Raw genomic sequence first — 124,681 nt, 5'->3', positions numbered from 1 at the left:
GTGAGCTCAGAGACAGTCAATAGGCTTCCCATTATGTCCTGTGTTTCAGTCAATGCTAAACACAATGCTAGTGCTTTAAAACATAGAAAGTAACAATAATAGACCATCATATCAGTGTTCTGCTTCACTGGAGCTAACCAGACCTGTTCCGGAAAAAGCAATATAATTTTGCATGGGGATTATATTACCCAAAGGCACTAAATGCTGGAGAAAAAATGTAAAAAAACCCCAGCCATCAAACCACAAACTAATCCTAGAATCATCTACAAAAATTCCACTCTAATAATCTAGGAGTTGCTTTCCCAATTCACGTAAAAAAAAAAAAATAAAAATCTCTTTCAAACAGAGAACAGCACCAAACAACTGCCATGGTCGTGCTCATACAACTTCACATGCTGCATGTGTCCCAGGATGACAGAACAGCTAATTCAGCAATGGGCTATATGGCGCTGGGCAAACCATGACAAATGCTGCCATGTGAAGGGCAGCCCATCTGACTGGCAGTGATGTGGGAAGCCAAGCAATTCCAGTTCTCAGAAACCTTTTGCCTCCTGGAAGGCTGTGAATAAAATGGAACTCATCTTTGGCCTGAAGATTGTGCTGTTGTGATAAACAGAAAATCTGATTAATCAGGAGCATTATGTCTGATTTGTGCAAACTTGTGGCTGAGCAGCTATAAATTATACCACTATATTCAATTACTGGAAACAACATTTCCTGTGCAAAGCCACCTCTGCAGTCTGTAGAGAGATCTCTCAATTTCAGATGTACATTTGTTAATTACTGCTTTAATTTTTTCACCTGAAAGGGAAAAATAGAATCTGTGGAGAGCAGGAAGTTCAAAAAGTCTTTCAATCTGGAGTGTTAAATCATTTGACCATCATTGTGATCCTTAAGTTCATAACAAATACACAGAGTAAACAGATGTCTTAAAGATACACACAATTAATTTCACCAAAGTATACTGATTGTGATGAAGTTTCTAACAGAAGGTCTCAAAGCTCTAAAGTGGACTGTAAACTAGAGGTGCAGGCTACAGAGACATCAACACAAAGGAGAGTGTGAGCAGCAATCATCAGGATACACTGAAGCCTGCTTTTATCTTGGCCTTCTCAGTACCTGAAAGTAAACCCTGTCAAGTACCTCTGCCATCGCTCCTGGGAGTCTGGCATTCCTGTGTGCTGATGTCAGTATCTTTAACTTGAGCCTTGCTGTATTGCATTGCATGACCCTTTGCTCCAGCTCCATTTACCTTGGAGTCCTCTCCTTCATATCCCAGCATTTTGCTGGTATTCACAGCACCAAGGTGTCCTGGTTTTGTTAAAAAAGAAGTTTCTCTTTCAGTGAATTTGCCTGTCAGCTAAAGCCTTCATATTAGCTGCATTTTCCTGGAGAACCAGATACAAGTTTTGGTAAACATAGCAATGGAATGTGAAGTTATTGATAAGCATGGATGGACATCTCGCAAGTGGGGCAACAAGAAACAGGTGACCAAGAAACTGACCAACTGTGTATAACATTCCATTCAAGTGAATACTTCATATAAAAGTGGGAGATCATGAGGATCTCATCCCTTTTTTCATCCCTTTTGCTTATGGCCAACATTAGGAGAGGACCTTGCTAGTCGTCCCTGCGAACTGAGGCCTAGTGACAGACTGAATCCAGCTCCGATTGGCTGCAGAGTCTAATCCAGGACTTTGGGTGCCGGCTCTGCAGTTGCTGAGACTTTCAAGATTGGTTTTGTATATTTTGTATTATTTTCTCTATTCTTATTAGTAGCATTAGTAAAACATTTTTAATTTTCCACGTCTCTTCTCTCTGTCTTTCTTTCCCTCCCAATCACCTGTCCTTAGTGGGAAGGGGGGAGAGGGAGGGGCAAAAGGGGGAAAGGTGGGGGGAAAGGAGGTTAACAATACATCTGCCAGGGTTTTATTGTCACCCCACAATCAAAACCCTCGACATAAGGCAAGAGACACAGCAAAGGCAATGGACAAATGGTTACAGTGAAGACTGTGCAAACTGGAGAGTCCCAGGCCTCTTTCCTCTCCCATACAGTTTGCACTATCTGTAACCCTAGTGATTTATACCAACTTACTCTGGCGTGACAACCATAATTGGCAGTAGTAGATCCTCTTGGTTTAAATTCCAGGAGAAAAACTGATTGCCCTTTGCCTATTTGCATTTGTCTTCTTCAAACTTTCCAATGTCATATATCCAGCATTATGAAGAAGGAAAAATAGCATAGATAAGACACTGTCTGCTACTGTATTACCAAAAGCCGCGTTGAACAAGAGTGTTGGCAGAGGTAGTTGAAAGGCTGATAGCTGGTATTCACTTGTGCTTTCACTATTGCTAGTGCTAGAATAGAAGTTATAGATTTTACTTTAGATCACCAAATGCTGGGGAAAAAACAACACTGCCACTGGGGCCCTCAAATGGTCATTGATACCGTTTGAAGAAAAGACAGAGGTATGCAGTGAATTAGCAGTGACAGTGAGCTCCAGTGATTAGTCTCCTCACACGTTAAAAAAGAGTCGACAGAATACACAGTGTGTGAAGAGAGTTGGAGTTGGCTAATCCATGCTTAGCAAAGTACCCAGATGTCCGGCTGTTTGAAGTTTGAAAGCACTGAGTTGATCTTAAAGGCCTGTACCACAGCCACTGCCGTTAGCTAATGTTAAGATCTTCTGCAAAATTAACTAGGAATGGGCAAGCTATTGGGAAGTGAATTATGTAAAAAACCAACAGATTTTTCTCAGCATGTCCAGGAAATGACAAGCTCAGCTGAAAGAGTCTCCTTGTTCCTCAATCAGCTCTGAAGTCAAGCACCCTTCTGAACTACACTGATTGCACAGGGTTCAGAGGGACTTTCCCAGGAGAAGGAACTCACTGGGTCAGGCAATAGTCTCCTCTTTTCTCCCTCCCAATGTTTTGGGCAAGGAACCATTAGGAAGGAAATTTCTTGTTGGGGCTCCATCTCTTCAGTTTCTAAGGCTGTGGATGCAGTATCTTTTATTAGCCCTGCCACGACTGACATACTCATCCACATTAAAGAAGTGGTAATAAACTCGATAGCTATATAAATAGCATCCTGCTTAGCAAACAAAGCAAAATTTCAAATACTGTCAGGGTATGACTGCAACAACAGTGAAGCTCTCACTGAGCATTTATTAATGTAACTAACTCATCTGGCAGACACAAACAGCAGCAGCCAGGATTAGGTTCAAAGCACCTGTGCTTTTTCTCCACTGTAACCAATGACACTGGAAAAAAAATGGCCATGCAAACTTCACAGGCAATACTATGCCTGCTGCTAGTAGTTTGGAAGCCGTAATCTCTTATCTATTTAGTCAGACCCTTAGTCCTTCATTCAAATATCCTACCATCTACTGCTAGCAGTGTGCTACCAAATTCATTGAGTCTGCTTGGGGACCACTTATGCTCACAAATATTTGAACACTGTTCAGGTAATTCTATCAATTTTGCAGTGACCATATTAAACCAGCTTGTCCCCTCACAGATAAATGGAAGGCTGGCAGGCCATCCACCTAGAATTGCCTTAATGCCTCTCATCATGGGAGTGTCTTTGAGAGATGTGGAGAAAAGAAAGGGTCATGCTTTCCCCAGAATGGCAAGAGGGTGAAGATAGTCCTTGAGGAAGTGAGGAAGAAATAACGAACTGGAGTGAAATATCTCATCCAGCACAGATATGGGAAGTAAGCCTCTACCTATACCAAAAAAACCCCACCAATAAATAATCAGTGTTTCCTATTCCATCACTGTTTTTCCCAATATTCTGAGATTTATCAACAGATCTTCAGACAAACAAGCAAGTACATGGAGGGATTTTTTTTGTATTATTATTATGATTTTTTTAATGAATAATGAGTGCCTCAGTCTCCTGGCTGTCCTTTCCTTCACACCCCGGATTGTCCCCAACCAAGCAGACCTCCAGAGGGCCAGCCTCCCACAATGCAGCATCTGATTGCTGGCACTCTCCTGTACTGCCAAACCCATGCACTACCTGGAAGTAGCAAGAACTGACAACATTTTGTGTACTATCAGGTGAGACAAGGCAAGACACTGGGAATGAGGCGATAACCAGGAAGCAGGATGGTTTATGCACATCGTACCTTCCTAGCTGCACCCTTCAGCTGTGCAGTGAAAACTCACAGAGGCAGGTGCAAAGAGCAGACTCCTTTCTACATCTGCTTTTTCAAAAGAGCAGCCATGGAGCCTGCTTTGTGCTGGAGTTACAAAAGATTAGCCGGAATAACTTGTTCAGTGCAGTGAGACTGTAACATGATCTTCTTCCAGTCATTACTGAAGGTGAGCATGACCCTTTCTGGGCACTGCAGTGTGCCATCACTGATTGTTGCACAAATACTTGCTGCTACAGATGAGCTCTTGATGGGCTTTTATGTAAGGTACTCTGACATGCAGAAAGAGACAGGTGGAATTAGGCTGACTTGTCAATGACTGCATATGAGAAGTCTGATTTTCACTCTGATGCTCATAGATAGGACTTCCATTATTGCACCTAGCACAGCCTCACAATTTGGGGATGAAAAGGCAGAGGCTATAGCAGCCCTACAAACATTAGCCTTAGTAACCTCAGTAGCAGATTTCTTTATGAAGCAAATGCTTGCTATAGCTTTATGGGAAAAAAAAATCCTCCAACAAAAAATCCCATGGAAACATGAGAAACTAAACCACAAGAGTTGCTTTAGGAAACAGCTTGGGACACAAGGCAAGCTGGGAACCTTCATTTTCAGTTTACCTCTGAGACAAAAATGTAAGGCTTTAAAAATCAGAGTCACAGAATGGTTAGAGTTGGAAGGGACCTCTGGAGATCATCTAGTACAAACCACCTTCTAAAGCAGGTTCACCTAGAGTAGGTTGCACAGGAATTTGTCCAGGTGGGTTTTGAATGTCTCCAGAGAAGGAAACTACACAGCCTCCCTGGGCAGCCTGTTCCAGTGCTTTGGCATCCTCAAAGTAAAGAAGTTTCTCCTCATATTCAGATGGACTCTTCTATGCTTCAGTCTGTGCCCGTTGCCCCTCACCCTGTTGTTGGGCACCACTGAAAGAAGTCTGGTCCCGTCCTCTTGACATCCACACGTGAGATATTTATAAACATTGATAAAAGCCCCTCTCAGCCTTCTCTTCTCCAGCCTGAACACACCCAGCTCTCTTAGTCTCTCCTCATAAGGAAGATGCTCTAGATCCCTGATCATCTTTGTAGCCCACCATTGGACCCCCTCCAGTAATTCCTTGTCCTTCTTAATCTGGGGGGCCAAGAACTGGATGCAGTGCTCCAGATGCAGCCTCACCAGAGGGTGAGGACTGCACTGCTGCAATCCGCCAGGTGGGAGCCCCAGCATGGAGCTCCTCTGGAGCTGTGCAGCTCCTGTGGGCTGGTCCAGCAGGCAGCCAAGCATTGCAAACATGGCTTGCTCACCTTCCCATGGCTGCAGTGGGATGGGGAAGGGAATCAGAAGGGTAAAAGTTAGAAAATTCAGGGGATGAAATAAAGGCAGTTTAATAAGTTTAAAAAATGAAACAAAGAAAATCAAAACTAGAAAAAAAAAAAAGTGAAGCCAACAAAAACCCCACAACTGCTCACCAACAGCTGACCAACGCCCACCCAGTCCCCAAGCAACAGCAGCCCTGTCAAACTTTTCCCCCCAGCTTTTATTGCTGAGCATGACATCATGTGGTCTGGGATTTCCCTTTGGTCAGTTGGGATCAGCTGTCCCAGCTATATCCCTTCACAGCTTCTTGTGCACCCTTAACCTGCTTGCTGGCGGGGTGGTGTGAGAGACAGAAAAGGCTTTGACACTGTGCGAGCCCTGACCAGCAATAACTAAAATATCCCTGTGTTATCAACACTGTTTCCAGCACGAATCTAAAACATAGCACAATACAAGCTATGATGAGAAAATTAACTCTATCCCAGCTTAAATTAGTTTGATAGCTTTGATGCAGTGTTGGTAGAGTGTTTTACACCCCATTATAAACTAACTTTCCCTCACTTCAGAAAATACTGGGCTAATAACAGAGGAAATGAATTGACTTTCTGAATATTTATCCCTTTTGTTTCTGATATTTGTATTTAGACCTGCTTGTGATACGCTTGAATGACTGCTGACAGGTATGACAGAGTGTCTCTGATTACAGGAATGTTATCAGTTGAGGCACTGCCATCAAATGCTGCACAGTGAGTGCCTGCATCCGGCTGCCTTTCTCAGACTTTCTGTCTCCTATTTCCCTCTCCCTCTTTCAGTCATTTACCTTTCAGGCTGATTTCAGCACCATTGTTCCTCCCTTCTCCTCCCTGAAAGGATATTTTGGAACATCTGGTTGATCGCTGTCAGCTGTAATTCCTCAAAAATGTAAATGTGCTTCAAAGAAGAGGAAATACGGTATCTGTGACTCATCCATACTTCAGGCAAATTCTCTAGTTCAAGGGGAAAATGAAAAGATGGGCACTAAAAAAATTAAAGTAGGAGGCCGGAATAACAAAGTTAAACAGGAAGAGATATTGAATGTAGTCAACAGGCTTCAGAAGCAGCAAACGACTGATCCACAAGAGAGTAACAATAGCCTGAGAAATTAATTATTCCAGATGTACTATATATCCTGCACACAAGTGGAACAGGAGAGCTCAACTCACAGAAACATGCAGCCCACTTGGGTTTGCACAAGGAGCAGCCAGCTTCTGGCACACACACAGAGAGCAGCACCGGGCACCCCCAGCTTCATCAGCTGCCATGTCAGGCTGGGCATTAGCACCTGGCTCTCCACCAGAAAACCTCTTGCTTGGAAACAATTGTGTTGGGCTTTGGTATTTCCTTTCTGTTTTGCTAGTGTCCCTCATGTTGAGTCACTGAGGTCACACACGATGGCCTTAAAGGGCCATGAGCCATGTGTGCAGAATCAGTGGAACAAACCCTTCTCATCCTTCCGCTGCTGCTCTTGAGCAAGACTGTCGGCCCTGTGAAACAATGCCGCTGTGTCACTGCCCACCTTGCCATGACAGTTCGTAGACTTGGCTCTCTATTCCTGGCTGTCCCGAGGACAGCAGTTCATGCAGCACACTCACCCTGGGTTTCTAGGCAGCTGCTGGTGGCATCAGGGTGGTCACTCTGCTGGCTGATGCAACATTTAGTACTGCTTTTCGTGAAGCACATCAATTATTAAATCAGGGTTCAGGTGCATGATTCTACCTGCCCTGGCATAGATGGAGTCTCAGGTGATACAGAAGAATTTGCACTATGCTCCACTGGCACAAACAAGGGTGAAGGCAGTCTCATCTCAAAACAATACAGTACTTCGTGTTTCAGGTTCCAGCACATACATCTGCAATCCACATTTTAACATCTCTGCAATGACCTAACAGCACGGCAGTTGCTGGTGGGCTGGAAGTGTTTCCATGGCAGACTGGCTTTGCAACAAAAAAGCGTAACAGGTGGTTGCCTAGGGCAGCAAAATATTAGAAATTGCACAATGTCAGTGCAGCATGTGAACAGTGGTCAGTCCGGAAAGGCTGGCTTGTCTCCAGTCGGACTGCTTACTGCAGTGTTAGATGCTCCACTTGTAGGCACATCTCCTCAGTCCAAAAGGTGCAGTGCCAATGATGAGCTTTCCCAGCAAAGATGTGGTCAGTAAATACACAAATGACCCATATTACTGAGCATTAACAGGCTTACAAGGAAGCTATTGCTTTAACGGATTTGTCAGCGGTAATATTTTTTCTAGACAACTAAAAAGGGACTATCCCCGGGGTATCCTGCTACTGTCCCTTTAGCTGACTGCCTTAGTAGAAGACTACTGTATTACTCAAATAAAACTGATTTCCTGCAGAGAAAAATTCAAGCCACACAGTTCATATCTGCATTTAGATGCAAGTTTCCAGAGTTTTGATCTGATGTTCATTGTGCTCATTTAAGGAAGAGGCCAGGCTCAGCATCCAGTTCAAACTGTTCTAAATTAGTGCCCAGGCCTGTTTTTCCAATATAAATCCATCTCCAGGTTTCGCATTACTTTAATTGTTTGTTTGTTTGTTTTTTGTTTTTCACTGGGAAAAGTGCAGGTGTAATCTCCCATTACCACAAATTATATAGCCAAGTTTCCTAAATTTGGGAAATTCGGAGAAGGCCCCACACATTGACAATGTGAAGAACGAGGCTTCCCCTATGAGCCCCGCTGCATGATAGTGGTGTCGTTCATACCACTGCTGGTAACCCACCACACAACACCCTTCCCACTGAGTCACTGCTCCTATCTGGCGTGGAGGATGAGTGTACCCAACAGTTTCTGTGTCCAAGGTGCCCTCACTGGCTTCCCGTGCAGCCTTGCCCCAGGGGCAGACTGACAAAAATAATTTGGATCTTGGTTCAAAGCCAGACAAGGCAGTTGCACAACTGTCAGACAATGGGGAATGCAGATCCATTTATTCATAAGATACTTCTTTTTTTCTTTTTCCTTTCCTTTCCTTTCCTTTCCTTTCCTTTCCTTTCCTTTCCTTTCCTTTCCTTTCCTTTCCTTTCCTTTCCTTTCCTTTCCTTTCCTTTCCTTTCCTTTCCTTTCCTTTCCTTTCCTTTCCTTTCCTTTCCTTTCCTTTCCTTTCCTTTCCTTTCCTTTCCTTTCCTTTCCTTTCCTTTCCTTTCCTTTCCTTTCCTTTCCTTTCCTTTCCTTTCCTTTCCTTTCCTTTCCTTTCCTTTCCCTCTTTCCTCTTTCCTCTTTCTTCTTTCCTTCTTCCTTCTTCCTTCTTCCTTCTTCCTTCTTCCTTCCTTCTTCCTTCTTCCTTCTTCCTTCTTCCTTCTTCCTTTTCCTCTTTCCTTCTTCCTTTTTATCTTTTCCCTGTGAGTAACTGGGGATGCCCGCAAGTCCTGGCAGCAGGGCCACCCAGGGGGTGCACACAGGGGTGCAAAAGGAGGAATGGGGTGCTGAGGCCAAAGGTGGGCAGCCCTGGAAACCTCACTGAAAACATTCCCAAAACATAACAAACAGAAAAATAAACCGCTGCCACTATTTCCAGAGGAGAAGATAACAGCTATCAAGAAAGAACACACACATCATGGTGAGAAAAGAAAATACCAACAAATCCAGGTAGCCGCCATCTCAGTGGCATTGGCTTCATGACGCGTCTGTTCCTGAGGGACAGATCTGCTGGCAGCTTCACGCAAGCACTGCAAGTACTTGAAGATGAGATGTGCTAGGGGTTACTAAAGAGGACTGTGTCAGATTCCAGAAAATAACCTGAAAACAACTATATATTGGAAGAGAGGAGCATGGTACACCCTTGCCCCAACCTTATTCCTCCCCACGCCTCCTCCTATGGCACAGAAAGGAAGTGGTGGGGCAGAGGGACCTAAGGACTGAACTGGTACAGCTGTTCCTGAGTCCTTACTGTGGTACATTGGTCACATGCAACGAACATTCATTCAGTTAATAACCCAACCAGGATAGGCACTTGGCAGACGTACACAAGGACACACATTTCTGTCTGTGTAAAATAGAGATAAAACACCACATTCTTCTAATTCACACAAGCAGAAGTGGCAGAGCAGGTTGTGCAGGATTCTGCTCTCACCCCTGGAAATCTGCTGACACTCATGAATTACTTTGCTAGGAGGCCAGATGTGATGCTGGAGGTGCAAGGCATTGGCAGATTAGACCTAGAGGGTTTTTGAATTACTTGTTCTGCTTCATTCCTACTCTTTCTGGTTGGGCAATTTCATTCCAGTTTTGAAAGGTCAAGAAGTCTTGCAATGTTATGTTTGACTAATTGACCACATGACTTTTGTGTTCAGGCTTCCCAGTTGTTTGAACGTGGTCAGGAGTGTCAGGCTGATTTTTGTTAACTGGAACATGATGTCCAGAACAGGGGGGGCTTTCAGCATTGCTACTTCTAGCACTACAAGTAGCTGGGAAGTGTCAGTCCGGCCCGGCTGCTCTCAAGTACAAACGCCCTTGTTTTGAACTGCACTGGTGGCAGTTGAGCCTGGTTTGCTAAGAACAAGTATTTAAAGTCATAGATGGTTTCCCCAACTTTTCTGGTTCCTGCCATTTCTTCTAGGGGCCAAGTTTTCCTTAGTTAGCTCAAAGTATAGTCCCTCTTCTTCTGCCTTCCTGGGCAAAGTCAGACCTGAGCAACTCCAGGAATGGAGACTGCATGTGAAAGACTCTTGTCCTTATGCCCTTCCTGACCCCTGCTCCCACAACAAGCCAGTATCCCTCTCACATTGCACCTCGGTGTTGTTGCTTTTCCATCTATATCCATTGCTAGGAAGAATGAGATACAAAAACATTCATGTCACCAGAATACTTTCTGGAGAGGTTGGTTTGGTTTATGTTTTTGTCTGGAAAAAAAAGTGACATGCTGATTGAGGCACCTTTTTTTTTTTTTTTCCTCCCCTTTGTCTCACACACACAGAATCACAGAATCAATTGGGTTGGAAAAGACCTCAGAGATCATCAAGTCCAACCCTTGGTCCAACTTCATCCATTTACTAGATCCAATCTCAGTTTAAAGTCCAATCTCAGTTTAAAAACCTCCAGGGACAGTGAGTCCACCACCTCCCTGGGCAGCCATTCCAATGCCTGATCACTCTCTCCATAAAGAATTTTATTTCTAATATCCAGCCTAAATTTCCCCTGGTAGAGTTTAAGCCCATGCCCCCTTGTCCTATTGCTAACTGCCTGGGAGAAGAGACCAATCCCCACCTGGCTATAACTTCCCTTCAGTTAGTTATAGAGTGATGAGGTCACCTCTAAGCCTCCTCTTCTCTCCTGTTATTTAGTATTTTTGTGAAGTCCCGGTTTCTAGAATTATGCACAAGGATGTCAGCTCTTGTTTTAAAAAACACAGTAAGCTGCTATCCGCATGAAGCTTGCACCTCCAAAATCAAGAGGCAAATAACATCCTTCACTTCTTGAAATCTTGCTATCTTGAAGACAAAATGATGATGTTAGCAGTTACAGCAAGGGTTCTGGTTATAATTTTGAATATTTAGAATTGGTAGTGCTGTCTTTGTGATTTCATGAGCACAGGGAATGGAGGACGCTGGAAAATCATTTCAGGCAGCCTGGGGCTGAAAGCAGTGCAGTCCCTCCTCCAGCTTATCCACTGCCAGAACAATATCCTCCTGCATGAATGTGCACTCCTGAGTGAGCTACATACACTGAACCCGAATATTTTAGTTTGCAACTTGAACAACAATCAGAATGCATATTTTGTAATCCACTTACATCATAGGAGAAAAAACACTTCCCATAAAATCAGCAAGAAACAACTCTTTTTCACTGAAAGGCTGATGCAGGACATGGAACTAAGCAGGATGTCTTTGGTTACTGAATTCAGTCTGACAAGTGTCATTTGTCACTTCCATAAATTGGTACAGTTCTTTTTAAAATTATCTGGGTTTCTGTCAGGTCTTTCCTCTGATGGTTTGACAGCTTGCTTATATGCAGCCTCTATTTCACTGTGGCTACCTCATAGTTATTTGATCTTGCACCAGCTTTGTCCTTTAACCTACATAAATCTCCTTCTGTAGTGTGTTTATTGTAGATAACAAGCACGTGGCTTCTCACCCTTTGTTCTGCTGTCTTTGTCTCTGCCTATCTAACAGACTATCTTCCCTCCTCTCACTCCATCTCCCTGATTCCCCTGACCCCATCTGCCCATTTTGTCTTTTTCTTCAGCATGGTTGCCTGGGATTGCATGTGATGTCTCCAGAGGAGTTGGGGTTTGTTTTTTGGTTTGGTTTGTTTTGGTTTTTTGTGTGTTTGTTTGGTTGGTTGGTTTGGTTTGTTTTTTTTTCTGTGTTGACATCGTTGTTCTTCTAATTCAGCACACTGAAGTTATAGAGATTTTAGAAGGTAAAAAAAGTTCTACAATTCCAGTTCACAACACCCAAATGTGTGATAACTCAGCACTTGAATCTGAGGTAGTCAATCAAAGTAAAAGAGAAGAAGCCATCATTTAAAATTCAAAATCACCCATCCATAAAAGGATGTCAGGATTCTTTAAAATGTGAGTTCTACCCAACAGCCAATGAAGTTTATGGATAATTGAGCACAGTCTATGTAAACCAGGATAGCACCTGATTTTACACAGTACCTTCCAGAGCTAGAGATTCTTAAAGTTCTTTAAATAGCATCACTTCCCAGATGGCTGCATTTAGTAGATTACATCTATAATTAGCAATAAGAGGCTAGGGGATGCTTCCTGTAGGGCCTGTCTCCTCAGAGGGACTTTAACCACGTATGTTGAATGCACCTAACACACCTCTGTAGGACTGACTGTGAGAAACAAATTTAATTCCCTCTTCTTTTTGCAGAGACTCAAGCCCATTTCTGTCACGTCCTGCAAGAAGGGTGACCAGCCTGCTAGCTTATGGGCTATACAATCCACCTCCATCTCCCACTTTACAAAAAGACCAGTAGATACATTACATGGGGAAAAAGCAGTAAGGGCGTAAATGATTCTGTAATCCAGTGACATAGGTATTCACTCTGTAGGGAAAGAAGAAACATGAAGACTGGATACTGGATCCTGTATTGTATTCTATGTACAGCTTAATATGAAATAACAAAACACAGAAGAGGGACTAATTCTAGGTGTCCTCTTCCGAGCACCATAAATGTGATGCATCGAGAGTTGCAAAGCCTTATGTTCTTCTGTGGATCTGCTTCTAATTCATCAGAAATTAAAAAAAAAAAAAAAAAGTGTTCATAATATTCTTTTTCTCCTGTCCTGTGTTTGCCTTTCAAATACAAGAGGAGAGGACTGTTTACTCTTAAGAGTAATTTCGGATAGACTAGCAACACAGTACTCCTACACACTCATCAGCAAGGCAGAAGCTTCTGAGGAGATTTGTCTGTCTTTACAGGAAATTCATACAGTCTTATTAATGTACTTTGGCTTTCAATGGCTGCCAAATCAGGCAGAAAAAAACTCCAAACCCCACAGACTAATTACATACAGGCAGTAAAGTTTAGCTATTGTAAATCAGCCTAAATTCATTGACTTCAGTGAGAGTACACTGGTTCACATGGGTACAGATGTAAACCTTGAGACTGAAAGATTCCTAGATTGTTCTTCTCTTACTACAAACTTACTGGAATCTCTAAGACCTCACTCTGACAACAGTGCCTCTCCACAGAGAGTAACAGCTTATCAGCCAGCAATACAGCTTCCCATCAATTAGCTTTTAAAAGGAACAGAGAGGAAGTGCCATGTATGACTTTGTGCATTTGATGATGTTCAACACACTTAATTCAAACTCATTGGATTTACTGGATTGCATATCACAAACATTCCAATTGTGTGTGCAGCTCTGTGCAAAAGGATATTCTAGGCAACCAGTAGAACTCACACTGGGGAGCATCTCAGTAAGCATAAGAGAAAGATTACAGCATGCAGTTCCCAGGAGGCTTTAATATGTTTATGTGTGGGTTGAAGAGATCATTTATATTGTATTTGTTTATAAAGCAACCTTAGATGTCTGCTTGAATAGGAAATTTGCGTAAAGTAGATGTTGGGTCTTGATGACTCCAATTATTTGTAGAGCATGCGCCACTGTTTTCTGGGAAACCAAAGATAAGCAGAAGCCATGCAATCATTTTTTTTTCCTTTAGCTACGTGTGTTAAACACTCCTTTGTTTGTTGAAGTTCTCCACTTGGATAAAACAAGCAAATATGTTCACCTTGTTTGAGTGGTGACTTTCTTAGGAATCCGTGAAGGTCCAATGCTGCCTAGGTAGGCAGGCCTACCCAATGCATTAGATACATAAGTACTTACATGCCTGAGGATGTATTTGAGGCAGCATTGCTGGTGCTATGCCAAGCCATTGCTGCCCAGCTTCAGGGCTCAGAACACCAGCTTCAGGCTCCCAGTTCTTGGAAATGAACAGTGCAGAACAGGGGAGTTCTGTAGCTCCTTTCCCAACACTGGGTCTGGCGAGGTCCTGTGCACAAGCACTCTGCAGGTCTCCCTGGAAGGTGACTGGTACAAATACCAAATACACCAAATACCTGGTAACACCTAAAAGACTACATGGTCCAGGAGACAAAGAAACAAATGGAAAACTGCAACTTGCTGAGAAGGAAAAGAGGATTTGCTACTATAGCAAACACATACATCTTGTCAAAGGTTGGATTGCAGTGGTCCTGCATATCTTTTCAATGAAGACAAGACTGCCTTTCAAAGGCTTATCTGAAAACTTGGGCAGACTAAACTGCATGGTCCTAAAAAGGCCTGGTCAGAATCTTCTCAAATTTGGTTGTTCTAATAAGAAGAGAGAAATTATGTTTAAAAAAGCAAAAATAAAATCCTGTTTTTCTAGATGAAGTTGTGTTTGCCAACATCAAGAGCCACAACTTTTATATTTCTAATTCAGCACTGATATCTCATGACAAGAAGTGCTGTTAGTACTTTTTTTCATGCTCCAATATACAGATCTATTAAGTGATTTCCAATAACCTTTATTTCACAGGATTGCCGTCCTAAGCCAGCTCTTTCCACCTGTGCATTTAATTAGCTGTCCTTAGATTTGCATATTACTACCCCTCTTTCCAGTACAGAAAGTTTTTCCTGTAGACAGAGAAAAGGTGAAAATCACCTTTATATTTAAAAGTGATAGAAACATGCATGAAAATTTGCACAACTGTCAACAAAGCTTTAATTCCCAGGAGAAAAAACAACAACAACAACAACAACAACAAACAGGTGAGAAAAAAAAAAAAGAAAAAAAAAGTAGATCTAATTGTTATGAAATAATTGTTGAAGGAAAAATAGAAATGAGCAACAATCAGTATGGATTTGTTAAGAAAAAAAGTTTATGTCACACCAATAGAATTTCCTTCCTATAATGGGTAACAGGCTTTGTAGCTAGAGGAGAAGCAGTAGGAGTCACATATCTTTGTTTTGTTATGTCGCTGCCCCTGGTTCACTTGGCATCTTCACAAGCAAGCTAGTGCAGGTTGTATACAAACCCACAGAGAGCTATACCCAGCAACTACATATTCTGTTTCCTGAGCAGAGCGGAGATACTGAGCGAGGTTTTGTAAGCATCTATCCTGGATCTAGTCCTGCTTGTTGATTTCACTCACGATCTGGAGGCCTGAATAGAGAAAGAACTGAACTCACCTGCAGAAGATGCTGGAAGAGACCACAAGTGAGACAGAATTAGAATTCAAGATGATTTTAGAAACATCATCCAAGACTTTATAGGTAGGGGTGTCATCTGCAGGACATACAAAGTTACCTCTCTATTCTGCTTGGCACTACTGAGACCTTAGCAATTAGCTCCTACAGAAGCAAGAATAACTCAAGTTATGTATTCAAATAAGCTTATATGAATAAGAGGACTGAAATATATTTCCAAGGAAGGTCCATATCACCTCTTTACTTTGGCATCTTTAGGAAGAGATTAGACAAATTTTTAAGAAATGACCCTGCCATGGGACAGACCGATGAACTAGTGGAGCTCTATAAGTCACATGCCACATTTCTTGTTCTCTTTCAACTTTCCTCCTTGGTGCCCACATTCTCTCTCCTTGGGAACAACACAATCCAAATATGTTATTTGATTGCCTCATATCTAAATATAGTGCAATTTTTGTAGCCACACACGAAGTGGCATTTCATGTTATCAAATTGTTGAATTTCTGCTTTGGTTTTAAAACTCAATAGCTCATCTAAATTGGATGAAAATCAGGTCATTTGATTGATCTGGCCCCAGTTTATAAAGGGTTTTCTGTATTAGTTGCCAAGAGTAGTAAGTGCATACAAACACAGGATGCCATGATGGAGTACCTACATATTACCCACCCTTCCCCCATCCTTTCAAAGCTGCATTGACCCTTATGGATCTTCACGCTGACCTTGCAGCTTTTAACATGATGTCTGGCTTCCTTTTTCATGAGCTTCTGTCAACACACTTCTAAGGGAGCCTTTGAGTCTTTGGAAGGCAGCTTTTTTTTTTTTTCTTTTTTCTTTTTTTTTTTTTTTTTTTTTTTCCATTTTATATGCTTCGTGGTACTAAATAGGTCTTCATAGCAAGTTCTTAAGGAAAAGCAGAAAGTCAGAGGCAGAGTTCCCTTTGATAATTTCCTATGCCTGGTTTTTGTTAAACAGAGTCAGATGCTGAAGAAGCAGGTTTCCAGGTTCGAATTGACAGGTCAACTATAGTTGCTATGTTCAGCTTCCCTTTTTATCAACTCATGGCTCAGAGACTGGAGTTGGGAAGATGATACGATAAGCAAGGAAAAAGAAAGATCAGCCATGCCACAGGTGAGATTCTCAGCCTCTGAACAGATATGGAAAAATCACTCAGGAAAATTAGCTGAGCAAGTCCAGGGAAATTACTGAGGCAAGATGCCAAATAAGTTCAAAACCTAAGAACCAATCTGATGGAAAGAGTTCAACCAGACAGAAAGAATTCATCAAACCCGAGCAACAAGTAAAACAGTGCTTCTGATTTCTTAAAGTAAGTTCATACAACCCTGTGGTTTTCGGAGCATCAGAATGCTCCACTCAAGAGAAAGGGGCTATGTGGCAACTCTATATCTAGATCTGAATTCTCAGTCCTCCAAAGAACAAGCTATTTAAACCCAGTGATTTGCCCTAGACTGCAAAAAGATTCAAGGCATGAATCCAAAATAAAGACTAAGGCAAGCTTCATGACTATTAGCCTAATTTTGCACTATGGTCATGTCTAGCAAGAGCTTAAATTACCATCTACTTGTCATAAATTTCATAATAGATTCTGTAGACCCTCTACTCTTTGGACGAGGGAATTGAGTGTACTATCAGCAAGTTTGCTGATGACACTAAGCTGGGAGGGGTGGCTGACATGCCAGAAGGCTGTGCTGCCATCCAGTGGGATCTGGACAGGCTGGAGAGTTGGGTGGGGAATAACCTGATGAAATTTAACAAGGGAGAGTGTAGAGTCCTGCATCTGGGCAGGAATAACCCCAGGTTCCAGTATAGGCTGGAGAATGACCTATTAGAAAGCAGTGTAGGGGAAAGGGACCTGGGGGTCCTGGTGGACAACAGGATGACCATGAACCAGCACTGTGCCCTTGTGGCCAGGAAGGCCAATGGCATCCTGGGGTGTATTAGAAGGGGGGTGGTTAGTAGATCAAGAGAGGTTCTCCTTCCCCTCTACTCTGCCCTGGTGAGACCCCATCTAGAATATTGTGTCCAGTTCTGGGCCCCTCAGTTCAAGAAGAACAGGGAACTGCTGGAGAGGGTCCAGCGTAGGGCAACAAAGATGATTAAGGGAGTGGAGCACCTCCCTTATGAAGAAAGGCTGAGGGAGCTGGGTCTCTTTAGCTTGGAGAAGAGGAGACTGAGGGGTGACCTTATTAATGTTTATAAATATATAAAGGGTGAGTGCCATGAGGATGGAGCCAGGCTCTTCTCAGTGGCAAACAATTATAGGACAAGGGGTAATGGGATCAAGCTGGAACACAAGAGGTTCCACTTAAATTCAAGAAGAAACTTCTTCTCAGTGAGGGTGACAGAGCACTGGAATGGGCTGCCCAGGAGAGTTGTGGAGTCTCCTTCCCTGGAGACATTCAAAACCCGCCTGGACATGTTCCTGTGTGACCTCATCTAGGTGTTCCTGCTCTGGCAGGGGGATTGGACTAGATGATCTTCTGAGGTCCCTTCCAATCCCAAACATACTGTGATACTGTGATACTCCTTTCTCTAGAGGTCACTGTGGACTCCTTGCTGTGTAAGGATACATAAGCTACCCAAGTAGTCTGTAAAATAACAGGCTCTCTCCATAAGCATCTAGCACCTGAATACGTTGCTCATGTGTGTCTCTGGGGAAAGCCTCACGACAGGGCTTCCTGCTTGAGAAGTAAAATCCATCAGGAGAAGTGTCCACAGGGAACTCCCACTGTCCAGTATTATTTCACTAGGGAAAAATGTTGCAGTGGTCCTTGGTACAGGAACATTAACTTCAGCCCAGGTTATGTTGTTCCAGGCCTCATATCAGTTTTTCTGCTTATGTTTAAGCAATGTTTCAGGTTATTGTACATGATGAGCAGAAAACACCCTGACTTGATAACCTTAAATGTCAGTTGATACCCAAACCCACCACCTCCAGTGCTGAAGTAGCAGAAGGCCCTTCATTCTGGTCAGTAGTCCCTCTGCATCTCTATCTGGGAGTGCCACTGTTTCCCCATTAACAGAGAGCCTGGATGAGTAGCCAAGATGCCTGATTTCTGGCATTCTGGCATCAGAAATAAGTCTTTCCCCCCTTTGAAGTTTGTGCAGGTAGGTTTTTGTTTTTTTTTTTTTTTTTTCTTCTAACAGAATAATCTTAACATAAAATTGAAAATAAGTAGAAACCAGGAATGATTACTTTTGCATTACACACAGCAAAACATTTCCTCACTGGGAGGGTAGCACAGCACAGGAACAGGATAACAGAAAGGCCCTGTAGGCTCACTCCTTGGGACGTGATCTAAACAAAGTCATGGCTGACCTGACTTTGTGCTTGTGGAAACACTACTTGGAGTGGGAGGTTGGAGTAGATGGCATCCAGTGGTCCCTTCCATCCAACATTTATGTGATCCTGTAACTTTTACCCAAAAGGATCAACTTACTTATTTTAGATCTGCAGCGAACATGCAATATAATGCAGTTTGATTTTTGCTTCCCTCAGATATATAAACATTTTCAGTAGTCTCTCACTTATAGGAGTCAATTTCACAGTCAGTAAATGGTTTGTTTATTGATTCTCATCTACTAAATCCAAGTAGCTTGACAAACAATATACTGCTGCTGTACTGGGGGCTAAAAGAAATTACTCACATTTCAGAGAGAAAAAACATGAAGCTACAAATTGACAGCTATAATTTCAAATGTCAAAAACCTTTGACATGCCTCATAGATTACATCTTGAGGAGAGCCATGCCTCTGTTTAAAAAATGAAATGAAAGGAATTCTACCCATTTTGAATTGTAATTTCAGCAAACTCTTTAGGCTGCAATATTTAATCTATTTCACTGAGGTTTGAGTTACTCATTCTGCCAAAGAGCTCTATCTTAGCAGAAGCTGATCTCCATTGGAATTCTGCACCTACACCCAAAACTTAAATAGGAATGAGGAAGATTTAAAAGTATAATTAATTAAAAGCCCATATCAATATCTTGACTCATAAAAGAATAGTTGCAACCCAAAACACAGCCTTGAGCTCCACTAATTGAAAAGCCAAGCCCTGAATGCTTTCAGCCCCTGGGATTAAGGTCCTGATGTTGCTCCAACACCCATACAAAGGACAAGAAACAGATAATGACTCCTAGCTGTTTTTTCATCTCTGTAGAGGGATTCTGCACAGCAGACAGCCAGCTTATAGCCTGCACTCTGATGTACCAAACCATCTCTCCTCATAGCTCTGGTTCCAGTCAAAAGCTACCATGAATAGCTACATTCATACAGACATCCAACTTGTTTTTACTATTCCTCTCCATTGTAGAAGGGCCTTCTGGGGAAACAGCCTGTGGACCGTACACTGTCTAAATCCATGGATGGTCAAAGGTGCTGGAGCTTTTTCCAGGCACCAGAGGGTCCAAAGTATAAAACACCCTCAAGGCTCAACACAGGTTCAGCTTAAGGGACCTGAAGGTATCAGCGGGAACTGGACATATTAACACAGAAAGCCAGAATTACTCAGAATTATCAAAATCATCAAAAGCCAGAGTCATTCAAAATCATCAAAATCAAAATTAATTACCATTCCTTCTGGTGAGGTCCCACCTGGAATACCGCATCCAGCTCTGGTGTCCTCACAACATGGACCTGTTGGAGAGGGTCTGAGATGAGCCACAAAAATGATCATAGGGTTGGCACAGCTCTGCTATGAGGACAGGCTGAGAGAGATGAGTTTGTTCAGCCTGGAGAAGAGAGGGTTCTAAGGAGACCTTACTGGGGCCTTTCAGTACTTAAAAGGGGCCTATAAGAAAGATGGGGACAGACTTTTTAGCAGGGCCTGTTGCAATAGGACAAGGGGTAACAGTTTTAAGCTAAAAGAGGGTAGATTCAGACTAGATATAAGGAAGATTTTTTTTACAATGTGGCTGATGATACACTTAGGCAGGTTTCCCAGAGAGGTGGTATATTTCCCATCCCTGGAAGGATTCAAGGTTTGATTGGACAGGGCTCTGAGCAACCTGATCTGGTTGAAGATGTTCCTGCTCACTGCAGGGGGTTTGAACAAGATGACCTTTGAAGGTCCCTTTCAACTTATACTCTTCTATGATTCTCTGATTCTCTGATTTTGTATATTTATTGAAAGCCTCGTCATGCATGTTCTCGTCCTATGACAGAGAGCTGTGAATGTGTGTCTTCTGCCTCTGATCATTAAAAGATATGAAGAGTTTGATTGTTTAAGAGTTTGATAATCAGAAAAAACAGGTTACCAGTCTGTCTGCTATTTTCTAACTGTTGCAGTAAACTACCTGGTGCTCTTTCTCCATGTAATGTGGTTTTACTCCCAGATTTTCTTCTCCTCCCTTGCAGAGCAGAGATCTCACAATGAAAAGGCACTGAGATTTTCTGTAGTGTACTCTGGATTTATTTCTATTGGTCTGATTACAAAAAACACTTATAGTAACTTAAAAAGCTATCTCTGGAAAAGAATGTTTAAGATAAAACTTAATTCAGTCAGTCTTTAATGCTGAATTATTAAAACTACCATACCTCCAGAGGGCTAGCGTAGAAGAATCCAAGTTTAGCATAATTTTTGTAACTTCTGACAGTTAAGCATATTGAATTTTTTTCTTTTAAAGTACCCACAGACATATTTAGTCCACTCTGGTTTGCTTGTTGGCCTTAGGGAATCCAGCAAACAGAATAGAAACGCCTTTTCTCACAGAGAGCCTATTAAAGTTAGCAGTCTGTTAGGAACTAGATATTGCTTCTAGATTTCCTGCCCACTGCTCTGACAGTTTTTCCTACACATTTCTGCAGAGTTGTCCTACAATGCTCGGAAGTCTTTAGCCTTCTGCTTAATCTGACTTTGCCAAGCTTTAACTCTCTCACATGGGAAAGCCAAGGGCATCCATCCCCCAGCCTATGAAGGACTGAAGCTACCGTTGCCAAAGTCACCAGTGGATCCTGGAACGGACCCTTTGAGTGACTCTTAATAGGAAAAAAACAACAAGGATGATTTTCCAGATCTGTGATCCAAGCTGAAGCTGTGTGTATGCAGGGGCTCTTCCTGTGCTGTCACTGAACGACTAAAGAATGGGTGGTAATACACCGTTACTTTTCACCTTCAGGCCCCCACTCTGTGCTGACCTGTGGTGGGGGTAACTGATAGTCCTCACCATCCTGAAGTTATGGAATGGCTTCTGTGAAATGGATGTGGTCACGCTGATCAGGAATCTCAGCACTCCTCTGGAGGCGGGATCAATTTGGTGGAATATTAACAGTTCACGAGAAATGAATATGCAAGCAGGAATGCAAGCAAAATAGTAATTATTCTTATTTCAGGCGATAAGCAAGAGGTGGGGCTGTGTGTGTCCTGTCTTTTTAAATGCTCTTTGCTTCTTGGTTCAAGGCTCACATAAGGACCGACAAAATGAAGAGGAGTTTCAAAACAAAGATGGGATAGGAGTTTTGCAACCCTCTTGAACATACCAGGGCAGCTTCCATAAAGATCGGTGCAAGATTAGAAGTACACAGACGGCTTGCTAACCTCCCTAAAACACATGTGAAATGTGAAGCTTGTTCAGAGCAGCAACCATCAAGATGTTGTTCCCTGCTGGACTCCGGTACCTGTTTCCAGGGAGGTCTATCATAGCTCCATAATTTCAAAGTACAGAAAGCTACTTGAAAAGGTAATTTGATTTGATTGAATGCAAGGAGATGCAGACTAATGGGCCTGCAGTTGGAGGGACGTGTGTGGGAGAAGGCAGGGCTGTGGATGGGAGGAAAAGGGTCAGGAACGGCTGGTAAAGAAACAGTGTCCTGGATGACCGCATGATTTACCAATACTGGGGCAAGGGAAGGAATCTGTTATTTAGGCCTGGGAGAGACTCTCTGTCACCCTAGAGGAAGGTTATGGATCTTCCCCATATTTTATGTCACAGCAAAGGCCAGCTAATACAGGAAATCACCTACCCCAGGAACCTGGTGATATCTACTGGGATAGGGAAGAAGTTTTATGTTAAAATTTACTACTGGAAATAAAACAACAACAAAATTGCCTATTCTGATTACTTCCATTATATCTTCTTTTTTCCTCTATAACAACTCCTTTCTCTCATGCCATACTGCACACCAGTCTGGACAGAACAGCCCTTTTTTTTGTTTCACTCTCAAAAGACCCTGCTTGCACTTCTGCAGCTTGGTAGCTCCTGTAGGCTTACAGAGGAGAAGACTAATGCTATCTTTTCCTTTTATCTGCCGTAGATATTTGCATTGATAGCAAGTGGCTGGTAAACAGCTGGTAAATATTCCTCTTATGCCAGTCTTCAGCAACAGGTGCAACCAATGGACAAGTGAAAGGTGGAAGGCACTGGAGAGTGAGAATCTCCACATCCTAGGATGTCTGCACCGATACGCCTTTAAGCAACCCTGCTTGCTGGGACCAAGCCTCATTCTCCTTATCCTTTCTTAATTCCACAAGGAGATAAATTGGTCACAAGTCTTTGTGCCCTTCAAAAGAAGGTCCTTCCTGGCTGAGCATTATACTCCCTTTTTTGTGCTAGCTTGATAGCGGACATTAATAACATGAGCAGCCACCTGTGAACCAAAAGAAAAGGCAAAAGTCCATGTTTTGGGGTTGTTGACAGAGTCCCATCCTCCCAGCCCACATCATGGGTGTATGCAAAGAATTTCTGATGCATGCTCATGTGAACAACCAGTATGCAGTCAAGCAGCTTCCAGTGAATGGCTCTTAAGACTTCAGAGCTGCTGCCATACAAAAGCCTATTGTTCCTATGCAGGATCCGCCTCCCTGCCCTTTCATTATAAAAGCACAGATCACAACAGTGGCATGTTTATCTTAGCAGGGTGTTAAGTCCTACCAACTGAGTCACAGACGCTAGTTTAGGATTAGAAATGGGTTTACCCCAGCTATTCCGAAAAACCCAAAATGCAGGGCAAGGCACATGTACTATGCTAGTGCTCAATCAACAGTTTTGAGAAGGTAAAATGTGAATAGGCTGAGTCTGAACCAGATTAAAGCACTTTTTTTTAAGAGAATTAATACAAGACAATTCTGGTGGAGTTGTTCACGGGCAGCTGTCAGCCTGGAGAGGCTGATCTTAGCTGTCCTCTGCAGAGAAGTTGGCTGCTACATAGAGCAGGGGTTTACCTTCAAAATGCTTGAATCTCTCCCTAGGCAGGAATTAGTATCTGTGAATACCCTCATAGACGTGTTCATGCATTGAAAGCTCCAGCCGAGAGAGATTAATATCTCAGGAGGTGAGTAACATCTATAAGTCCAACACTTAAAGTAACTGTTTCTCAAGCTCATAAAAATTTATGAGTGAGCCTGGCATCACATCATCCTATCTTAAATTGAATCCTGCCTTTACTATAGAGACAACATTGGTTATTTGGACAGCTGCATTCAGCAGACCAGACAAATGTCCTGCAGGGAAAGTCCCCTACCTACACTGTTATAAAAGCCACAACTTTATTCAAGCCTGTGGTCTGCACCCTCTCTCCTCTGGGCTATCAGACCAGAAGACAAGGTGTCTCTCCTCCTCTTCCATAAGGTGGTGGAGCTGGAAAAGGGCCTCATGAGATATTAAGAGCAGTCTTGAAGGAGGAGGGAGAGGGACCTTACAGCCAGCAAGGCTAAAAGTAATGTAACACTCTGTGAGATGGGAACACAACCAGCAGTTTTCAGGTGACTCTCCCTTAAGAAGCAAAAAGTCTGTTGGCACTCAGGAGGCAATGTAAGGAGGGTGAAGCAGAGAGATGAAGGCAGGGTGATGGTTAGAGAGCAGCAAAGCAATAAGGAAGGACAGCATGCATCAAAGACATAAAGGAAGATTGAGATAGACAGTTTGGTGCCTCCAGAGAAAGACAGAGGATGTCAGCAGGTAGGATTCAGACAGAAGTGGCATCTGATGTCAATGCAGCCATGCATGTAGAGGGGGCTTGGGAGAACAGATGAAAGGATAATATCAGTGGATACATTGCATGGTGGAAAAGAAGCAGTATTTGACAGGAGAGAAGGGAAATACAGGAAATTTGGAAATAAGACCTCGAATGCTAGAGGAGAGGGAGATATTTAGACCTTTAGAGTCATACAGGAGCAACTCACACTGCTGGAGTCTTTGGCAAAACAAAAACTATTTTCCTCTGACTTTGTGGGCAAAATGAGTTCACTGACTGGCCACTCCCTTTCTTCTCCCTTCCCAGGAGAAAACAGCTTTTACTGCTTGATCTGTTTGGCTTAGTATTACGGATCTCACATCTGAGTTCTGACCCTTTCTCAGCACATAACAGCCTATATTTTCTAAGGCCACCAACAACAGGTCAGTGCACCTCAGTCCTTTGAGCTCCCAACCAGCACTTACCAACATGGTATGGGCACAGCCTCGCAAACACCAAGAGAAGCCAGATGTGATGTGACCCTTGCAGATTTGAGCACAACCCTGAGGATATGGGTCAGCTTAACCCTTAGTGAGGTAAACTCCTAAAATCACAAACCCCCTGTCAGGAATGGCTGGACTTTGCAAGGCATGTGCAGCACTTTTACTCATTCCTGCCTCAAGTCCAAAGACAGAAGGGCACCAACAGTGGTGAAGGAGAAGAACAGAGTAACATGGACAGTCTTTTACAGCAAGAGAGATGCTGCGTAGGCAGCCTGGACCAAGCAGTCCTGAATTTTAATTAGCTTTTTTTTTGTTGTTCTGAAGGGGCTAATAAAAACCAAGAAGTCAGATATTGATCTGGCAGGTGGGAACACTGCAGGTATGTCAGAACAGTCTAATTTCCTGGGAGAACAGCACTTTGGAAAAAAACAGTGGCTGCAGTAGAGTTAGACATGCCTCGGCATCTCCTAGGTATCAGCTGTGCTTTCCTATGCCAGCTGCAAACTGTGAAAGATTTTTCATATAGAGATCATTTAATGTTGCTCGATGCATCAGTCTTATGTTTTGCAGGTACCCCACGCTCTGGAGAAGTGATATTCTTACTCAGGACACTCACAGTGCCACAGCCTTTTGAGTGACAGCCCCGGAAGGTAAGCATTCAGGGAGGTGGTAGCTCAGTCACAGGAGGCTCCTGACTGCCCCACAGTAGTCTCTGGGAAGACAGCTCAGGGTTTCTGTGTCCAACAGGGTGCATTAATTAGCAGCAGGATGGGTTCTGCCAGCTGGGAGTGTGAGTCCCGTAGCTCTCTGCAGCTTACAGAGAAGGACCATGCAATCTGCTGGCTTTGCCACAGTTAAGAGCTCCAGCACAAACCAGTACACTAAGGGCTTTGTAGTGTCGCCATAGCTCAGGACAACAGGCTCAGTCCTGATGTTCCCCACTAGTACATCTGCAATACCTTCACCATGGGATAAGGGCAGCAAGCGGCTTCATTTCTCCAAGGGGGAATATGCAGACTCTGTCTCCCCTCTCCGCATCCCTGTGTTTGGAGGCATCCATGAGCAAGCACATGCCCTCTGCACGTCCTGCTCCATGTCAGCTCCTCAGAGACCAGTGCCACTTAGGGCCAGCTCTGAGAAGAGCACTTGCAACACTTGCCCATACTATGTGGCTCACCAAACCATTTGCATGGAAAAGTATTCATCCTTTCTACAGAGACACTCAAGCGGTACTATGTACCACCAAGGCGCTAATCAATTAAAAGCCTCCTAAGACAGAAAATCCTATGGTGAATATTCTGGATGTTGGGGGTTTTGTTTTGTTATTGTTGTTAAAATAACTGCCTAAACAATATACTTAACCAGCAAAGAGTCAATAAGGAAGTGATAATTACAAAAGCACAAACCCCAACAAAGATTAGCCTCTGATGCTATAATCTTTTAAGCAAAGACTTCCCTCATTTACACTGAGAAAATAAACAAAAGAAAATAAACACAATGGCCTGTGGGATGGAGTAATGAATTTCACCAGCCTCTTCTATCTATTTTTGTGATCACACTTGGCAAGACATTTGAGTTTGGTGGCTGCAGTCCCCTGTGCGAAAGCTAAGCCCTAAATACACTGCACTGCTCCTGAGGCTCACTTAATCTTAGACTGGCAAAAAGAATGAAAGCAGTGTCACGGGTGATACACAGCAGGTCTGCCGGAGCAGCTCCTGCCTGGTACCAAAGGAAGAGCTCCTCGGCTTTATCAGATCTGCTTGGTAAAGACTCTGCACATTCCTAAGGAGGGGCTCAGGACCCGGCCCTGTGATAACCCAAAGCTCTAGGGAAGGGTTGTAGAACAGGCTGAAATGTCTTTGATCAGTCGAAAGGAGAGAAAAAAGAAAGAAAAAAACAACTCCACAAAAGCCCCATCATCTCCTGTTTGCTCTCCGACATTTGCTGCTAAGAGGACATGACTGAGCTAGGATTTAAGAATTCCTGCAGAGCAGAAGTGCTGATCAAATAACCTATTCAACACTGCATTTTAAAAATAGCATCCAGTTAATGCTGATTTTTTTAAAGCCGTGTTGTTATTACTGCTCATGTCAAGAAAGAGCACCAATAAAAAGGCCTTTATTAACTAGAGCGTGCTTTGCACTATCCTTGGTTATTGCCTCTGCTGGAGAAGGTGGTAATTATTTCTCATTCATTTTTCTAGGGGTTTTAAATCTGTGATTTCAAACTCCTAGAATTTTGCAGACTATTTTTAAGGGGCATTAGCCAGAAACAAGCACCCAAATCACCAGGTGTAAATTTCTTCTGAAATTTCTTCACCTGAAAATTGCAAGTGTTCAGAAAACTTAAAAAGATTAGAAAAACTACCACCGGTTTGGTTTATAAGCCTTGTAGAGGATTACAAACACTGCAAAACAAGAGTAGCATTGTGATCTAATTGAAAGTGTTTGCATGCTGAGCATAAGACTCCGTAAAATAAAAAGCCAGTATTTCACCATCTAGACTTGCAATATAGAAGTACCATTAACAACAGAGAATTAAAAGATTATGTTTTCTGCGTTATTTCATTCAAGAAGATTATAAGACAAAAGAAGAAAATGAAAAGGCACATACTGGAATTTTCTCCAAAGTAGAAACTAGCTATGACCTCTTTAACACACTAAATGAATGAATACATTAAGGCTTCCTCCCCGCACCCCTGAACGTCCCTGTGGGAAGCAAAATTGTGCCATCTAGTGGGATTTAGATCAAGCTGTGCCTTCCCACTAGGCGCTATGGACACCCTACAAACCACCTCCAGGTCAATAGGCTTAAGTTATAGCATGGATATTTTTTTATTCCACTTTGCCCTCGAGTTCAAATCCGTCCTCTGCTACAGCTGCAGGGAGGGTCTGCAGACAGTCTGCTTGCCCTGCCATGCTTAGGGGAAAAGAGAAGAACTTGTGTGCTCAGAAGGGGAATATTCAAAAGCTCAGTCAGGATTTGCAGGATAGCCAATGTCTCACGACCAAACAGGCAACGCAACTTCATAAGGGCAGGCTCTGAAATGAGGGAAGTGCAAAGGCAAACACAGCCAGGTGGGCTGGCCATGGGGGAAACTTTTCCCTTCTTGAGCTGGGCAGCTCTGGCAAGGTAGATACATCCCACACAGGCTGGTTTTGTTTGTTGTTGTTTGTTGTGTTGTTGTTGTTGTTTTGGTTGGTTTGTTTGTTTGGTTGTTGTTGTTGCTGTTCTTTGGGGGTTTTGTTTGTTTTTCCAGGGGCCAGTAGAATGGAGGGGAAGCTGCTTTTTCATTTATCTTCTGAAGCCATGTTTCTTCTTGGCTTCTGAGTTGATGCGAAAGATGGAGTAAAATTATTTTCAGGAGTATGACTTGGTAAATTTGAAACACCAAAGCCACGGGGTTAAGCAGGGATGAAGGCTCTCCCGCTTGCCAAGCAGCCAACACCCCTGGGTTGCTACACTGCACAGCCATAGGGCTGGTGCATGCAGACAATGCTATAACACAATCAGTCTCATTTCCTAGTACTCTTTAGTAACCTTCGTTAAGCAATAGACCTAATACAGACTTTGGTACCATATTTTAACCTTTGCTCTTTATAGATTAGTGCCCTTTATACCAGACAGGCATGCCACTTTGCGCATTTTTTCTTCTCTGCTAGTGCTGGTAGAGAGCTGTGTAATGTACGACCGCAACACTAAAATGGGTCCAAGTGTTGCAAGTAACTTCTAGACCTATCTAATAAAACCTGATAGATGTCCTTTGGGAGTGCTCATTTGTGCTTCAGTCACACCAGGTGAATGAGTAACAACTCTGTAAGGAGTTTTCAGGATCAGAATAGGTAGGGTTCACTGGCCAGTCCTCAAATAATTAACAACACTTTCTTCTACAAATGCAGTGAGAAGCAACCTTTTCAAACAAAACATAAGCTATTTTTCTCCAGCTCAAAGCATCCCCTGGAATAACTGGATCAGCTTTGTGCATCGGCAGACCTTTGTCTTGTGGGAATCAACATGGAAAGGAATCTCAAGAATGTTTTGGTCATTTCTTTTGGATTTTTACTTCTCTTCACTGCTTATGGAGGACTCCAGAGTCTACAGGTAAGTGGAGCATTTCCCACTGGTTGGCAGGACAGCCGGCCTGGAAGGGCATCAGGCCAGCTGGTTGTGGGAAACCCGCCAGCCTTTCCGTGCTTTCTCTGAGGAAGGCATGCACAATATTTTTTTGAGGTGGGTTAGAACATCAGCTTGGTGCAGGCTGACGCACCAATATCACTCAGATCCACAGTATTTACTAAATATTTGATTCTAGTACCTCTATAATAGTTTAAACAGTTGTGTTAGACACATATTCTTCATGTCCACAAAAGCTGTTTGAATTAAAACTAAATTTCTATGAGAATTGTTCTCAAAATAATATATGGCAAAGCAGAAAACAAATTCCATTTCTGGAAAGGGTTTGTTTTGAAGATTTCTAAATCATTATAATTTTATTATTAGTATACAGCAACATAAAATACTAAAAATGTATGCCAAATACATTAAATAATTTAAGTATAAAATAATACAATTCCTGGCATCATAATATAATAATTAAAATATTATTTTACATCAAGGGCAGCTGTATCTTGTATTGGCAATAACATCTTAAAACACAGTAGCAGAAATGGGGCTGTAGAATTACTTGAATGCTTAGGATGCTGACAGATCTGGCTTGTTCAGCATAGCCAAAATAAAAGACAGAGGGTTACTGTTGCTGTCTATGGACACTTCAGAGTAGAAAAACATAAGGAGGAACTTCTCAGACTAGATGACTCGGCTAGTCTAATGACAAAAAAAATGGGTGTAGGTCATCCATGAGCAACTTTAGGCATGATATTAAAAGATTACCCTATCAATTGGATCAGATTTTCCCACTGGTGTGGGAATCATTGTGCTTTAAAGGTAGAGCTTGATATATTACGTGATCCACTTGTTTGCAGTAGCAAGGGGTTGACCTCATTTCAGGAAGAGGTCCCTGCTATTAATAGCCCCATACATCTCCTCTCCTCTCCTCTCCTCTCCTCTCCTCTCCTCTCCTCTCCTCTCCTCTCCTCTCCTCTCCTCTCCTCTCCTCTCCTCTCCTCTCCTCTCCTCGAGCAGTTTCTAATCACTGACACTGTTAAATTCTGAGTGTGGGGGAGTTCTGCAAAAACAGTCCCCAAAATAGATGGAGATGTTATGAGCTGCGCAGGCTAACAAGGTGGGGAAGATAAACCCAAGAAGCCGCAAGTCAGCCACATCATCTGAAATGGACCATGCTCATGTTAACTGCTGGAATGTAAAGCCTCCCGTAATGCTGCAGGAAGGAGGGATGTTGATTCACTGAGTAGTCCTCTCTCTCCATTTTGTCTCAGTGGTTAAAGCAGACTTGCTGAGATACAGTTAAGGAGGTTATTTAATTGTATTATAGCCTGTAGGACAAGCATTAGAAATTTACATTATTTATTTCAATATTCTCACCCCCCAAAAAAACAAACCCAAACAAACATTAAAACCCAGTAGCAATTAAGCTAATCATATGATTTTGGAGACCTGGCTTCTAATTTTTGGAAGATGTAGCTGACAAAACCAGGCATGTAGTGTTTCAGAAATAAGACCTCAGTGATCAGGAAGCCTGTTTACGAAACATCTTGCTGTCCTGATGCCAGCCTCTTACCAAGAGTGCCAGGCGGCTGCCACCATGGTCCTGTATGGCCCGACCATGCAGCCACCACAGGGCTTGGAAGTGCTCGGTGCAGCTACCAGCAGCCTCGCTCTCCTCCAGCACCCTCCAGTGCTACCCTCCCAGCATCCATTCCCCCTTCCAAAATTGTACTGGATTATGTCAGCTTTTAATGAAAATAAATAGCAAAAAGTTGATAAACAGCATCTTGATCTTCTCATTGAAACTTTCATGGTATCAAGACAAGAGGAGAACCAGTTTGAGCATAAAAATATAAAACTTATTCAGATCAGTAAAATGTTATTTCTCCGTTTTGAAAATGTGGGTGAATTGATTACTTCCAACTAGAAAGGGCTGCTGTGAGCCTATTAGGATATTTGAACCTTGGTCTCTAAAGAATTTAGTAATTATCAGACCTGTAGTTTAAAGCAAAGAATCTTCCACTGTTGTTAAGTCAGCCTTTGCAATGTAGATCTGAGGATATTCCTGCCTGAGACAAAAAGGGAAGGCCAAGAAAAGAGGTTATCTTTCATTCAGGTAGCTTTCAAAGACAAATGAGTTACACTGAATAAAGTCTGACCAAAGCTTTGAGCTTTGACAATCTGAGCAATTGTTACCTGGTTCTCTATCCCATTTTCATAAACGGGTTATCATTGTGAGAGAAAACATAAATCCATAATCAGGTTGCTTTGAGGAATGGAGACAGCAATAGTCAGCCCCAGCTTCCATTTCTATTTCTGCCTGAAGCCACTTTCTGTACACCATAGTAACACATGCCTGTGACAAAAATAATCTCAGCCTCTGTTTTTGTCCACGCAGAGCAGTCTCCACTCAGCAGAGGGCCTGGGTGTTGCTTCCCTAAGTGTTATCTATGCTGCGCTCATCTTATCGTCCATGTTCCTCCCTCCACTCCTCATCAAGAAGCTGGGCTGCAAGTGGACCATCGCAGGCTCTATGTGCTGCTACATCACATTCTCATTAGGAAACTTCTACGCTAGCTGGTACAATTTAAATACTCCAACCCTGTCTATTGTGTTTTAAAATAATCAGTAAGGGGAAAATTCTTTCTTCTTCTTTTTTTTTTTTTCCCCTTCCCTTCCCTTCCCTTCCCTTCCCTTCCCTTCCCTTCCCTTCCCTTCCCTTCCCTTCCCTTCCCTTCCCTATTTCTCCTCTGCCTTTGTGTTGTGGATTTGAAAGCTGGATGCAAAAGGTGTTACCTACAGGAAAACAGGGATAAATAAATCCAGCAGCCGGTGAACCAGAAAGGTCAACACGTGCAAAAAGCCAGAATGAATGCATCCATCAGCCCATCTGAAAGCTGCTTCTCTAACTCATGTGTGCAGCAGAGATTTTTCTTCAGAAAAAAAAAATAATAATCAGAAGTTCCATTGAAAATCCTAATGACTTTCAGGAATATTTCTGAAAAGACTGGTACAGGAATGCTGTCTTCCAGTCAGTGGCTCCAGGAGCAGAGGATGACAGAAGGCCAGATCCTGCCTTGCCCTTTCAGAGGTGGATGAACAATTTCCCTCTGCTCTCCAGTGACAGGGAACACAACTCTGCAGATAAAAGTTGTTGTGATCCATCTTCCAAAGTGCAGGTGCAATTTTATTCTTAGTTACAAGAGGACAAGACACATAAGCACAGACCCAGCCAGCCTAGCCCAGACCTAGCCTGTGGACACAGCTGGGAGTGCTCACACATCCTAAGTTCAAAACACTGGCTCTTCCATAGCTCCACATAGTAGATATATGGAATCACACAGAGGATAAATGTATTTCTTTGTTGTCTATTTTTGTCTCTGGATCTTTGGGCGAATGATTATTATGGTAATGGTTTATATCTATGCTAAATAAAGTATTCTTTGGCAGGTACACACTAATCCCTACCTCTGTGATCCTGGGCTTAGGAGGAGCACCGCTCTGGTCTGCCAAATGTACTTACCTCACCATTGCTGGCAATTCATATGCTGAGAAAGCAGGAAAAAATGCAAAAGACATTATCAACCAATACTTCGGGGTCTTCTTTCTGATATTTCAGTCCTCCGGCATCTGGGGAAATCTGATCTCGTCCTTGATATTTAGCCAAGATTCCAACAAAGGTAAAATATATTTAACAATCTTGTTGTTTCTCTTCAAAAACATCAGCTAATTCTAGATAGTTAAAAGGTAGTTTTCTGTAGCTGAGCTAGTGACTCTCCATTGCCTTTATAGTCAGCAGAAACAGGCACTTCGGATATGATTTAGCTCATCTGAAGGTAGATGTCTGAAATAGATGGGCTAAATTTCTCTCTGGAAGTGTCTATTTCCTACCTACTCTTCTTCAGCTACAAAGGGAGTTCAGACAACAAGCTCAAAAACAGATGTCTACCAAATCAGTTTTGAATTCCACCCCTGTGTTGTAGAGCACAGATAGGCTGCTGGCAGTTACAATCTTTCACATTTGCCTTCTATTTAAAGTGGTTAAAACAAAAGGCAAAACACTGAAAGCAGCCTTTTTGCACAGCCTGTAGTATTGGATTAATTTGCTGTTAAGCATTCGAGGTTAGTCAAGCTGATGCTGGTGCTTGCCGAAAATTAGTGCTTTACAGAATTGTCAAGAAGAAATAGAAATAGCTGTTGGCAGGAGCCTGTATGCCAGGGCTCCTCCGCTGTATTTCAGACCCAGACAGGAGATGTTGATGCAGCTTGAAGAAATTACTCAACAGTCCTGCCCTCATTTCCCATGCTTGCAATTTGTATAAGCTTTAAAGGGGCAGTTGTGAAGATAAATTAATACTTGGATGCCGCCTTAGAGATTGAAAGTGCTGCAGTCTATCAGCATTGCAGTCTCCTGTGCATTCCCTCTCCTGTCGAAGTCAGAACACAATGGGCATGGAAAGAACTTTCCAGATACACGGCTACTATGAATAGCAAGAAGTTACTTCTCTTCCCTGGCTCAGTTGAACAGTATGTCCTCTGGAGGGTATTCAAACAGGTATTCAGTTAAACCTAAATGTCAGGGAGCTGGCATCAAGTTTTAATCTTTGAATCCTTGGTGTTATGGCATGGTATTTGTCACATGGTGTGATACTTATGGAGAATCATGTGTCCTTTAAACTCAAGCAACTACAGGTGAAACACCATCAAAGCAGAAAGCTAAAGGACTGTATCAAGTGCAGCTGATCCCTGCTGACCTGATCACTGAGCCACACAATGTCTCAGGAGAGAATGGCCATTCTGGTTCCATTTGCAGGGCAGAGGTTGTGGTGCAGCTCTGGGGTCTGCACAGACTGCAACCATTTTAATCTCCTCTGCCTCACAGCACACATCATGTTAAATTATGTTAATAAGAGGATTAAAATACTATTTTTCTTCCTTGTAAATCCTCTCCCAGTTTGACATCTGAGGATGTTCCTCTAAATTCTAACGAAATTCTAACTTTTACTGATTTTTCATCAGTTACATTGGATTTCAGGAAAGGCTGTGCTCGTGGTAAGTGTGCTATGAACAGCTCTCAAAGCCAAAGGCCTTGCATATCTTCACAACAGTGATGAGCAGTCATACTGTAAGTTTCCCAACTGTGCCTTCTCAGCGAGACTCAGCTTTAATCTAGAGGGTGCTTCTTGCAGGGGCATAAGGGTATCCAGTCACTCACTTCTTTTCCTCTCCTCTGACAGTGCAGCAAAGATATCCACCCATATTGTCCATACATTTAAAATGTATAATTTCACTGAGCAATCAGAAAGATACAGTATGCACCCACAGAATCAAAATGCCTAAAATTTAGACATGTGCATACACTTCACATGTTGCTTGCATCACTGTATCCAGACACAGCAAGGCAGGCTGCACCATGAGGTAATGCTATCACAGAAGCCAGTAATCAATGTAAATTTGGAGACTCATCCTTTCTCACTCATCAATATTACAGCCTTACTTCTAGAGCAAACCCTGCCTCACAGCTTCCATATCACTAATTGCATGTGCATCTCCATCTTCAGATGATGTGTGAACACATAAAAAAACTTATTTTACACACTTCCACACTTGACTAGTGTGACTCACCTTTTGCATATCGTATTTTTGCTGAGGGTCTGTTTGTTCAAAACTCTGTGGCAGTAGCCACTGGCTATAATAACGTAATGGTTTTCTTTATGTTATGAAGTTTTATCTGATGTTGAACCTAAAGTTGTTTATGAAGCTAGTTAAACAGCTGATTGACATTGGAGCAGCTTTGATTAGAAGCAATGGGGAAAAAACACACCAAAAATAACTACACAATAACTCTAACTGAAAAATTACAGTTCTAGTCCTTTTCAAGGCATCAGCCAAGGTATGCTGTATTGCCCTTTATTATGCTTGGTCCAGTGACAAATTCTGCAGTGAGAGCACTGAAATAATTGTACAGTTTTTTGATCATCCTTCCCAGTACACAGCTTATTCAGGCTCACAGTTTGGGTTAGTATTTTTCCTTTACAGAAAAGGAACTGGAGGGAGTGGGCATAGTGTTGTGGTGACACATAGGGTGCGTGAGTACATGCATGTTTGTGGCTTTGACACATGCCCAGCACAACACTGATGGGACTGAACAAAGCACGTGTCTTACTCCAAACCCTGCCAAACTGTTCTAGTTTCAAGTATGTTCTCAAAGTGCTATAAAGCCAGTAATAAAGTGAAAAAGCCAGGAAAAGCTGATTTCTTGGAAGGCTGCATTAGTGGGTAATCGTAATTTAAACTTATAAAACAAAAAGATGTCTCAAGATGGTTTCCGTTCCTGTAACATATACAGAAATTACCCAGAGAGGGTAATGTGCTCTGGCTGTAAGAAGTGTGGTCCATTAGTTCAGTGGTGGTAAACCGAGCGACCTGTTTTATGGGGTGTTATGATTAAATGGTACAGATACACACTGGAACTTTAAATACTGCAAATTGAGCTTGGATTCAGATTGCAGCCTCTGGCTTTAGTCCATGTTTCCATGAAACCATCAATTCAGTGTGTTGTCTTGAGCAACTGTTTCTGTTAAATCTGATTTTTGTGTGTTAGACTGGGATTCTGAAGCTAAACATCTCTAATCAGGAAGGATTTGAAATCAGGACCAATCACCATGTGCTGTTTTCCTTTCTCCTTATATCCTCACATACAGTCTGCACTCATCTGATTTTTCCCCTGTCCTACCTTTCTTTTGGTTCTTACTGAATTAGTGGAAATCTCAGAAAAAAACCTGGCATGCTGCGGAGCGTATGACTGCATGACCGAGATCACTAACACCACTGGGTCAGCAGAACCCTCCAACTCCTTAATCTACACTCTGCTAGGGATCTACACAGGTAAGTAATCCACACAATCTTTAATGCATATCACTGATGGAGAACCTACTACTTGTGAAACCTAGCATGGCTTTGCAGATTAAGTTTCCTACTTCCTCCTTCAATCCAATTTGCTAAAAGGAAATAAGATATGTGAGAGCTGTAAACAATTCCTTCCTAAAGAGTTTCAAATGCTTTGTCCCAGTGTCATACCATTTTTATCTAAAGGAGCCACACATTCTTTACACTTTTCACCTGGAATAAAGTTGAAGCCCTGTATGGTGACCCCACTGTTTCACCCAAAGTCAATGTTGCTTTACAGACAAGAATCAAAATCATGCCCACATTGCAATTAGAGGATTGCAGCAGCTTATCCAGTTATGCATGAAATAGTTTTAAATTCACTGTCTTCAGGATGAGCAATAGTGAACTAGTTACTGATAGTACTGGGCAGATGTATATGTACATGCAGAGGTTCAAGATGCTAAGAGCTGCCCAGCTAGTGGCACTTGAACTCACAAATTTCTAGTTATCTGGGGATGCCTATCGGAACTGGCTGATGTCCTGCCACGTGTAAAACAACATTAGCACAAGAACTGCACTGTAATTAGAGGTGGACCTGAACGGTGGCTCTCAGAACATGCAGTCATTTGGTAGCAGGTTTTTGAATCCCTGCTTAGGTCTTACAACTTCAGTCAATTCTCAGCTGTGATGCTTGAATTATGTGTCTTAATGTCAAAGGTGAAGAAAACATGAAGCACTAGGCAAATTGCTGTGTCTCCCATTTAGTAACTACAGCTGCTATAGACCTTTCTTGCACAAGGATGGAAAGGAATCAAGCAGAGGGAAGGCTGATGCCATCAGAAATCAGAAAGACAAATACAGATATGCAAAGATTTATTCAGCATGGAAAGTTCAAAACATATCCGGCTCAAAACAAGTTATTCTCTGGATAAAGGGGAAGTATCTAGCAAGGCAATACGCCGCCTTAGCTCTGCTAAAATATCTTTGCAGTCTCTGCACATAGATGTACTCTATGCTGAGACAGATGCACAGAATTTGTCATACACTCAAGCAGAGAGTATATGATCTGGTCAGAGCCAGCCCTCATTAGACAAGTGCATCGCAGCTAAACCCCCCTCCTTTTTCAACCTCCATTCCTAATTGGTGAGAAAATGCAAAGAATATCCTCCTAATTCCCTTCCACACTGTGCTGGAGCTTATGCCTTTCTGCTAAAGGCATGTTTGGCTCACAAATTTAAATTTAAATTTGATGACTAACATATACAGTATTCCCTTAGGCTTTGTTCATGCAAAATGAATGCAACTCTGCTGTCTACTGACCGTGCGTCAGTAGGGTTTCATTTTTCTTTTAAGCTCTTAATAAAAGATATGTCTTTTCCTACCTCGAGGGAAACCAAATAGCTAAATATTTCATTCACAGACATTTTTAAAATGTCTCCTCTGTTTGGTTGCTGAACACATATTTTGCTCAGCTTGGGTGGGGATAATAATGGATAAGTCTTCCGTTGTTTAGTTTTCTTGAGGACTGTGGATGTTTCTATTTATGTTCATACCAACTATTATTAAGCCATGAAGTTATTTATCTCCTACAATTGCTCTTGATTTATTTGACATATTTGTTAGAATATTTGTCTTGTAACTGTGGATGTCCTGCTCTCACCCATATAAGTCCTGTAATCAGCCCGTAAGCACTAATAAACACCTTGGCAGAACAAACAATGATTTACATGATGAAGAGTTCACAGCTCAGCCACAGTGGAGAACCAGGACACTGGAAAATATAATGTAATTCTCGTAGAAACAATAAAGAATAAAAAGTTGATGGCAATTTAGTGTAAATCTGCTAATATATTTGGACATTTTAAGGTTCACGGAAAAGAGCATGCCCATACATAGTAATGTAGGAGCACATTAAACAGGCAATGTGGATGAGAAAAGGTGCCTGGTTTCCCTCTTTCTCTGAACTCCACTTGTTTCCACGGATGGATTTCTAGTCAGCATAAGTAAGAGAGGAAACATAATCATGCCTTGCATCTGTAACAAAGCAATCAGTTGTAAATCTGTGGCTGCTTCGTGTATATTATGAGTCACAGTTATCTTCTTGATTACATGAAAAAAAACACAAGCAATAAACCTAAAGCGATGTATGCGTGACAATTTTCTGTTAACTACCCCATGCATTCTTTCATATGCTGCTTCTGCTAGGAAATTAGAGGTTCAAAGCTGTAAATTCCGTCTTTTTCAAGTCACCCAGAGCTGCTCACGATCAACTTTAAAATGGCACATATTGTGTACTCAAAGTATGGCTCCAAAAAAGCAACATATACTGAGATCCAAGACAGCAGTTCTACTTTTAGCCCTTTATTTTTCTTTGCATGTATTTGAAGGAAGATCACCTCTAGCCATGAAAACCTTGGCACTGCAAGTGAATAATCCCCTCTTGTGTTGATTTAAAGTCTTTTGATAGCTCCCGAGGGAGCTGTTTCTGGCCAGCTCCCCATCCCCGCGGCCCCTGGCCTGCCCTGGCAGGGTGAGGATCACCCCCTGTGGCCCAGCAGCCGGCCTGGCGGCTGTCACCACAGCCCTGTCACAGCCAAGCTGAAGGGATTTGTGAGGTGCGCAGCTGTATGCAGAAGATGTGAATGCTGATCAGGCTGCCTTGTTTTCACAGAAACGGCCTTTGCACTGCGGCAGAATCAGAGGCATCTGCCAAAACATCCCACAGAGAGCTAAGCACTAAGTCAGAACAATAACAGCAGCAAGCGACTTCCCATCATTCTTCCAGCATTCTTCATTTTTTCATGAACTTTTTGTTTTGTTTTTGCAGCTAGTGGTGTGCTAGCTGTGTTGCTGATTGTTATATTTCTGGACCAGATCAAATCTGAGCAAGCAGAGACTGAGAAAGAAATACTAGAGACTCCATCCTTTTGGTCTACGTTCCTAGCAACTTTCCAGCATCTTAAAGATAAAAGACAGTGTCTTCTAATTCCTCTGACAATGTACAGTGGGTTTGAACAGGGATTTCTTTCTGGTGACTACACAAAGGTGTGGATGACAAAGAAAATCTATTTCTGTCTGTTTTTTTTTTTGTGTGTGTGTCTTTGTGTCTTACTATTGCATCTGATCTATATTTACTTGTTAAATTAAGATGGTTTTGGTGGCAATTTGTGGTTTGCTAAATTACTGCTTACTTCTACTTGAATGAACTCTGAGTGACATCTTCAAACAGGAGAGGCCAGCAGTATACATGTCCCTTGGAACAGCCTTAAAGAGAATGTGGTATCGAGCTTAACTCACCAGTGGAGACCACAGCAGAGAGCTACAGGTTCAAGCTCTTCAGCTTGTTGTAAATAACAAACTGGGAGAAGAGCCAGAAGTCTGCAAAGCTTTTATATCTTCCTTCCTTCTGGTTTCCCTAGAGTCTGTGTAAGTGCAAGTCAGCACACTTACTGCATATTTTATTTTGAGAACCTTTATGGTAAGAAGGCAAACCCTCTACGTGGCTGGCTGCAGTCCCTCACCAGTCACTAGTGCAACAGGTCCAAACGCTGAGGGACTGAAACGATCAAAACCACCTTTGCTCCTCCAGTTCCTCTACAAACTGACACCCACAGCAGGTGTGTTCTCCAGACATTTGTTGAGGAAACCTTCAAAGAAAGGGGGCAAACTTCTCGAGTTGCTTATTTGACACTTAAGCTTTCAAACCTTGCACATAAGCAGATGGAGGAGGGGCACTTGCTGCTGTGTTTGAATGGATTGAAAGGGGCACTTATTCCATGGCCATCTCTGTGAGCTGTACATTCTTATAGGTGAGGTCCTCTTCACTTCTTGGGAGCTGCTCTGTAATGGCCATAGTGGTGACTATCAATTTTTGTCTCTTGGGCTATGAACGGAATAGCAGAAAATTCCTAACGCTGCTTTAAGGAGTTTTATTTGCATAGTGAGCAGTGCTCTGGTTTCTTCTCCTGCTTGTTACTGCCCTGTTTGCATGGCATCAGTCTGATTGGGAACTGGGTTAGGAATATTGTGGCTGAAGGCCAACTATGTCAGTACGCCAGGGACTTGTCAGCAAACTCTGCAGCCGTTGTCCTTTGATCTCATCTGTGCTGGCTATTTACCAAACACTCAGGCTAAGACCCTTGAACCTTAGCTGGATATTTTCATAGAAGAAAATATGTCACCACTGTCTCTTCTCTTCCAGACGTATGTGACCTGTGCCCTGGGGATACATTATGTTGGTTATACGATGATCTGTTTTTCAGCCGTAAATTCCCTCTGCTCTCTGCTCTTTGGAAAGATATCTCAGTTCACCGGTAGAAAACTTCTATTTGCATTCGGTATGTAAAGGTCACTTGAAGGACTGATCACCTCATGTAACATATCAAATCCAGTGCTCCCTGCTTTGCATGCAAAATAAAGAGAGCTTACTGCCAGCTATCAATTAAAACCAAAGTCAATCTGGAGGCAAACCTCATTCATGAGAAGAGAGGCAGCACAGTTAACCACTTTATTGAGATCATTGCCATACATCACTTTGCTGGTGGTATAGTTTCACCCTGCTTTTGAGGGTGCTGTCTACTCAGAAAGTGCCCTAGAGCTTTGATGCTTCTCAGCTCTAATGCAACCAGTGATAAATGATCTTACAACACAGAGGTTGAGGCCTACAGTAGACCTGAGATGGATTTCTCCATTGGGATGAAGCCTCCTCACCTTAATGGAGTGAAAGCAACAGCAAACCTCATGAGATACTTCCACTACACAGCAGCTTGTGTTATTAGAAACGTCACTGACTGAGTCAATGTGCATCTAGACATTCTAGTCAATTCCTCCACAGGAAACTTTAAACCTTGGCAAGGAAAAAGAAATTTAGAGTTCTTTATGCTATAGTCACGAGTTCAGAGATTCTTCTGTACATATCTGTCTTACATGTATGTCTCACCCTGTGAAACTTATTTTAGATTTTAAAAAATCACAGATAATAAACCCCTACAGTGTTAGTTATGCAAGACCTCTGAACCCCTCTGTTCTGTTTAGTGATCTTGGTACTCAGCCTGTAAAGGTGTTCCTGTGTGAGAAGGAATCAGTGACTCATTTACATTCTGCTTTTAAAAGGAAAGACAAAAAGTCACCAGACCCTTTAGATATCCGTAACTGTCTCCTCTGGCCCTGAAAGGAAACCTGCATTTAAGGACTAGGTAAGGAGGGCAGAAGGGTGGCTCCCTCCCCCTTCCTACACACCCCACACAATGATTGCAAGTCTTTCAGCAGTTCCTTCTCCTACTCAGTGGCAGTTCTTGTCCTTTGGGCCAACAGCCATATCAGCGCCCAGAATCTCTCAGCTCCAGTCACTGCTCAGAACTATTATCTGAAGCCTGCAAAAGGACTGCATTGTCTTGTATTTCGTGTGATAACGACTCAGTCAGTGCAAATCTCCATGAACCAGAAAGATTTGCCTTGTGCTCTAGTTGGGGAAGGAATTTGAAAGCGTTATCTACCACTATCTGTCCTGTTTGTAATAGCGTTTATATTTCTTTTTTTTCTTTCTAAATCAACAGCTACAGTTACAAACACGGCCTGTATAATAGCACTACTGCTGTGGAAACCTCATCCTAAACACCTTGCTGTGTTTTTCGTATTCCCTGCTCTTTGGGGCCTATCCGATGCCATTTGGCAGACACAAAATAATGGTAAGTCCTGGTGACAATGAAATGAATCCTCTTGAGATATAAAAAAGTGCCTGTTTGTGTTTATAAAACAACACGTGCAGGAAAGTGATAATGGGTTTAAGACAGCATCTAAAGGAAATATGTTAGCTCATTGGAAAGTACAAAATCTAAGAACAAGCTGGGAATAAGAAAGTAAAATATTCATTAAACTTTTTTTTCCAAGATGAAGAGAGAAGAACACTGCAGATGATAATGGATATTCAGAATAAATATTCTGGGGGAGTATAAGTATTTCAAAGAAAATCAGAAAACTCAGAAGAATGATACATTTAGGCTGTCTTTTGCAATAGAGGAAAGCATTCTCGATAAAAAATCAACTCCAAGCTCAGCAAAAAAAAACAAACAAAAAAAAAAGCAGAAAATTGGCTGTTAGGAGTTATTAGAAAAAAATTGAATGAGAGAACCACAGAGAGCAACATCATGGAATCAAGAAGTAAATCCATGCAGTTCTGATTTGCTCCATTTCAAAAGCTTAATCAAAAGTGATAAGGCATAAGAAGACAATAAAAAAGAACAGTCATGGGAGACTTCCACTTGAAGGAAGACTAACAGACTTTAGCCTGGACAAGTGACAAGTAAGGAAAGCAGTCAGTAAAATTAATAGTATGGAATAGGTGATTAGAAATTCACTTTTCACACAATGCATAATCAAAGGATGGAATTAATTGCCAAAAATGTGAATGTTTTTAAGGTGGAATTAACATCACTTCAGAGGAAAATGTTCTTGGGAGTTATCAAAGTCTGGTGGTCCAGAGGAAATCTCCAACTAAGAAAGTCCCCATGTCTTTGATTGACAGTCAGGAGGGATGCCGGGAGGAGACCTCCCTGTATACTTGCCTCATTTCTCACACTCATCCTAGGAGTCTGTTTCTGGAAGTATACCTACCATTGGACTTCTTATCTGATGCACTATGGTTGTTTACATCATCTTTTATGTTCTACTGCTTTTGATACAGTGCAATTACTATGTACTGACAGTTCAGGTAATGAGCTGTTACAAACTGACTTCCGTAAGAGATTATTTAAATTTATCCCTCAATCACAACTAGGGGAAGTTCTCTTATAGAGGCTAAAGACAGACTCTAAAGTGCTGGAGAGGGCAAAAAAAGAGCTATAGTCTGTGATGACTTGAAGTAAAGTATGCTAATCACTGTCAGTCACACTCTTTTAAAATCAATGCCATAGCCCATATCAGTAAGACAGTTACATGTTCTCCCATCTGCTCCCATATTTTTCCTCTTATTTCATGAATACTGTTTTTCTCTGTCTCAAATTCATATTTGGCTGATGCCATAGGACTATGCACATGACAGAACTAGCTCATCTGGGCCCACATGAGTCACTCGCAGCAATCTCCTTTACAGCACACGTAGAGTCCCCCCCTCTGCACACAAAGAAGTGACCAGCCAGACTTCTCTGGCCCTCCAGCAGCTCCAGCTCATATCCCTTAGAGAAGAGCTAGCACATGCATCAAGTGACACCCTCTCATCTTCTCTCTTCCCTTTGGTACAATTTTAAATCAGCACTCTCATTATTCAGGTTCATGGAAGGACAACCTTGGTGAGGAATTGCCCTCTTTGAAGTAAAGTTGTTCATTCTTCCTGCTTCTTCAGACATGGTCTTCCTGACTTTTCATCAGGCTCCTTCCCAACACTCTTGAAAGCCATATCTCAGTTTCTCACTACGATAAAGGACCTGCCCTTTACCCTGCTTCTCTCTTTTTTAGAAAGCCTTGCCCTCAGACACTTGGTTTTTTTCAGAATCACAGAAGGGCTGAGGTTGGAAGGGACCTCTTGAAGCCACGTTGTCCAACCCTCTTGCTCAAGTAGGGCCACATGAAGCCATTTACCCAGTACCATGTCCAGTCACCTTTTGAAGATCTCCAGGGATGAAGACTCCACACCCTTCCTGGGCAACCTGTGCCAGGGCTCAAATACCCTCACAGTGAGAAAAGCCCTTCTTGATGTTCAGAGAGAACCTCCTGTGTTCCAGTTCGTGCCACTTGCCCTTTGTGCTGTCATTGGACACCACCAAAAAGACCCTGTCTCCATCCTCTTTGGGCATTTATACACATTTGAGATATCTTTTGAGAAAGACTTCTCCTGAGTATTATCCCTACATGCCTAAAAAAGAGGCATCTGGTGCCTTTGTTAGGAAAAGGGACAAGTACAGAGGACCTAAGTGTCAGAGAAGGAGCCTGGGAAGTGGCTGCAGTTCCCAATCCCTGGATGAGGCATAGATGGTGGACCAAGTTTTGTCCTTACTTGATGGTGACTGAGCTCTGCAGTGCTGTGACAAGACTGACCTCTGCTACAGCACTGTAACAGGTCATCTGCATTCCCAGATTCCTGCAGGATACTTGTGAAAATCTCACGTTTGTGTTAGCTGGGGAAAAAACCCCACAAATGTTCCTTATGCTTACACAGTATCTTTTTTTGTCTGTACTTTTTTCAGCTGTTCCATAGCTCCCAGTTATAAAAATATACAGTTTGCCGCATTGTCACACTGAAACATCAAGGAATGACATTAAAACTTAACAGAGAGATGCAGTGACATTACTCCATAATGATGCATCCCAGAACAGGATCTTCAGTGTGACATGCCCATTTAGAACTGAATATCTTCTCTCCTTCATCAGTTTTATACAGTTATACATCACATGAGAAATTGCCAGCTCCAAAGTCTGTGAGGTGAGATGAGACCTCTGAAAGAGCATTGGGGACCGAGGTCTGTGGCCCTTCCTTTGGGAAGCTCCCATGACTGATGCTTGGACCTCAGGAGATTAACCACTGAATAAATACAATGGCATTGTGCCACACACTTAAGGCATTCTGTGGTGATGGAAGATGGCTTTCCTTGGCCTGCTGTGGATAGTTAATGCTGGAGTTCCCCCTAGAGGGCATATAGGCTCACAGTAAATTAGTCACTTCATCCTACAAAGTTTCCTAACGTGTTTGTGTATGTGTGTGGACACTCCCATTTATTTCCAGTGAAAGCTGCTTTGTTTCAATGCACGCAGTGCTCTCTCTCTTATCTAACAGATACTATTACTAACCCCCAGCCATAACTGCACTTCAGTCATAACAATTGTATAGCACAGAGCTATAGGATAGACTACAGTAAAATAACTCCATTAAAAAAAACTCACTCCAGGCTGACGTGAGCTTTTAGAAAGGATACGAATCAGTCTGGAAAGTTTATAGACCTGGACTTAAATTATTTCCAGCAGTGCCGTTATATACCCTTTCCTACCCAGGGGAATGAGTGGGAAAAGAGGGAGTGGTAATTAGGGGTAATTAGGGTGGATAATTTCCATTAAGTGAGCTGCAAAAATTCAGATGTAGCTGCCCCTCCCCACAGACAGTCTGGCAGGTCCTGCTAAAACTTCAGCCAGGCAACTTGCACCCCATTGCTCTTGACAGTGTTTGTGATGAGGAGAAATGTTTAGCTTTGAGACAAAGCCATGATTGTGTTCCTGTGTAACTGTTAGCTAATACCACACATGCATCCTGGAAATGAGAATTTTCCTGCCAAGTCAGCCGTTCCTATAGCTGAACCTTGAACTATATCCCCACTGGATTCTCCCATTGCTTTGACCAAAAAAGAAGGCTTCAAAATATCAAGGGAAAACAGGTGCCTCCTGAAAGCCAGAATATTTACGCATTAAAAACCTCCCTTTATTAAACTCTCTTCACTAATCCTTTTTCAGAGGATAGCATAGGGCATATCAGTAAAATTATATTAACAACTTGTACTTGTTCATTTATTAGACAAAACTATGAAGGATTATCAAATAATTCACACTATACTACACTCAGGAAGTTTAATGAACTAAGTACATCTTGTGATGCACTTGTCCAGGTTTTCCATTACACCTAAATTGAATCGTTCAGTAAATGACCTCTTACAGTCATCAGGAAGCAGTGAATTTTTACACATAGTTGATGTCTCTCCCTTCCTGACAAAACTGAAAAGGGTTAGTTGAGCCTACCCAAACTTCTCAAGAACTTCGTAGTCCTCTGTGCCTTTTGGCTGAATATGCATATTTCAGACAGATGTGTTTTGAGAGAAGTGGATGAGAAGAGTCAAGGTTCATGATATTCCTCCCCTGCCCTCCCTGCACACCAGAGCTGAGTCACTGGAAATTCCCGCTGTTTCACCACCAATGATGCTAGCTCAGCACCCAGAGGAGAGCAAGCTCTCTCCCCTTGCCTGTGTGCCCAGCTGGTCAGACCTGGGGGCTGGGAATCCCCCCCTGACTCCCAGTTATGGGTGTGCAGCTGACTGGACTCAGTGGGAGCTTCCCAGTGAACATGACTGCATTAGGATAATCAGTCTAATTATGTCTCTATGTCAAGCAAGTTTTCCAGTTGTGGCCCAGAGGTTCTATATGCATCAAGGGTATTATTTTCGCTAACCCATCCAGGAGCTGAAAATTTGAAAACCTGGTTGTCTCAGAGAGGCGAATCTCCTTTGCATATTAAATCTGAGCACAGCTGTAGTGCTCTCCTCAACTTTCTAACTGAAGTGTTTTGGGTCAGCTTGTTTCTCCAAGCAAATACGAATAGCACATGTTGCTACCATAGACAACACTGTGCAAGCCTCACCTGGGGGCTCCCTGAGGCCCAAGTTCTTGTGAAAACAAGGGACGTGCATCTTACATGAAAAGTCTCTCCATGTTCTTAGGTGTGTGAAAGAAATGGTTTCAGGAACAGGTAGACAGCAAGTGCATGCAGGGTCCATGCAGGTTCCCCACGAAAGTGGTGAAGGATGGTAGCAAGGAGGTCCCTATGGTTCTTTGATCCTTTCTACCCCACACTGAAAGGGCAACTTGGTCCTTAAGGACCATGTCCCTAGACAAAACCGCCTGTTCTTTGAAAGCCTGTAAGGACTTGGTATAACCTTACCAATAGCAATATACATGAAGACTGTACAGTGTCAAGGGCTATTCCTGGCCATCTCATCTTCTTTCTTACTTATCAGTACACGAACCTTCTCTTTTGTGGCTGATAATCTGAAAAACAAACTTCCTTCCATCTCACTTCAACAGAACCCTTCCTTCCTTCCTTCTTTCCTTCCTTCCTTCCTTCCTTCCTTCCTTCCTTCCTTTTTCCTTCCCTTTGTCTCTGACATTCTCTATTTTGTCATTTTGTCTCTGTTATTTCACTTATAACAATTCACAGGAGTGCAAAAATGTTTTAGAACAAAGCTTGTATTTTCCTTCCTCTGACATTTATGAAGCAGAGTCTTTCTTCCTCATTGTGGTCTATTTATTCCCTTTGCAGAAAATACGTGGTTTCAGACCTAATCTTCACAAGCCATGTCTCTCCTTTCTTCTAGGACTCTATGGCATTCTGTTTGAGAAACACAAGGAGGCTGCCTTTGCCAATTACCGTCTCTGGGAATCACTTGGATTTGTCATTGCCTTTGGTTATAGCACCAAATTGCAAGTCTACATCAAACTGTACATTTTGTTGTCTGTGCTCATGTTGTCTATGGTGACATATGGAGTGGTTGAATATCTTGAAGCTAAGAGCTCCCCTGGAGCCCCTACTGCTACAAAGACAGAAAATGTAGGAGCCCTCACCCAGGAAACATACCTGTAATCCAACAGGGTCAGAGCGGTGGAGCCAAAGCAAACTGGCTGGCTCTTACAGGTATGTCTTCAAGGGTCTTTCAACACGTACTGTCTCCAGAAAGGGGCATAGAAATAGATTTCAAGGTCAGTACAACGTAAATGTCTTAGGAGTGAAAATGTCTTTTGACATCTCAGATTTATCAGTGAAGATCATCTAACTTCACTCTTCCATACAGAAGTCAAACTAAATGTTTTCTCTTTTTTTTTTTTTTTTTAATTAATAAAGTCTTAATAAAGGTAAACAAGACTCTTAAAGTCCTCACAGTTTTGTATTTGTGGATCAGACCTAGTACCATAGCTTTACAATCAAACCTGAAAATCCCACATGACAGCAACTGAGTTTGCTCAGGTTACTGTGAACAACACACACAATTTCATGGAACCACTATTTACAAAGACTTTCATTGTTCTTATTGTGCTTTCTTTAACATTTGCTGTAGATAACATAAAGTTATAAACTGGCTATATCTACAGTTCATATCTGAACACCACAAAATCTGCCAACTGCTGAGTCTACCAACTTTAGTTCAGCACACAACTGTGTTTCTGCCCATGTCACCCCCCTGCCCCAGCACTCTTTCTCTTTTGGTCTTCCTGTTTCCAATTTTTCCCTCACTGCTTACAGCAACTTTCTCCCAAGACATGCCTTCTGCATGACCAGATCCTTCAGTCTTTCCCCACGTTCCCATCCACGGACAGAGCTGTTTTCAAGATAAGCAGCCAGGGCAAGTTACTTTGGGAGCCCAACCATGCAGAAGATGCAGTTAACAGTGCAAGTCATAGAGTAAGGAGAAAAGGAGGATGGGCCTGTGCTGTAATATCTCTTTGAGGCCTATATGCATCTAGCAGTGGCACACATGAGGATTCCCCTCGTCTCATCTCAACTTCCGTTTAGTTTTATACATTTTCATTTTTTGTGGTTTTACTGCAAGAAGAGTGCTACAGTGCAATTACTGAGCAGTGTCCCTACATCTTGATGAGAAAACACTTCATAGATATCATGATCATTACTGATAATGACACTGTGATCAGATCCTCTGTGTGAGGCAGACGGCATAAAAGAAATTGGAGACAAATGCTGTTCATCTCAAAGGTGAGTGCTGCCCCTCAGAATAAACTACATGGCTAGTTAAGTTGCTGCATGTCACAAAGCTAACACTTGAAACTACTTCTCAGTTATCAGCCATAATAGGAGGATGAGGCACCATATGGTGTGACAGCATGATAGAAATCAATATCAATTTATGTGGAAAAAAATCCCCAAATTGTTAGGGCTTTTAAATAACAGTATCTTTCATGCTACTTTACTATCTCTCTAATATTTCTCGTTCCCGAGAACCTGAACTCCCCTCCAGACTTCCCCTGTGTTGCTTCCTGGCTTTTAATATGGTAAGCTTCTTTTCCAGGTCTCCTACAACTAAAGAGACTTTATTATGTACTGCAGAAAAGAAGCCAACAGGTGGGCTCCCTCACAGATCCACCTTTTTCTTGTGCCTTTGCCCTGTCAGCTCAAAAGCGTGCTGTTAATCTCTCTGTTGGAAATACAAATGGCAAAACTATTGTGGCTGCAGAATCCTGATGGCCTCCCAGCTACCCAGAGATTACAGATGGATTTGTTAGGCTGCTGCTGATTCTCACCTTGCTCTGCTTCCATCCCATATAGAAACTTGATTTCTCCTCAATTAACAGTGAAACAGAGATCTCTGAATTCTCCTCTTTCCAAGCAACCTCTACACATGCTGAGGTCCTGCTTTCCGGGAACTGGCTGGACACCTGCCTGACGATGGGAAGTACTGACTCAATTCCTTATTTTGCTTTGCTTACACATGCCGTTTTGCTTCACTTATTAAACTGTCTTTATCTTGACTCATGAGTTTTCTCAGTTTTGTTCTTCTGATACTCTCCCCCCTCCTGTTGGTCAGGGGGGTGAATGAGCAATTAGGTGGGTGCTTTGTTGGTGGCCAGGATGAACCCAGCACACCTCCTTATGTGTTTTGTACTCTGTACACCAAGGATTTGTCTGCAGTATAATTCAGCAATGGCACCCCAGCCAATGACTCCTCACTCCATAGATTCCAGCTGAAAATGTGAGGAGCCACCAAGGAGCAAGAAAGAGGTGTTCTGACCTTGGAGAGAAGCCCAGTGTCACCAATACAGAGTCAACATGGGAGACAGGACCTTGTGGCCTGCAGTTTGGGGAGCTGTTTCCATTCTTTATTTTGTCATAGAGCTTTACTCTAGTCATTTTCCCAATTGTAAAATAAGGGGAAAACCAACATTTTCATTCCACAGGTAGCGTGAGGAAAAACTCCATTGCCTTGGTGATGAAAACCACAGCTATATGTGGCAATGCAGAGAACATGCTTACTCCTGGGATAGAGGGAGGATAAAGCTGCCCATCTGTCTTGGATATGATCTAAACAGAAACTGCCATATAGGATATCATTATGCATGGACAGCACACCGTTATAGAATTTATGTGGGTTTGTTTACTATAAAGGCAATAAGGAGAAGAGAGCACCATAAGCAAGGGCAGCAGGTAAGGACTGAGGTGGAAGAAGGGGGAGCCGCAACTGATGGGTTTTCATCCTTTTGGGCTCTCTGGGTGTGCATCCTCTCAGGCCGGCTCGGGTAAAAAGGCTTCGGGCGGTTTAAACAACAGCCCCAGACCCTGCACGGGAAGGCCCGGGGCAGCCGGGGCGAGCTGTGCCGCGCCCCGCCGCCCGCCCCCGCCCTTCCCCATCACCAGGCAACGGACCGCGGCCGCCCGACGGCCCTTCCGCCGGCGCCGCCCGCCTCGGCTGGCTACTCCGGCCGGGGGTGGCCCGGAGCAGGCGGCGGGGCTGGCAGCGGTCCGGGCGGAAAGCGGAGCAGGCCCCCGGTCCCCGGCGGGCACAGGTACGATGTGCAGTCGGGGCGGGGGGGAGCTCGGCCGGGCCCCCGCCCCGGCATAACTAGCCGCCACGGCTTTAAATACTAACACTTTTGCTAAGCTGAGCGCTATGTGGAGCAGTTCAGCCGCGCTTCTGCGTCTTCGGGGACGTGCGTTTCGTGCTGCTGGCAGCGTCGCAGCGCTGAGAGGCTGCGGGCGCTCGGAGCGTGTGTGCAGAGATGCCCGGGTGGGTGCGCGGCTGCGGGTGGGTGAGCAGCCCCAGACCCTGCCTGCAAGCCGGCGCCAGCCCGCAAGAGTTTTGGGAGGAAGCTGTTCAGCCTGAGACAGACAGGGCGGACCTGGGTGGTGTGCCAGACAGAAGCCATCGCTTCAAGAAATGATTAAAATGGGTATTTCTGAAATTAAATCTCAAGGCAGGCAGCTACCAGACCTGTGCTGTGGCCTGTCACTCTGAGGAATTAAACACTTGACATGAAAAAGCACCATTCTAATTACACAGAGACATTCCGTGTTAGCTTGGCAAACCACCACATTTGATACCTAGCCATTAAGGATCGTATTTCCTCCCTTCAGTGTAAAACTGAGTGACTGGAACACATGAACTGCTGGCAGCAGCCATGGCCATCACAAAGCCCCAGCTCACCTGAGCACTTCCCCAGGGATGCTGGTGCAGGGTCTGCTGCTGTGACATCAGCACAACTGCATGGGCTCGGAACCGTGAGGTCACAGATGACAGCGTCCTGCTGTCCTCAGGGGGAAGGTCTCTGCATCTGGGTGCCACTTGGCAGAAGCGTTAGGTATGTGTTAAACTTGAATGTTGTCAGAAACAGCTGTAGCATTTTTTGCGTTATGGAAAAATGTCTGCAAACACACAAGTGGATTTCCAAGTTATTAAGGAGTGGGCTGAACACAAAGCCCTTGGGAATGCAGGCTAATGAGGAGATGGGTGTTCATTTGGGCACATGTTTATACAGAGTAAGGGGAGTGAAATTTGTTTTCATTCATTTAGACCAATGCTTTATCCTAGAGTTACTGTTTCATAATTGCACTTCATGAGCTTCTGCTTATATGATATGACATCCTTAAAAGCAGATAGGTGCTCTTTGTTAGTTGAAATATTTTATTTTCTTTACACTTAATTACCAGGGAATTTGAGCCAATTACCTGTAAAGTACTCCCCAAATGCCAGAGGAATGAAAGGTGTTCAATAAATACAAGCTGGCATGAACAAACTACCAAAGAAGGCTTCATTGTTCAGACATTACTAACAGCTTAATTCATTATTACCTAATGGAGAGTGTGATGGCACAGGATTCATGTACAACAGTGCTTTTCACTGAAACCTGCTAGTAGCAATGTTGAGCAGCACAGAAAAGACAAAGCTAATAGCAGTCTGTAAGTTGACACATCCAAATGCTTAGCATGGCTACTTTCAGTTACATAATTTTTTTAATTTGTTATACTTGCCCAAGTTTGTGAATCAACTACTATAAAACTTGTTTAGTTTTCTCCTTTTTTTTTTTCATTTTGTTGAGTGACATAGTGCTGTTTAATAAGCAGACAGGAAAGAGAACTCCCTGGAAAAAAAGTGGAAGTGAAGATAACAAACATTTCCTGAGTCCACCACATGAGGTTTCTGTGCAAGCTATGCAGCAAGCCACCAGCTTTCTGAGGTCTGTAAAGAAGCAGTGACTGCGAGAGACACAGCAAGACTGCTTACCCCTTCATGGTGTTTTATGTAAGTCCTGTTAGATCATGACTGCACTTCAGTACCTACTTATCATCTCTCTCTCCTGTTCCTATAAACCACTCACCCAAGGAAAGCTCTCACTAAGGAGAATTCAACTGCTGCTTGTACAAGGAGGGAATCTCTGATCTCTAAGGAGATTCAGAGAAATAATCCCAGTGCTATCTAGATCTTGCTCCCTCCCAACACTAGCTTAAACCTGAGATGGAATGGTACTGCAAATCTGACTGTAAAACATCATTACATACATTCATATTACTATTGTATTACTTTGGAATATAAAAAGTCATCTTACACAGAAATTCAGATTTTGGCCACAGTCTCAGCCCATTAGTGAGGCCTGAGGTCCACTTCCAATAGAAGCCTCATTCCTCACATCCTGGACCAAAGGCTTGGCAAAAGATTACTCTTGTTCTCTGGAAAAAAGCTTTGCATTTCAACAAACCATAATTTTTTCCACAGAAAAAGCACCCCTGGCCAACTCAGCTGCACACTGCTTTGGGTACTTTCAGATGTGACATATTCCCTTGGTTTCTGTAATTGTTTGGAAGACAGAGAATACTCATTCCGGAGTCTAAAACTCAACCTGAAAAGAAAGCAAGGATATCGCTTTGGTAGTAGGATGTAAAAGGAGTTGTATCTACTGTATGTCTCACCCACTTTGTATCTTCTGCTTGTTATTTTCTGAAAGGAGGTGAAGGTCAGTGTGTTAATACTGTATCAGAATGGTCCTCAGCACAAACATTCTTCTTTCATCCAAGACATTCTCCATTCCAAACACAAAGTTTAATCCTCATGGAGTAGGTTTACAGGGTTTCAGGAAATTAAAACTGAGAGAGACAGCAACACTCTCAAATCTGCAGGTTCAGAGGACTTTTTTTTGCCCCCTTTGCCACCAGCCAGTAGGACATGTTTTAGTTTGAACTAGCTGGGGAGGGAAAAGCACACTTCATGAACGGTTTATATGAGAATTGCTATGCCCAAAGTAACTCAAAATGTGTTTCTTACCCATAAAAATAGACAGGGGCCATAATCTACTTCCACTATAGATAATGGGAAATGGTATTTCATTCAAAATCTACCTACGTTTCTATGGAACATTGTTGTCTTGAGAGAAAAGCAATGAGACAAGAATGTGCCCTACTTTTCAGGATCTGGAGAGGAGCTCACTGGAGGAATAGCAGAACATTATCAGTGAGTTAAATCAGCTCATATCAAAGGAGGAAAAGAGCATTGATATCAATATGTGTTTTCCTGCTGTCTGCCATCAGTTTTGCATCGGACTTTATAATCTTAACTGAGTTTACTCAGAGCAGGATAACACAACACATTAGCAGAATGTCTCAGCAGTGCAAAATTATGACCGTTAAGCAGAAGGCATTTGCAAAAAAAAACAAACCAACCAACCAAAAGAAAATTTTAGATATCTAAGAATAAGAGAAGCTTTGAGATAACTACTGCTCTAGTAAGCTGCCTCAAAGAAAAAAGTAAATAAAGGGTGGAGACATATATCTCTGCAGCAATCAATGCTTTGTGCTGCCTTACAGCTATCTGGAATTTATGCCCTTTTGCATAACTTTGAGCTGAAACACAGCCTTTGACTTCTCAGTTGTGGACCATAGAAACAAATGGGGCGACATGCTTTGCTCATATGTTGGCAGTGATGGCATTAAGAGTACAGTAAGGGTGATGCCTGCTAGCACAATCTGTGGTATTGGTTTCATTGTTTCCTTTGGCGATTCAGTTTCCTTTCAGCTAGTAACGTGGAAATTATGGCAGATGACTATGATACAAGAGAGATCTGGAGGCCTTTGGTGTTCCGTCTCCATGAGAATGCCCCTAGAGTAGTCCGTGAGGTCTTACTGGAGCGCGGCTGGACTGAATTTGACAAAGAGGAGCAAGATGATGCTGACTGGAACCTGTACTGGCGGAACTCACCTTTCCGTATGACAGACCACCACAGCATTAAACCCTGGCAGAGGCTCAACCACTACCCAGAAGCTGTCCGGATCACCAGAAAAGACTATTTGGCAAGGCATCTGAAACGTATGAGGGGATCATATGGATCAGCGTTATATGAATTTAGTCCAGTGGCGTTCATCATGCCCAATGACTACATCAAATTCTTATCAGAATACAGCAAGGAGAGGCAGTCAGTAGGCAGAAGATCTAGCTACTGGATTTGCAAGCCTGTGGGTCTTTCCCGGGGAAGGGGCATACTCATTTTCCAAGACATTGAAGACTTAGTATATGACTGTACGGTTATTGTGCAGAAGTACATTAGCAACCCTTTGCTCATTTCAGGGTATAAACTAGATCTGCGCCTCTATGTCTGTGTCACTAGTTTTTGCCCCCTCACCATTTACACTTATGAAGAAGGACTGGTGAGGTTTGCTACGGAAAAGTTTGACCTTGGTTCTCTGGACAACGTCTATGCCCACCTAACGAACACCAGCATCAACAAATACGGGGCTTCATATGAAAAATATAAGGAAGGCATTGGCTGTGGCAGCAAATGGACATTCAGCAAATTTCGTTCTTACCTTCGAATATTTGGGGTTGATGACATGCTCCTCTGGCAGAAGATCAATAACATAGTGATTCTCACCCTGCTTGCAGTAACCCCTTTACCAGTGGCTTCCAATTGCTTTGAGCTCTTTGGCTTTGACATCCTGATTGATGAGAAGTTCAAGCCATGGCTTTTAGAAGTCAACTACAACCCAGCCTTGCGTTTAGACTGTTCCACTGATGACACTGTGAAGAGAAAACTTCTTCATGATATTGTTGAACTGCTGAACTACAGACAGATCGACGCTTTCAGGCAAAACCAAGTGGCCGGGACAAAGGCTGGTAGAAGACGGGTGCCCTGGAGCGCAGCGGGTGAGAGTGCCACCAGGGAGGCTCCTGGCTTACTCACTTGCCAAAAAGTAGCTAAATGTACTTCTGCTTCTTCTGTACAACCTGCCCTGCAGGCTGCAAGAGGATCAACCGGTAAGGTGGCTAACCCAAGCAAGAAAACTGCCAGAGCATATCCAAGAAAAACACTGACTTCCCAGATGCGGGAAAGGATGAACATGCCAAAAACACCCTCCCCAGAAAAAGCTGAAGCTAAAAATAAGCAGCTCCAAGGAGCTGGGTATTCTCCACACAAATCTGACCAGCTGAGCCACTGGTTACCTACACCTGACTTCTGCAAGTGGAAGCTGACCACACGCCCCTATTTCCTTTCTGATAAAGACCAGAGACCTATCCCCCGGGTAGGAGATTTTGTCCTTATTTTTCCTTTCAATGAAGCTGCACTTCAAGCTTCCAAGGATGGGACAGATGTAAAGAGCATCATAAAGGAAATAAACAAATTAGTGAGCAAACAGTTACCATCAAAAGAGCAGAACACAAAGAAAAGGGTAGGATGTTTAACTTCTGTGTAAATTCATGGTGGTAGGTTGCATAGCCATATCATAAATTACAACTTCAGCTTGAAGGAGGTAGATGTACACTGAAACTGAATTTAAAAGAGAGTTATCTCAAACAATACACAATTTTAAAATTGTAATTTAGCTATTTCCATGAAAGATTATTTTTAAAAATTAAAATACTAATTTTTTAAGTAATTCTTGCAATATTAAAGTAATCCTAGAATAAAAATGGAGATTTTAATTTCTCAAAACATTCTCAGAAATTACTTTTTTTGTTTATTATTTTTCTCCATGATCTTTGCTTCTTTTCTTTTCTGAACTAAGGGTGCTTTATGGCTTGGAAAACCAGTCACTTTACATGGGGAACATTCAACATGCACTCACTTTACAAAGGCGCAGGTAATATGAATGACACAAAATTATCATGTTTTCAAAGAATCCAGTGAGCTTCCCAGCATTCATTTCCAGAAATTAATTTTACATTGTATGAAACAACAGTATGAAATAACTTCCATTTTATTACCAGTAGGATTCTGTAGGAATTCTTAGAGAAAGTAATTGTTTAAAAATGTATATGCTGCTCTAGTGTTTTGTTTCAGAAAAACTCTTAATAAAGAAATAATTAGGCTTCCCAAGGTAACAGAGGCAGACGTCACATTCAGAAGACTGGATCAAACCTGTCTCTCGCAGGCTCTGAATTAGCCACCTGGTGGGTACAGTGGTTAGGCAGCTTTGTTTTGCTTGCAATAAAACTTTTGCTATCAACTGTGCATGGAAAAATACTAATGCTGAACTGAAGCATTTGAAATTATGGTCAAAATACTGCCCTGCCCTTGTGCATCTCTGTTGTCCTTAGCTGTTTGAATTGAAGTAACTGTTCAGAACTTGGAGCGTATTCTAAATTTGAATCAAAATTGAGGCCAAATAATGGCTGTAGCAGCCTTGCGCTAATGCCAGAAAACCTGTGAAAAGATGAAAAGTGGGGTTTCCCAACTGTTCTATCTCCCTGAAGGATTCATAAATTATTTTCACTGTGAACCCTCTAGGACAAAAACCATAGTAAAGTAGATATGTGCATTGCTACAGTTTAAGAACGTATGCAGTCACACTTAAATTGGATTGCTTTCCTACAACAATGAACTATAGCTGGTAGGGTCATTACTGCTTCTGGTTCACTAATGCAAGTGGGAGGCGGAGGAGATAGGTTGTGAGAATCAGCCTGAGAAAAATAATGTAGCATGTGTCATCACTGGTCTGTGTAGGACTCCCACTTATACCTGACAGAGCTTGTCATTTATGTAGGTGGTTTTTTGTCTTCTCCTTTTCAAACCAAATTTGTGCCCTTTATTTCAATAATCCATTTGCTATTACGCTATAAAATATTACCCAAAAAAGACATCTTGGTAAAAATGGTGACCACACACTGGTTGACAAAAGTACCATGAAATCTCCAGTAGTCTCACCTTTTGATTTCACCAATGGAAGTTTTGCCATTGATATGCCAGAAAGTAGAACCAGGCCCATACTTGGGTACCATCACAAGCTCCCTGTAAGCAGGCATCAACCAGGGCAATGCACACGTCAGCAACGTGTTTGCACACATCAGCACGGTGCCTGCACACGTGTGTCTACACAAACACAGTTTTACAGACTGCCTTTCAAATGTCCCTCATGTGTTACACCTGTGCGGGATCGCAGCCCTCGTTATTCCAGAATCCGAGTGCTTCCTCCAAGTGCAGCAGAGAGTGCTTAATGAAGCAAGGAGCAAGCAGCATACAAATAAAATAGTTCCTTATTTGATTTACAATTGGAAGGGATTATATACACAGGTTATTGAATGGCAAATGGTGATTTAAGGCTAAAAGCTTCAAATAAAGCCTGTTTTCTCTATTACTATGGAAACAAAGAGAATGTCAGCATATTAACTGGAGAACAGGGACCTTTTGTTTAAAGGAATTCCTGGGAATAAAAACAGTGATCCTCTACAAAACATTAGTATCACATCTAGTTTCCCAGCCAAACTGAAAACATTAATCACATTCACTTCATTTGTGATGCTTAATTGAGAAGAAAAAAAAAACAAAAAACAATGTAGATTTGTTTTAGTGAGTAAAAGGCATCACTGAACTGAAATTCTTGGTGAAACACGTGGAAAAGAATCATCTCTTGGATTTCTTTTAATTAGAGATTCTTTTTACAAAACACATAAAATATATTAAATATTTCAGTAGTGAAAAGAACAGGTTTAGAAATTGTTCCTTTGTTATACAGGAGTATAGGAAAAACAATGCAATTCTATTATCACACCAGCTGACATCAAAACTGCATGGGTATTCAGGGTATCATGATTAAATTAATAAACTGCAGCATATGTATGATCAATATTAGCAATGCTTCTTGTTGTATTCAATGCATTTCTTCCAAAGATGCTCTGTGATTTGGTGATTTGTTGACAGTCTGACTCACTAGAAACTGAAGAGAAGAAAGAGAAATTCCATAATATTGCAATTATTTTGCACTTAGGTATGAGAAAAAGCTAAAGCAGCATGCTATGAAAGTGTGTTTGTTGCTAAGGAAATTGAAGGGCATGAGCAGATAATTGGCCTTCTTAGTCAATGAGCAGGTAATGAATGAGTTGAAGTCTACAAGGGAAATGCTTCAGTGCTTTGGAAAAATTCAAGATAGATGATGGACATGCAGTCTACGGGGAAGGCAGTTGAAAGCAGCATGTGATAAATTATTTGTTCTCCTAGGTATCAAGTGTAATCCAAAGAGCCTTGAGGCTGGAAGGATTCACTGACCAGTTTTCAACTACTGGCAGAATAAAGGCAGTAGTGAGAGAGGTTAATTTAAAAACAAAGCATCGCAGAGGAGGTCTGATGAAAGAGTGTTGAAGGAAAAAAAGAGGGCTGTTTCATCCAGAATAATGACTAGAATTGAATAAACATTACATTTTGTCTTCAAATGCATGAGACAGAGTTCTTAGATTATGATCATATAATTATTGAATCATTTACATTGGAAGAGACATCCAGAGGTGTGACTGTTCACTGAACTCCTGCTCAGGTTTTGGTCTAATGTACAGCTCATTTTAAGGCCTGATACACGTTGGGATCTTCTGCTCCAAAGAACCCAGCCAAACCGAAAACATCAGTCGCTTCCACCTTTTTAATGGTGGTTAAGAGAGGAAAAAGGAAAAAAAAACCAACAAAAACACAAAACAAACAAACCAACCCCAACCAAACCAAACCAACAACAAAATCCCAAACAAACAAATGTAGATTTGTTTTAGTCAGCAGAAGGCAGCACTGAACTGAAATGCAAAAAACTTTGTAGATTTGAGGTTCTTATGCCATGCTTCTTAATTTTAGCCACTTTTGTCACAAACTAGCGGAAGAGCAAGGGAAGTGTGATCAGTATCATGAAACAAGCACTTTGATGAAAAGTACTATGGACATTTATTTTAATGAGACATACATGACTGCATTTCATTCAAGTTTCACTTGAAATACATTTCATTTGAGTAAAGTTATTCCACACTGAGCACCAGTCACCCAACCAAAGTAAATTTCAGCTCTACAGATCCATCCATTCATTTTCACAAGGCTTAAATCTTCTTAACAGTTCTGATGTGATGGGAAAATAGGTTGAGCTACTTACGTACAGTGCCACCCTTGGATGGGAGGAATCACCTCTTGTCCAGGATGATATTACCCTCCTCATCTTTGATTCGAACTCGCCCAGTGGAGTACTTGGTTTCTTGTCTGCCATTGCAGTACACAGTTTTTACAGTGCCATCCGGGTACTCCCGCCTCTTGAACTGCGCAGTGTGAACCTCCTTTTGGCCATTACTGAATGTCACTATTTTATCTCCATTCCTGAGAGAAACAGCAATGAATTAAGTGATGAGAAGGCACTATCTGTTATTAAGCTGTCTCACTGAGCCATCTAATGCGACACAATGGAAGTGGAAAATAATGTCAAATAACTTCCTCACATTGTAATTCACCTCAGAATTTATGTGGGTTGGCATTAGAGATCTGATCTCACAATAAGATTTCAATACAAAAGTACTTCAGTACATAGTATAATACCTAATGAATGGTGGGATCTGCCTTTTACATGACTTCTCCATACAGGGTTCTCAAGGCACTTTGCAAGCAAGAAATCTTTTACAACAGGATCCTCCCTAAGCCCAGAAGAGGCATGTCTAAGAAAGTGCTATTGTTATTTTTCCTCATTTTACACGGAGAAATTGAGAGATAATACATGAAATGCCTTGCCTGAGATCAGAAAGGGTGCCAAAAAGCTAGCAATATAGCTCAGAAGTCCTCATCCGAAGTCCTGTTGTTAACATAGATGACTGGTCATCTCCCAGTAACCTTGACCAGTGTAAAGTTACATGGAACTAACTGAGGAATATTTCACAGTCCCTTTGCCAGTGACAAATGGTGATCTATCATCCAAGGTGGAAGTGAACAAATTTTCAGTGCCTCATTGTAGCAAAGCCCTCGTTATCTTACAAATAATTTCTCCTTTCATCTGGAAGTTTCCCAGCCATGCAGAATCCAACCACAGTTTTAAATGCCATTATCATTGTACCTGTGCCCAATGCCTGGTTCCTGTAATTAACTCGAGACTTACTTTTCTACTTTTACTATTGTACCATCTGGGAAAAAAGTTTCCTTGGATCCATCACTATAGAGGCATTTCACTGTGTGATCTGGGAACACAATTTCTTGTGTGCCATCAGGATAATGTTTTTCTGTGGAAAAGAAGGTGTAAAAAGTCTGTCTATTATAATATCCTTTCATGTTGCGCTACACAGATCTATATCGGATTTTTTTTTTTACATTTTAGTGAGGATGGAAATGATATCCAGCATACTGCTGAAGAAATGAAAGGATCACATAATCAGATAATCAAAATTAGAAGAGATGCATTTACACCCCATTGTAATCTTTGCTTTGTAGGAGGAAACTGAGCAGTAAAGTGATGGAACATACTGAAAGTCAAATGCAAAGACAATGCAAATTGAGAAGAAAGAAACCCCAGTCTGCTGGAGTCAGAATCAGATGACACTTTCATAACAGAAACCTTCTTGTACATGTACTTCACATTTATGAGCTCTTGCATACCTATCTGATTATTAGGGAACTGCAGCACCTCCAGGCCATCTGGATAAGCAGTGTGGGTTGTCTGTGCATCTGCATAATAATAAATCTGGAAGGAGAGTAAAGTGTTTGCAGCATATTCACAATATTTGCATAAGCAGATTCAACCATAACAATATGCTTAAAAATAAGCCAGCTTAAAAAAAGTTAATTTAAGGTCTTTTTCTGTATCTGCCATCCATAAAAGTAGCTATGTTTGCATTGCTGTTCCTTTCCCTCATTCACATCTCTCCTCATCGCTGTACAAGACAACAGTGCATGCACAGAAGTCATCTTCCCATCTCTTTGCTTTGGCTCCCATCCATGCACTATTAGTTTAAAATAGTCCCACTGCTGCCAAGGCCTCACTTATTTCCCCAATAGCTCAAATTATTATTAACATTTTATATTTATGTAATACCAAGAAGGAAGAACCCCCTGTGCTGCCTACATGAGAAATGTGTGAAATGCAGTCCTTGCTTCAGATGCCTGCCCCTGCCCTTCACCTTCTCTCAGTCTCCTTTAATCTTCTTGGCCAACTACCCATTTGTTCCTTTGACTGTTGCCTTCTTCTCTTTCCACTTTTGTCCTTGTAGATGAAGCAGTCCCACCATTCATGGTTCTTAAACTAACACCCTTCCTCATAAATTTCTCTCAGAATCAACAGATCAAGATAAATCATACAACCTTGTTGGAAAATCATTTAGTAATTTAATTTTCCTTAAAGAAAAAACAATGTTACACACCACTCTCTGATCTGGCATGATCTTCTTTACATCTCCATTGAAAAAGCTGATCGTAGTCATCTTTTTATCAGCACTGATCTCTTTTTTAGTACCATTGCGGAAAGTGATGATTCGGCGTCCATCGGTGAGCACCTCTTCTACCTTCAAACACATAGAGCATCTGATGTAAATGAAGTTAAAGGAAATTAGTAACATTGCACTGTCTTCCAATTAAATTGGAGCCTGAAGTAAGTCACACTTGCCTTTGTATTTCAAAAGCTGGCTCTGCAGCACAGGTACATTATTTTTGCTTCATTTATGCGTAAAAGAGACCAAAAGTAATTTTCACAAAATTAACTCACTTCTAGCACTCAGTCCACATTTGCACCCCACCACCTTGCTTTTTTGTTAAGCAAGGTGAAGCGCACAGCCCTGTGGCCATAGGGAAGCCATTCAGTGTTTTCCTTCACCAACTTCAGTGAGTTGCTGGCTGTATCTACTTTCACATATGTTGGTACACATTCCACACAAGTCACTCAAGAGACCCCTGGTCTGGATTGTGTGAACCAATGTGACTGAACTTGATGTATCAAGACAGACTGCTGACATATGTTAACAACTATTTCATTTCAGGTAATGTAAGATTGTTCAGACATTCAGTACTACCAAATAAAATGTGGCTACATGCAGAGATCTACAAAATTGCTGAAGACTTCTTAACAACAGCTGGCAATAATGTCATCAGTGTGCTCTATGTTCTATTATTCTATGAACAATGCATTGGTCAAAGAAGACTTCATACCTATCATAGCCACTGGTTAATCAATTTCCTGGAATTACTATGGCAGCTCCTTTTGTTCAGCATATATCAAATCCCATAATATAGTTACTTTGCTGAAGTTCAAGGAAGAAGACAATCAGAAGGTGCTCTATAGCTCTGCCATATAGTTCCAATTTTATCAGACTCTCCACAAAAAGGGAATACCTCCTAACCAAAAACAAGGAATAAATATGCTTGAGAGAAATCTATGTGGTATTACCCCAAACAGTCATTGTAATGGTTATTGAGGGCAAGATTTTAGTTTTTTAGAAATGATTTTATTTAAAAATTACTAGTTTGTAATGGAAATATGTTCTTACACCTACTTATGACAAAAGGCATTGCTGCAAGAAGTTCCATATAGTTTAAATGAGAGTTAATATTTCTTTCTAAAGGTATCAATCCCCCTTTTGACTTCTCTCTATAGTTGCACAAGAAAGTCCAGCCCAACACTCAATTTTATTAATAAAATCCAGTGGTAAAAATGTCAGAGTGAAATTTTTTCACAATTATTTTTCTTTTGAGGATCAAAACAACAGATACTGTATTTTCTACTTCTACAAGAGGGAAATGTGATTTTTAGAAGCTTTCACAGAGCCCATCTCAGCATTAGCAGTAAAAGAACTGTCATCTTAAACCAATATTCCCTGAACAACTGCTATATTGCAAAAGCTATTTCTATGACTGCTCACTGGAAGTTATCCGTTAATCAATGCCTGTATTGGTGGCGTGAGAAGCCCAGAAATGAACAGACACAGAAACCGAATTACTGTCTCAACTTTATCTAGCCAAAAACCTTACCCAGAATTGACAACTGCAATTTGTCAGAGATCACCCTCAACCAGTGTCACAGGAATGTTTTAATCGGAGGAGCCTGCTTAGAGTAGTGTAATTGAAGAAATATCCGGGACTGAGTTAATATCTGGCCCAGATGAGAAGAGACAGTGTTGGAAAGAGTGCTTGCCTATCAGCAGGGAAACCAGCACCAGTTCTCTTGGTCACCTTGCTGACAACCTTTCCCAACAGCAAGACACCAGATTTCCACTGCATGGACTCATCTACAGAAACAGCCTTTCAATATCATTCCTGAGGTGCTGTGCAGGAAAGGTGTCATGGCCACTCAGGAACGAATTATCCAGTTTGGTGTCAATGAGTGTAGGGATGCAACGGGAAACCAGCAAGAATTGCCTGCTTGTCCCAGGTATTTCCAGAAAAGGGGCAAAACCAGCTGCCATGCTGAGCTATGGGCTTCAGGATAAGGCACAGTTGGAAACAATCTCAAAGTGCAACTGGGGAGTTGCTGGGGATTTTGACAGGTGGCTTGAGCAAACTGGACAGGCTGCGTTGAGCACAGCTCTGCTGATGCTACTACAGGTGTAGCCAGCTGTCTATAACAAAAGGCATCTCCCACATGTGGTGTCCAGCTGGCACAGCTCACTGCCATTAGACTCACTTCCAAGAAAATAAAAGTACAGCCTTTAATCTTGCTCTACAAAACACCATCACTACCCCACTAGCACATCTCTAATGGTAAGCATATCATTCCTCCCAACCTGCAAATGAAGTAGCTGAAACAAAGAGGACTTGGTGAAAGTCATAGAGCAAATCTATGTCAGAGACAAGAAAATAATTTGGTTACTCGATTTCCAGCCCATCAGCTATACATATTGCCTACCATTCATGGTGGGAACTTTACACTTTAGCTCTCCTTTAAGGAATAGACACTTAATTGGAGACATAATCGTCTCTGGCTACTCAAAGTAGTGATTCCCATCTATACTACAGTCCTATTGGTGATTTCTGCAAGTAATTTTGCATCCTACGTTATCTCACCTTTCCATCACGATACTCTATTTTTTCCTGCACCTTTTCCTCACTTTTTCTTCTTTCTTGATGTAATACCGATCTTTGAGATAATATTGATTTTGGAGGCTGTATAATGAAAACATCACAGTCAGTGTTATATAAACAGAACTGGTTTTAACATATTTTAATCAAATATGCAAACGCCATGTTTACTTTCACACACACAGAGGAAAGTTGCCCCTCTTTCTGGTATTGCCTTGCATTTGTAATGAATTTTCATTTGTAGTGAATTTCAGTCATAACTAGAAATGTTGCACATTAACTCCAATTAACTTCAGTTTGCAGAGCAAAAGATAGCATAGAGAAAGTCCAAAACTGAGGGGACAAGAGTACATTCTGGTCAAACTACACTATAGGAAATGGAGCGAATAAACACAAGAACAAATATATCTGAACACTGGGTTACTAATTTGCAAAAAAAAAGGTACATGTATTAACTAGACACACTCTTCCAAAACAAATGGCATGGTTCTTATCTGTAGGTAGTGCTAACTATGTAACTATTCACGATGCTACACGTCCAATTTACGGCTACAGTCAGTGCTCTTTGCACTGTTCAGCAGCCTTATAAAGGAGCCTTAAGTTAATTCACATCTGGCACTTAGCATCTAGAACAGTTACTAAGTAATGTTAATTACAGTTGGAAGACATGATGTGTTTTGAATTGAGTGATCCAAAGAACAGAGAGTACTACTCTCCAGAGGGCAATGATATGCTCCAGTATAAAGCTGTAAGTACAATGCTTTAAGTTGCCATATCCATCCCTAATGCTCTGTGCCCATTGCATAGCATAGGAAATGGGAATGGAAGATTTTCTTGGTGTGTTTTATTTCAGTTCAGAAACGGAAAGAAGATAGCTGCTGACCACGTAAAAGCCAGAACCATAAGTTACTCAAACCTTTGCTTCAGCATCCAGAAAAGCAGAACTGTCTGAAGGTACTTTGTTGTCATATGTAGTTATACCACTTCTCCTGTGTGTGGTCACAAAAGCCACTTTATTCTGAGGTTTTAGTGATTTTTCCAGTTTTTTAAGATTAAGAGTCTCTTCTTCCTGAGCCAAAATTAAAATGTTAACTAGCAACATAAATTTATTGATGTCCAATGGTTGTACAGGAATATATTGATAAGGAAATCTACTATATTATTTGAATCCATAGCAATATTGCTTTAAAGAATGTATTTATTATGAGGAGAGGCAAGAAAATAAAACTAGGACAATATTGTTCCCAGCTAAATGGGAGTTAGCATGCTATCTATGAAAACTAAGATCACAGACTCACTGAATTATTTGATAGAGTTACATAGTGAAATACCTCAGTTACTTCATCATTACTGCAGAGTGCAAAGCTGCAAGTGCTGTTGCTGTGGTTATGTGAGAGAGGCATGTCTTCTGAGCTATCAGAAATGGGCAACAGCCTGCCTATGAAAAAAAGAAAAGTGAAAGGGGGTCATTGAAAGCATATGAAAATTGCTGCATCACATGTTTCCATACCTATTTCAGAAGACTTTTAAAGATGCTAGCTCTCAGATTCTTGTAAGACACTGTTTCTTATACTGATAGTATTTGCTAATGGCTTGCTCATCCTCCTGAAGGTGCTTTATTCTGGACCAAAGACAATGCAGACCTGCAGACCATGTCCATTCTCCGCCTTCTGGGCTTCCAGGACAGCAAACTAAATGAGCAAATTGCAGCCAATGGCACAATCTGTTCTCCCTCTCTTGTAAAATACAATTTTGTAATTCATCTAAGAATCATAGGAGAATTTTACTGACGACATATTGCCTGTGAGCCAAGAGCTGGGGACCAGTGTCTCCAAGTCATTTGCGGACCACTCTAAGCAGGCAGAAAGTTCTCACAAATCTTACCTTTCACATAGGAAGATAAGTTAGGCTCCTTAAAATGATGCTGATGTGAGACAGCTCCAGGTAACTTCCTATCATCTGTTCTTCTTCCAGTCAGAGAGAGTTGATGTACAACCTGCAGCAAAATGGAGAGGTCCTGACATACAGTCATGCTTCTCTACAACATGGGAGCTAACAGTGACATGGCCGGAATGCACTTCCATTTCCTTGGACTTTAGCTGCTTGTGCACAGAACCTGCTGATATGGTGCAGGTGCCTAATCTTGGTTCAGACTGTTGTGAAGAAAGAGATGTGGGTGAAAGCTAGAAGAAGCCTGAGACAGTCCCCACTCACACCCTTCTTTTCTCAGGAACTGCATTTCAGCTGTGGCTCTCACACTTGGTCCTTGTTGGGTTGCATTGCAGCCATGCCTGAGCCTGGCCATGCACTTTATTGATTGAAACCCCAGCCCTGACTCATGGACTGACTTTGTGATGTAACCCCAGACCTGCCTCATCACTATGGGCTTTGACACTTGGTATTCTGGCCTGACCCTGACTCCCATTGCCAGCCTGCCCTTCTCCCTGACTGGGACAACGGGGTGGGCCCTTCCCTGACAAAACCCCCTGGGGAGCCCCTGATGCTCCCAGGCCCTGATCCCCAGGGAGCTCCCGGCTCATGTGATATCCCAATGCTTGGTGCTTGTGATGACCTCTGAACTTCTTCTGAGGGCAGGGGTGGCAGGTTTCAAAGCATTCACACATGCTTTAGCCTGCAGGTACCTGAATACCTCAGTGTATGAACAGTCTCTGAGATAATTTCTGCTGAAAAAAACTGCAGTACCAGGGAAAGAAGACCAAGAAACAGTTATGTAGGGATCATGATCTCGATCCAGCTTCCGAACAATACTGTAAAAAGAAAATAAAGGCAGCCTAAATAGACCTTGCTACTGGCTTACTTTTCCTGGTTCAAAAGGTCTTTCGTGGTGAGGCATTCTGCCAGTTGGTGTTGTGCTTCTGCCAAGGGACCACTTGGATGGTTTCTTTTCTTGATGATCCTTTGTCACCAGTCTCAAAGGATCAGTCTTTTGCACAGAGCTTTTTATTGCCTGAAAATTTTGAATACATTTGTATTAAGTTGATATAAACATCTTCAAATAGCATTAAAAATGCTTCTGCAACAGGTGCATCATTAGGCATTTAAAAATTTTAGGAAAATATTGATTTTTGTATGTGGGCATATGCACAACACACACACATTTTATACTTAAAACTTTATCTGGATGTTATTTCGCTTCCCACATTTTTCTGTACTTGGAGAATTATGCAAGTTGCGGGCAATTGTAGGCACATAGTGTGACATCAACAGCTGCTCTCAGGCTCTGATCACACTGTCCAGCAACATGAAAAATATCCCTCCCTGGAACACCACAACTGAGCTGACTCCAGTAAAATATATTGCGTGAGAGTTCATTTTTACTTGCCAGTTGTCCATCCTTTTTACATTTTGCCCTCACACCTCTCCATCAATTAAAACTGGCACAAGCCTTATAGGACCCTCAAACAGATATAAGCCACAGAAGGAAATTAGATATGAACAGCTTCAAGCAATCTGTATCAGATATTTAGACTGGAAAGATCACAGCTGCTCAAAAGCAAACCAATTTGCTTGGAGAAAATTCCCTGATTTTTCTTGGAGACCTTAGATCAGAGCACAGAGGAAATGTACGATATTCCTGTATGATCACTGTTGACAGCTGCAAAGAAAACATTACATTGGTATGACGGTAAAACTGAGGCTGCACTCTTGCCTAGTCAAAATGTTGAAGGTACTGAACCAAATGCAGAAATATCTGGCAGTATGAGACAAAGTTATAGTCTCACTGCCCACATTGCTGAAGTCATCCCAGAAATGGCAAGAACAATGTCCTTGTCTAACAGATCTGATAGCAGAAGAATCTCTAATGCATTGATCTGGTGAATGACTAGGAGTGAGCACATGATTATGGGAAACAAAGGAGCATTCAAAAAACCTGTGGAAATGGTACCAGGTACTCTGATTTTGAAATGTCTCACACAGAGGAAAGTGGCTTATTGGGAAGGTGAGTGTAAACAGTCCATGGAAAGAATATATTTGCCATCGGCTTCATTTGCCCAAGCCCATGAACTCAAGGGACATGGAATTAACAAAGCACAAACACAGAAGGATTGCACAATTACTTCACTGACAACAGTCACTATGGCCATTTTTTGACAGTTGTAAAGTTTTCTTCATTTGATCAATTAAATTTAGGTGATGTGTTGTTGTTGTTGTGGATATTAATCCCTTATTTATATTAATAAATGACATTACAATTTAATGGGTGTGCTTACAAGGAAGAAGCCAAGAAAGAAACCCTATTGTAAAATTTTAAAAGGCTAAATCTTTTCCTCCAACCATAAAATGGTTCTGAGCAAGAGACAGGTAACTGATGAACTCCTTCAGACACAGACACTAAAAAGTACAGAAATTAATGGAATTAATGGAATACGATTTGTATTTTAAATTTAAAGATGTTTTCTGCAGACAGATTCTGTGAATATGCCTGAGTTCTCTAAATATGATCATTGTTTCAAATACAAATCAGTGAACTTTCAAAATATACCTGGGACTTCAAATCAAGACAAATTATATAGTACTAAAGACCTTTAAAACTTTTTGATGAAGAGATATTATCTCAGAAATTGCAGAAGGATAGAAACGAAGAGATCATAAGCCATCATTTTATTGCTAAAGGTCTCAAGATTGAAACTCCAAAGTGATCTGAGAGAAGTTGAAAAGCTAATGGTGCAGTTTTACAGCAATTCAAGCCAATCTCAGCCCAAACTGCTGGAGTCCCACTCCTCTTCCTCTGTCCCCAGATCTATAGGGCAACAAAGATGATTAAGGGAGTGGAGCACCTCCCTTATGAAGAAAGGCTGAGGGAGCTGGGTCTCTTTAGTTTGGAGAAGAGGAGACTAAGGGGGGACCTTATTAATATCTGTAAGTATGTAAAAGGTGAGTGCCATGAGGATGGAGCCAGGCTCTTCTAGGTGGCAAACAATGATAGGACAATGGTTAATGGGATCAAGCTGGAACACAAGAGGTTCCACTTAAATTTGAGAAGAAACTTCTTCTCAGTGAGAGTGACAGAGCACTGGAACAGGCTGCCCACGGGGGTTGTGGAGTCTCCTTCGCTGGAGACATTCAAAACCTGCCTGGACGTGTTCCTGTGCGACCTCATCTAGGCGTTCCTGCTCTGGTAGCGGGATTGGACTAGATGATCTTCTGAGGTCCCTTCCAATCCCAAACCTACTGTGATACTGTGATACTGTGATCTATGCTCTCAGGCATGCAATGGAGAAGGTGCTGGTACTCAGGGCCCACCTAGGCCAGAGATACTTTAAAAATATGACATTCTCCTCGATTCCTACACCCAACAATAATTCTTTACATTTTCTAATGAGCTTTTTCCTCCCATATGTTAATAGTTATAGTTCTTTGTCATTCTGACACAAATCAAATTGTCCTGGAAATATTTCATTTGCCAATTCCCATAAATAGGTATTTCTTGTGACCTTCAAGTATCACAGTTTGTATCACATAGAATTTGCGTTCCCACTAACAGATCAAAAAGTTGAGAAAAAGCAAGAAATACTACAGCATAAAGCAGTGAAAGTTCTAATGCTACAAAAGTCCGCCTACCTGTTCCCAGAACTCATAATTCCCTGCTTCAGAATTAGTAAATGGTCAGGAAGAACATTCATATCAATGAAATAACATCCTTAAAGGTCATAAAAATCCCTTGCAAGATTGGATAGTAAAATTCATCTAATAAGATTGGAAGTAAGTGCATGTGACCTTGGTTGAAACATTTCCAAGAAAAGCCCTAATAAATGTTATCAGTGTACCTTTCAGTAGAACTGCCCACCTGTGCAAATGAATGTATCTTTTCTCGTAGAAATCACTAACATCTATCCATAGTTGCATGTCTGACAGGAAACTGACAGCTTGTTCCTGCCAAATGTATAACGTGATACATTCAGAAACCAGCTTGTTTGGAGACAATTTCTGTCAATAAATATTCATAATTAATAAATATTAACCATTTTGACCAATCCATACACATTTAAAGCCATATTCTGAAAGAATCACTAATGATATGCAGTTAAAATGGACATTTTTCTTGTCTCACCCAAGCACTGCTTGAAGTGGCCCCTTTCTCACCAGCTAGGTCGTACTACGGTACAAACAGAAATCATCATTGATAAAAGTATTATAGGGAACAAGAATATATGTTTTTCAGAGATGCAGAACATCTCTCAGATATAGTTTTTTTTCCTAAAATCATGTCTTCTAAAAAAATCTGTCTTTAATCTGTACTGATCATTGTCCAGATTTGCTACCCAGTTGTTTTTGTACATATCCTGAAATTCTATTAGCTTTGTCAGATGTTAAATCTTGTTTTTTCTTCTTGATTACAGCTGATAAAAGTCACCAGTCCTAGTAGCTTTAACTTAAATATCTCATAGAGATATAAGCCTGTCCCTGTGGCATGCATCTCTACTTCTGTTACTCAAGGTTATCCCATTCACTTTGATGCACTCCCATGCAAAGTTTCTCAACTCTGGACACGAACAGCATGAGAGTTTGTTTTATCTATGTCCAAAATTTAGAACTGTCCAGATTCATAGAATCTTTGAGGGAAGGCATCCACCTGCTAGCAAGAGACCTGAAATACAAAGGAAATGCAAGTGAGTCACTATGTTCTGATCTATGGTTACAACACAGATTTTGGGCTTCTGTTTAAATTCCATGTACCTGAGCCTTCAACTCTAGATTCCAATAATCAGCAGCCACTCTATTCACTGCAAGGCCTTCTTCTGACATCAGATCCGATAAAAAACATGTGTCTCTGTCAAACATTTCAGAGTTCACTCAGGACACGTGGGCACTATGCCCACCAGTCTAGCTCCTGCTTGTACTGGATTCCAGTTGGATTAGATCCAATGCTGGATGGATGGTGAAAGCTCAGATAATGGCAAGCTCAAAAGTCTGCTGTCCTCAGCTTCCCCCTTCTCAGAACTGTTGCTGAAGCCACAAATGTTTTTGCATGTGGCTGTGTGCCACAAGAGGAAAATTGACTCAGTAGGTCTTAGGGAGTCTCTATGTAGAACAAATGTTTGTTTTTTCCTCATTTTGCAAGAGTGCTTGAGATGTTCAGATGAAACAAACTCTTTCATACCTTGAAAATTTCCAGGGTAAGCTACCAAAAATAGATTTTTTTTTTTACTTTACTGGCCGCTTTAACTGCAGATATTATAGACCCTATTATTTGTCTGGCTTGTAATTCTGTCCACTGCAACACAGAGGAATAGAGAGATCCCAGCTCTAGAAGGGACTGGGGAGATCTGACATCAGTATAGAACAAATAAACCAAATTCCTGCAGCTAAACCCTCAACCTCTGACTTATAAAGAACACATATTGCTTAGTCTTGAAGGCAGGCACATAATACCTGCATCCTCTTTGAAGCTACTATTTAACATGTGACTGATTCTGCTCTTTTAAGCATATTCAGTTTATAGTAATTCTCATCATTATCTCTTTTCATACAATGCAGGATTCTCTAAAGCCACCGTCTTGTGACTTTCAAGCCGCACACTGTCATGATCACTACATTGGAATAGTTGCCTCCTTTCTCATCTGACGTGTTTTACATTGATCTCAGTCCCTAAACAAGCAGAGAGAACAGTGTGTTGGGTGACCTGAGCTAAGTTTTGCTTTAGCCGATGGAGGCAGAAGATTAGTTTCCAGTAAGTAGGAAGAGTTTCAGAGATTGTTCACTTGAACAAAGCACAGATTTCAGCTAACTGTGCAGAAAAAGAAGAATGGGGACTTGTAATAATCGAGATGCTCATAATAAGAAGCAAGAAATTCAAAGCCAAGAGAAAGAAAAGCATGACAAGATATTTAGATATCTATATATTCCAAACAGTGAGATGTATAAGAAATATGGTAAACTGGCTGTGGAGGAGCAGCCAGAAACAAGCATCTCACTTGACATACTGAGTTGACTTGCCACAGCTTGTGAAAAACTAAGTGCTTTTCCCTCTGACTGTATCAGGCAGGAAGGCCACTAGTGCTTATTGGCAAGTGAGGCCTCAAATAGCAAAATACTGCATTTATGGTTTGCTGAGGCAAGGTATGCCAGTCCTCTGTAAAATCAATCCATGGAGTATCAAGTACAATTAATTCAGAGCATATCTGGAAACAACAGACGATTCTGGAAAAGGAAAAAAAGTGTTGTCACCTGCTACAGCAAAACCAGGAAAAAAACTACAAGTGAAGTTGTTCTGAATCACAGCACAATTGCACTGCCAGAAAACATGGCCATGCTTATACAGGGACTTTCATTTGCACAAATTTTGATTACAAATAACATTCTCTTTGATAAATATTTGAAACTATGGAAAAGTACATACCTTGCTATTCACATCTCTAAAGAGATGCTTCTGCAAAGATGTCTTTGGCCTCACATGAGAGATGCTGTAGTTCTTGTGATTATCTCTCCATGATCTTTCTTCTTGTTTGGGAGAAGATGCTGTCTCTTGCAGAATAGCTTCTGCAACCTAATGGAGAATTTATTATAAATACACAATTTTATGTTGAAGGCACAGCTAGTAGAATCAAACAACACTCAAAGCCATCTGAGCTTTGAGCTTTTCTTTTGTAATAAATACTGTTATATTTAAACACAATGAATTAAATTCAGCATCTTGTTCTCTATGGACTGAAACGCCCTGATATCAGACACAAGAATCTTTGCATATGGCATCCTAGCATCTTTACATACAGCATCCTAATATTACTCTCGCACAACAAAAATCTTCTGTGTCTTGAGCAGTAGTTCTACATCACCAAATGTCCCAAAGCAGTAGAAATAATACAGAAATCTGACCTGCATCAGAAGTCAGTTAGCTTTTGCTTATAATTGCTTTTATTGTAATTTTTATATATTTACATTCTGTACTGACTAAGAGTTTTTTCTGACCTTCACAGTCTATAAAAGAATGAGTCATATGAACAGGTAAGTTTGGGAAAATTAAAGTGAAATGTAACTTGAAATGACGTTTTCAATGGAACTTAATAGTGATAGGTGAAAAATTGCGTTAACAAGTACATTAAAATCAAATAGAGATCAAAACTTCTTCACATCATAAAGCAATCATTAGTGGTTTTAATGTCTTTAAAGATATATTACTAGAAATTAGAGTTGCAAATTAGGGAAATACCTAGGAGTAAATGATGCAATTTTATTTTCTCCTAGGTTCAGCCAGTCTGTGGAAGAGTGGGCTTCATCTCACCAGGCTGCACCATCTAGAAGATGATTATCTGGTCTTGTCACCTTGATACACATAGGATGAAACTGATCTCTCTCTAAAGGAACTTATTTTTCTCCCTTGAATACATGGGAGATGAAATGACCCACTCAAACCAGAATTCTGCCTTTTGAATTCTAGTCTGTACCTTTTAATTTCACTAAGACTTGCTGTCTCCTGTGTGTGAAGTGAGTAACAACTCTCTTCTACCTTTAACTCCATTAAATGAAGTTAGCCAGTTTTATAGTAAGGTAGCAAGTAATTCTACAAGTATATTAAACAAATTTAGGCACTGAATGTAAATGAGTTATCTAAACTCCCAAGTTAGTGGAGAGATACATATGCCCCGATATAAATGTCTAAGACAGGTTGGCTGAATTATCTTGTAGAGGTCCCCTTATAATGGATAACTAAGGACAAGTGGAAGAGGACCATAGTAAGAGAGTATTTTAACATGGCTTACTACAGAGCTGAATTTCCCCCCTTCAGGCTAATCGTGGCGGGAATGGAGGAACAGTATTCACACATGCCAGCTCCAAAGAGATACTATGCCTGAATTTTTCAGATGCTGTTAAACAGAGAAAATCTTCCAATACCGGGGTGTCTGATTTTCTGTCCACGAAATTCACAGCTTCTGTGTTTTTTTCTGCTTTCCATCTCTGATGTTCTGAAACTCTGAGCTCATCTCGGAGCTCGATGTTCTGCCTGGTCAGCATCTCAACCTGGTCTCTCAGCTTGCCGTAGGCAGCATGCCAGCAGGACTTGTTTCTCTTGAACTCCTCCTGCAGTCCCGCAATCTGCTGTTTTAATATCTACCAACAGAAAAAAAGTGTGCCATGTCATTGCCTGCTCTGGTCTAGGCATGCCCACCTTATACACCCAGAAGGAAGCATGGAGTATTTTGTTCTGCTTAAAGGTCTACAATATAAAGGTCTGCAATATAAATAGAACACATTTGAAATCATCTCTTAAAAAAAACATCGCAACCAAAACACTGCCCTGCAAAATGCCGTAGCTGAAATTATAAAACAAACTGTTACAAAACAAGCAGAGAAAAGTCCTTGCTATGTGAAAGAAAAATCAGGAAATGCAAACTAATCAGGTAATAAATAAATAAATAAAAACATTAAATGTGAATGTTTTCAAAAATAGCAAAAGATACAAGGTATATTTTATGGCAAAAATGTCGATTTGTTAGATCTTCATGTAGTGATAAGGGCACATGATTAGTTAAATGATCCTTACAAACAGCAGGGGATCACAAAGACGTAACTTTCAATGGAGTTCAGGAAAATCAAAGTAGTGAAATTTGGTGTACTTTGAAGAGGACTTTTCCATACACATGCATCTCCATTTTTTTTCCCTCCTTCTTCTTCCCTCAGCTGAGCTGATGCCAGCATTGAGTCCTCTTCCTTTGAAGCACTCACGCTAGATGATGCAGCATTGGTGGAGTTAAGCGAGAAATGTGCAGTTTGTTCTGTAGTCAACCAGTTGTCACATGCAACCCTTTCCTACTTTCCCTTCATTTGTGTATCTGCACATTTGTATCCTCATCATCATCCTTTCTTTGCTGCAAGCTGCCTTGTCGCAATTTTGCGTATCTTTTGGCCATTTTCAAGAAAAAGTAGACTTCTGAACTTGGGAATCACATAGATAAGTGTCTCAGGAAGTGTTTTATAATTGTTTTATGGAAAGCCAGTTTTTTAAACCTGCACTCATTATATTATCAGGTGCAAACAAAGGATTAAAACAATTCTATCAAACGACATCTCTAGGGCTAGACTTAATCAGGAAACACAATTAATTATTCCCTAGCAGAAATTCTAACAATTGTTTTAATTCCAAGGTGAAAGGTGGAAATAAAGTTGATATTTCAAAATATTGTGCAGACTATATTCGAAACAGTAAAATAAACTCATTGAAACAGTTAATCAATTCCTGTTCTAAATGTTACCTCTAGAGGAATACGGAATGTGAACATAGAAAATATTCACCATGTGTATGGTATAAAAATATGTATTTCAAAAATGTACAAATGAAAAATAAAGAAAGTATAGAAAGTTTGAACGAAGTACTATCTCGCCAGTTTAATTTGTTTTGAAACTTTTCTGGTCAAGAAAATCATTGAACTTGTCAGTTTGCTGTCAAATCTATCAGTTTGGTTTAGATATCTTTTTGCAGAAGAACATTGTTCCAGACACTTCTGAGCATTACCATTGCCGAATCTTTTATCCTAGAAAAATACAGTTTTAGCTGCCCCCATCTCCTTTATCACTGTCTCACATGGCTCACCATTTTTTCTTCTCTTTATCAGTGACTGTTCTAGAAGATTACTTCAAGGTATATTGTGTATAGCTATTTTTAAGAGGGATAATAACCACAGATATTCAGAGATTGCTTTATCACTAAGGAGGCTGAAATAGAGGATTCAAAGAGATAGAATGCCCTAAAGGAACTTAGAAGAAACCACAATAAATGACTCAGGGATGTTATTAGGCAGGTCAGGTTGTTAAATACACAGATATCATCAAAATATAATACATTGAAGGCAAAGGTCAGGATAGTTTAAGGAAAAAAAAATCAACAAACTCCCAGCTCAGGGATGAGAATAGAGAATGATGGCAAATAATTCTGTGCCACTAACATAATGTAAAGTTAACTATGGTAAGAGTTCGATATTTTTCAAGAACCTGCTCAGATCTGGTAAAAAGACTACAAGGAAGTACAAGGAACATGGGAACCTCCCAGTCTTCCTTACCACGTATTTTTTGTCTCATATAAAGAAAGTGGGATATACATTTAGAACACAAGCCAAAGCAATGTCTTATTAACATGATGTATCTTCACTGTACACACAACCGTCCTCAAGAAGTAGCATGAATAATTTGCCATCTGTGACAAATGGAAGGACTCAGGTACTGCCATAAGATGCCTGTATGGAAGGATATTAATTGTTGAGAACTGCATATTTATTCTACAGAAGACACCTTACTTGCAGTTCTTGTGATTTCACATTTTCTCCAGTGACTCTAGCTGTTCCTTTGAACTTGCTATGGGCAACTTTTTCTTTCTGCGGTGTGTGAATTTGGTCTCCGTTGTTTTCCAAAGGGTGAGTCAGCTCCTGGCTCCTGAAAGTCTTGAACTGGTCCATTTGTGTTCTATTCAGAAGGTAAAGAAAGAGTATGGAGTTGGCATAAAGAATATAACAAAGGACTCTGTAGATGTGCCTTACTTGGGAATGATTTTTGGAGGGCTTGGATGTGTTCCATATATGTTGATTCTGCTGGGAATGGCAAAAAATTATCAGCACTTGTCAAAATTGAGGTCCTTCATCACTGGGAACACTTATGTATGTATTCAGCTGCAAAATTTGTTCTACTGAGCAGATGGAATAATTCTCATTGAAGTTTTCTGATCTCCTAGTGACCATGAACTTAGAGACTTTTAAGCACATTTTCTTTTCAGAGAAATAGCTAAATTAGAGCAGACCTGCAGAAGGCACAGCTTGTTCCCTGGCTTTGCACCTAAGAAGCACTTCATCATGCAAGGCTGCGAACTGAGCTGTATTTCCAGTAGCCTAGTCATTCCTACAAATGAGCACAGCCATCGACTTGAATGAAAGGGGATAAAGTACTTTACTTTATCATAGAATCATAAAATGGTTTTGGTTGGAAGGGACGTTAAAAACCATCTAGTCCAACCCCCCCTGCCATGGGCAGGGACACCTGCCACCAGACCAGGTTGATCACAACCCTGTTCAACCCGGCCTTGAGGACTTCCAGAGATTCAGTATCCACAAGTTCTCTGGGCAAACTGTCTCAGTGCCTCACCACCTTCATGGTGAAGAGTTCCTTCCTTATATCTAATCTAAATCTACCCTCTTTTAGTTTAAAGCCATTGCCTCTTGTCCTATCAATACATGTCCTTGCAAAAGGTACCTCTACAGCTTTCTTGTACGTCCCCTTTAGGTACTGGAAGGCTGCAATAAGGTCTCTGCAGAGTCTTCTCCAGGCTGAACAACCTCAACCCTCTCAGCTCATTTTCATAGGAAAGGTGCTCCAGCCCTCTGATCATCTCTCCTGGACTTGCTCCAACGGGTCCATGTGCTTCCTATGTTGGGGCCCCCAGAGCTGGATGCAGCACTCCAGGGGGGGTCTCACCAAGGGTGGAGTAGAGCTGGGGGAATCATCAATCATCTCCCTCAACCTGCTAGTCACACTTCTTTTGATGCAGCCCAGGATACAGTTGCCTTTCGGGGCCGCAAATGCACATTGCCAGGTCATGTTGAGCTTTCTGTAGGTAAATATAATTTAAGAGTTAAATGAGGGAGCTCAGCACCCAGAAGAGGTTTTGCCTTTGGACTCAATGTCTCAACGCATTAGTGACCTAGAAATGCACTTAAAAACCCAGCAAGAGGGGAAGAGTATAAATCTTTACATATCTTCAAATGGAGTATATTTGTATTACTATGATCCAGCTGCTGAGTTCATTTTTAATATGATAATAAATTATTTGCTAGTTTCCTGCTGGCTATTACTGTTGGTCCAGGAAGAGTACAGATTTGATACTACAAGGAAATTATGTATTTAAAATGGCAAACAAGTTGTCCTGGTTGAAGGAACAAGGAAATGATCATCACTGAATCCTCTGACTGATGTCAAGGGTAACTACCTCAGTGCTGCAAGGGTGGAGGCACAGGCTGCTGCCTGGAGCACTCTCTAGGCTCTCTTAGGCACCACATACACACAACACACTACGCCCCAACTGTTTTCACCCCCTTGCCTGTGTTATTTGTGTCTGCAAAGGTCTAAAAACAAAGTTCCTTGAAACAAAAGAATGGATAGACAGGGCAGGTCCAGGCATGTTGTGCCACTCTCAAAAGGATTTTCATTGCTTCCAGCAAGTTGTCGACACAGCACAAGTGAAATGCTATCAATGTAGTGGCCGTCCTGTCTTCCCTGTAGGCTTACTGGTTTAAAAATACAAAGCAGATTCTCAGATCGGCACAGGGCCAATGCAGTCAAGGAGGAGAAGCTGCCTTTTGTAATTAGCTTTAGCTCATCAATTACAAAAAGTGAGTGAAAAGATGTACCCATTGTACTAGGCAGGATTTTTTTGATAAAAAGTTATCTACTATGGCTAATGACATACATCAATTCACAGAAAGCTCTTTTTAAAACCTGCTCTATTACAAAAACTCAAGGCCATGTGAGGCAGTACTGTCAGCAGGCAGAGAACACAGAGCCAGCAGAGAGTGCACTGCAGTAATTCTGCACCAATATATCCCTACACAGCAATAATTTACATCAGTAAAAGTAAAAACAGCACGTAATTTCATTAGTAGTTTTATGAATTGCCAAATCCCACAGATATTCACATCTGGAACCCCTATCATGATCAGCTGGTGATCATCTTCCAGTATGTTAGCAAGATCACAAACAAAAAGGATCCTGATTGAAATAATTTATTTTTAAGACAGTGAAAGTATTTTGCTAAAAGACAGCTATAGGAGGAAATCATTCAAACTGATAACTGTCATTCAGAAATATTCTTTGTCACTAATTCCACGGTCTTTGAAATCAAAAGGAATGAACAAGCAGATGTGAAAAACAATTTTTTAGTTTGCATTATATATTAAAACCCCAAAACAACAAATTAGGCTTATTTTCCACTAGTTAAGAACTAGGCTTGAAATGCAAAAAGGAAAATAATCTCTTCTATGTTTAGAGCTGATGATACCTAGTAATTTCTAACAGATTTCATCACATTAAAAATTATATATTTTATTTGATTGTAAGCATACTAAATTTTGATAAGGCATTTGCATAACCTATAATTAGTTACAGTTGTAATTGCACATCTATTCCAAACCCCATAGTTTCAAAGCTTATTTCCTGCAGGGATTTTACAGTAAGGAATTATTTCACTTCTATGAAGATGTACCAAAACAAAACCAAAAGTTTTCAGCATTTAATAATTACAGATTACAGAAGCAACTCCCATGTGAATTTTCAAGTTCTTCATCTATATGGTAACAAATCCATCCTCAGTCTAGTCTGAAGATAAATATTTCTGAAATAACAGTGCTGTTGGCACTGACATATGCTATACACTTTTTGTTATCTTTGGAAATATGGGCTGCCTTGATGTGACTGTGATAAGAGAAGTTTATCCTTTACTCCATCAGAGGCCTGATCCCATAAAATAGCTTATCCTGAGTTCTTACTGATTTCAGTGTAACCTGAAGACATTCAGCAACTTATAAAAAGCGTTTGGCATTACTCAGCTTTGAGACCCAAACTGTACCAGTGTCTTCAGAGTTGGCACCCTTCAGTTTGGCACTTCACTTTTTATCCAGATGGCTAAATAAGTGTCTCAGTTCTAAAACAATATAGACACAGCTTAAAAGAGGACAGCTAATAAGCATGAATTTAGCAGCCTGATTTTAAGGATACTAAAGGAAATATTTGCCTTAACTGCACATGCAAATCAGTTTCTGGTGTATAAAGATTTACCTGCAAAAATTGATTGCTTTCTCTTGTTCTTCTTTCACCCTGGTCAGTGAAGGGGTTTGTCCATTATGCACACCAGTCTCTAATCCTCTGGTAAGGATGTTCTGGGTTTCTTCTATATAGATATCTGTGTTAGTACACAGAAATTTGTGAATATTTATGGACTCCCTCTTCATATTTAAAATCACAGACTGCATAAGTGCAGTAAACTCTATTGCTTAATCTATCAAACAGAATTAACGTGTCTTTGCCTAATTATGCAAGTATTCCATTCCCAGCATAGTTCTTAGTAGTGAAATCCAAGACCTACAAATTACAATAAGTGAAACAGATTTGGGGATATATCAGAGTCAGTAGCTGAATTCATTTTCAGGAGTGTGAATGTCACGTGATAGTTCAACCTTATTTTGAATGCAACTTTCAAAGAGGCCTCAGGAGCCTTTTTTTAATAGCAGCCTGACATGGAGTAGAGTGTGCTTAACAAGTTGTGACAGAGCAATTAAGAGCCATCAGAAGTTGCTCTGGCAATTACTTCAGGTAGGACAACTAATTTTTGACTGATCCTACACAAAGAGACAGCCAATAGGTTTGGGGTGAGGAGTCACTGTGGGGAAAGTCCTTCAGTGGAAACTAGGAAATAAGAAAAGTTGAGAACCAGTTTGATAAAAAGGACACCATATCATTGCCAGAACTAAGGTCACTGGGCCAAAAGGCTGGAAAGATTTGTTGGCCAGAGAACTTCGACCACATTCAGGACAAACTGAGTAAAGGTGTTCTTAGGAAATCATAATTTTCCACTGATGTGAGGCTCTCTGTGTCTTAGGAAAAAAATATTCAAATTTGAGAAATTATTTTGCCCATCTTTTTAGAGTCATGTTATTTCTGAGAAGGGTAAATAGAAAATGTGAACAACTCACTGTCATGGGGTCAGTGGGAGGAACACACCTAAGCTATGTGAAACTTTAGCACTGACACTGAGGACTCACTGAACCTCTCCCCCATCTCATGGGGTCAAAAGTCCGCACCTGAAAGTGCATCTAAAGCAAAAGACTTAGGAAAAATGGCTAGTGATGATGGGGAGTCAAGCAAAACAAGGGGCTTGCAGATATACCTCTCCCCTCTTCTCTTTTTCTTTCTCTTTTTTTTCTAGTTTAGGACTGAGAAGTACTGACAGAGTGGGCATATACCTAGGGAGCACACACAGAATGAGTCAGAAATCCAAGAGAAATTTTTTCCCCTATGGAAAATAAATGTAAATCAAAACTTGGGTAGCTCTTACCTAATGTGTCTGTAAGCAGTTTTTTCTGTGGTTTCTCCACTGCAGGGGTTTCTTTAATCTTGAAAGCAGGAACCTCACCAGCCACTGTTGAGGATGGCAGATCCAGGCTTTTAACATCCCTGGCCCTATTCTCATTCTTTGATTCAGGTTCATGTCCTCTCCTTTTTGATCTTGTGAGATGAAATAGGGACTGCTGAAGAGAAGAGTGAGCCTTGCTCCCTTTCAGCCTGACATCCCCGGTACTGGAATCACTGCTGCTTGTGCTGCAGGAGAGCCCTTGTTGTCTTGCGGTCACTTGGATATCTTGCTTCCTTGGGGCTGATCTGCTGTACTTTTTAACAAACATTTTTTCATTTTCACTGGGCTCGTCACTGGCATAGTCACCATCAGAGAGATCCAAATGTCTATCAGTATGATCTACTCCTTGAGGCTCATGCTGGGATGGATACTGAATGCAGTGACATTTGGGGTCATCATCACTGTTGGAGGACAAGCAGCTTGACGCACAAGACAAAGATGCAACATGCCACGTTGAGGCAGCTGTCCCCTTCCTTTGCCACTCCTGCTGCAAGACTGAGGATGAGCTTCTCTTCTCCACAGCCTCAGGTGAGCTATGTGTAATTTTTACTATCTTATCATTGACCATCTTAAACCCAGTAAGGATTTTACTTTTACTTTCTGCACTCTGGCTCCCCAAAACAAGTTCCTGTGGGCATACCTGAACCCACTTCTGTGCTTGTGTGAACACAGGGCCTGCACTCCACTCTGTCACCTTGGTGCAATCTGTTTCTAAATCCTGAAGTGGAGAATGCTTTTGCAGGACTTGCAAGGGCATTTTTGCTCCTTCTGTGACATGACCCTTCAGGGTGCCATCCACCCTACCTAGGCCCTTTTGCAGGGTACCCTCCACAGGTCTTTCATCAGTTCTTCCTGCTTGCCCTAGAGAATCGATATGATGAGTTTCCCTTTCCTCACCTACTTGTAGGTTCATTTTTGTGACTGTTTCAGGACACAGTTGTATTAATAGGAGTTCAGGCCACCTTCTCTGTGGTGAGTCAACAGGATTTTCCTTTGCGTCTTCATCTCTCCCAGTCACTTCTTTTTCTTCTGTACTTTGCTCAGCTACTTTTGCTTCACACTCACCTTGAGCCTTTATCTCCCACTCAAGTAAAGCACAGTCTGCTTTTTTTTCATGTGTTTCCATCTGCATGGAGCTACTGACCTGCAGATTTAACCGAGAGCAATCCTCTGGCTGTAGTATTCCTACATCCACTTGGCCAGGCTGGCAGAAATGATCCCAGCAGTCCAAACAAGCTCTCCTGGAATGCTTACTGTCTTCTTTTAAAGACTTCTGTTTGGTTTTTTTGAGCCTTGCCATACCTTCTTTTCGTTTCAGAAAAGCCTTCAGAGGTGTTACTTTTGCCTTACTCTAAAAAAACAACAGACGAAAAATCTTGACGGTCACAGTCTGAGAATTGTTTTCCAGAAAGGGAGATATTTATGATAATGAAAAAAGCTGAGACACCAAAAGTCTCAAACACACTGGCTATGGATAACTGAGTGCATAGGTAAGAGCCTTGAGACTACAGGGAAGGTACAAGAACTTTTAGAAACAGTCACCACGTGACACCTCAATTAATTCTTTAGCAGAGTCAGATAGTTAAGATGGTGCTAAGTGTTTACATAGAAGAAAATGAGACAAGTTCTGTCTGTTTTTAAAGGAAGTTTGAATGTTTTTTTACAATGTGACACAGAAATATATATATGTGTGTGTGTGTTTGTGTGTGTGTGTGTGTGTGTGCAACAGTCTGAGATGTTATTTTGCTGAGTAGGCATTGAGAAAATTCCTGAATGGCAAAATGTGCATCTTCCAAGTCAACAAGCCTAACAAAATACTGATACCCAGGGGTGTCAGACATAAACTCATCTCAAACTGCACATAAGGCAAAAAGCAGAACAATATTACTGTACTTGGGGCTTGTACAAATACTATATTTGGAAGTGCCCCCATTCTCGCATTAGTTGCACATGAGAGACTGCATGGACCATTTATTACAAAATAAACTAACAGAACCAACCTTGAGGTCTAATTTATCCAAGTATGTTGATACTCCGGCACAAACTCTCAGCCAGAAAGTATGTGGAAAGAGAAGAAGAGAAGCATTGGGGAATACAGCTGTGACTGAGTAATATTTTTTTTGCTTTTGGGAAAAAATCTTCCAACATGACTTGAATGAATAGTGGAAAAATGCGCTGCCACCCAATGAGCCAAAACAGATCCCAAACAATTCCCAAGTCCATGAGAACTTGTCAAAAACAAAGTGAATGCACCAATGACACAGTACCTGATGCTCCTTCTGCTCTTTTGCTATGAGATTATTGTCTACTGTAAGTTGTTCTTCAACAAATTCTTCAGAAGGCTTCTGTCCAGTACCAATTTCTGGTATGATTGGCCTAGGCAAGGAACAGGAAGGTACTCATTGATCAGGTTCTCCAACTACAGGATGATTCAAAAAGATGGACCAAATTTGAATGGACTCTGCTTCAAAAGTGGGTCCATCTTTTTGAAACACCCTATAATTTTCTTTCAATAAATATCATGGAGCTGATGTTGAATTTAGAACTGAGATATTCTCTCCATTTTTTTTTTTTTATGTGAAGCATGTTAGTAAAAAGCCCACTATCACATGACACGTAAGTCTGACTTTAAAACATCCTGTCTAGACTAAACATTAGTTATGCTTTTAGCAAGTAAGAGCTTTTTGGCTAGGATCAGTCCTTAAAACCAGAAAATAGTTAAAAGGAAAAAAATATTTCAAGCATTTTCTCCAGACTAGAGCTCGTTACACTGACAAAGAACTCCCTATCTCTCTGACAGAGTGGTTTGAATTAGCTGGTGAAGAGTGATAGAGGAGAAAAATAATGTCTATAGTGTTGCGGAAGGACAAATTGAACACTGACTCAAAATGAAGCATAATACAGCAAACAAGGACATGTCTTATTTCGTTAGAAATGTGCTTAGAGCCTTAATTACAGCACTTAGTAATAATTTCTACTGCATATTAAAAAATCCTGGGTTTGATAGAGTTACTAGTCACACAGCAAGTTACTCTTCTTTCTATACTCCACCTATCACCGCTGTACCACAGATGATATCTTCCTTTTTTGTTCTGTTAGCAAGCAGCATGGCCTAACAAGATTAGATTTGTAGACCAAAACTGTTCTTGCTGAGGACTCAGCATTAGACAATAGGCATTTCAAGGAAGTTGTACATTCTCCGCTTCAATTTCTTCCAGCTCATGCTAAGACCATGATGTGAACCAAAGCACAGCGAGTCGGGGTGACTGGGAAACAGAGTTCAGAAGCTCACTGCTGATCCAAAAAGGCATATGAGGTCAGGTCTGCTAGCCAAAAGGTACTTGTGGTCCTGCCACCTCTTCTCAGCTTTTTGCTGTGGAAGTCCCTGTCTTCCTTCTCTGCCCAGCTCCCACATGGTTAACACAGTAAAACACACTAATGATGATTACTCCCAGTCTGTACTTGCTTAGAAGTTTGATGTTTCTTTTATACTTGATGGAAGGCTCCATGTGCTGAAAAGCTGTTACTTCTGTTTGCATCAGCTGCGGAAAGGTAACAACTCTATGAGCTTTTCTTCCATCACTAATGCCAACCAAGGTACCTTTTTCCTCTCCATATAATTTTAACAAGGATTACTTCACTGACCTGCTCACTATACAGGCACATAAAAATTGGTCTTGACACAGCTGAAGAGGACGAGCAAAGACAAGAGTGAAGCAGTTAATCAGATTGATGCTGCTATTACAAACTGATGGCCACTGCAGAAGAAATGATGGTATAACAAAAGATCTTACCTCTTTCCCTGCCAACTTTTGCCTTACTTCTAGCCTTTGAATATCATAATTGCAAGACCAGTTCATTTAACTTGGCTAAACCAGCATCCTATTATATAGAGGCAGATCAACTGCCAGTCCCTGAACTTGTCCGATCCCTGCCCATGCGTACCTGGCCACTATCAAGCAAAGGTAAGAACTTTTGTGTTACAAATATAACACACACAGTGTATGTACAATCAAGGAAAACATGCTTTTGTAGCTTGACTGACTGGTTAAAGTAATTTCTCACCTGTCTTCCATGCTTCCAGTCTTCATCCTCCCCTCTATACTGAAGGGAGATAGAGGAATCTCCTCTTTTACTTGGTCTCTTTGTTCTTCTCTGACAGTAGAAAAAGTTTCAGGGAAACTTGTTTCTTTTAATTGACTGTTATCTAAGCAGCAAGAAAAAGGGCAATGAAAACAAAGCCTTTATAGAATGAATAAATGAAAACTAAACATAATGAAATCAATTAGAAATGTTTATGTTTTCAACAACATATGCAAGATTTTGATTTTTGAAAACAGTCCACAAAATACAATTGAATTAAGTAGGTGGAAGGATGCAACCCATGAAAAAAAGAGGCTCCTTATCCTCAAGTCTAGTTGCTAGAAATAAGGAATGGGCAAATGGTATGACCTGTACTCTTTCTTTACCTCTAGAGATTTGTAATGCTTGGATAATGTGTTCACTGCTGGACATTGCAATGAAGACTCTTTGCTAGACATTAACTACTCATGTGTCTGTAATTATGTGACCTACAAGCCAGTTCATTAAACTGTATTTGTACACATGAGACTTTCTAACTAGGCATTTTCTACCCTGTTTCACAAAAGTGCAAGTTTGTATGTCTTTCTATTGAAGTTTACTGGTTATGTTCACTACAAGAAGGCTCCCACTTCAATTAATCTTTTTTCCGAAGTGTCAGCTAATGGAGACTTCTCTTTTAGCTCAAGTTAGGCCTATCAGCTGAAGCAAACAGCCTTTACCGGCTCATTTATAGAACACACTGTTGCAGCAGCCAGGAACTATATAGATCACTTTATCACATTAATGCACTCTGAGCTCCTGAAGTCCTTCACAACATACTGAAAAGACTTTCTGGTCCTACAAGAAGCATACAAAAGCTTTACATCCTTCCCTTTCAGCATTTCCCAGCTACACACCCAAAATCTCCAGTCTGGCAGCAGGCAAGTGGTGCTCTTTCTGTCACCTTCTCATCTGCCTTGCACCAGAATATGTCTGAGGAACCAGAGGTGACCCAGTGGGTTGGCAGCTGCAAGTGATGCAGAACATGTGTCCCTTCTCAGAGTCTCACATGTGGAGCTATGCTGTGTCCAGCATGCTCTAATAGGAGAGATGTCTCAGCACTGTAATTTTCAACTAGTGCTCCCCAGTGCAAGGCAAGAACGTGTCCAAGCAGCTGTGTAATTCACCTTTGTTTTCTTTTCTGTTCTCTTCTTGAGAATCTTGTCTGGAAAGTTGTTTTGTGGGGCTCCCAGTACACTGAAGCAATGGCTCGGTGCTTATCCCTTTAAATAAGAATGCGAAGTATTATATAAGCTGTTGGTACACTCATGTTTATGTTTCCAGCAATAAAAACCTCACACTTGTCACAACAGTCAGGAAGGTTTCAGTTCAGCCCAGTCCTCAAGCACACATTCAGCTGAAGGGTTTTTCATAGGTATCTGCACTGACCAGCTTCCAGTCAGGATTTAACCTGATGTATTAAGGCCTCTGCACCTTCAACACGATGTTTTACACACACACAAAGCAAGTCTAAGTCAGCGCTGCTGTCAAAAAGGCAGTTGTACCTCCCCCTGTCCTAATGTGTTCTTACTCTCAGGTTCCTGATGTCCCCAACCACATTCCTCCCTACATTTGTGCTGGCAGAAGTATTTCTGAAGCTATCTGGTAAAATTCACTGGGCAACTGAGCCAGGTTCAGGTTAACCCCGCAAGAAAATAGTGGTGCTGGGCACAAGGAGACAAGACTCTTTCTGTGAGAGTACTGGTCCTGAGCTAGCTTGAAGAATATGAAATCAAAGTTTCAATTGTACTATGGGACTGTCTCACAGCATCACAGTCAGGTCTTGCTACTGAAGTTCAAAGGTATCCACGATGCAGGTTCGATTTACATTGTCATCCCCTTTAAGCCGTTTCATTCCCACTTCTTTTTGTTCCTCTTCCCCTCATTTTGAAATAAACTTTCTATTTCTTGCAAATCACTCTCTCTTCTTTGTCACCATTTGGTATCTTCCCACAGAAGAAAAGGCTGGCAAAGCGTAGGAAAAAGAAAACACCAAGTAGCAGTTTACATTGTATTTCCTCCAAACAATGCAACTCCATATCAATGTGAGAAACACCAAGATTGCTGATGAAGAGCAGGCCTTCTTAGATAAAGAAACATGTTCTCTCACCTTTGGAAGCTATATCCACTTCCTACTTTTTATGCTTCTCCCCCTAAATGTAGCATATTCCCTACTTCACATAACCCAGCTTTTCAAATTGAATGACTTCTGGCTACAATTCTATCTACAAGTTCCAGTTTCTCTGTCAGTATGAGATGCAACATAACTGTGATTTTAAAAGCAGAAAAAAAAAAAAACAGGTTTAAAATACTTTAAAAGATTTTATAACAAGTCCATCATGAAAACAAAGCACCTTTCCCTGATCTGCAATAAAATCAATAACAACCACTGGCAAAGGCAAAAATTCACAGGATCTGCACAACAGCCTTAGCTCCAGATTTCCAGCACGTTTTACCCACCTGAGTCTGAAAGCTGCATATGGTCTCCCGAGACTTCTGAACTGCTCTCATTTGGCACGAACAGCAAGGATCTGCTTTGCCAAGCTGAGCACATCAACAAGGGAGCGGTCTGCAAGTCCTCCAGGCTCTCAGCCTGTGAAGACTTTTCTGATGGCAACTGGTCAGGAATTAGAGTAGTGGATGAGCATGGAAAGAGTGGCATCATGTCTCCTAGTTGGGAAGGTATCCCAGGAGAAGCAGAAAAGCCTAAAAACAATTATCAGAAAATAAAAATTAGAGGAGCTTAAGACAAATATTTTGCACTGAACTAGAAATCTCTTACTAGACTGATATTGCACAAAAACAATGTCGCTTTCATGTTCCCTGCTGGTTTGCACGTTCAGAGTGAAAGAATGAAATTCTGCTTTTGTTATTTTATTTCAATTGTCAAACATGCTTGCTGCAATCATCAATCATAACCAAAATAGTAGTAGTTCTTCATATTTTGCCTCTTTAAAGCTTAATGGGACTAGAATATGAAATGTCTTTTGCTACCCTCAACCTACATCGCCTCCACTAACAAATGAGAACTTTCAGTGCAGATTTGTCGCTTTATATGTTAGCTAAATGTATCTGGATATGTAAATACACCCAAACAGGGCCTATAAATCTATTTCTTACTTTATAAGGCTGGTCTTGAGTTCATGATACAAACCGTACTTCCTTGCTTCAGAAATGTATCAAGTGACTTACAGCATTGAGGCGGGGGGAAGAGGAGTTTGCGTGATTAAGCCTAACAACACCAAGGACACTTTCCTTCTCACACTGTTCATTCTTTCCTGAGAACCAAGAAAGTGGTGCAGCCTAACTGTTCTGCTCACAGCAAACTGGTGGAACTAACAACAAGTGTCCTGCAGATTGTGCTATTTGGGCAGGTATTAATGAGAAACATAATTGCCCTGTGGTTGTTCTGCTTTCATTGGAAAACTTGGAAGCTTCAGACTGTGTATTTGTTCAACCTGGTCATCACAGACGACTCACTGAGCATTTGCCTGCCATTCCAACCCAGCTTTTCTCTGAGGCAAAAAGCACATGATTTACTCAGCCATAGTCTTCGTTCTGTCTCTTTCTCAGGCCGTCTCCCTAGTATTCAACAGTGGCTCTTGACAACTATTTTGCAGTGGCATTGCTCCATCAGGAAAATCCATACAACGACAGCCAGGCATGCTGGTATCACTTTTCTAAAGCCTTTTATTTTGTTGGCTAATAATTGCTATTATGTACATTAGCAAGGTAGATTAAACTTGCTAAAGTTTCATTTTCTTTTAAGCAATAATAATATAAAGTCATGTTTCTCTAAAGCCAACTAACAAGTGCCAACTCCCAGAGTTTCCAAGAGGGGGAAAAAAGCAAAAGACCATAAATTCTTGTTGGTTTTATTATTATTATTGTTAACTCTACCCGAAGTAATGCTTACTATTTTGCAAGGACCTTTGCAAACAGAAGTTCCTTTTATGGCAGCCGAAATTGATTTTTTATTATAAATTATTCTATCCAAACTGGTCAAACTAGGTGTGCTATGAAGTATTTTTGTACATGCATGGAGGAACAGCAAAATACATGGCTGTCTTTAACTGAGAGCACTTGTCACACTTTGTACGGTTAGAACATGAGAAGAAAGTTTTGAAAAAAACCCTACAGCTGTTCATCAGGCTACAGTGAGCTCTATCATGCAAGGTGCCATCATCTTCTTCTCCTAACTGTCCTCTGGTATCTTAGCAGAATGAGACCTTGCAGCTCCTCAACTGGGTAAAGAAGCTTGAAATTAGACTGAGAAAACTGATGCCAGAACAATGCGGAGATGCAGACAGGGGATGCCTTAGGTTGCTCGGACTCCTACCACATGGGTGAGGTGAAGCTGCCTCTGCAGCAGGTTGTCTGAGGAGCAGCAGCAATCCAAGGATCCCCTGACCTTCCTGCCCTTACAGATACTCCCTGCACAAGCAGCCCTGATAAAGCCTGGCCAATGCTGTCACAAGTCTACATGATTTCCCTAAATTCTTCTTACATCATGGGGTCACACGCTGAGGAGAATGTGCTACTACTCTGGACAAGGCTGAAAGCGGAGGTCTCCTCTTTTTCTGCTTGCTGAGCAGATGGCGTTTTCTGGCAATATCACTGGTAAAATGAAGCTGTTCAATGGGTTGTATCTTGCTGTGAAAAACAGGCTGTACTATTAAAGGTAAGTCTGTTAACAGAAGCTTGGCATGTTGCCTTTCTTCTGCTCCTTTTATCTAAGTTTAAGCTGTACCTTTCATATATAGGTATAAAAAAAAATGCTCACCATTATACTATAATTTTCTGCAGTACCATTCAAATACATACTTCAGTATAAGTCTGTATGGGAGGACTATAATTAAATATAAAGGACTGCTCCTCATAGTTCTCCTGGAATTTTAGTGTACAAAAATGGAAACAAATGTTTTATGGGGTTTACAGCTTGTATAAAATGTGTGTAAAGAAATTAATGTTTTAGCCCAGCTGCTAGAGAACAACCTTCCAGCCATGGGAAACAACCATCAAACCTTCTCTTTCTTTAAGGAACTGCCATGTTTCACTGCCTGAGTGTAAGTGTCAGCAGACAAGGGTGCCGCAGCATCAGGTGGGAGCCCCCAAGTACCTGGGTTGTAAAGCGCAATGATTTTCTGCTGTTCAGCCACCAGTCTTTGCAACTGCTCCACATGCTGCCTCGTCACCTGGTCCTGCTGCCCTGGAGTCTGAAAACGCCATGAAGATACAGTATCAAACTGTGGTTCTTGATGGTTCTGGTACCAATAGTAATAAGAAAAGAAGGTCTGAGGTGAGTTGTTCTTAAGGAAGTGGCAGAAGATGCTGCCTTGTTACCACAGGTACTTATGATTTTTACATTATCAAAAAAGGCTAAAATTGTGATAGACTTCCAGTGGAGAAAGGATTGCAAGCTGCCAGCATAGACACACCCTAAATAATACATTCAATTATATTGGAAACATGAGGGGTTTGTTTAAATGTGCAACTGAATCACTGTATTGTTTACTATCTTAAAAGAAGCCCATGGAGCACTCATTGGAAGAGATACTGTGGAGTTACTTCTGTCCATTTCTTTGTCCAAACTAAGAAGAAGAGGAAAAGTCAGAAATGGAAAAAAAGCCAAAAAAAGAGGATCGAGGATGAGAAGAGAATGGATAGAAAGACGTACAGAAATAAGAACATGAAAATGCCACGCGACATTTACACACATGAGTATGTGGGGCCAGAACAAGCAATCTTTTTCACCAGAGGGAAGGAGATAACAGTAACTATCCAACAAGAGAAGAAAATTATTGTCTCTTGGGAAAAGCACTTCATTTAATGGATTTATTAGAGCAACATAATCAAACACAGGATTCTGATGCACTTATCCGTGCTTGCCAGTAAAGCTTCCTACCAATAGACAGACACAAAAGTTACTGATCCTTTCTTCCTGAAGAGGCTGTGCAACTACCAGAAATTTGTAATATGCAGTTATAAACTCAGTGATTATTTAAAGCAAACTAACCTGTTCCATGTTTTTGTAGGTGGGAGTATAATGGTTCATCCCAAGCTCTGAGTCAGGGAGCAGAGGAGGAGTGAACATTTCCAGGGTGTCACTTGCATCATGAATTCCAGCCTGGGTTACACTGGAAGCAAACTTTTGAGAAAAAAATGCAGAACGGGACAAATTACCTAATTGCCTTGCATGCTGAAAAGCTTGATCATAGTTCAGGTCTTCTGTTGAGTCATTACTGTTGCCCATCATACCACTGGCTTCTGAGCTGTATAAAATTGGACACTGCTTGCCAGAGGATTCATTCATGCTGGAAACCCAGCCTAGGGATAAAGGAAGCATGATCTTGTCAATTATTATTTTGGAACATGGTACCGTGCTTGCCAGATCACTGGCAGTCTGCTGTGACATATGATTTTCCTTCTTAAAAGCATCTGCTTCCATGCCCTGCTTTCCAAAAATCCATGTTAGGGATGTGCAGTAAAAACCACCATGAGCAAAGGTGTCATACTGACATAGTAAATACTGTGGTTTGTATTTTTTTTTTTTTTCATCCAGTAGGTTATTTTTTTAGCCCAGGCTGAACTCCTGACTTCAAAACTGTAAACATACTTATACATGTATTTCTGTATGTTTTTGCATATATATACACATATAGAAGTACATATAAACATACCTATATATAAAAAACCACTGTTAGGATACATGCAATACAAAAAACCTATAAAATCACAAAATTTCTACCAGGTAAAGTGGCTTAGATGCTCGTTCACTATTAAATCCTCAAGCCTTAGACAAACAGGAATAGATGTAAGAATTAGTTACAATGAATACCAAAACCTATTCACCACTAGAAGCATTTGCCAAGCTATCCTAACCTTGTCTTTCAGCTAAATCTTCAGCCTTTAAATTCAGAGAAAGTGCTTAACATCCAAAGACTGCAGAAAGCAGGAAATGAAGATAACAGGAGGAAACATGAGAAAACAAATGGCATGTGGGGAAAAAAAAAGGAAAGAAAGAAAGAAAGAAAAACACCACACAAACAAACCACAACGAAACCACCACTAGGAAACCACTCAATGTTTAAGTAGCTCAGAAGAATGTTTATTTCAAAAAAGATGTTATAGGATAACACTGCTACAGCTTGTATCCCTTCTATTTGAGACCAGTATTGCTGAGACAGCTGTGCAACACAAACATTCTGCTTCCCCTCTTCGGGCACTGCACTTCAGTCCTTCCAAGACAGAGGCCAGGAATTTGCTACTTACCTTAAAAATATTAGGGTAGGAAAGTATATTTCAGCAGCTGAAGCTAGTGAGGTTCCCCATCTTGTTCTGCTGTGGGAGGATTTAAAGGGTTTTTTTTTGCATTCTTTGAGAAAAGTGGAGTCTCCAAGAACCTCATTTGCTCACGAGAAAATTATTTAATGCCTTCTTCCTACTTTAATGTAAGTGGTTTGCATAAGTTGTATACACACCCTACCAGGTGCAATACTTGATATGACAGATCCATCACGTGTAGCTAGGAAACATTATGTTGTTTACAGGCTTAAACTCCCTTCAGAGTTATCTACAGTACTACTGGAAACATTTTATTTAAAAAACTCTACAAATCTGAAACAACAGAGGTCCAGGCTGTCTGAGTAGATGCTTGTCCACTAAAATATAGGAGTGAAAAAAAAAAAACTGGAAGCAGATGTAGAGAAGACAGAGGACTGGACAGGGACAGATCAGAAAGGATGAGCTAAGAAATGATATTTAAAGAAAAGAGTAGAGCCCATGACCCTATATTGTAATTCCCTCCAAAACCCAAGAAGGAACATGAAGTTCCTGAGTCAGCCTGTTCCTCTCTTACCTGCAGTAGTGTTGGCTGGATCCTGGTATTGCACAGGACACGAGAGTTTTCTGCACTGACAGGTTGCCACTTCAGGTCAAATGGAAATGGAGCTAAAAGTTCCAGCCTCCCAGTGATTTCCTGAGTATAGCACCATATGCAGGTTGGGTGGGGGTTTTTTTTGTTTGTTTCTTTGTTACATCACTTTAGGCACCACATCCACTGCACAGCAGGTAAAAACTTATGAAGAACAGGATTTTCTAAGGAAACCTCCCTGAAATCAAGAGCATGGAAAAGATGTTCAAACCACAACACTGATAAGAAGGTCTCTGAGTGACTAACTTAACAGTGCCAGCATATATCCTATACATATCCCATTAAAAGTAAAAAGAAAAATCCAAGAACTGTTGATCATAGTTGATCTTCTTCATCAGCTTAATATCTTGCTACCTCAGAAAGGTTGGGGAGGAGGTATATTCTTAATGCATGAGGTTTCAGAGGTAAGAAATCATTTGTTTATTAGAATTAATATTGCCTAGGCTGGTAGCTGCCTTTAGTTTTGGTAAGAAATTGAACACTAAAACTGGCTCTATCATTAATCTTTTCAATGTTTGCTTTTCCATTGTTGAGGGTTGCCAGGGAATTAGTGAGTAAACAGCAGCTCTCAGCCACAGCCACTGCCCCTGCGGTTCTTCCTCAGTCAAAACCCACAAAACCTCCCTTTCTCCAGGCAACAAAGTAGTTTCTCAGTAAATATGGCCAAAACGGTCAAAACTGCTCCCAGTGGGGTAGAAATACCCTTGCACAGAGCACCTTGGCAGCCGGCATGAGCAAACAAGGAAGCATGGTGCAGGTTGACAATTGTTAAGTGTTTGTGGGGATTCTCAGTTTTAGCAGATTTTTTAATTTAAAAACTATGATAAAGATGAATATGTTTTATCCCAGGCAGTCTCTTAATAAATATAAGATAAAATAAATATGCAAATTCTTTGCACTTTCACAGAGCCTTCTGACCATGTAATTTTAAAGCACTTGATGTGATACCGGCATGCATGAAGTCAGTATGTGTGTGCACAGTCTGTACGCATATGCATACATGACCTGATCTTTAAAACTGGTAAATTCTCAAAACTTCCAATGAAAAAAAGTAGAAATCTTACTGGAAGCTCAACAGTTTTAATAAGTTCCTCAAAACCAGCATTGGGAAGTTAACCATAGATGCTCAGGCCTCAGCAGAAGCCTCAGAGCCAGGCTTGCAGCTGTGTGAGAGCTGTTGGTGACAGAGACACCTCAAAGACCCCTCTTCCTGGAGCACTGGCTAGAAGATTTTTTGGGAGAAGAATTTACTTAAACCCTGAAGCAGTTCCCCAAGTGTCTCCCTACCAGAGAGCAATGAGAAGTTCTTATTTGTAAATTTTCCTTTTGCTTTTTTAAATTGTATTAAGCGTGGAGCAACAGACATAAACTTGATGCCTATAGATAAACAGAACAAGGAGACATAAATAAATGGTGATAATTTTCTTTTAAACAGCACATAATATAAAATATTCAACAAGCATTGAAGTGTTGCACTTACCCAACACTCACTGCAAACACTCTCCGAAATCCAGTGAATTTTTTCTTATTCTATATCAGCATTGCTCTGATACCTAACAATCCCATGCACAGATCTTGATCCTTCTCTGCTGGCAATGGTACAACCCCCTAACAAAATGACGCTTTATTTTGAAATTTGCTTATACAAATAAGTATGCAGCTGCTTCACGAGTTATATTTGGCTTCTGTAAAGGTGAACATACAATACAAAAGACAAAAAACATTAAAAGGATGAAGTTTGTCCATTAATTTCCATTGACTTCTGTGTGCTTTGAGACGTCTAAGCTAAGACAAAGAAAAATAACATACATCACCAGAAAAATCCTTCTTTTTTCTTTCAAAAGTACTGAATAATTTCCAAAAATACTTAGTTAACCAAGGAATTTTATAGGGGGAAATAGAGCTATCAGTAATACCAGAGCAATTATTTAACTTCACACCTCAAGTGATTCAAGAGAAAAGCAAGACTGGTATCAAGATAAGCAAAACGGATTTTTCAGATAGTTCCTAGTGATGTTTAGGATTTAATTATAATCTTCAAGTCTTCCATTGTAAGAGATGTGCTCACAAGTACATTTAGAAGGTGTACTGGGTGATTATTTTTTAAAAAATTATTAATGGGGTTGTGTTATGTTTATATTTGCTTATTCTTCATTATACTTTGAGATTTATTTGTCTTACGTAATATGCAATTGTTTGATGGTGTGATAGGAAATCATGCATTTATTTAAGGTGAAGAACATAGCCATTTATTTGTATTAAGCTGTTACTTGTTCCCTGTGACCACAATGATTGGTCATTTGAAAGCTAATATTTGACAACTGCTAAAATTCACTACTGTAATCACCAACATTGAAGAGTGACAAATTATTTCTTATCTATGGCCAGTTCCACACCTATTGTCTCATTTTTTGCTGCTGCAGCATCATTCATGACACTATAGTCCAGTGGAGCAACACTGAAGCCCTTCCTTGGTGGTGGAGCAACACCGTTCCTCACCCTGAGCAGCTCGGCTGAACCCCAGCCTGCCACCTCTGTCATGGAAACATTTTTCTGTGAAGTCTGTGTACCTTAACATCGGTGTTTCTAGAATTTTCCCTTGTTTCTTCAAGTGGATGCCAGGTCTTCTTCCAGCAAGATGCTTCACTAGCAAGATGGAGTCTTTGAAAGCAGCCAAAAGACTCACTTTTCTCGGTTTTGGTTGGTTTGGTTTTTTTGTTTGTTTGTTTTTGTTTGGGGGGGGGGGAGTTGTGTGGTTGTTGTTGTTGTCTGTTTGTTTGGGGTTTTTTTTAAGCCTCTGCGACATCCAGCCTTTTGGTACTTGCTCCTGTTATTTATTGGATAAGCAGTTTGAAACCAAGCTCATTACTTCCCCCAGGATGGAGCTGCAAGAGCATCAGGGCTTGCTCTTCTTGAATTGGTTACTTGTTAGTGTGATTTGTTTACTAGTTCTGAGTGTACATTACTAGCAACTTAGTAACAGTATCCACAATTCAGTGTAATCTAGTTGACATGAGTTTCATTTAAGCACAGCTCATTTATAATCTACCATTTAGGACACTCCAGGGTACTTTAAGTGCATATGGTTTATCTTGGCCTCTGCAAAGAAGCCTCAGGAGAGATTTCTGTTGCCGTGCATATTGTTCATTAAAGTTTCACTACAACAGAATTATTGTCCCAGTAGAAATCTTCCAAATCAGTTTGTTTAGGATTATTCTTTCCCATTTGTACACCATGCCATATAGAAAAAGACCTCTATTAAATATAGGATGGCTTAGCTACCTATTAAAGTTAAGTATGGTCAGCATTCTGAAAATGCAGCTCAAAGAAGTGCTGAAACAGCTGCCTTGTTTGGCTTGCTCAGGAGAGCTCCACACTGCTGGAGCAGAGGGAAAGTCACTGCAGAAAGAACATCCATTTAGCAGTCAGCTCCTTTTACATTACAGATCCCTCAGTTTCTTCTCCTGCCCACTGTGAGACCAACTCAGGTATCTCTACCAAGATGCGAAATAAGAAACAAACAGCACTGCAGGAGGAGGGAAAGGAAGAAAAAATTAAAAAAAAAAAAACAGAAAAATTCAAAATGTCAGACAAGAGACCTGTGGCTGGGGAACAGATATTACTTAGACCCAGTTATTTCCCTTAAATTTTGGCGGATAAGACATTTGGAGGAAGGGATGAGGTTGTGGTTTTTGTTTCATACAATTAAACTAGAATCCTATATGTTACAAAATAAATTAACATAGTTCCAGAAAGAACTGTCTTTCCAATATGGAAATTTTATTGCTCAACTTCAGTCTTTTCCTCCAAGTTTCTTTCTGGGTACTTACATCTTCCCATACCTCCTCACACATGTCTGCACTATACAGTTTATTGACCTTCCTGTTGATTTGTTCTCAGTCACACTGAAAGAAGCACTTGAAAAAAATACGGTTACAGGCAGCAGAAGCTGAACAAAAGAGAAATCCTGTTGCCTGTGAACACATAGCATAGCTTGTCTCTGTCAGTGATGTGAAAACCACCTGCAGTTCAGTGCCTTTCACCAGCCCCAACAAAAAGACTAGTCTGGAATTGAAAACAAACATGGAAGGAGGTAACAAATTGCATGAAGCTAAACAAAAGCCATCAGCATGTCGTAATAAAGATGCCTCTGGAGCTGCAAAAGTGTCCTACGGTTTTTCTTATGTTCTCATATTATAGGTATGTTACATTTCTCTCACTGCCCATTTCCTATCCAAGCCTCCAATACCAACCCTCTGTCCTACAGTGGGGCTGTGACTGAGCTGCCACATCCTCAGCATCCATGACAGTAACATGGTGACATGTTGGCAGCCCTCTGGTATTCAAAACCAATCCTATTCAAGAAGAAAACATAATGGGAGTAAATATGATGGGAGCAAAACGCAGTCCAAAACCAGCTGAAGTCTACCCTGCTGTACATTTAGCTGGGGTTTCTAGCAGAGGAAGTGATCACAAAGCTTCAAGAAGCAGACAAATATGAACCAGCAGGAACACTTAGGGCACAGGGACCTCTGACAAGTGCTTTAGGGAAGATAAAAGCTGGATGAAAATATCACCTGAAAGTTCTCAAACCAGGAAGCACTACCACAGTGTATAAATATGTACATAATATATAAGTACATAAGTAAATTATATATAAACACATATGTACAAATACATACATAAATGTTACATAAAGCTTATGAAGAAGCTATCAGAACCATGTAAAACTAAATCTGGAGGAAAAGCTCTACATAAAAAGACATTTGCCTCTGCAAGGTCAGCCTGATCCTTTTCAATAGTTCTGCTTACTCCCTGTCAATCAAGGATATGTGGAATTTTCAGGGTGGAACTGGGATCAAGTTATCATCTATTGACAAGTGCAGCAAAACCAGTACCTCCCTTAGACAAAACAGGTGGGCATGGGCAACTCACTATAACTGAACTCCAAAACAGAATAGTAATTAAAAGCAGCTCAACAATGGATTTCAAGCTTCCTCTTCTGTCGTTCATTTCTATAAATTAATCCCTGGACAGAAGAGGAATTAACCAAATAGCTCCCATAAAGCAAGCGTGAAATTCTGGAATGACCATGTGATGCTTTATCCCTTGTATGATCTGTTGCTGTGTCTTAGGAGAAGAGGAGTTTGCAGACAGAGTGAAAAAGGGCCACAGTTTAAGTCTCTGGAGACACTGGTGTCTGCCACAACAACAACAACAACAACAACAACAACAACAACAACAAAATTAACTGGAGAATACCCGCCCCCCCCCCGCGAGAAAGGAAGGGGAAAGTTACATGTACTGATACAAATGGGTACATATTCTCCATTACACAAGACAACTCAAGCCCACAACAATGAAAAGAAGACCTGGCTTTGGAAAAAAAAATAAACTGCATGATTGCACTCTGCTCTGTAATATGTCTCTGTTTATTCAGGCTGCAGGGAAGTTTGATTACATCTACAAATAACATCTAGTTGTTATTGTTATTTGTAAAATTACAAAAAACTAGGTAATAGAGATATTGCATTATGCTTTCAGAACGTTTGTACGAGTTTTAACCACTAGAGGGAAACCTTGCACTATTCTGAGTGAGCAAACAGACACACAAATCTGAGCATGCAGATGTTTTTTTTTTTTAAAAATGTAACAGCGAAAATAATGTTACACCTAAAAGAAACACATGCTGTCTGAAAAGGTTCTCAGGACAGCATCAATGTCTCACAACATGTCATGATATTAAACGTGAAATTTCAAAAATTCATAATCAATGATCAGTGGCTTTTTTGCATGACTTACTGGCTACAGAACTCAGACTGATGAAAAGCTCAAAAAATCCCCAAGCCTCCACACCCAGGTCAAGAAGGCAGTAACAATAATTTGCAGATAGTTTTTAAATCGAAGCACTTTTATATTTCTGAACTAGGTGATACTACATAATTGACTCAGCCTGGTTATGCTGTCACATCTACTTTTCCAGCTGGAATTATCAGGCCACCTTAAGCAAAGTCCGCAAGAGGGTCACTCTGGCTATAACAGACTATAACAACAATAATGTGGATACAGCTTACATCAACAAAATGGACTTTCTGCCAGTTACCACTAACCCTTCCTTCCTTTGCAAGGCAGACTTCCATGGGCAGTATTATCTTGAGAGCTGTGCATTGGTTCTTCATTAATTAAGGGTATTTTAAAATCGCAGTATATGTTCTGTTCTTCCAGATAAGCTTCTCCACCGAAACATGATGCATCCGATAGTGGCAGTCACTACCTGGGAATGTGGGAGCATAAACCTCTCTACAGCCAGAACCCAGTAAATATGAGTATGTCTCAGCTGATGTCGGATCCTAGAACAGCTGAGGTTTCCTTCTAGCATTTTCCCCCAGAGATTTTTCTTATGCCTGACTCTATGGGATATGAAAGTCCATGAGAAGTGTCATAAATGAACATATGCTGAAAACACTACCGAGTATGTTTTTGCAGCTGTCAGATCCCATATCCTGCACTGTCACGTGTCAACTTTTGTTTATCTTTTCAGTCCACTGTTGTGCTTTGGCTCCTGTCTTGAGGCAAGAGGATATGAACTAGTCCATGTCTAACAAGATTCCTATATGCACCAGTTATCGGCTGGAGAAACTTAGGACTTTCTCAGACCCTCTGGTGTATATAAATTTGCCCATGTCTCAGGCATATTAGCTGCCTTTGTAGGAGGCAGCAGATTTTAAGTCATATTAATTTCTGATAACTGCATTCCCAGAAGTTCTCTTGTAGGGTAGAAGTCAGCAGACAAGCTGGAGTCAAGAAGGTTTCCTAAAAACCTGGTTTTACAGCTCTAACAAAAAATACTAATTTTTATCAGGTGATCAAGGGCACTGACGGAAAGGTCACAGACTGTTTACAACCACAGCGTCCAGGCAGAACCCTTCAAAGAGCTGTTTGGTTTGTGGTTTGCTTGAGGACCTTTACAAAGCTCTAAGAATGTCTGTAATTTTGATTTTGTGCTTCAATCCAGATTTGGCCCTTGATTTGTCTTTATTTTACCTCTGTCTCCTTTTTCCTTAAAACCAGTTAGTTTGAATTTTGTCTAAATGCATGAGATGTACATAAAAACTGTGAACATTTTTTATTGCAATGAAATGCAATGAAACAGTATTTGGGAGTAATTTTTACACAATAATATAGTTTTACTTAAAGGGCAAACAGATTTTAAAAAACACCAAAACACCTTAATTCACTGCATGCATCACCAAATAACCATTACTTTATCAGAGATCATGCAATGTATAATTGAGCAGTAAAATAACTTTTCTATATTCTCTGCCAATAATTTCATTCTACCAATGCTGTGTCAAAACTTGGTCTTCACTTAAATCTCTGGAGTGTTTTTTTAATCCTACTGAATATTACAAGTTGCTCAGGCTACCAGACTCCGAAATGCATAAAATGAAATTGTCCTTCAATATTCTTCCATAATGCAATTAACTGCAAAACCAGAGAAAGAAGTTTCAGACAAGAGAAATCCAGTTTTTGTGGCACTATACGTGTTTAGTTTCCCTCCTTGTGGAACTACACTGTATAATTAAATCATATAACTTTGTGAATTGAAAATATACAGATAAAGACTAGAAATTAACTTTTACAGACCGAGCAGGGACTGAATTTAGGGGACAAAACCCCTTTGATTTCTGTAATCTTCTAAGTGAGATAGTGAAAAAGTGCAAATATGTACCTATGATGATCTGTTGATAGAGATTTTCAGAACTGCAACAGTATAAAACTAGTATAATGCAGAAAAGAATCATCTAAATGTATAGTTACACGGAGTAGAACTAACAGACATTCAGATGTTAACACAACACCAGCCATTACAAATAAACACTACCTTAAAAAGGATCTGACTTGCTAAGAAAAATTGGATGCCCGGTTGATATAAAAACAGTTGGCATTCTCCATATTGCATAGTTTTCCAAAGCAAAGACAATGAAGCAACTTGCTTATTTCAGTCTGTAGAGTCATAGAACACATGGTTAAGTTTGATCATTGAAGCCTCTGGAGACTGTCTAGTCCAGCCCCCTCCTCCCAGAAGTGTAAACGTGTGCCATAATGTATGTTGTATTATCTGTTGAAATGTCTGTGCCATACACAGTTTTCATATGTAAACATATCAAACAGATACTTTTATAATAAATAATACAGTGCTATTTTTCAAAGATCCTTTGCATGTGCAACTGAGGATTTCTTATTTTATTTCTATGTTGTTCTCTCCTTATTGCATCAGCTCTAATAAAATAGCATTTTAAATGGTACCTTACAGAGTCTGAGCACCCTTCTTACTGTGATCACAACACACCAGCATCTCTTGATGCAAAACAATAATGTACTACTACCATCAAGTTTTGAAAATCCAACAAAAATTATTCAACTAATTTGATACAGAACTTAAAGACAAGGAGCAGAACTGTGAAGAAACTTCAGGATTTATTCCAGTTGCTTACATTCTTATTTTTCCCATGTTTTGCACCACTCTCTGGGATTATTTTGAAACACAGCTTCATATTTGCTAAAGTTTAAAAAGCTCCCTCCCTTTGGGAAGTCACTGGTGACCCCCACCGGAGTCGCAATAACTTTCAATAACCTGAAAGCCCAGTTCATACATGTGAATAAAACACTGCAAAAAGGTTTGAGCAGAACTCAGAGTCAGGTACAAAGTCTAACCTGAGAATGTGAGATTTGTAGAAAGACATTGAGGGAAATAATTTTCTTAAACAATTTTTGATAGGAAATATTTGTCCATAAATATCCTTAGAGAATGTATCAGTGGTTAAATAACTTGATGCCTCTATCATGGGGAGGGAAAAAGCAAACAAACAAACAAACCAAACCAAGAAACTCAAACAAACAAATAAAAACACCAAAACACACACACACACCAAAAAAAAACCCCACTGATTTTTGAATGTTTTGTAAGCAAAATCAGCAAAAAATACTTGTTGTTGGAATTGCACAATAAACACACAGCCTGGCCCTTCGTAATTATTGAGACCTTAACAAGGCACAGCTGCACCTGATTCTGCAGAAGAGCAGCTGTTGTACTTCCAGATGTTCCAGTTGTCAGTGAACATTTGGTGGTAAAGTAACAGCTTACCATTATCAAACCTATGAAGATCAGATAAAAACACTTAAAGGTTGAAAGGAGGAAAACTATTTTCAGAGAAAATGAGGTTCTTTGTTTACGTCCTCCTTCACTGACAAGAAGCAATAATAACTCTCTAGGAAGGGACATATCAGCAGACAGAACAGGCAACAGTCTTACGCAATTTCAGTTTATCCACAAACCCTAGGTTTGAGGAAAGCAACAAGGTAAAGCTAATAATGCACATATATTATTAATTATATATTTAAAATATACCAACATATTATTATATTAAAAGTCTAAACTAAGTGATTAAAAACATGTCTTTGGGCCTTAAATCTATAGAGACTTAAGAGATAAAAAGTTAGTTTAGGATAATCTGAGCATGAATATTTTAAATGTGATTTCACAGATTCAAATAAGAAAGCATTTTAGATAGTATTTCATACAAAGATCAAGTGAGTAGAATTAGCTATCACTGAGGTTTTATGTCCAATGTTTTGCAACTTTAACAACAAATTCAGGCAAGTTAATGTGATTCTGCTGTTGTTTCATTACCACAAAATAATAACATGTACTTTTATGGAAATAAACACAAACAAAAAAAGTGAAAAGAAATCTAGCCCTCTACTGTGAGCAATAAAACCATCTTAAAACCATTATTTCTATAGCTTTCTTCAATAACAGATTTTAAAGTCAAATTACAAAACTACAGGTATTTATAGAAAAATTGAGAGGAAGGATGTGGAGAGCAGCAGCAGTTAGAAATATTTTTTAGTGAATCCAGCTGCATGCAGCCTAAGACAAGAACAAGAGAGGTTAATGAACACAGAGCAGAAAATGTTTCCTGCATTGATAAGCCTGTTTAAAAAATCCTGTTTATATGAAAATCCTAGAGTACACAATGTTTTCATTAACAAACACTGTGTTCATGCAAATCAGCTGCAATGTAAAAGGTACACCAGGTTCTTCAGTCCTTGTTTGGACAATTTGCATCCCTGCTGATTTTGTCCTTTATTTATAGCAGTTGCTTCTGAAGTGTAACACCAACAAATATATCCACCAGTCTGAAAAGGCCATAAACTGCAAAAAGCCTCTGAAAACAGTACTATTTTTAGCACTGTTCTTATGAGCTGAATAATCTTTGAATCTGAATGAGAAAAATCAATACAAAGGTAATTATATTTTTCTACTAAAATTTTATGAGACAGATGATTACAACACATTATAATTCACATAAGATACATTACAATTCACCTAGAATACATTGCTAAGACTATTTAAACTTTCCCAAATGTGTGTCACTTAGAAATCAAACCATCTACCATAAATACACTTAATTGATGCATTCTAACAAATATCTATTTTCTGTATCTTAGTATTCCTTTTCTCTCTTCCATTCTGTATTTTTGTAATGGAATAAAGAACATAGAAATTGTTTTTCTAAAAATGTATTTGATACTAGCAAAAAGTAATAACAAATTATGTGGATTAGAAGCATAAATTGATGATATCAACCAGAAATTCAGAGGTTAAAAACTGAATACTAGCAAAAGATGAACAAAGAAAATCAATGATAGCAAGTAGAGTTCCAGTTGCAACTACTTTAATGGTTCCCTATGTCTGTAAAAGTTTTTCAGAAATGGGACCAGAAATCACAACAAAGCTATAGCTGGACGATGCAATCCAGGCTAAGAAGCAAAAAAATATCACCGATTTTTTGGTAATTAGATATTTTTCCTTTATGATTCCTAACCACTACATAGGATTAAGCACAAGGTATTCAGAAATAAAACTACCATGTTTTGTATTAAAACATCAGCGTTGTCTACAGTTGATGTAAATAAATGTCTAGGAATGACAAATCTGCACTAAAACTGAATAAGAGCTTTAAAAAGTTTTAATGCAAGCATATTAATTTGACTGCCTTAGCTCAAATTGATAATGCAGTAATTCAGCATGTATTTTTAATTAAAAGGCAATGAAAATAAATGGGAGATGATGATTTCATTAAAAATATGAACGTTGCATCAGGATATACAGTTGGGTTACAAAATATCATCAATCCAAAGAAAACTGACTATGGGTATCAGTACAAAATTGTACAAGCAACATGTTTTCTAGTTTCTAAGGAAAGGGATCCTGATTTGGTGGATAAGTCACCATCAAAATATCTTATTAATGAATAGGTTTTGTTTTCTTGACTAAGTAAAACCCAGATACTTTTCATCTCAGGTGAGATAAACCAGTTCAATCAACCAAAAATGAGGAATTTGTTTTGAGGAATTTGTTTTAAGGAACTTCTCATAAAAGGAACTTAACTATGCTCAAAGCTGCCCTGAGCACAACTCCTTGCTTAGTGGTCACATCATTACCATCGGGTCTCATGTCATTCACCCACAGTAGAGGAGATGTCATTTAATTGCCTGTTCAGCCTGAAGGACACTACACTGCCTAGAAAAGAATTAAGAGCTATTGGTGTAGCACAATTTAAGGGTGAAACATTTTCTTTTTTTTTTTTTCTCTTTGCAACTGTGCTTTGCATGGACAAAGAGATTATGAGCTCCTAACCCAGAGGTGGTACCTCCTTCCACAGGAGGTGATAGAAGGGATTACCCTGATTGCTCCACAGCAGCATAAAAAACACCCCAAACAAACAGATTATGAGCCTCTTTCAGTGGTTTAGTGAAATCATTTCCTTGGCTCTTATTATAGTATCTGAAAACTAACCAGAAATGTCAAAACATTTTAGATGTTTTATGAGACAAACTATTTTGACATTTTGAAAACGTTATCATCTTCATCTAATCTAGAACTATTTTTTCCAATTCAATCCAAATTCTGAAATCTTCAAGTACCATCTTCTTGCTACTTTTGTAGCAAAACCCCCCCAAAATTTCCACAATTCTAGTCAACAAGATTGCCCTACAAAGATCCAAAACAGAGTTTGGTTTAAATAATAAAATCAGAGTAATGTACTTAATCATTATCAACAACCTTCCTTCACAAGAATATTCCTCTGTAGACTGTTTTTTTCCTGTTTCTCTTTAGTTTTCACTCATCTCAAACTGTTATCTATCTTTGCATATAGTTTTCATCTTCTTTTCTGTGCCTTTCCTTGCTAGTAATAAGGCCCAAATGACTTTGATCTCCTCTGTCCACTGTGACCCTCTTGAAGGTTCACCAACTTATGGGCATCACTCTTCAAAGAAAATGAATATATAGATAGAAAAGATAGCACCTGAAATTTAAATACTATGGGAATAAAGCTGATGCTTTTTATGGAAAGCAAATTAATAAATTAGGTCCATTTTAAAGATTATATGTGTCAGAAAACAGATTTAGCTTTAGGCACTGAGATATTATGTATTTATTTAACACTGTGCACTGATGACCTGCCTTTTTCTGAACTACTTGAATGGGAGGTGTCAAGCAGGGCTGTCATAAAGCCATCAAAGGCAGAATGGAACTTGCTAATAAGCAGAGACCTTGTACATGCAGCCAATACCACAACCCAGCCCCAGCCCCAGCTGAAGGAGGATATGAATTGCCTTCTCAAAGCTTATCAGCTGCATCTTATGTGTGTACAACATGACGCAACACAGTATGTATCCTTCTGTCTTTAAATATGGTAGGAAATAAGGATCTATACAATACCAAATCTTTTTACTTCCAAAATAACAGAATACATGCAACAAAAAAGAAAATTTCACCATGTGTTTGTTATGCAGTGTACTGCACAGCTACCACAAAATTTAAATATTTAAATAAAAAGCAGCCTCCATAGCAAGCTCCAAAAAGTTACTCCATAAGCAAAGAAGGTAACATCCAGGTTCCTATAAATCTGCTCTTTTCATAACCCAAAATCCCAACACCCACCCTAGGTCACCTCTCATTTCTGGTGACATAGCCAGGAAAAGAAAGAATATCTGAGGGTCCATCAGCAACATCAGTTGGACAGCCTGCCGTTATGACCACCTCCTTCTGAACTTTAAGCAGTGGGGTTCTGCTCCCCCACTGCTTCACTCTGAACTGGTCTTGTTCTTTTACCTTACAGCAGATTCCACAAAGAATGGTAATAATGTGTTGTATGTAAATTAAATTTTTAAGTAGGTAAGTAAGTAAGAAAGCCAGTGGCCCACAGGCTAGAGCTGAAGTTCTACCTTGCTCAGCAGCCCCTTGGGAGACCATCCTACCCTTCACCTCCATTTCTCCCAGACACAGGACAATCATTCATGGCAATTGAGATTACAGCTATAACTCAAGTGGAATTTTTTGCCAGACACTGACATCAGCACAATTCATACCGCAAGAGCTTTTGTGTTGTCACACACACACAATGTTCCTCTTCCCTTCAATACACTTCTCATTGACAAGAATCATGGGTATGTTTAATACTTTTCAACATCATTTCCAGTAACCATTTTTCCCTCTCACAAGACAGCAGTGAGGAGTCTGTGTTGCCTCCCACTTGAAACAGATGTCCCACCACCACCCTTTCCAACATGTCAGGGTCCCTCAGGTTACCAGGGGTTGGTGATCTGCAAGGCAGTGTGGTGGGACTCTGTCCCACTGAGAACACCTTGGTGGCCAGTGGGACTGAGCTGTGCCCTCCTTTTCCTCCTCCCTCAACACTGACGAAGGATACCCCTTCATCCAGGAACCACTTCTTGACACCTATGGAGCACTCACCCTGCCCAGGGGCCATCTCTCTCCACTTAGGGTCTGTCAATGATCCTACTCCAGTGGGACTGTGACAGTGACCGCGTCACCGACTGTGCCTTGGCTGCCATCTCCCCCCACAACCCCATGCTGCCAGCTGCTGGGGTGGCATTTGGGTTGTTTGGTGGCTGAAGGCCAATGCAGACGTGGCAGCAGGGCCAGCAGGAAGATGTGGGTACACTTTTGAGCCGTGTAGGGCTCTGCCCAGGAGCCACCATGGGACTTGCTGGGCTTCAGTCGTGGACTTCCTGCCCTGGGGTACATTACCTCATGCAGTCTTTGAGAGAGAGAGGCTACATCGTTCAGATATGAGAGATTTTGCACCAAATAAGGGAATGTTTCAAGGCATACCATGCAGCAAGAAATCCTTAGACCTGAAGGGATTTTTTACTTCTGAGTTACTTTTTTATTTGCTGAATTCTCTTCTAGAAAATATTCAGTGCTATATACAGCAAATGCATGCATCTGCATTTACATAATTTTTTATTGTATTCTTGCCTAAGTTGTTATTCAGTCATGATAAATATATGCAATCTTGATCACACCTGGCCTTGACATTTAAAAACCTCACACTGCACTGTGAACAAGGATGGAGTGCACCAGCCAAGGCAGTACTAGTGTCATACCGTATCAATGCCCTTCCTCAAGGGATCTTCAGCTCCAGCACTAGCCTTCTTGGCCCTTTGCATTGCCACTGAATGGTGTGGTTAGTGATCCAAGCTCTGCTATCACTTCAGCCATGAACTTAAAAGAACCACAACCAAAGTAAACAGCAAGCTGCAGATTGCATTAATTTACACAGCCATAGGAATGTAATGTCCTACACTAGAGCAAATCCACACACCATCATAAATATTCCTATATTCATAGTGAGTCAAATACTGACTCAGTAAAAATTCTGGCTGTATTAAGTCAGATTCTGGTTTTATTTTCAGATATAGTCCTTAATAGTTTCTGAAGATAATAAAGTAAATTTCATATATGCATACTTGTCCTAGTAAATCCATTCCTAAGGAAACTCTGTTAATGGTTAGCTAAAAACCAAGAAACGCATCAAGTTTTGTCACCGATCAAGTTCCAACAAAAAGTGTTGGAATAATTGAAGTTCTGTACAGTTTGTTGTAGAGTGTGAATTTCAGCTAGAAAGAAACAACTTTTTGCAGAGATGTTCACCAACTGATCAGCTTTGACAGATTCCAGCAGCTGAATCCTGTGCCAAACATAGAGAAGAATCTCTCCAGCAAAGCTCCATTCTCCGTTCAGAAGATAATTTCAGGAGATGTCAGAAAACCTTTGTGTGGATATTTCAGTGTTCTCCTTAATTTTTTTCTTTTTTTTTTTTTCCAGTATTCTTTTTTATAGACATGTCACCGTTGGCTTAGAACAGTATCAGCCTTGATGTAAGCAACTTCTGATGAGCAGGCGGAGTATAGAATTGGGCAAAGATGTGTGAGACTTAACAGCCCAGCTATATCAGCATCCTTGAGCCTTTTTCTTCCTTTCTCTGTTTGCTTTCCTTGCCATGCTTTGCTCAAAATGCTCTATCTTTAAGTTAGTATTGCCACAGCGTGACCTGTCTGCAACAAAAGCACAGACCTACACTTAGATAAGATTTCCAGGTAGAAGTAATTAACAGAAACAACATAAATGTAGGTAGAATGAGCCTGAACATAACCTGATTCATTTACTTAGAATTTTTGGGATATTTCAGTGATGTAGGACAGATGAGATGCAGTTTTTCCTTAGAAAACAGGGTGGGTTCCTCTGTAAACTTCACTTTTCTGATAATTATAAGAGAGTGTACTTTAGAAGAGCATGAATGTTGAGGTGAATAAGATTTCAGTTTTCCACAGCACAGTGTTATTTTTTTTATCTTAATTCTTTTTCTGAAAGGAATTAGAGATCATGGGAGCTTCCTTAGAGGTGCAGAGAAGCCCAAATGACTTGATGTCACAGGCACAGTGACACTGTTTTGGGTTGCTCGGTGAGAAGAGTCCTTTGGTAATAATGATGTTCAAATTGTATTACATAGTGAAAGAAGATGCATTGTCAGTCAGAATTTCACTAGTCTGTCTTGAATGATAAATATCAGAGTTTGTCCTTGAACTACGTTTATTGTATTTCTTGTATCTCATGCACCATAGGTCCTTCATTATCTTCACAAAATAACTTCTGAACTTCACTCCAATGAAAGCATAGAGCACAGGGTTGACACAACAGTGTAAAAATGCTATGGCTTCAGTGGTGTATTTTGCATAGGCCATTATCTTTTCATTGTCACAAGATCTGCCCAGCTTGCCCATATTTATCGCTGTCACAAGAAGAACAATGTTATAAGGTACCTGGCAAACTAGGAAAACAGCTACAATTAATATGATCACACGTATTGCTTTGTTTCTTTTGGAATTCTGAGCTTGCTGTAAGGATTTGACAATGAATGTATAGCAAAAAATCATGAATAAGAAAGGTATAAAAAATCCAAATCCCACTTGCAGGCACAGCAGCAATGATTTCAGCATCGTGCTTTCAGACATTCTGTCAAATCTGTGATCACAAATCTCTTTGGTTTCATTGGTGAGGCTGTAACTTTCACTGTATAGAAAAGAGGAACTAGAGATTAAAATTGATGATACCCACACAGCCAAACAAATGAATTTGCTGTATGCGAGAGTTCTTGCTCTGAGTTTAAATGATTTTGTCGCTTGTACAATAGCAATGTACCGGTCCACACTGATAAAGGCCAAAAGCAACATGCCACAGCTGAAGTTGATTGCATAGATACCTCTGGTTATTTTGCAAATAAAATCACCAAAAATCCATTTGTCAGCAGCATAATTCACTGCCCACAGCGGGAGAGTGAGAACAAATAGTATGTCTGCTATAGCCATGTTGAAGAGGTACACATCCGTCATGGACTTGGTTCTTTCATATAAAGCAAAGGTCATCACTACAAAGATGTTACCAACTAGGCCGATGACACAAATCAATGAATACACAACTGGCAGAAATGATTTTGTGAAGTTCCTGACTTCCAGCTTAGAACAAGGTGGTGTGATTAAAGAAGCGTAGTCTGAATAATACGGATAATCTGCGGTACGAGGTTCTGTCTGTAAAAAAGAAGATCACCAGTTAACACGTAGGTGTTAATCTCTAATTACTATATAGTAGGAAACTGATAGATAACAAAATCATACAAATACAAGGTACACTGGAAATTTTTTTAAAATAGCATAGAAGTGTTATATGGCTTGCTGATTTGAAATGGAAGTGACATTTCCCTTTTGATAACTGTAATGCTTCTGTCCAGTTCTTCCCATGCCTCAGCTTCAGGTCTGTATCAAAATAGTACACAGTTGTTTCTTCCAGCGCTACATGTTTTGCACTGTTTCCACCATCCATACACCCCAATTACAAGTGTATTTAACACTGTAGAGGAGACTTGAAACGTTGGCAGTGCTAGATTAACAGTTGGACTTGATGATCTTTAAGGTCTTTTCCAACCTAAACAATTCTATGATTCTATAGAATTTCATAATATCTTAATTAAAATATGAACATGGAGATAATATTTTTGGATGGCCCTAAGGTTTCCATCTTTAAATACATTATGCAGAAAGGATTAGTCTGCTGTCAGATGACACTCACAGTGTAAAAGTTTGAATTTGAAGTAGAGGTCTAAGCCTGCTTTACCATCAAGGGAGGGGAATAGGCCTTACTGGTGTATTATACTTTTCATACTAACAGAGCTTGGCTCAATCAAGCCCCAAAATTATTTCTTCTCTCCATTCAGCTAGACAGGCAATCCAGGATGACCATCCTGAGACACAGTTACCTGTACCATGGGCACCAAACCTGGACTTACATTAGGAGAGTGCAAACCCAATAAACACTGTGCTTCTGCAGTAAACTCTGCTGTCAGAGCAAGTCTTCAGCTAATTACTCCTGAAATTAAGGCACTTGGACCACCAGCCTCAAAGAGCTGGGACTTCCAGATTCATTGCTTTATTGATGTATTAATATAGTTTACCAGTTAGGTACTTACAAAATTCATTTTGGCAGTACACTTCTGAGGAAGAAAAATTGAGGAGAAAACTTGAGGAGAACTTCAAAATGCTTTCCCAAGGATTTCTGACAAGAAAATAAAGTAGATTGGATAGGGGAACAGCACAAGAAAAGTCAACAAGTAAAAAAAGCCATAATTGTAAATGAAACATTTATTCAAAGAAAAATCGCATCACTTCAGGTATATCAACAACACACAGGAGCACCTCAACAAATCACACACCTCTGCAGCCCAATGTGCAGTTGTGGGAAGTGGATGGTTTGTATCAGTATCATTAAGAGCATAATCTTACATATGGCGTGTTTATTCATAGAGCTGATAACATATGAGAAAGGCTCTTACTTCACATTGACTTTACACCACAATAAAATAAATTCAATTTTACTTTCAGAAATTCTGAAATGACAGTCAATGTACCGAGGGAAGTACTGGCAAGTAAACAGCACTACCTTAGTATACTCCATAAAAGTAATATGGCACTTTAACTTTTATCTTTTTTTTTTGCTCTGGCATTTTGTCAGTGTGTCTCAGCACATTTAACATCACATTACTTCCCTTTTTTATTAGGCTAGTGGGGTAAATAAGAGTTCTGGGATAATCGCTTCTTACAGTGCAAAGGAGAGTACATATGAACAGACTGGGCACTAGTGTTGTTTTGGTTTTGTTCAGTGCACAGATCTTCATGTTATAGACTGCACTTTATTAAAATAATTTATTTTATTTATCACTGTAATACTTCAGTATTTTACAAATAGTAAGTAAGTAATTTGCACAACACTCTGTGGTGAGGAGGCATGATTTCCTTTATTTTACAGGAAAGGAATCTGAGTACTGAGTCATTACAGTAAGTATGCACTTGAGATGTTCAGTTTGAGACATTTGTCCCCCCTAACATCACTTTTAAGGTTGCTTAGCATTATGAAGGACTTCAGTTATGTAAAGGATTAAATCCATTGACACTGGTTGCAGCAAGGCTCAGATTCCTGCAAATCAGACCACAGAGTCTAAAGTCACAGATGGACAGATAAAATAAGGAACATGCCATTGGTAGTCACATGTGTGAAGCTGCGCTTAAATTACTCATTTAACCTCACACAGGAACTCATGGGTGGGAGATTTAGTTCCTCAGCATTTTTTTGCATGAGTTCAGTCCTCCTTTCCATTAGCTGCTCTGGGAGAACAGCACATACCAGCAAAGCAAGAATTGCAGGGACTGGACAACATGAGATCCCATATTTGCTAAGGCTGTGCATGGCAATTTTGCCTAGAGTTTCTCTGCTTTTTGTTAGTTGTGCTGCTAACTAGGAAGTGCACATTGGTCAATTTTAAGTCTAGATAAACAAATCCTTCCAGTTCAGGAATTACCTGAATTTTTACAGAAACAGATAATCTGTAAAAGAGGGGCAGATACAGTCCAGATATATCTGGGAAGTTGGGGAAGGGAGAGGACTGAACATTCTCCAAAAGTGTAATGAGGATGAGACTTGCTGTGACTCATGTGGGGAGGCTGGATTACGCCAGAGGGCTGCAGATGGGTATAGGCCCATACTGCATGATGTTGAGTAAGCATCACAGCTTCTCTGGCTTTCCTGCTCTTTACATAAATCTTTAACCACCTCTCCAGCTTCCTCTGCTGGCTTTCAAAGATGACTTCTAGAAGCTGCAGGAACATGACAGCCTGAAAGTGCCTGAACACCTTCTGAAGCAAACTTTAAACAACTTAAAGTGTGTCTCAGAAGTGAAAAGATGTATAAGGCAAGCAGGTAAGTTGTACAGTTCACCTGTGGCTGTGGTCCCTGGCCCATCTTTGAGCAACTCTAGTCTCGATCTGCCACTTTACCCTCCTCTGATGCCATCCAGCCAGACACTCATGCTCTTGCTTGTTAACAGCATTAAAGGGGTATTTGTCTAGGTTACTATTTTAGAAACTGTTATTTTACTACTGCAAGAAAAATTACTTTCTAGGTATTTGTCATTCGTATCTTTCTAGGACATACATGGTTTAATATACAAAGGGAGCCTGACAGCATATATTCTCTACATAACAGTCAGTCTTCATTCCTCTTAGCCAAACCACTGTCAAATATTAGTATAACATGTAGAAGGAAGAAGACAGGGTGAAGGCATTTAGAAGAAAGGGAGCATGGGTATTTCCTACAGCCTGCAAGGAGGGCTAAGAAAGGAGATGTCTTCAGAATAGCACTGAAGAAGGGTTCTCTAGTCCCCAGAAGAGCTCAGCAGAAAGCCCCTAGGGAGCAACTACTCACCGTGGAAGAGATGTCCTCGTGCTACAAGAATCCACAAAGGCACCACCCACTCACACATTTATTTACAAAAGTACTTCCACTGTCCAGCAAAAGCATATTGAGGATGGTTGGTATGAAAGGAGAGAAGGACTCAAACTGAAACCAGAATTGTAGAGGTCAGATTTAGGACCTGATTTAAATCTCTTGAGCTGATTTCCTTCTATGAATTTGAAACAGCATTCAATGAAGTTGTTAAAAGGCACACTGGTTGCAAAGGAAATTGAATCAGAAATCCTATAAACACAATTTTCTTTTCAATTTAAATCTTCCTAATGGTCTTTCAATAAGCACCTTTGTAATTTATAATCTGCATATTTATGGCTTTATTTAACATTAATGTATTAGGTAATTATCAAAAAGTCCATATGTACTAGGTTGGGTGTGTGTTCTAAAATTGTTTATATGCTATATATGGGCACATGTCTATGCATGTGCACACAAACTTAATTATGTTTTGAATATTAAATATTTAAGTCTTACATTTTTTTAGCTTACTGTTTTCCACTTCATCCACTCTACCACGTTTCTTTTCACTATGAAAGCAATATATGTGTACTCAAAAGTAAGACTAAACTGCAGTCTTAAATACAGATACAGTTTTGAATTATAGAAGCAAAAGATAACAGATAAAGAAAGACCTCAGGAAAAAGACAGATTTCTATAAGGAAAAAAATTCTCAGTGCTTGGAGGGAATCAAGTGCTTTCTAAGCTTTGCTGACTATTGTAAGTACACTCTTACTGACATGTTCGGTTTAATATATTCATCACACATGCACACATAATAGATTACATACTTTATTTTAGTACTTACCAGATTTTAAAATTGTCTGAAGATCAGGTGAAAGAAAATGTGTGATTCTGTTATTCTTTTGTGTCTTCCTCAAGCACATGTACCATCAGTCTCAACAGGAGTACACTTTAATTCAAAAAACAAGAAATAACAGCATTAGTTAAAGGTACAGAGTTAAATTGAAATAATCACCACTTCCTCCTGACAAGCATTAACAATAACCCACTTTTTTACGTAAAGGAAAATATTTAACCTTATCTGTGCTGGAAATATGTAAGCTGGAGGGAAGCCATTTACTAATTAAGCTACCTACTGATATTGTTTTTGAAATAATCAGGTTAATATTTGAACCATAAAAAGCAGGGTGTTCATTGTCACTGTGCTCAGAATACATCTTGAGTGATGGCCTGTTTTTGCAAAGAATGCTCTTAATGTCATGTAGATAAGCAGTTTAATCATTAATAATTTCAGTCAACAAGATCATTTACAGTAGAACTGCAAAACTGAGACAAGTGTTAATTACTGAATTGAATAATAGCTGTTTCTTGAAGAAAAAGTAATAATCTTGCATATGTCATGGTGCACATTATCCAAACGTTTTGCCTGAACTGCTAACTCAAAAGTATGCAAATGCCCAGGTAAAGAAGGAAAATGTATTTGTATTTGCCTGTTTGTTCATATCTGTTCTTGAAGTTAGTTAGAACTAGACATGAAAATATTTCATGTTATGATTCCTGAATTTTCACAGAATCACAGAATCACAGAATCGACTGGGTTGGAAAAGACCTCAGAGATCATCGAGTCCAACCCTTGGTCCAACTCTAGTCCGTTTACTAGATCATGGCACTAAGTGCCACGTCCAATCTCAGTTTAAAAACCTCTAGGGACGGCGAGTCCACTACCTCCCTGGGCAGGCCATTCCAATGCCTGATCACTCTCTCTGTAAAGAATTTCTTTCTAATATCCAGCCTAAATTTCCCCTGGTAGAGTTTAAGCCCATGCCCCCTTGTCCTATTGCTAACTGCCTGGGAGAAGAGACCAATCCCCACCTGGCTATAACTTCCCTTCAGGTAGTTATAGAGAGTGATGAGGTCACCTCTAAGCCTCCTCTTCTCTAGACTAAACAACCCCAGCTCCCTCAGCCTCTCCTCATAGGTCTTATGTTCAAGTCCCTTCACCAGTCGTGTTGCTCTTCTCTGGACCCGCTCCAGCACTTCAATGTCTTTCCTGAACTGAGGGGCCCAGAACTGAACACAATACTCCAGGTGTGGCCTCACCAATGCAGAGTACAGGGGAAGGATCACTTCCCTTGTCCTGCTGACCACGCTGGTTTTGATACAGGACAGGATACCGTTGGCCTTCTTGGCCACCTGGGCACACTGTTGGCTCATGTTGAGCTTCCTGTCAATTAGCACCCCCAGGTCCCTTTCTGTCTGACTGCTCTCCAGCCACTCTGCGCCCAGCCTGTAGCGCTGCAGGGGGTTGTTGTGACCAAAGTGCAGCACCCGGCATTTGGCCTTATTGAACTTCATCCCATTGGAATCAGCCCATTTTTCCAGTCTATCCAGATCCCTCTGCAGAGCTCTCCTGCCTTCCAGCAGGTCGACACTCCCTCCCAGCTTGGTGTCATCAGCAAATTTGCTGATGATGGTCTCAATCCCCTCATCTAAATCGTCAATAAAGATGTTAAACAGGACTGGACCCAACACTGACCCCTGGGGAACACCACTAGTGACTGGCCGCCAGCTGGATGCAGCCCCATTCACCAGCACTCTCTGGGCCCGGCCCTCCAGCCAGTTCTTAACCCAGCGTAGAGTACACTTGTCCAAGCCATGGGCTACCAGCTTTTGCAAGAGTATATTATGGGAGACAGTGTCAAAGGCCTTGCTGAAGTCCAGATAGACCACATCCACAGCTTTCCCCTCATCCACCAGGTGAGTCACCTGATCATAAAAGGAGATCAGGTTGGTCAGACAGGACCTGCCCCTCCTAAACCCATGCTGGCTGGGTCTGATCCCTTGTCCATCCTGAAGGTGCTGTGTGATTCCATTCAGGATGATCTGCTCCATAACCCTGCCAGGCACCGAGGTCAGGCTGACAGGCCTGTAGTTGCCAGGGTCAGCTCTGCAGCCCTTTTTGTGGACTGGGGTAACATTGGCCAATTTCCAATCATATGGGACCTCCCCAGTGAGCCAGGACTGTTGGAAGATGATGGAGAGCGGCTTGGCAAGTTCTTCTGCTAGCTCCCTCATCACCCTAGGATGGATCCCATCTGGTCCCATAGACTTGTGAGGATCCAGATGGCTCAGTAAATCACCAACTATTTCCTCCTGGAATACAAGGGGCCTATTTGGCTTTCTATCTCTGCCAACCATCTCCAGACATGAGTTGTCCTGAGGGCCACCTGTCTTACTGGTAAAAACTGAGGCGAAGTAGGTATTAAGTACCTCAGCTTTCTCCTCATCTTTGTTAACTATATTTCCTTCAGAGTCCAACAGAGAATGGAGGTTTTCCTTGCCCCTCCTTTTGTTATTAACATATTTGAAGAAGGACTTTTTATTATCCCTGACAGAATTGGCCAAGTTAACTTCAAATTGCACTTTTGTTTCCCTGATCTTTTTTCTGCATGATCTAGCTATTTCCATAAATTCTTCATAAGTAGCCAGCCCTTTTTTCCACAGTCGGTAAAGTCTCTTTTTATTTCTGATTTCATTCAGAATCTCCCTGTTTAGCCAAGCCGGTTGTCTTCCCCGCCGGCTAGCCTTTCGGCACACTGGTATAGCCTGTTCCTGTGCACTCAAAACCACCTGCTTGAAGCATGTCCAACCCTCCTGGGCCCCCTTGTTTTTAAGCATTGTTTCCCAGGGTATGCTCTGAACTAGACTTCTGAATAGGCAAAAATCTGCCCTCCGGAAGTCCAGCGTAGAGGTTTTGTTAATGGTTCTCCCTGCATCTCTGAGTATTGAAAATTCTATTATTTCATGGTCGCTATGCCCCAGGCGGCCTCCAACCACTACATCTCCCACCAGCCCTTCTCTGTTTGTAAACAGTAGGTCTAGCGGGGTCTTGCCCCTGGTGGGCTCATTTACCAGCTGATGAAGGAAATTGTCCTCTATACACTCTAGGAACTTCCTAGACTGCCTCTTCTGTGCAGTATTGAGCTCCCAGCAGATATCCGGCAGGTTAAAGTCACCCACAAGAACAAGGGCCGTCGATTTTGAGACATCTGCCAGCTGCTTGTAGAATAATTCATCTCCTTCATCGTCCTGGTTGGGTGGTCTGTAACAGACACCCACGAGGATGTCAGCCTTGTTGGACTTCCCCCTGATTCTGGTCCACAGGCACTCAACCTTGTCACTGCTGACCTCAAATTTAACAGTCGAGTGACTCTCTAACATATAAAGCCACCCCTCCACCTCTCCTACCCTGCCTATCTTTTCTGAAGAGCTTGTAGCCACACATAGCAGCACTCCAGTCATATGAGTCATCCCACCATGTTTCTGTGATGGCAACTATGTCATAGCTTTCCTGCTGCACGATGGCTTCCAGCTCCTCTTGTTTGTTGCCCATACTGCGTGCATTAGTGTACATGCACTTCAAGTGGGCTGCTGATTTCCCTCTTAATTTGGGCTTTCCATCCGTAGGCTGATTTTTGGAGAGCCCAGTTTCAATCCCTTCCCCCCTTCAAACTTAGTTTAAAGCCCTCCTGATCAGCCCTGCCAACTTATGGGCTATAGTCCTCTTGCTCTCCCTAGAAGGATGAAGCCCATCTGATTTGAGGAGACTGGGTACCACGGAGCTTGGCCCATGGTCAAAAAACCCAAAATTTTGACGGTGACACCAATCCTTAAGCCACCTGTTGATGAGATGGGCTTTTCTGCTCCTCTCTTTATTTAGTTCCTCATCCATCCCAGCTAGCACAGGAACTGAGGCAAATATCACTTGTGCTCCCGTCCCATGAACTGACTGACCCAGTGCTTTAAAGTCCTTTTTAATTATCTTGGTACTTCTTCTGTTGATGTCCTCGCTGCCAGCTTGGACTACTAACAGGGGATAGTAGTCTGAGGGCTGAATCAGCTCTGGAAGTCTTCTATTAATGTCCCTCACCCTGGCCCCAGGAAGGCAGCAGACCTCCCTGTGGGATGGGTCTGGGCGACATATAGGGCCCTAGAACTGTTATAACAGCTATAACTGTTTCTTTTCCAGACCTTAGATATTTGCATTAGCAGGAAAAGCCAAAACTAGTAAAAAAAACCTTTCAAACTTGTTTCATTTTAGAAATTGTGTGTATGAACTTTCAGTTGCAGCTTGTGATGTCTTTAGAGACAACAGATGGCTTTCATACAGGCAGCCTTGGAAGATATGATTAAATTAATACACCACTGAACCTAAAGAAATGCAGGATGATGGATGTCACACTTGCCTTCTTTTCAAAACTAAGCACATCACAGTAGGAGTGGCTCCCTAGCAGTGTAAGCATGGTGCTGCTTTCCACTAGCCATATCCAGTGAACGGAACAAAAATGCTGCACAGTGTCAAAATGGGACTTGGTAGGTTTAAAGTATCATGTCATAATGATTTGCAATCATGTAAGCAGGCACTTTGCATTTTCTCTATGCCTGATTTTCATAGGACCCAAGACCTTGACTTCAGCTATGACAAAATCCCAACATATTTGCATAGAACAACACAGAGATACCTAAAAACCCTGAAATGCAAGTCTTGTTTTTCCTATATGTGTGTGCATATGTGGACACAGTGCATGCATGTTTTGATTCTTACTGCTGAAAAGCAATCTCCACTGTCTGATGCACACAAAGTAAAAAAAGTTTGAAATCTCTCAGGCTTCTGACTCCAGTAACTTCAATGGGCTCACTATAAGATTAATTTGGCCTCTGTATTGCTGTTTGGACTAAACTGTTCCCTGTCATCACAGATCTGGGGAAAGTTATTATCAAATCCATAAAATAGTTGACCATTTGAAATATGGTTTGGTAAAGTCCAGTTACATGGAGGGAAGAAGATGTGTGAGTTTCAGTGCAGAGAACAGATAAAGATAGAAGACCAGGAAAAAATAATTTTAGCAGACAACTAAGATTATTTCTCTTTTAAATTTCTATTGGTAGATCAAACTAACAGCTGCAGTTAGGGGGCCAGGGTGCAACAATGGCCAGAAGACAGACTCCTGCTAGCTGAAAGGATATCAAAGAACAATTTATGAGACAGATGTTTTTCTCCACAGGTCTCTGCATCTGGATGTCCTCAGAAGTAAGACATGGCACTGAATGGACCTGTGGTCTGTGGGACAGTTCTTGTATTCTTAGCAGTCACCACGCTCAACCATGTATCTGAAGCAGTCCAGATGTAGTGATTTGCAGCAGTTGCTGAAGGAAATCTTTGTTTTGATCAGGCTGTGAAGATGAGTGAGGAGAGCTGAGCTGTTGGTCAATGTGAGAGGGCGGCACAGCAGCAGGGCTGTGAGCAGGGAGGGTGCAGCAGCAATGATGTGGTAGAAGGTGCTAAACAACTGCACTTTATTTTGGCTTTCTACATTAAGATGATTGGCAAGATGCCCAGATTTTGTGAATCTTTCGAGACATCCTGAATCACAACAGTGAAGTACTTTTTACTATATTATTTATTTCATAATTCATTACAATTTCCATCATTAAAACTTCATAAGTTTTCAGGCCACCCTTTTAACATTTGCTAAGAGGTGCTTTTAATTTTTTTCAACTGCTGTTTTGTATTGTTCTGCTAACTTGCTGTTATTTGCATGTCAAAATATAGTAATGGAAATAATCTAGTTGACTTGGGCTTCAGATGAGAGTCATAAGGTGTTTTCCGGACTTTCTGGAAAGAAAATATAAGTTTCAATTTAAAATCTTCTGTCCCTCAAGTGCTGCAAGGACCAGTACATTTATTCTTGATAAGCTGAGACGCATATACTGTTTGTAAAACACAGCTATATATGACAGCTGAGATCCTGTTTATGGAGAACACACTTTCTGTCTAAATGCTGTCTGAAGCAAACCACTGATTCCTGCTCACGGTGTCTGAAATTTTGAAACATGGGCTCAAATCCTGTTTAAACCAGCAGAATCAGAGTAAAAGCACATTCTATGACAGTAAAAGAATTTGCTGGTATTTCATTGTCGCCCATTTTGCTGTGAATCTTTCAAATGCTTTTTTACCATAAGCCTGGGACTGAAGAGATGGATCTGCATCTTGCAAAGCAAACTTAATTACGCAAAGACAGACCTAGTCCATAGCAGTCACGTAAGCAGCAAATAATGAGCAATGGAAGTAGAAATTCCCTCTCTATTAAAAAAAAAAATGGATGACTTCAAATCACCAACCAAGTCCATGACGATTGTAGTCCTTATTCAAACAAGCATTTCTGCTACTAGTAACAGCTTCCAGCATCTCATTCAGATAACAACTTACTTTTGGAATTTTAACAGATTAGACTGTGAAACAGCAGAATATTATATTTCATGGAATGAGAGTCAGTAACAGACATTACAAAAACTGTTGGTCATCTTGTTCCGTATTCAGGTATTCTCTAATTTAAATGTATTTCATGCTTTTAGTCTGCAACATATGCAATATTCAGCATGAATAACAGTCTTTCAGAAGGTGAAGAGTTCACCATGGTGGTAAATGCCAAAGCTAATACAAGGTAACTAGTCTAACTTACCTTCTCGGCACATTTTCTTTTGACCTAGTTACAAAGCACAGGCAGCCTTCCTTGCAGACACTTTCTGCTTCACCTTCACGCTGTGGCAAGTGACAAGGGTTTTTTTCTTTTTAAGACAACTACTTGAAAATTTGCATATTATGCAAATGAAGCCCCCACATGTAGTTAGTTTTTGTTCATATCTTATAGCCTTGAAAGGAATCTACTCTCATTTAGATAACATGGTTATTGTGGTTTCTCAAATCTCACCACATGTTAGTTTTCTGCGCCACTAATTAAGGTAAGAAAATAACGAAAGATAAGGAAAACAAAACCACCATGTGAGTTATTCCAGAATCCACAAGTTTCTTCTGGAATGACTCAGGTTATTGTTTGGGTTGGGTTTGAGTTGTTTTTTTTTTTAATTCTAAAAGAAAGGCAGAACACACACCACACACTCTTCCATTCTGCTTTGATGTTCATTCAGTTAAATCTACATTAATCTAATCTTATTCAAAAATCGGCCATCCACTGAGGTTCTGCTCTCTCCATCATTCTTTTGGGCTACAAAATATAAACTATATGTATTTACATTCAGGTTGTTTGTATCACCTGTTTAATTTTTTATCATTACCATCCTATACTGTCAATATATTTTTTTTCTCATTAATTCTTTCAAACTTTCCTTATATTGTTTGCATCTGGCTTTTCACTCCCTTTCAAACATGCTTTTTCTGGGTTTGTTGTTTCTGTATTTAGTTTTCTGTTCTGCCTCTTTCTTCCTCTTTCTTTGATCAGGTTTTACAGATTTCTCTTATTTCCATCTCTCGTTATCTTCATAACCTCTCTCCAGCATTACATTTGTAGCACCACTCACTTGCTTCCCTTTTGATCTTTTTAGTTTGTATTTTCAGCCTCACTCCCACCTGATTCCATCTACCCCCTCATGTCAGACACAGCCCTCTGCACACATTGTGAGGTGTCAGGGACTGAAATAACTTAATCCCAGCACTGACATACATCCCACATTGACTGGTGTCCATCAATGTTTTAATTACTTCATCCCCTCTGTGAAACCAGTTAGAGAAGACAGAGCCCTCCCAAAGCCTTCTACAGGGTTTTTGCCTAGGGGGCAAATAGGGCTCAGGAGATTAAATGAGTGAAGTTTTTAAACAGAGCAGTTGGGAAGGAGAAGGACTGCATAACCAGTGTTTAGCCCCTAGCCCAAAACACATTGTTGCATTTGTAAAACCTCACAACCCACTAGTTTTCTTCCACCAATGTATCTTCTATATAGTACGAAAATGAAGGGTGATTTAAAATAAAAAAAAATTATGGGAAACAATTTGCTGGTCATGTGAAAATGGCGAAAAGCTCAGAGGTGATTTCTTCTCATGCTGAACATGGAATTTCTGAAGGAGGAGCACAGTCATACTCAGAGCACTCCTCTGCTTCACTGCAGCATCACTTCTTAGAACCAGCCTAGGTCCTAGCTGGCCTGGCTTCCAGAAAGAAGAATAAAGAACAGTAAATGCATCTACCAATTCATAATCACTAGATTCAGAAAAGCTGTTTAAAAATATTTTATTTTCTTGGAGAAAATGTTGATGAAAACAAAACTTTTAAACAAAAAATTATTTATGCTTCTATCATCTTTTGTAGACTGAGCTTACCAAACAGACTACATTTCTTAGCTTTGGATAGAGAAAGTGCGCAATGAATAATATCATTCCAACGTCTAAGGTTTTACAGAAGCCTAGACAGGAAACGGATTGGAATTCATAAGAAACAAAAATGCCCTTGAGATATAGGAGCAGCATTTTCCATTTTTTCATTTAAAAGTTTCTGGGATAGTAGACATTCTGAGGGAAAAATCTGGATTATTGAAATAATTCTTTTCTCCATTAAGAAACAACTTGCACAGACAATTTCCTATCAGTTATACTCCTGTAATTTAAGAACTTTTACCTGAATTATATCATATTTGGTCTGTTTCCTACAATTGCCCTCCAGCTGCTTATCTTAAAGAGGTTTAAGAACCATATCTGGTGAAAGCATCTCCCAAGGTTATGATGAACAGAATTATACAGTCTTTGTATTGCCAAGGTGCAATGGAATGAAGATGACAGATATTTGTATTCTCTCTTATCTACCTACTTTGCCTAGAAGAAACTATTTTATGGACCAAAAAATACATGTTTGCTCCTGAAATCCCAAGGAAGAAAGTGTAACACAAGTCCCAGTCCCTTAGTCTCCACTACCTGTGCAATGCTCTGCATACAGGTGTGCATTGCCCAGACATTTTCTTTTCCTCAGCGGGAAAAGATTGCTTTTGTTGTAAATGTCCTTTCTGAGGTCACGGAGGAGCAAAGTGGAGATCTACATATCAGAAGTACCTATTACAACTTTCTTCAATCCCATCTGGGTCAACAAATCCGTGAAACCAAGCCCATGTTATTGCAACACTTACACAATAAGTCATTATGAATCACAGAATCACAGAATGTTAGGGATTGGAAGGGACCTCAAAAGATCATCTAGTCCAATCCCCCGGCGGGAGCAGGAACACTTAGATGAGGTTACATGGGAATGTGTCCAGGCAGGTTTTGAATGTCTCAGAGTAGGAAACTCCACCACCCCCTTGGGCAGCCTGTTCCAGTGCTCTGCTACCCTCACTGAGAAGAAATTTCTTCTCAAATTTAAGTGGAACCTCTTGTGTTCAAGTTTCAACCCATTACTCTTTGTCCTACCTTTGGTTGTCACTGAGAAGAGCCTGGCTCCATCCTTGTGATGTTCACCCTTTATTTATTTGTAAACATTAATGAGGTCACCCCTCAGTCTCCTCTTCTCCAAGCTAAAGAGACCCAGCTCCCTCAGCCTTTCCTCATAAGGGAGATGCTCCACTCCCTTAATCATATTTGCTGCCCTGCGCTGGACTCTCTCCAGCGGTTCCATGTCCTTCTTGAACTGGACACAATATTCCAGGTGCAAGACCAAGATTAACACAGCAGCTGCTCTGAGAGGCATAAACCCAGATTCTTTCTAGAGTGGATCTTTTTAAAATGAAATGTATCATTACAAAGAAGACAGAATATTGCAAAATATTTCCAAATAACTACTGCCTTTTGAAGTAAATAGTCCCCTGCAAGAAAGTTCTGCTGAATTGCCTGCCGATGTATGACTAATTTACATTAGATTGTAGAGGACAAGTGAGTTTCCATATCAGAAATGCTGCACACACAAGGCAAAGAGACAAGCAGAGTTCGATATGCAGTCACTGACATAATTTCTATGTTTTTGATGCTGTAGTCAGACCGTACCCATTGTGGTAACATAGTTTTTTCTTGCTCACTCAGTCACTTGCTCCCTGTTTCAGGTCTCATTGAAATAACTACCGAAGTAGTTTCTCAAAGCCTGTCATCAGTCTGCCCTCCCAAGCACTGACATTTCAACCTGACTATGTTGAATTTATTGACCTGATTTCTTTTTAGAGTTGTACTTTCCTTATATGACTGCTTTTACACTATGGAATGCCCCAGTCGCCCTTTTTTCTATAGCAGTAGCCTCCATGGCCTGAGTAAGAGGTATAAGATAAGGGTTTAAAAGGTGCTTTTATAACTAATGATATAATTGGTTGTTTAGCATGGAAATTTTAAGGCATCTGTGATCCTGACTCCCACTTAAAACCATAAATGCTGAAATGGAAGAATTAAATTTGAAATTGTGCCTGAATGATATGCAGTTGCTGGGTTGGCTGGATACATCTCAAAGAAGAATTCTTTGCAGCTGTGTGGACCAAGGTGCAGCATGTGCTTTTCAGCTCATGGACTGTGATTTTCCCAATCATAAAGATGAATTGGAGGGGTTGGCTGACCACTTCAATGAGACAATGACTCCCTCATTTTATAATTCTTCTACATCATACTGCAGGCTGTAACCACTAACCACGCCAATTATCTGAGGCCACCCAAAGGAAAGCTCCCACAAAAAGATTGCTCTGCAAGGGGGGAAAATCTACTTTCATGGTTCCTAAACCATTGCCACTGAAATGCCACTTGTGCAGACTAGTGCAGGAAGGAGGTTGTGTCCTAATCACAGATTCCCTCTCTAGTCAGATGGAGATCAGTGAGATAATCAAGCACACGTTTAAATCATTCTCCTTTTAATAAGCTTTAAATGTACTGGGCACTTAACTCTTAGTGCAATGAACAGAAGCTAGGTACCTCATTCCCTT

At 40.8% G+C, this 124,681-nt stretch overlaps 4 protein-coding genes across 42 annotated transcripts; 2 read left to right on the top strand and 2 right to left on the bottom strand.

The window, feature by feature from the left end:
• The first annotated feature begins 21,507 nt into the window (after positions 1 to 21,507).
• UNC93A (unc-93 homolog A) lies at positions 21,508 to 47,221 on the top strand. 5 transcript variants are annotated; one of them, XM_065057646.1, is made up of 10 exons: positions 21,508 to 21,871; positions 25,142 to 25,236; positions 28,531 to 28,687; positions 31,110 to 31,291; positions 32,162 to 32,391; positions 35,474 to 35,599; positions 38,430 to 38,647; positions 39,804 to 39,939; positions 41,158 to 41,289; positions 46,669 to 47,221. In XM_065057646.1, exons 3-10 carry the CDS (start codon positions 28,601 to 28,603, stop codon positions 46,932 to 46,934), a joined length of 1,377 nt encoding a protein of 458 aa, XP_064913718.1. In that variant the 5' UTR covers positions 21,508 to 21,871; positions 25,142 to 25,236; positions 28,531 to 28,600; the 3' UTR covers positions 46,935 to 47,221. The 5 variants fall into 5 exon arrangements, with proteins under 5 accessions (XP_064913718.1, XP_064913720.1, XP_021151745.2 ...); XM_065057648.1 differs by having other exon boundaries at positions 21,554 to 21,871; positions 25,157 to 25,236; positions 28,486 to 28,687; positions 31,115 to 31,291; XM_021296070.2 differs by having other exon boundaries at positions 21,556 to 21,871; positions 25,157 to 25,236.
• Positions 47,222 to 49,724: 2,503 nt separating this feature from the next.
• TTLL2 (tubulin tyrosine ligase like 2) lies at positions 49,725 to 74,894 on the top strand. 19 transcript variants are annotated; one of them, XR_010471459.1, is made up of 5 exons: positions 49,731 to 49,864; positions 50,433 to 51,597; positions 64,422 to 64,522; positions 71,069 to 71,261; positions 72,776 to 74,894. XR_010471459.1 is itself a non-coding variant. In XM_065057635.1 (4 exons), exon 4 carries the CDS (start codon positions 53,379 to 53,381, stop codon positions 55,032 to 55,034), a length of 1,656 nt encoding a protein of 551 aa, XP_064913707.1. In that variant the 5' UTR covers positions 49,731 to 49,864; positions 50,433 to 50,656; positions 51,395 to 51,597; positions 53,351 to 53,378; the 3' UTR covers positions 55,035 to 55,273. The 19 variants fall into 19 exon arrangements, 10 of the variants coding, with proteins under 10 accessions (XP_064913707.1, XP_064913709.1, XP_064913710.1 ...); XR_010471464.1 differs by lacking the exon at positions 50,433 to 51,597 and having other exon boundaries at positions 49,725 to 49,864; XR_010471458.1 differs by lacking the exon at positions 71,069 to 71,261.
• On the bottom strand, positions 55,351 to 94,368 carry LOC102084790 (centromere protein J). Of its 16 annotated transcripts, XM_065057624.1 has the most exons (23): positions 94,232 to 94,367; positions 92,677 to 92,929; positions 91,077 to 91,145; positions 90,835 to 90,966; positions 89,938 to 90,082; positions 87,279 to 87,524; positions 85,946 to 86,041; positions 84,762 to 84,903; positions 82,964 to 83,072; positions 80,619 to 82,047; positions 79,343 to 79,466; positions 75,820 to 75,985; positions 73,424 to 73,639; positions 71,931 to 72,077; positions 66,387 to 66,536; positions 65,453 to 65,564; positions 64,900 to 65,006; positions 64,485 to 64,637; positions 63,554 to 63,652; positions 60,922 to 61,062; positions 60,161 to 60,245; positions 59,667 to 59,787; positions 58,136 to 58,900 (listed from the first exon to the last, which is right to left on the bottom strand). In XM_065057624.1, the coding sequence occupies exons 3-23, from the start codon at positions 91,125 to 91,127 to the stop codon at positions 58,711 to 58,713; spliced, it is 4,161 nt and encodes a 1,386-aa protein (XP_064913696.1). In that variant the 5' UTR covers positions 91,128 to 91,145; positions 92,677 to 92,929; positions 94,232 to 94,367; the 3' UTR covers positions 58,136 to 58,710. The 16 variants fall into 16 exon arrangements, 15 of the variants coding, with proteins under 15 accessions (XP_064913693.1, XP_064913692.1, XP_064913696.1 ...); XM_065057621.1 differs by lacking the exons at positions 92,677 to 92,929; positions 94,232 to 94,367 and adding exons at positions 55,351 to 57,494; positions 92,091 to 92,323 and having other exon boundaries at positions 58,683 to 58,900; positions 90,835 to 91,145; XM_065057620.1 differs by lacking the exons at positions 92,677 to 92,929; positions 94,232 to 94,367 and adding exons at positions 55,352 to 57,494; positions 92,091 to 92,323 and having other exon boundaries at positions 58,687 to 58,900; positions 90,835 to 91,145.
• An 8,698-nt stretch (positions 94,369 to 103,066) lies between these two features.
• On the bottom strand, positions 103,067 to 121,748 carry CCR6 (C-C motif chemokine receptor 6). 2 transcript variants are annotated; one of them, XM_065057612.1, is made up of 5 exons: positions 120,469 to 121,748; positions 113,790 to 113,894; positions 112,940 to 113,074; positions 110,652 to 110,737; positions 103,067 to 109,716 (listed from the first exon to the last, which is right to left on the bottom strand). In XM_065057612.1, exons 4-5 carry the CDS (start codon positions 110,658 to 110,660, stop codon positions 108,634 to 108,636), a joined length of 1,092 nt encoding a protein of 363 aa, XP_064913684.1. In that variant the 5' UTR covers positions 110,661 to 110,737; positions 112,940 to 113,074; positions 113,790 to 113,894; positions 120,469 to 121,748; the 3' UTR covers positions 103,067 to 108,633. The 2 variants fall into 2 exon arrangements, with proteins under 2 accessions (XP_064913684.1, XP_021151830.1); XM_021296155.2 differs by lacking the exon at positions 112,940 to 113,074 and having other exon boundaries at positions 120,469 to 121,746.
• Positions 121,749 to 124,681: the final 2,933 nt, after the last annotated feature.

Source organism: Columba livia, chromosome 3 (assembly GCF_036013475.1).
Source record: "Columba livia isolate bColLiv1 breed racing homer chromosome 3, bColLiv1.pat.W.v2, whole genome shotgun sequence".
NCBI classification, from domain to species: Eukaryota; Metazoa; Chordata; class Aves; order Columbiformes; family Columbidae; genus Columba; species Columba livia.
This window is presented reverse-complemented; position numbering and strand designations above follow the sequence as displayed.

Coding starts and splice junctions, on each gene's coding strand:
- LOC102084790 (XM_065057618.1), bottom strand. CDS start 91,131: ATGAATGAATCCTCTGGCAAGCAGTGTCCAATTTTATACAGCTCAGAA. Junction 65,565..66,386: donor GACCTTTTGAACCAGGAAAA/GTAAGCCAGTAG, acceptor ATTTTGCTGCAG/GTTGTACATCAACTCTCTCT. Junction 60,246..60,921: donor TCATGCCAGATCAGAGAGTG/GTGTGTAACATT, acceptor CTCTCCTTCCAG/ATTTATTATTATGCAGATGC.
- TTLL2 (XM_065057638.1), top strand. CDS start 53,379: ATGGCAGATGACTATGATACAAGAGAGATCTGGAGGCCTTTGGTGTTC.
- UNC93A (XM_065057646.1), top strand. CDS start 28,601: ATGGAAAGGAATCTCAAGAATGTTTTGGTCATTTCTTTTGGATTTTTA. Junction 32,392..35,473: donor TAGCCAAGATTCCAACAAAG/GTAAAATATATT, acceptor TTACTGAATTAG/TGGAAATCTCAGAAAAAAAC. Junction 38,648..39,803: donor TTTCTGGTGACTACACAAAG/GTGTGGATGACA, acceptor CTTCTCTTCCAG/ACGTATGTGACCTGTGCCCT.